The sequence below is a fragment of the Lampetra fluviatilis genome, chromosome 25, assembly GCF_964198595.1.
Source record: "Lampetra fluviatilis chromosome 25, kcLamFluv1.1, whole genome shotgun sequence".
Taxonomy (NCBI): Eukaryota; Metazoa; Chordata; class Hyperoartia; order Petromyzontiformes; family Petromyzontidae; genus Lampetra; species Lampetra fluviatilis.
The window spans coordinates 3,450,764-3,594,942 of NC_136299.1; the positions used below are offsets into that span (position 1 = coordinate 3,450,764).

The 144,179-nt window shown below is 46.1% G+C and overlaps 1 protein-coding gene across 1 annotated transcript; it reads right to left on the reverse strand.

The window, feature by feature from the left end:
* Positions 1 to 34,168: 34,168 nt before the first annotated feature.
* Positions 34,169 to 90,203, reverse strand: LOC144941608 (uncharacterized). The gene is made up of 4 exons (XM_078867928.1): positions 89,876 to 90,203; positions 57,937 to 58,125; positions 42,202 to 42,404; positions 34,169 to 34,634 (listed from the first exon to the last, which is right to left on the reverse strand). The coding sequence occupies exons 1-4, from the start codon at positions 90,201 to 90,203 to the stop codon at positions 34,170 to 34,172; spliced, it is 1,185 nt and encodes a 394-aa protein (XP_078724054.1). The 3' UTR covers position 34,169.
* Positions 90,204 to 144,179: the final 53,976 nt, after the last annotated feature.

Below are 144,179 nucleotides of genomic sequence, written 5' to 3' on the forward strand. Positions count from 1 at the left end.
ATTTCTCCATGAAGATGTTGGCTACAACCGGAGATAGGGGGGAGCCGATTGGGGTGCCCTCAGTTTGCTTGAAGAAAGTTTCATTCCAGGTGAAGTATGTATTGGTTAAGCAGTGTCTCACCAGGGGGGGTACCCCAGCATTCAGTCATTGATGAACAAAGTCTTCAATGATTGCGATGGTGTCAGGTACAGGAACCTTGGTGAATAAGGAAACCACATCAAAACTTACAAGCAGGTCGTCTGGGGACAGGGCAATCCCCTTGATTGTCGATACCAGGTCAGTAGAGTTTAGTACCGCAGAGGTGGTTTTTCCAGTGAAAGGCCGTAGGATTTCAGACAAAAAACGAGCCAATTTATAGGTGGGGGAGTTGATAGTAGAGACAATGGGACGAAGAGGTGTATCTTCTTTATGTATCTTTGGCAAGCCGTATAATCTTGGTGGTATAGGGTGGTTTATAGCAATACAGTATATATTTTAATGTTGGGTTCATCTATGGCAGTATATAGTACGGTATATGCTCGTGTGATGTAAGAGAATATAGTTTAGATGGAAGCATATTATATAATTTTTACGACGTAGAATTGTAATGTATTACTTGCTGTTAGTAACTCAGCTTATTGTAGAGTATAGTAAGTATACTGATGGTGTTATGCAGTTTATACTTTAGTTTTTTATGTAGTTTATACTTTAGTTTTCTACGTGGTTGTTTAGTAACTGCAGCTACATATCATTAACATTCCTTTCCTTTGTTAATGCTACTCCCTGCACCCCCCCCTTGGTGCTGCTGATCCTGCATAATGCATGGGCATAATGACTTTGAAACCCCCCGCCCACCTCCTACGCATTTCCCATGAATATGCTAAATTCCTCTTCATATGCACATTCTTTTTGTTAAGGCGCTCTTCCACCTCCAACCCAGCTTATATATAAGCTCCTAGCTTGGTAGTGTCTCATTCTTCACCTGAAGACGGCTGCTTGCGTTGTAGCCGAAACGTCGTGAGAATTATTTTATTATGTTTTATTTTTATTATTTTATTACTTCCCTTCTACGTGACTTTACCGAAAGAACCAAGAAGATGGTTTCTGTTAGGCGAGGTCGTGTAAAATTGTGTGTTGTAAACCCTCCTCCACCCGACACAGCCAACCTGATAATGCTTGATGTGATCGGCGGCGAAACGTCGGTGCCCATATAAATGTTATTTAGATTCCTCTCTAACAACAACGGTGGTGCGGCGCTGAAGTTGTACCGTGCGCCTTTTGGCGTCATCTGGTCCAACAACATGTGAGACTAGGCTCTAAGAAAAGCTGTCTCGGGTGTGGACCAATCAATTTCAAGGACAGTGCATACATTATCAGAGTTGTGTTTTTTTGTTTGCATTCCGACCGCAGGTATTGTGGTCAATGCAAACATGACTCCTTGTAAAAAAGGTGTCAGTTTTGTTGCCAGATAAAAGGGTAAAAAAACTATTATCATATTTTGCTCATGGCAAAGGAGGTTCCAAAGGTTGTACCGTGCAATCATACATTAGGCCCACCTTTGATTCACGTGACACTTTTATTGATCGACTGCGCCGGGTGGATGAGAGTTTACGACAACACATCTTGACAACGACCTCACCCGATAAAGAAACCCATCATGCATCGTGATATATCGGTCGTGGAAACCTACGCGTAAAATGAAACGTGTCTGTCAGAAACCTTTGCACGCAATGCATGTTCGAACAACACAATGAAAGCTATCAACTGGATACCGGACATTGGCTCGTCGCATGTTCGGTCTGAATATATACCAACATTATATATCAACGTTATATACATTTATATCAATGTTATGTACATATATTAAACTTTTTTCGCACCGTACGCGGTGCCGGATTAAGCTAAAGCGGGGCTCGTAGCGTATGTTATAAAGGGGCCCTAAATAAAAAAAACACATGAATAATAAAACACACATTATTTTACTTGCATAGTAAAGTAATTGTATTTTTACATTTTCTATACAGCCAGATAATACGACAAATCGCTAACCTTAAACACCCAGTCGTCCATAACAGTTGAATGCGGTATAGTACTATATTAATAGAGCAAGTGTAGAATCACTGAACCGGAATTGATAGCTTGAAAGCATTTAGCGCGGAGCCCTTGAAAGTGCGGGGGCCGTAGCATATGTAGCTACTAAATATGCAGCTACTACATATGTAGCTACTACATATGCAGCTACTACATAAGTAGCTACTACATATGTAGCTACTTTTGTTTACTGGGATAATCCGGCACTGACCCTACGTAGCCAACCGTGCTAATCGGAGATGCCGGGGGAAGGGACAGCACATTCAACACAAAAAAGCAGTTCGAAAGATGCAGTATGCGTTTTTAATCTGGATTGAAAACGGTGGTGGAAACCGATGCTGCTCAGCTCCCCGGTTAATTCCCGGGTTGCATCCAGGTGTTGTGTCGCCACGATGTACGACGTCTCGCTGCGCGCGCCAGGAGCTTCCAGTTCCCGAAGAAGCTCCCTGCCGGGGGGGGGGGGCGTGGAGCGAAACGTCGGACACAGTGCCCAACTACACGCGGCGCAGTCCGAACAAACAAAAAAGACAGTGGATGAGCCACGACCACCGCCACCACCACCACCGCCACCACCGCCGCCACCACCGCCACCGCCACCGCCGCCACCACCGCCACCACCGCCACCGCCACCACCGCCACCGCCACCACCGCCACCACCGCCGCCGCCACCACCACCGCCACCACCGCCACCACCACCGCCACCGTCGCCGCCACCGCCGCCGCCACCACCACCGTCACCGCCACCGCCACCACCACCGCCGCCGCCACCACCGCCACCACCGTCACCGCCACCGTCGCCGCCACCGCCGCCACCACCGCCGCCACCGCCACCGCCGCCACCGCCACCGCCGCCGCCACCACCGCCGCCACCACCACCGCCGCCACCGCCACCACCACCGTCACCACCACCGCCGCCACCGCCGCCGCCACCGCCGCCGCCACCACCGCCACCGCCACCACCACCGCCACCACCGCCACCACCGCCACCACCGTCACCACCACCACCGCCACCACCGCCACCACCACCGTCACCACCACCGCCACCACCGCCGCCGCCACCACCACCGCCACCACCGCCACCGCCACCACCACCGCCACCACTGCCACCACCGCCACCACCGCCACCACTGCCAGCACCGTCACCACCACCACCACCGCCGCCGCCACCACCACCGCCGTCACCACCACCGTCACCGCCGAGTACGCCGCCGCACGAGCGGAGGGCGCAGGAGTTCGCTTCTCCGCGCTCCGCTCGACTCCCCAGTTCAGCTGCTGGAGACACCGCGACGCCTCGTCCCACTGATTGCCACCGGCTCGCCTGTCCCCACGACACACGCTTCACATAGAAGCGACGCGCGCGGCAATATTTGTTTACAATTCGTGAAAGGTTTCGTGGAATTGCGTTCGCTTGACCCCCTCCAACCGCTGGATGCCGCTGTGTTTAGCGCAATGTAAAACAAAGAAAGAGTTGATTCTGAATCTTCACAAATTGTTGAATCCTGGAGGGAGGGGGGGTGTGAATTACTGTTCCACCCCTTATTAACCACACGTAGGTCGTGTTCCATGGGCTAAAGTGTGGATACCTTTTGAATGGAGTCAAGTCTGCATGAACCACACACGTACTGGTGGTGAACATGCAAACAATCTTTGGTAATGTATGGCATTGCTTTTGAAAACTGATTGGTCTACACCAGAGACAGCCTTCTTTATGGCCTTGCCTCACCAGTGTCAGACGGGAGAACGCCAACAGGCGAACAGTACACAGACACATTTTGATTTAAAGCTTTCGTGACTGCAGGGTTTCATATTCTTGGTTCTTTCGATAAAGTCACGTAGAAAGGAAATAATAAAATAATATAAATATAAAACAATACAAATTCTCACGACGTTTCGACTTCAACACAAGCAATCATCATCAGGTGTGAAATCCACAGCAAGAAAAAAAAATTCTTAATAAAACATGCTCTTATTATAATATTGTCTGGTCGACTGTATGATCAGTGTGTGTTTATCTTTTCGCCGCAGGCATGTGTGGTGAATGTAGACTTGATTCCTTCCAAAAAGTTATCTATTTGATTCAATCTTGATTTGAAGCTTTCGTGACTGCAGGAATCCATACTCTTTAGTTCTTTCGGTAAAGTCACGTAGGTAGAAATACATCTATTTGGTGTTTGAACATCTTAACACCTGTTTTATTTCCGGGAAAGGGTAAAACCCGTTCTTAATTTTCACACTTTGATACTGGCAAAAAAGGGCCCCGTGATAGAACTGGGACAAGGCACATGGCGCGGAGCTCGCTTTGAGCAGGGAGAGAGATTCTCTGTTTCTTTCGCCCTGATTTATTGCCGTGGGCTCGCTGCCCAGTTGAGCAACAGCGCACTCGGGCAAATAAAGTGATTAATATTGCGGTCGTTAAACAAAATAAAGGGGAAAGAAATGTGCATGTTTGTAGGGAACGTAAATATTTTGACATCGGCCTTCAGATGTCACCGTGTGCATGGGCACGCTAAACAAAGGGTGCTCTTCAATTGCCCAGGCTCCGCTGCTCCGTGCGTGACGCTGAGTCAACAATCCGTTCGTACGCCCTACGCAGCTGGGCTTTTTGTGAGTTGAAAAAATTACGAACAATGTATACACTTTGGGGGGGGGGGTGGGATAAATGATATATCCCTACTTCATCCCTCATCTTCTCTGCTCGGGCACGCGCTGGCTCCCCTCTGTCTATGTCCTCCACAGCTGCTGTTCAGAGTTGTGTTTGGAAACGATGGTGGTCGTCTATGTTGGGTTTTCTTTTGGCGTTGCTGAATATGCCAAACGAAACATTTTGGAATTGTTCGATCGCCATTTATCTACTTTATAGGCAACGTGTTTGGTGCTTTTTTTTGCGCAATTATCATTGGACTGTGATGTCCTCTGTGGTGAGCAATCATTTCCACCTTCAGCAGCCAGCAAAACACGCAATAATAAAGCAGATTTTGTTTTTATAAATTACATTGGAATTGGCCAAACATCCCATGCTGTGCATTCCAGCAATTGAGTCCCAGTTGAAGTTATTCACAGTAAAATGTTCCAATTATGGTGTAATAATACTAACGATGCTAATGTCTTAAATTATAGACTTCATCATTGCGGTGTCAAGATAACTCAAACAGCTATGTAAAATTACTAAACCAGCTGCACTGAGATCCTAGGATCCTAGCTTTTCCTCGGATCTCGGCAATCCAAGCAACAGCCGTATGATTAAAAGAAACTGTCAAGGTGCCTTTGGTAGTCACAGATAAGTCACCGACAATTACACGCGAACAACCGTTGGGATATTTGATCTCAGGGCGCCACGGTGGTGAAATGTTAACTACCTCGCCTGGTATACAGGAGGTCATGGGTTCGATCCTGACCCTAATGCCTGTATATTCAGCGTTTGCGTGTCTCTCTCCCCGTGGTGGCGTGGATTTTTCTCCGGGTCCTCCAGCTTTCCCCTCCACATTTAGAATCAACACCACGCATTTAGAGTATTTAGCTGTTATCAATTCCCACGTGATAAGCCACTTTTTAAAATTATCATTTGGGGCCAGGTCGCTTCTAAAAAAGAGTTATATACCTTAGTGTGCCTTACCTGGTAGAATATAAATGTGTTTACGTGGATAAACGTGTCTGAAGCCAGCCGGGTGGCTCGTATGTACGTGTGTATGTACGTTGAACTTCTTTCGCACTGTATGTAGCCAACCGTGCTAATCGGAGGAGCAGGAGGGGAGGTGGGAAGGATACCAAACTAAACACAGACAAAAACAGTTATTATGATAAGAGTTTTCAGTCTAGATTTAAAAGTAGCTTCCTCATATTGGTAGGTGGAGTGTTCCAGACGGCTCGGCGTTAGAACAAGTGGGAAAGATTGCGAGTTCAACTCTTGTTTTGAGGTTGACTCAGCCCATCATCTCTCCCTCCGGGGGACGATAAAGTGAGTACTATTTTGTTATCTCATGGAAAGGCTTGCCCGCGCCAAAGGATTGTTCAATTTCCACCAGAAGATCAGGCACCAATGCCTCAATGCTTACTTGAGCAAAAAAATCACTCCGACTTTATTTATTTTTTTACGCGAAGCAAACCACTGTTTACGGAGCACGGAGTGCTGCGTCGTGTCGGGTAACAGCGGCCTGTTGGAGTGACCGCAGAAGCGCTTCGCTCGTGTCATCTCTCCGGGCTAATCTCTGACACGCGATGCACTGCTGACTGCGTGAAGGTGCTCCTCTGGCTGAGAGGGTCCCAAAAGGACTTCCCTCTTCGATATATCGTACGACTCGGCACTTTTGTGGGTTAACTAAATACGTGCAATTTTTCCATTTAAAACTTTCGTGACTGCAGGGATTCATCTTCTTGGTTCTTTCGGTAAAGTCACGTAGAAGGGAAGTAATAAAATAATACAAAAATAAAACATAATAAAATAATTCTCACGACGTTTCGGCCACAACGCAATTATGTTATTATGTTTTATTTTTTATTATTTTATTACTTGCCTTATACGTGACTTTACCGAAAGAACCAAGAAGATGAATCCCTGCAGTCACGAAAGCTTTAAATCGAAATTTAACCGCCACTACGGTGTGGGATTCCATAAAACTTTAAGATCCTTCAACAAGCTCGGTGATAAGAAGGCTCAGCTAATCGAGTCTCTCACCTTTTTGAAGAGATGCCGCGACTCTAAGACCTGGTCTTCACCTGAGGACGGCTGCTTGCGTTGTGGCCGAAACGTCGTGAGAATTATTTTATTATGTTTTATTATTTATTATTTTATTACTTCCCTTCTACGTGACTTTACCGAAAGAACCAAGAAGATAAATACGTGCAATACTTAACATGTCTTGCCTACGAGACTGCTGGCAGAATGGCCCCAGGCCATATTCGGGGTGTTTTAGCCTACTCTACCATGTTGACCAGACGTCTCTCCTCCTGCTCCCTCCCCCCTCTCCTCCAGTCGTTGCCCTCAGAAATTCCTCGCAGTGGACGCGAGTTCAAACAGACACCCGTCGACTGGCACAGAGACCCAAAGGCTCGCACAGAGATTCCGTCAGTTCACGTAGATTCGCGCAAATGTCCACACGCACCCATAGATTTACAGAGATGGAGAGACTCACACGGAGACCCATCGACTCACATGGAGATCTATAGGCTCACGCAGATACGCATATGCTTACACAGACACCCATATGCTCACGGAGAAAAACACATGTTCTTATTTTTTTTAAAATTGGAATGAAGGTGGAAGACGTGGGAATACTCACACTTTACCCCCGACGATCGTAGAACTGTGTTGTACCCGCCTATACTGCTGATGGACGAAAGTCGGGAGATTTAATGAACTTTCCCGATTGCTTCAACTGCCACGCTGGGAAAGTGCAGTGTGCAATCATTGGGCCACAAAAGCATTTATGTTGATGACGTGATGTTATTATATGCCCACTTCATTTGCTAAAGGTATACACAATGATATAATTCGTAGATAGGACTTGTGTCCTCGATTTAATTAGGTCAGAGTTCGTTCAGGTGCAATTGAAATTGAGGTTCCAGAGGTCTGTTCGTAAGTCCATTTGTCCGTAAGTCCAACTTTACTCCTTTCAATTCCACACATGTTGTAAGGCATGTACACTAAACACGGTGATTGGCTTTAAAAATTGTATAATCTCCTGTAGATGCCACTGGTTCTTCATGTTTTGCAGACGTAGATGCGACTGGTTCTTCATGTACTGCAGATGTAGATGCCACTAATTCTTCACGTTCTGCAGATGTAGATGCCAATGGTCATTCATGTCTTGCAAATGTAGATGTCACTGATTCTTCATGTCCTGCAGATGTAGATGCCACTGGTTCTTCACGTTCTGCCGATGTAGATGCCACTAGGTCTTCACGTTCTGCAGATGTAGATGCCACTGGTTCTTCATGTTTTGCAGGTGTAGACGCTAATTCCCATTGGTGGTCGTGTTTCTTCTCTACTCTCCTGAAAAACTTATCATGAGATGTTTGCACAGTTGCTCCCTTCTTATATTCATAAATCAACTTGTAACAAGCAATATCATTGTGAACAGCTGCAACTGGACTTACTGATAGGTTGGTTCGTATATTTGAAAGTTCGTAAGTCGAATATTCGTAAGTAGAGGAGCCCCTGTATTTGCATTGGGGGTACGGTGTTGTTAAATGTTACAATTTATCATACTATTGCATCAGTAACCAATTTAGGCTGAGTCAACCCATGAGATAAGAAGACTGGGTGACATTTACCAATGTTCACAGATATATGTTTTTTTTTTAGAGTGGCTGAGCACAGGTCATAGGCCAAAAATGCTAATCGGCCAGCAGCAATCAGCAATCTTCAAGTTGTAATCGATTAGAGCTAACTTTTTTTTGTCTGTTATTGAACAAGGTTATGATAAGAACTTGTGGGGGGTAACTACGACGTGAAGAAATCCCAAAGTACAGCAGTGGTGCGAGGCAAGAATCAGCAAGCTAAGCGTTTTGACACGTAACGTGGTGAGTGAGTGGGCGAGGTGAGTGAGTGAGTGTGTTGTGATCTGCATTGTGGTGGTTGAACACAGTCTGGTGGACGAGACGGAAACAGTCGATGTCTGATAGACTGCGTCCTCAACACGGATGGAGGAATCAACGAGTTAATTTCCCAGAGACATCAACCTTGGGAGGACGAGTGGTGATAGAAGGTGATAGAAGATGCGACTGACTACCGGCGAGTGATGAGTGGCTCGTGTGAATCAGGGAGTTCTGAGTTTTGCGTAGCCAGAAAGAAAATCTGGCATGCAGGCATTATAATGTCCTTGCATTCATTGTTACACTACCACTGTGCTCCCCACAGCCACACGTATACAAACACATGTACTCTACGAGCCATCGGTGAACCCTGGCTGATCCCTCGCCAGAGAAGTAAAAAAGGTCCGATTGTATGCATAATTAATTTTGTGAAAACACTCGTTTGAATCTAAATAGGGGACTCAGTGTGCACTAAACAGTGTGCGCACTTGTACAGGATATTAACGCAGCAATGAGCAGCTGTGCATCCTGGTGGACAATATGCTCTAACACGTTCTCACTCGGTCAGCAGTTACACAAAACATTTCTTGGAGGAAATTATCAAAAGTGTACGGACATGCGGTGGAGGTTACAGGGTCAATTCTTCAACTTTTCTGGCTCGTGCCACTGCTGGCGGAAAGGCTTCCACCTGGAGAGCACCCCCACCGCCCCCCCCCCCCCCCCATTGGTATTTTGGCCAAATATTCCAAGCTGTACAAACCTCTTGGGAGTGACGAGAGGACCCTCACCTTACCCCACCACCTGTGACCTGCCGCTCGGCTGTGGGGCTTATCCATTAATGCCACTAAACACATTTTTTTGGTATTTTTACCAGGTCAGGCCCACTGAGCTGTATAGCTCTTTTTCAGAAGCGACCTGGCTAGCACAAATTATATTTTAGCGACAACAAAGTGGCTTATCACGTGGAAATGTATCGTAGCAGAATACTCTTGAAGGCGCGTTGATGCTAAATGCGGAGGGAAAAACCGGAGCACCTAGAGAAAAATTAACGCGACCACGGGGAGAGAGACACACAGACTCGAAATATACAGCAGGCGTCAGGTTCGGGATCGAACCCACAACCTCCTCTATACCAGGCGAGGTAGTTAACATCTCGCCACCGTGGCGCCCTTTAGTGCTGAGATAAAAAAAAAACAGTTTTAACGTGTAAATCGTTGATGACTTTTCTGCGACAACCAAGGGCACTTTCCTCGGCAAAATCGATCAGTGGGCCTGACCTAGGAACACCTCGGATCTCAGCAATCCTTGCAACCCGTTATGGTCGAACCCACGACTGCCTTGGAAACCAGGCGAGCTAGTTAACAACTTATCACTACTGCTGGATGAATAAAGGCAGCTTTGGGGGGGGGGGGGGCGGTCCGGGGGGGATTTATGAAACTTGCCACCTGTGGTTCAACGGCCACGCCAAGAGATCGAAACGAAGCTGCGACCTCCGAATTGCAAGTCCGGCGCGCTTAACGTTCGCAAGGGGCGGACGCGTCCCTGCCTGCGCGAGTCGATCGGAGCAGCTCCATTTTTTTTGTTTAAAAAGGCTGCGTGTAAAAACGAAAAAAAAAGTTTCCTCGTGTTCTCAGGGCTAAGGGGAAGTGTGCAACAACTGGGCCCGTGGTCACGACTCAATTATTGCAGCCTTTCTTCAACGTACCGCGAGCAAGAAACCGAATGCTTGGGCGATCTAAAAAAAAGACCCGGGTTGGTGAGTTGCCAAACAGCTGGAATAATGCTTTCATCACCCCCCCCCCCCGCATTTCTTTTACTTTACAAGGAAAGAGAGATTGAATATTCTTTTCCTCTGAACCACGTGCGCTCCTTGGTGTTAAACGTGGTTGCGATATGCAATCGTGAGGAAAAGACAATTGTGAGGAGCGGCACTGAACTGGAATCCCCAAAAACTGTGATAGGACCGGTCACGTGACTGCCATCCGTGGTGTTTGCGGAGAAACGGACGGGCGACCGGCAGAGAGCTCCACGAGTCCATGAGTGAGAGAGTCCGTGTGTGAGTGAGTCCGTGCGAGTGAGTGAGTCCATGTCAGTGAGTCCGTATGTGTCAGTGAGTCCGTGTGTGAGTGAGTCCGTGTGAGCGAGTCCGTGTGTGTCAGTGAGTCTGTGTGTGTGAGTGAGTCCGTCCAGAAAAAAAACATCCCCCTACCTCCTCGTGGTGCCGGACGGCAACGTTGTGGTGGGCAGTGCTGTGGGGGGAAGGCCAAATTAGATTGGCCTTTACCTTCATGGCGTTTGTAACCACCACAACGGCCAAATGGAGGCTCTGGACGGGTTTGAGGTGCTGGTAACCCCTCCACCTTCAATTCACTACCACTAAACTACAATGTAAAAAAAATATTAAGCTTGTGCCGGAGGCCCCGGGGGAACAGGCATCGATGACGTCTCCTGGCCATACCCCATTTGGCGGAGCCAGGAGACTGAATCCTTACCCTCGGGGCTCCTCCAGAAACAACAAAAAGCCACTACAGATGGCCACGTGGAATGTTCGAATGCTCACTGCGGAGGAGAGGCTGCCACTCCTCTGTCGAGAGCTGGACCAGTACCGTCTGGATCTCTGTGGTATTCAGGAGGTCCGGTGGACCGGCTCTGGCTGCTGCGACCATGAGGGGTGGACAGTCCTCTACTCCGGGCAGTAGTCTGCCAAACAACAGGGAGTGGCTCTTCTTCTGAACAAAAAAATGATCGGGACGTGGGAGCGTGGCGGTGAGGTGTGGGAAGCTGTAAGCCCCAGGCTACTTTGGGCTTGCCTTCCCATCAACCAGAGGTGATGAGTGGTAGTCATGGTTACCGAAGACGAACATCCGTGGAGGGATGCAGGCAAGGCCGATGAGTCAGATGCCTTCTATGACCTCCTGTCACAGGTGCTAGCTAAAGTGGCCCCTCGGGATAGAGTTATCTTGTTGCGTGACTTCAATGCCCGAGTTGGTCATGATACTCGCACCTGGTCTGTAGTAATTGGAAAACATAGGCCAGATCAGCTCAATAACAGTGGTAGGAGGCTGCAACAGAAACATGCTGTTCTGGCATCGGCGCATCCACACAATATCATGGATGCATGCCGGGTCCAAGCAAGAACATCTGCTGATGGAACAGCAGATGTGGGCTCATGTCCTTGACACCAGGATCTACCATGGAGCTGATCTGCCCACTGACCATTGACTTATCATCTGTAAGATGCGCTTGCCATTCTTCGACTCTGGTGGTGGGTGTAGATCCAGGACCCCATTCAAACCCATAGTGGCATGGTCTCAGCTAGCTGATGAAAGTTGCAAACGAGAATTTCATCATCGCTTGCGGCTGGGGTCTGCATCGCCCCCCACTCCTCCTGAGGTCGAGGGGAAATGGGCGAGGTTTAGGACTGTGGCACGTGCAGCTGCAAATGCTGCTTTTGGTACGCGGTCCAGACCTCCTCAGAGGTCCTGGCGAGGGGAAATCCCTCAGCCAGGAAAACATTGTGGGACAAAGTGGGGAACACCCTGCCGAGGCTGCGGTGCCTCAAATATTGGAAGAAGTCACCCCCTGTGAGTGGCTGGCTGAGGTGCCATCTGTTGAGGAAGTACTGAAGGCGATCCAGAGCCTGAGACCAGGAAAAGCACCGGGCAGAGATGATCTCCCAAGCGAAAGGAGGGTGCGTTTGTGCACAGACTGCACTACATGACATCATAACAACTGTCTGGACCACTGGACAGGTTCCGCAGGATTGGAAGGATTACCTGGTGATCCCCTTCTTTAAGAAGGGAGCCGCACAGATTGTAACAACTATAGGGGAATCTCACTCCTGAGTGTGCCGGGAAAGGGTCCTGGCAATGATTAGTCAACATCGCCTTGCCAGGCACGCTGATGAGAGGCTTTGCGGAGCACTAATGTGGTTTCAGGAAAGGGTGATCCTGCACAGATGCCATATTTTCTGTCCGTCTGCTACAGCAGAGGTATATGGAATTCCAACAAGACCTACATCTCTGCTTTATTGACCTGGTCAAGGCCTATAATACCATCAGTAGGCCTGGGCTCTGGGTTGTTCTTCGTGCTTTCGGAGTTCCTGATCCACTGCTCACGATCATTAAGGACCTTCATGATGGTGATTGGGCCCGGGTAAAACTACAAGGCCGGGAGTCGGAGCCATTCCCTATTCACTTTGGACTGCGACAGGGATGTCCTCTGGCTCCCACATTATTTAACATCTATTTCGACCACGTGGTTCATGAAGCCTTCAATAGCTGTGCCGCAGGAATATTCATCTGGTACAGATACATTGGGAGGCTGATCGATGCCTGGGTGCGGTCAAGAGATGGCTCCCTATTGCTTAACCATGTCATGTATGCCGTTTATCTGGTAATTGCTTCTCAGAGGACAAGTTAGAGGTGCTGCTGCTGAACTTGGAGCTTGCCACTAAGAGGTGGGGCCTTGCCATCAGCCCCTACAAAACTAAGCACCTGCCTGAGTATTTTGTACCATCAGACTCTCTATCCCCACAAATCCCAATTGATGATAGGGCAGTTGTGGAGAGAGTGAAGAGTTTCCCATACCTGGGCAGTGTGCTCATAACTGGTTCGACAGCAGACGTCTCACTCCGAATCAGTCGAGCGGCATTATATTTTTATTGGTTGCATAACTCTGTGTGGAAGCTACCTGGTCTGCCACTCCGCACGAAGCTTCAGGTCTTCTCGGCCACAGTCATTCCATCCCTTATCTAAGCTTGCAAAATGTGGACCCCCCTAATGGAATATCATTGCCGGTTAGAAACATTTCGGATGGCCTGCTTATGATCCATCCTGGGCTTAACCAGACTGGATTGTGTGAGGAGCTCACATATCCTTGAAAGATCTAGACAAAGTCCCATCGGTGAGCTCCTCCGGCAGGCAAGGCTGTGTTGGCTGGGTCATGTAGCCCACATGTCCAGCTACCGCATACCTAAACAACTTTTGCTTGGAAAATCAAGGGGGCTAAACGGGCATAGCACGGGCTAGAGCAGAGATGGAGTGATGTGGTACAGGAGGATGTGGAGCTGAGTGGACTTGCCGATGACTGGTACAAGCGGTGTCAAGATCAGCCTCTGTGGAGGGACTCGTGAAGGACGCTACTGGGCAGTTGGAGGCAGTCGCCCTCCAACATCAATGGAGGGGGGAGGAGCGACGCTCATAACAACGAGCGGAGCGCCGGGTGGCTAAAGCACAGCAAGTTGGCACAGTAGGGGGCACAGGTGGTGCATCAACTAGTCATCTCAGTCATCTCAGTCGACCCCCCGTGGCACCAGGGTCTGCCCCGTGACCTCCTGCCAGCGGGCATTCAACACTTCACGTGGCCTCAACGTGCACATAGCCTGGCACAAGCGTCGTGGTGACGTCACCGCCACTTAGTGGCGAATGGCAGTTATTGTTGTGAACGAGTCCATGTGCCTCAGTGAGTCCGTGTTTGAGTGAGTCCGTGTGTGTGAGTGAGTCCATGTGAGGTATCAGCGCTCTAGGTGTGCACATTGGGTCATTAGCTGCGACGCGTCAAAGGACAGCACACGTCCCTCAGAAGGAGCTTCTGAAATGGAAGCAGCGATGTGCCAGATGAACATTGAGCATCCTATCTGTGGGGCATTTGTGGCCGGTTTCAAAATGATGATGATGAAAAGAAGAATAGGCTTTACCCGTTCTTGCAACAACGCGGGAAGTGTTAAGATGTTCAACACACCAAATAGACGCACCTATTGCAAGGCATCGTCTGCATTAACCACACATACTTTTGGTAAAACATGAAAACAAACATGCTCTGATAATATATGGCATTGTCTTTGAAACTGATTGGCCTACACCAGAGACAGCAGCCTTTTTTATGGCCTAGTCACACCAGTGTCAGACCAGAGCATGTCAAAAGACAAACAGTACAAAAGCAACGCAAGTTTCAAATAATTAATAGCATGGGAGGAGCAGTTATATATATGGGACCTTTTCAAAGACAATATTTCCATTCCCCTTTTAGGTGGGCTTGTTTTTATGATCGTCTTTTGCGATCTCGTTTAGTTCTTCTCACCGTGGCATTCTCGCGCGTGTTAACCATAACCCGTGTCGCGTGTAGCTGAGGGTGATCGTTCACTGCGGTGGTTCCCGACCGATATTTGGCCACTCATATCCCTTTGTGGGCAACTCTCTGTGGGTGACATCTCTAAGACACAATCACCCTGTACTCTACTGGTGGCGGTCACGTGGGGGTTGTGGTCACGCGGGGTCACAACTTGCAAGCATCTAATTGCTATTCAGGTTGTTTAGTGTTAACTAAATACCGTCAGTTTTAACTATTTGTAAATGTAATATTACAATTATATAATTAGGAGCGTTATATGATGGTTGGAGTACGCGGACAGTTGTTATTTTTGGTGGAAGGGGGTACAACAGGTCCCGACTTTAATACTCAAGAATCACAATGCAAGTGAGTAAAATACTAATATAATTGGTATTCAGATTATTGAGTGTTAACTCAATGTGGTAAGTGTTAATTACGTATAAACGTAATTTTACAATTTTTTAATTGGAAGCATTACATGCTGGTAGGGCTAAGCGGACAGCTGATATGTTTGGTAGTAGGGTACATGACAAGCAAAGGGTTGGAAACCACTGGTTAACTGCAAACAGGTCCCCGACTTGAACACTCAAGAAATCGCATTGCAAGTGAATAAAATGCTTAGTTTAAGTGTAAGCTGCAATAAGGCGAATACACAGATAGATTTCAAAGTGAAAAAAAAAACTCTGGAGGCTCTGTTGTGGTAAGAGAAGAACAAGCAAGTTGAAAAAATCTATTCAGAGTTTGTTTTGATCCTGACGGGGAGGCTTTAGTTACAAATTGGCTTCAAGTTTTTAAAGCCCTCGCAGTCAAAACACGGCTCCTTAAATTGTGCAGATCTTTATTAAAGAAAGCCCGTAGATAGACTCTGCTCAAAGTGGACATCAAAGCAACCTTTTAAGATTTCCACTCTGCTGCGTCTGCTGCATGTTGGCCACTCGACACCATCGCATATCAGATCACCATTTATCTGCCTCAGGTATTTTAAGACACTGGGACAAACACGCATTCATTTAACTCTCCCCGCGAGGCCCACTTCCCATTGGCTGAGAGTCTGGAGGGGCGCCCACATTTGACCTCTGCCAACTCCTGTTTGGCACATCACCGCCAAGCGGCGGACACCAAAAATAAATACGCGCAGGCAATTGCGGAGCCTAAATCCTGTTCGAATATGTTTAGTATGCGTTTTTAATGGCCTCTCTTTTTTTTACATTTGGGTATAGAAAATCGCGGGTTGATTTGTTTAATTTAGACGTCTATTCGTAGGCGTTTTCCAGTTACATTCAGTTCAGCGCACTTTTCGTGACGAGCAAGAGGCTGTTATGATGAGGCATTTTATAATGATCTAAACGCACGCTGTATATACTGAACTCTTTCTGCGAGCACAGTATTGCAGCAGGTAGCACGCTGCGCTACAAACCCGGTGTTCGAGTTCGATTCCCGCTCAAGGCCCAGTCCTGGGCCTCCCCTAGATCGACTCAGCCTCAAATGAGTACCTGGTGCCATGTCTAAACATCACCACTGGCAAAGGCGGCCGGGTGTGGTGCTGGCCACCCACCCCCTTAAGCGCCGTGCCGGCCTTCATATGTGCTCGCGAACAGCACTTGCCCCAACAGTCTGTTAAGGCTATATGGGGGATTTTTGTCTTTGTATTGTATACTGCCGATGACTGGTACCAATCGAGTCAATGCCGGCCTCTTTGAAGGAAGCTCGTGAAGGACAGAGGGCGGCAGGAGCGATGCTCACTACAACTAGTGGAGCGCCGGGCAGCTGAAATGCGGCAACAGGGGGTGCATCTGTCGTTCATCTCGGTCAGTCAGCCCATGACACTTGGGTGTGTCTTGTGACCTCCTGCCAACGAACCGTCAACCCTTCACGTGGACTCAACGTGCACCTAGCCTGCCACAAGCGCAGTGGTGATGTCACCGCCAGTTTGTGGCGAATAGCGGCTGTTGTTGTCTACACGTGTGTGTGTGTAGTGGGGAGGAGTTGAAGTTTACCACACTGCTAAAAAGCCCCACGAACATAATGGTATGCTTCTGCTGAAATTACATCTTGATGTGCTTAATCGCTGGCATTGTACTGCAACGACATAACGCCCACCTCCACGCCGGGACATCTCGGAGCACATTACATCGTCGCATCTCATCTCAAGCCAACGTGACAGGCCTGCAATTGGGTAATAGTCTGCCAATAGAGGGCGACGATGATCACTGTTGTGTGTGCGTGTGTGTAGACTGTAATCCCGACTGAGTAATTTGCGGTGTCATTAATCGAATTTGGCAAACTTTCGACCATGACGCCGACAGACAAAAAGGTGCCTCTTTTAACATCTGCCGTATTATGGTGAATACGCCAACGGCAGTAATGGGGGTGGCCGCTGGATTCGAACCGCGAACCTCTGCACCGCCCCATACGCTGCGCTCCGTACAACGCCTTCCGACTCGCTGCGAGACTCGCGGTGTCCGGTGTTGGTTCACCGGGGGTCATATGGCGGCATAAGGAGGCCCTTGCCATGGGTCTAAGAGAGGAGCCGGGAGTCACGTGATGGAGTCAAGGTTGCCTCGTGTGTTTTTTTCTTTCGCCAACGAGGAATTTAATTGACAGCGGCCGTCTGGGGAGTCTTGAGAGTTGTTCACAGGCGGCGTTGGTGAAACTCACAGAAATTAAAGTGTAAATATAAGCATGGGGGGGAAATAAAAAAAAAGCCATCTCAGATTCGCTCTTGGGCGTGGAGCGATGCATGCTTGGAATTGCAAAGATAGGCAGAAAGAGGACGGCCGGCGACGTATGGTGAGAAAGAAGATCAACGTCAAGTCTGTTCTCTTATAACGCGTGTTTTCATAACGCGAATTGGATGTAAACGCGATTGAATGTGTTAGAGAACACATTTTTTTTATAACGCAGATGCGAATTGGATATAACGCGATTGAGCGAACATAACTACGTCACGCAAGTAAAAATAAGCAGTTGTGCGGCTGCATCACACAATGCAGTGGGATGCTGCTGGATGCTTCTAGATGCTACTCACAAGCCTCGGTCTTTGTTCGGCCTGCGTTACGCATCACACGTGTTATCGCGGACTGTGCTTTACCCCCCCCCCCCCCATATTATATATTTTTGGCATAACGCGATTTTTCTATAACGCGGTGTTCTTCAGGAACCCAACTACTACCGCGTTATAGGAGATCAGACTGTAGTAGACTCTACGCAAGTTAGAGACGTCATGTAGACATGGTGCTTCGCAAACCGGTGTGACGCCGTCGCCTTGACAAGAATGCCCACGTGCCCGCAGTAGTTTTTGGAATTATGGGAAAGGAAAGAACCTCACTGTTCGCAAGTGGAAGACAGACAAACTCTCTTCCGTGCCGTTCAGTGGCCGATCCAATCACAATAATAAACTAGATTTGTAAGGCGCATTTTAACCGTAGATCCCAATGCATCCACCCTCCACCCTGCCCTCTCCATTAAACTATAAACTACCAAACTATATTTTTATTTTACAAGATAAGGCCCACTAAGCTTTGTAGTTCTTTTTCAGAAGCGACCTTGCCACAACGAAGCGGCTTATCCCGTGGAAATGTATGTGTTGCACACTCGAAATTAAGGACGTGGGGCAGGTGCTCCAAATCGAGGGCAAACACATTTATTGTGGTCAATCTGTAAAATGCAACAGCACGTGTGTCACACACAGCAATCCTCAACCGAGTCGCCATTAACCACGTGACTGGTGTACAAGTCCGGTTAATCAATAACCCTGCCAGCCACCCACAGGCCCAACTCAGTCATCGCATGCTGGTGTACACACGTGCATTAATGTACTGCACAGCACATCAGGACTTTCACAAAACCACACTTTACTCCCTTGCTGCACTAGGAAATAATGAAAAGAGTGGTCCATTCCTAATGTGTCACATATGGTAGCCAAATACTCGAAACGCGTGACGTTGATTCTAAATGTGGAGGTCAAAACCGGAGGACCCGGATAAAAATCCACGCGACCACGAGTAGAACGAGAGAACACGCAAACTCCAACTATATAGGCATCTCGATTTAAAGCTTTCGTGACTGCAGGGATTCATCTTCTTGGTTCTTTCGGTAAAGTCACGTAGAAGGGAAGTAATAAAATAATAAAAATAAAATAACATAATAAAATAATATAATATAATAATTCTCAATTATTTTATTATGTTTTATTTTTATTATTTTATTACCTCCCTTCTCCGTGACTTTACCGAAATAACCAAGAAGATATACAGGCATCATCAGGGTCGGGGTCGAACCCACGAAACCTCCTGCATACCAGGCGAGGGAGATAACATCTCCTTAGCACACCACGGCGCTCGGCATCTTCGGTCGCGCGTGCGCAGTGGGGCGGTAGACGTCCGTCAGCCCCCACCCCCCGCCCTCTCAACTCCCTCGGCCGTGCACACGCAGTTTGGCAAGCGTTGTGCCACGAAAGAGTTGTAAAAGCGAGCGTCGTGGAGTACCAAAGAAACGGGTTGAGCAGCGCGGGCGTAGACCGTTTAAGAGATGCACGTGGGCTTGTCAGCGGGGGCATGTTCAGAAATGTTTTGAATGCTGGTCGTCGAGACTAAAGAGTCGAGTAGTCGCCAAAGGAAGGGATCACGCGTCGAAGAGGATGCCCAATGTGGGCATGGCACAATGAGGTCAGCTCGTTCGCAAGAGCTATAGATGGGAGTATTGCAACATAGGACCGCGAGTGGTGGCGCCAGTGTTGGGGAGGCCTTCGTCCAGCAGGGGATAGATCATGGCTGATGATGAGGATGTGGTCATGTTATGTTTAAGCTCATCAAGCAAACCGGACAGACGAATCACGAAAGAAAGTGTGGCACAGTACAAACGAGATGGTCAAAATTAGACGAACAAAAAATTGAAATGATTTAAAGCTTGAGTGACTGCAGACATTTTTCGATTTAAAGCTTTCGTGACTGCAGGGATTCATCTTCTTGGTTCTTTCGGTAAAGTCACGCAACGCAAGCAGCCGTGAGGGCGACTGCTTGCGTTGTGGCCGAAACGTCGTTTTATTTTATTTATTTTATTATTTCCCTTCTACGTGACTTTACCGAAAGAACCAAGAAGACGACTGCAGGAAATCATACTCTTTGGGTCTTTTGGTAAAGTCACCGAGATAGAAAAATAATAGATCACGACGTTTCGATCGCAACACAAGCAATCGTCTCCACCTGAAGACGATTCTTCACCTGAAGATGATTGCTTGTGTTGCGATCGAAACCTCGTGATCTATTTATTTTCTATCTACGTGACTTTACCGAAAGACCTAAAGAGTATACAAAATGAAATGAACGAATATTATTGCATTCTGTTTTTGCGATTAGTTCTGGCCACACCATCTCATTTGCACTGCCAATCCTCGCAAACAACACGGGCCCAACAGTCTGTTGAAACCAATGGTTGTGAGGAGCGGTGGCGCAGCGGTTAGAGCGACGCGAGTTCAATTCCCGCTCACTTGCCAACACCAGTGACGATTATCTGAACCGGTCCTGGGCCTCCCCAAGATTGACTGGACACTAGAGAGACAAAGGCGGCCTTGCGTGGTGCTGACCAACCAACCCATCTTCGCGTGACATGCCCGGCCTTCACCGATGCTCGCTATAACTGCACTTGCCCCCCAAAAGCACGTTAAGGCTATACGGAGGATCTTTGTCTTTGTGCATTTGGTTGTCTTCACGCAGCTATGGCCTACGGTTATGAAAAAAAAGCAGGCTTGCGTGGATTGCTTTATACTTCTGGACAAGCAATATTGGTTTTGGACACAGCGCAATGTAAACCAATTGGTTGGGATCAACACCACATTGTTCTAATGGCCCGTGAATGATGAATGCTCTAATCTAAAAAAAAAACGCAACATTTTGCGTGTTTTTTTAATGTTATTTTTATTCCCCAGAGGGAGGAAACATTGGTTTGCGCTCATGGATGTAATGTAAGTATATATGTAATCATGTATGTGTGCACATTCAAGTATCTGTGTATAAATTCAAGTGTGGATGTGTGTGTGTGTATGTAAAAAAGTATGTTAGTTTCATCAATGCAATACACACACACACGGACGTATATGCGGCACTTTCATTTCTTGCTCACGCCACTGCTGGGAGAACGGCCTCCACCAGGGGGAGTTCCACCACTCGAGAAGGTAATTGGCCTACTCTTCCACATTGGCCACATATCGTGGGAGAGGTACACACGCCTTTCATTTTTGTTCACGGCTTCCACTCTAGAAGGTATTTCACCTCCTCTTCCACGTTGGTCAGATATTGTGGGAGAGGTGGAAGTTGCCCACACTTTACCCTATCGTGTACTACCTCCGGTTGTCAACGTAGGGTGCGAAAGAACTTCAAGATGCAGTACGTGTGTACCCATGCAAACACTTGCCCATTGTTTCAACTGCCGCGCCAGGAGATGGGATCTAACCGCTGACCTCTGGATTGCAAATCCAATGTGCTGACCACTACACCACGGCAGCATCCGCATGCATGAAGTACAATACAACTAATCATTTAGGTCAGTGTTTAGCCACCCCTTATATGTTGCCCATTATAGTGTATTTTATTATGGGCCGTAATTAAAACATTTTTGGTTTTTCCCAGAATTAGCACCTTTGATCTGTTGGTAGCGAACGCGAAAAAAAAAGTTTTCATGTGGGAACAGTTACATATTTGACATTGCGAAGTCGTTCTGCAATGCAGGATAATGTGCCGGGTGTGCACAAAGCCAAATGTACGGCATCACAGTAATGTGTTGTTGTGAGCTTGACCGGTTGATTCTCCACGTGAATTCTATGCATCTCATTAGGGGTCACTTTGCTTGGCTCTCCGAGTCCTTGCATCGAGGCATTTCCTCCATGTGGCAGAAATTCCAAGAATCCCTAAAACAAAAACAACAAAAAAACTCGTAAAAAATTATTCTTCCTCGCAGTTTAAAGGTTACTGGGAAGTGAGGTGACAAGGCGTTTGTGGGGCTTGGCAAAGGTTGCGCTGCTGCTTCTGCTGTTGCTAACGGGGACATAATTCCTGCTAATTGGACAGGTGTGTGGTGTCGGGTGTTGGGTCAGAGGGGTCACACGCCCGCTAATTCCCCATCCCCAAGCCCACTCACCGCCACTCTCCCACTGGAGCCCTCCACCCACGCCCCCGCCCCTCTGCCCCCTTCCTTCTCTCTTCTCTCTCGTCCCTCCAGGACGACAGCAACTTCAAAACAAAAGATCCGCGGAAGCCAAGGTACAACCGATGGCATCTGCAGACGTTGGGTGAATCCGAAGCGTGTAACTCGAATGCGCGCAGCGGTGCCTCGTGGGCTCCGGACGGGCGTTTTGCGTGTGTGTGCTCGTCCCTGGGCGTAAAAGTTCCAAAGTCGATCTTGGTTTTGACCAGCCGGGGGACTCGCGGGTTACAAGGGGAGAGGCTCGCTCGTTTCGCAAGGGTCGACCTTCGTCACCAAAAAATAAACAAACAAAAGCAATGAAGCAACACAAAGCGGCACGATTGAGCGAATATAAATCGGAGCAAGAAAAAACAGCATTGCAGGAGAAATTGTGAATACTGCGCGAACATAAACCAACATTAAATCAGTGGTAGATATTGTAATATATTTTAAAAGTAAGGTTTACTTTCTCGAGTGAATAACTACAGTTGACCCCCCCCCCCCCCACCAAATGCTACTAATTTTATGAATCCCAAAGGGAGAATGGAGCAGAGTTGACCCTCCAAACACTTGGCTGGATTACGAAGGATTTAAGACCTTATGCTGTTTAAGATCTCTGTGGATGGCCGGATAGGCGAGTGTTCGGCACACTTGCCACTTAGCAAGTTAGAGTAGATGTCCATCGCTCAATTCCTCAGGCTGTCCAATTAAAGCCTAGAATTGCCTAAGCGTGCCTTAACGCTGCGTAGGGAATTTAATTCAAGATTCTGTTTCCTCATTGCTAAGTATAGGCTCTGGCGGGCTGAGATCATCAGCCAAGCTCTCCACTCGGCGACGGTGAGCCAGATTTGTCTTGCATAAGCTTCAAACAATCTAGCGCAGTTTTCACCCAGGTTAAATAATGGACGTTTAACCACTGGTCCTTGCGCGGAGTGATCATTCCAGCGGTGGTTCAAGTCTGAGCCCCAACAAGTTGCTTGCCCTCCACCAACTGGCGGCAGCACGCCCCTGCTGCTTGGTGAGTGGTGTTTGGCCTACTCCTCCAGGCTCGCCAGACCTCTTGGACGAGGTGTGAGCACAAAAACGTCACTCCGTCGTTCTGCCGATCGACGAACTCAGACTGCTGCGTCTGCAGATGTCCCTTCTGCATAGAACGCCCGATGTGTTATGAAGAACTATTTAACAAACAACTTTTATTTTACCAGGTAAGGCCCACTGAGCTTTTTAGCTCTTTTTCAGAAACGACACTGGCCACAATTGATAGCTCAACGAAATGGCTCATTATGTGGAAGTTTAAAGCAGCCATATACTCTAAACACATGTTTATAAACGTGGAGGGTAAAACTGGAGTATCCGGAGACAAACCCACGCGACCACGGGGAGAGAGACATGCAAACACGCCAAAATATTCAAACTTGATTTGAAGCTTTCGTGACTGCAGGGATTACTCTGGTTCTTCTCGGTAAAGCAAAGTAGAAAAAATAAATATTCAACAGGCGTCAGGGTCGAGATCGAACCCACGGCCATCCTGTATGCCAGGCGAGGTAGTTCACATCTCGCCACCGTGGCGAAGGACCAACGTGCCTGAAAAGGCACGCGCGTTATTTATACCGTATACAGTATATGTTTACCTATTAAGGCAGCGTTATTGGCAAACGCATGGCGTATGTACACTTACAGGGTGGATCGCTTCCCTCGTTGACAGGAAAATTGCCAAAGATGCTGATACGATTCTTTAAACTTGTTAGAGGAGATAGATAGACTGTTTTTTTTCCGCCATAGCAACGTGGAATTGGCAATTTCTCATCAGCGGCTGGAGACAAGCCAACTCGGCGGGGCGGCAACACGGCGCTCAGTCGCGGCACGGATCGCTTTGCTTATTAATAGGCAAGTATTAATTGTTGGGAACATGAGTGTTTAAACGTGGCGGGGTGTGGTGGGGGGGGGGCAGCGGGGGGTGGTGGGGGATCGCGTTATAAGCTGGTGCTCAGGGCACCGAAGAGGAGGCGGATGGCGAAGGGGACGTTCAGAAACGGCGTGCGGCAGGCAGGCAGTGCCGTCGAAGAAAAGAAAACAAACAACAACAACAACCTTGTGTGTGTGTGCGTGACTGCTGTTGTTAACCAACGCTGCCCTATGATTGAACGCGCGGAGGCTTTCGCGAGCAAGCTTTGCGGGTTAGATCGCGTGAATATGAATGTGATGATATAATCTTGCTCTATTTCAGAGGGGAAAGCAGGACGTCTTCTTTACAATCATGGGAAATCGCCTGATGAAGCTGGTTGTAATGACCAGCGAGCGAAACGTCGTTACTCAATTATAAATGTTGTGTGTTTACTCGCGATCACACCGATGTGCTGAAGGAACAGCTCATACTGGTAGGAACCTCCTGGTTACACCAACCCACAGGGGGTTATTGTGTCCGTCCGTCCGTCGAGAAGGGAGGGGCTGGGTGGGGAGGGAGGAGCTGTGTGGAGAGGTTGGGGTGGGGAAGGGCTGGGTGGGGGTGGGAGGGGTGGGGCTGGGTGGGGAGGGGCTGGTCACCCCGTGGTGCCCATATAAAACTCAACGTTTAATCTACTCACGCCGGCTTGTGCCCACCCTCACAGTCGGCCATATTTGCAGAATACACCACGCCGCCGTTGACCCTGGCCATTGACCGAGCAACCCAACGTTCCTACCAGCTCCCTCCGCAGGAATGTGTTTTGCACGCTTTGTTCACGTGACAACCCTTAACGACCCTTTCCCGTTCCGAGACGTCTGCAAGTTGTGGGGTGGGTCCCGTTCACCACTGAATCTCGGAACGTGCAAGCGGTAACTTTTCTTTAGAGAGACAGCTGCCTGATGACGACCCTGCTGATAACCAGCAGCGAAACGTCGCCTACACAATTGTGAAATGCGCGTGGATTGCTCTCCAGCAAACACGACGTTGTGCTGCAGCTATTTTTTCACGTCGCAACTTTATTGATTATCGGGTGGCGGAGGGCGTACAACACACGTTTCACTCACGCAATCTGACCCACGAATCAATTATCAATCATTATATTTGGTCTCGAAAGCCTTCGTGTTAATTTTTTTTTATTGTTGTTTGTAAATGTTTGTTTAGATATTGTTTTACATATAATCATTTTCAATAATAGTAAATTTAAATTATTATTATTATATACTCCTTTTATCCTTATTTTCATCATTCAGATGCAATTCATATTATTTTAAGAAGCAGTATCTGAAAAAAAATCCCTTGTATTTTACTGACACATCGTTCCACATTGTGTATGTTCGTGTTTTGACTGAATATAATTTCGGAGTTGTAGCAGTCAGACATTGGTTCACACACACACACCGCACTACGAACCCGGTGACTCGAGTTGTATTCCCTAGCCCAGGGGTCGGCAACCAAAATAACAAGAAGAGCCATTTCTTTCCAATTCGGTACAAAATTCAGTATTTCAAGAGCCGCAATGCATCTATGTACATACGTACATATCGTCAAGAAGCAGCCTGTAAAGAGCCGCATGCGGCTCCGGAGCCGTAGGTTGCCGACCCCTGCCCTAGCCACAGCTGACATCAGCGGTGAGCTCCACTGCGTCACTTTTGTTTACGATTGTGCGCAATAAGCTCCGCATGCAGTTGCTGAACACAGGATCGCAGCACGTGGCAGCGAAACGTCGGACACCGTGCCCAACAAACAGCACGAGGCCCAAGGCTGAAAAGAAACAGGTCAGCCATCACCTTGGAGTAGTTCTAGCTCCAACCGGCCACTAACCCCGCACTGACCAGCATGCGAAAGTACGGTCAAAGTGTGGTCAAACACCCCCCCCGCCACGACTAACGGGGCATGGAGAGGGTTGATCTTCATCCACAGCGGAGGAATATTTTTTCTTTCTTAATATTTTTTGTTAAAGATCTCCATATTATTGTTATTATAAATACAATTGTGCAATGGTAGGCGCAAGAATGTATAATTACTAATTCGGGACTGATGCCAGCGAAGCCTCCCCCCCCCCCGAATCAGTTGAGTAAATTCCGAGTGATTACGCTCAAGCACTTTATAATGATTTACAAATGTTTAGCGGCCAAAGGATTTGCGCGCAATTATACAAGAGACCCTCAGAGACAACCGGAGTGCAGTAATTACGGCTACGCTCACGCGAAGGAAATCTGTCACTTTTATTATTTTTTAAATAGTGTAATGTCTTACATAAATCATTACGTGTCTCGTTGTTCGTTGTTGTAGCGTCAGCACATTTAAATATATATCTTAACGCATGCGCACACACACACCCGCACAAAAACCCGATTACAAGATAGTTTAAAGTTGCGGTGAACATTCTTGAGCGAGACGCGGGGTTACGTCCGTGGACACGAAGCTGTCATGTTGATTACACTGGTCAAAAAAAAAAGTATTTTTCTGGCCTGGACTTTTGCAGCAGTTTTAGACTAATTTCAGGGTGCTGATTCCTTAATCTGATCTCAGATTTGCTCTATCACATCTAATCTTTTATGCTATCGGCATACCCCATTTTCATTGATTTTACCCGAAATTAACTCTGTCACTTATGATTGCAAGTTGTTGCGAGTCAGTGACTGCTTTAGTGTTAAAATATGGTGCTGTATTTTTAGGATAGTGTGTTTATAATATCATTTTATGTAGATATCCACATTTATTTAATATTTTTCAACTGCAGTTTTGATTGAAAATGCAATATTTGATATCTCAAAAACCTGATGTGATAGACAAAAATTGATGTCAGATTTGGAATCAGCACCACAAAATTTCCTTAAACCCGTTGGAATACCTTATGCCAGAAAAAGTGTGTTGACCAGTGTTATCCCTGCTGGCGGGGTGACTCCAACAGTGGAAGCTCAAAGTTCAGAATTGCACCTGACCTCAATCGGGTGACTGGGCCCAATGGCGGAGCCAGGATTTTCAGGTAGGGGGGACGGGCAACCCCTCCAGCAGTGAAAAATGATAGAGGAGTTGTTAGGAAGTAAAGACTTGTCCCTTGCTTTTTCTTCGACGCGTGTGCGGCGATGGCGCAGCCATCGATCGAGGGTCCAAATCGAACTGTGTGTGATCGGCATCGCGCTCGCTGAAGGTGAATGCCTTCAGGGAAGTCGTGTCCTGTATACGCAACTGCGCACAATTCTGTGAGTCACTTATAATTGCTTTGCCGTTACTTATTGCCAATTATGGTCTCAGACTATTGTCCTATCATCTCATAGAGTCCCTGGCACGTAATAATATGCTACGCAGTGGCAGTGGGGTTCGCAAAATGCCGAATTATTACTAATAAACCCCAATGATCCGATCGAAATTAGGGATTTCTATCGGCTCATTGGGGGGGGGGGGGCACGTACCACCCCCCCTCCCCTCTGGCTCCGCCAGTGACTGGGCTTGTTGAGGGCATCGGGGGCGCTGCTACGGCGTCGGCTCTTGCGGTCGCGCCTGTCGCGGCTGCCCGATTTTGCTCCGCTGGGTTGGGCCTCGCGACGTTCGGCACGCCGCCTGACGTTTCTGGCTCCGTAGCTCCTGAACAAGGTGCCAGCGCATGCGGTGGAACGTCGGGCACCGTGCGGCACAACGGCCCAGCGCTGTGCCTGAGTTCGTGGCTTGGGATTTGGGATCCCCACCAACCAATGAAGTCAGGATCAGGCTCGTTGCCAACCGATGGCCATGGACAAACAATAAGTCCATCATTTACGGTTTGCTTTTGCGCTTAGCTTGGCTTTGTCCAGCTCTGCCTGCTATATATTGGACAGTCAGCATCTTTGAATTTGCTTTGTGCAGAATGGTTGCATAATATAGAGCCATAAAAGAGACCGGCTTAAGGCGCATGCGTGGTACTTCAGAGTCACTTTTGAATGAGATATGTGTAATAGCAATACCTTGGAGGCTGGATAACACATCTAATATAAGCACAGTTCTGATAATAACAACACATGTTTACATTGTATATATGTATGTTGTATGTATGTTGAACTTCTTTCGCATCGTGCAAATCGGAGATGCGGGGGAAGGAAAACAAACGGAACACAAAAAAGTGCATAGCACCAGTGGTTTCTTGATATTGGAAGGAAGAGCGTTCCAGACGGCCCCAGAAGCGCATCTGCAAGCGCTGCGATACGGTGGCCATCTTTGTTCGATAGTTAGCCAATGTTTCCCCAATCCCCCCCTTGGGAGCAAGATCCGGAGTAGTATGCCCATGTCAGAAGTTGCCCCTCACCTCCCCACCCCACACTGGTGGGAGGTAAGGGGCGGCTGCCCAGATTGATACAGGCACACTGCTTCGGATATAAGCACAGCCGGCCTTGCTCCCAAGGGGGTGGCTTTATATCCAGCCTCTTGCGTATCACAAGTAACGACTATCATCAACCCAGGAATGTCTGTCCTTAATGATCGTGACGTCACTGCACATCGACCAGCCCCCCTCATGAATAATCATGAGCAGGTGACGTCCTCCAAACGGACACCCCCTCACCCCTCCTCATTAATAATCATGAGCCTTGTGACGTCACTCCACATTGAACAGCCCCCCTCATGCATAATCATGAACAGGTTACGTCCTCCACATTGACCCCCCCCCTCATTAAAAATCATGAGCAGGTGACGTCACTCCACATGGAGCACCCTCCCCCCTCATTAATAATCATGAGAAGGTGACGTCGCTCCACATCGAACAGCCCCCTCATTAATAATCATTATAAGGTGACGTTCTCCAAATGGACACCCCCCCCATTCATAATAATTAGCGGCTGACGTCACTCCACATGGGGGGCCGAGGCGCCTCCTACCCCCTCCTCAGCGTCAACTTACAACCCTCACTACAAAGGCAGAACCCTCACGTCACGCAATCTCCGTAACGCTGTTGAGACATCAAAGTAAAAAGGACGTCGTGATGAACAAGGGATAATAACCTTAAAATGAAATAGGTCTGTGTCACCGTGCCCTTACAAATTGCACACGCATTAATGCAGTGAATATCACATCGCGGTCTGCTTTTCGCTTGCAAGTTTCAGATTTACTGCAATCCACCCGTCCTTGGACGGGCAAAAGGAGAGTTGTACATAACAGTGAATAACATAATGGCAAAATAGCACAGAGGGTTTACTTACATTTCAAAAATATACCTGAATCTAATTTAAACCTGTTCAACAATTGCAAATAATAGTTTACCTTGATGGCTGTAAATGCGGTTGGAATGTAATTGTTAAAAGAGGACTAAACTCTAATGTGATATAATTAAATCGAATTAATTATACCGCAGCAAAAACATGGATGGCAAAATGTCCGCCTTTGTAGTGTGGTTTGTGTTTTTCTGGAGGAAGTTGATATTTTTCTCTTATTCTTAGGTTTGGTCGGTAAAGTCACGTAGGTAAAAAATTAAAATTAAAATTAATAAAAGTAAAATAAAAATAAAATAAAATAAAAATCACGACGTTTCGGAGGCAACAGAAGCCTCCGTCTTCAGGTGGAACCGTCACAGCACGATTGCTGTATCAAGTAAGAGAAATTCCAAGAAAACCGTCCTTGTATATATACTGGTTGAGGGTGGAAGGAGCCAAGGCAGCCTCCTGGATATTATTATTGTGAGGTTCGTGCGGCTGAAGCCGCTGCTAGGAATGAGCCTTTGTTGTGTAGACTGGTTGAACTGGGAGGTTCCAAGAGTTGTTAAGGTGCGGATGCTGTAAAGGTGCGGCTGCTGTAATTTTTTTTTACCTACGTGACTCTTGTGATGACGCCTTCCATGGGCCACGTGCTCCTGCATTGCTCACTTCCAAGATGCTCTATGTAAATGTATTTGATATGAACAACACCCACGTGACCTCTCCACGTTGATTACATGCGCACCTGCGCGTGTGTGTGCGTAATCATATGCAGTATTGTGCATCCCAATGTAATGTCTGTTATTTAATAGGATGACAACCCATTGATTTATAATATATCTTTCAAGAGGAGACCTTAAAAACCGTACACACATGAGATCACTTCACTTGTGTTTTTGTTTTTTTATTTGCAGGCCGTTTTCAGATGTTGGATTTGGCCAGTAACACACACTCTTCACCGTCTACTTTACAGCAGCCGCTTCTGCATACACAGTCTCGCTTTCTTACGACGAAAAAATGAAAATATCGCTCGCTGCAAACGCAGACCCACTGCGTCCGAGTGGTTTGAGGATTTTAAATGACCTGGCAGACACACGAAGTGAAAGGCCTCTTTGGGTGAAATTCCTCGTTTGTTTTTTTTCTCCCCCGCCCCCTCTTTAATTCACACCGCGATGCAGAGAGGTTGTGAGTAGCCCCGTTAACCACGCGCGATATGCATCAGTCAGGCAAGCCTACCACCGTCGTTACACGCGAGTGTCAGCATGCCATTATGGAAACACAGGTGGTGGTAATGTTGGAACACATTCCAGGACATTTCCATGTTGTGGTTCGTGGGTGGAAGTGTGCACCCGAAAGAATTTTTTTTATAAGTGCCCAAGCATTCCCATCATTTTTTATTATTATTTTATTTTGAAACGTAAGTTTTTGTTCGGAAAGTTGCATGCAATGTTTTCGGGATCTGTCAATGTTGTGCTGTAGGCAACTCTGGTTACAGTAATTCAACATTTCTGAATGTTAATATATTGCAGTCGATTACAAATTATTTTCACAATTTCTAGAAACTCAGGGTCCCTTTTTGTACGTATACCCCTTCCCCACTGATACTACCAAGCCATCGCAGTACAGGTGGGTTTCCACTGGCTATTTGTCGTACCGAGCCTAAACCAAACCGTGGTACGCTGGGCTCACAAGAACCCGTCTAAATCTGACTCGGGGCCAAACAGGGCCAGCGTTAATGATGTGTTCATTGCATGTAGACCGTCAGAACAGAGCATCACCGCATCATCTCTATGCATCTTAACTCATGAACTGCACTTGATATCGGCAGCACGGTTCAGCTTCGGCAGTGGAACAACAACTTGGAACCCCCTGAACCGTACAAAGCTGGCTCCACATGACTCGGTTGTAACAGTGAAAAATAAGCATTCATTATTTGGCTTGGATTCCACTTTCCAAAAGGGAATTGAGGCCTATCAAAGTCCCAAGTTCTGACAAGAAGCAGTGAATGTTTTTAAACGACATCTTATAACATACCTTTTTTAAATTGGCTTTTAACTAGGATGCCGCGACTGTGTGCTTGTTATGCTTTTCATTATACTTTTAGTTCATCACAATGTTACGTCTTTTTTACGTATCAATCTTCTTGCTGTTTAAATTGTGTCAGTCGCTTTGAATGTGCCTTGTAAAGCACTTTGTATTGCATTTCATGCACGAATTGTGCTAAAAAGTAAAGTTAGTTTTGATTTGACAAGAAAAAACAGCAGTTGAGGTATTACACAAGTTTTTAAAAAAAAAAAACAAGGCCCGAAATGTGAAATATTTAAGGATGCGTTTTCCAACTCAATACAATCAAATTAAACAAATTTACGTCCCAGCATACAATTTTCAATATTCGTTTTTTTTTGTCATAGCATAGGTGCTGCCCTTGACAAACCCACATGACCTCACGCCAACCAATCGCAGGGATGTTCCACATGTAGGGGGAGCAGTTCCGGCATGTTCCACAGACGTGAGCGACGTTGCTGCCACAATTGTATTTTCCCCCAATGTTGCAGCCCGTGTTGAAAACGAGGGCTGTTTTTTTGACAGTTGCGCTCCTGGCATTTCGTCCACCAGCTATAATGGAACAAGAGACATATTCAAAGTGTTGTTGCTTGCTGTAGATTGACTTAAGGCACGAACATACGAATACACTGACATGATTGTGACACACTAGTGCATTTTGTAAAATTGGGGAGAAAAAAAAATATCTCAAAATAAAAAAAAATGCACTCGCACACAACATCTGCGCATGCACGGGGCTGTGAAAACACTAAACGCAGGAATTAACGTCTTAACACATGCGGCGCTAGCGTTTCCTCTCATAAATAACTCTCTTTATGTTTGTCTGCATGCGCCATTCACGGGGTGAATGTTTATGACTTTAAATACACTCGACAATTCATCGCGTCTAAGGCTCCCCATTGACGCCTTTACAACACACCGACCACGTGTCGCCCTGTTGTTGCGTAACGGCTTGTACGGGAACGTCGTCGGAACGCGACCCGTGAAAACTTCCCAATGCACGGATGCAGCTTCGATCTCTCGACGGAATAATCAGACCGACCGGGCGACCATCGACGCATAGTTTTCAACAACAACAACAACAACAATTTTAACTTATTTCGTCGCCTTTCACAACGTCTCAAGGCGCCACACAAAAGGGATCCGTGGCGATGTCCGTGGGAAATTCAGCGAATGTAATGAAAGGCCGTCGGTTGACAACATCGTTCGCGAAGGAACAGCCACCCATTGCTGTGCCTCGGTACTTTGAGAGAAATTTCGCGCAACTGCAAGAAAGAAACGAAACAAAAGGAAGATCGCAATCGTTGCCACACGTAACTGCGGTTTCCCGGGGCTCCCTTGCGCACGTGTAGTGAATGTGAACGGGTTCTCACTTGGTTAAATAAAGGACGATGACTAGAATATAAAGGATATATATATATATATCGCTTGCCTTATGCTTGTTTACGATCATCAAAAAGCCAATTAAAGGTTAGTAGGGTAGGGTAGCCACTTGTGGGGAGCGGTGGCACAGCGGTTAGCGCACTGCACTATGAACCCGGTGCCCCAAGTTCGATTACCGGTCACGCCAAAACCAGCGACTATTATCGTAACCGATGCCGGGCCTCCCCTGGGTCGACTCAGCCTCAAATGAGTGTGTAAATATCGCCACTAGGAAGAGACAAAGGCGGTCGGGCGTGGTGCTGGCCACCCACTCCCTCGTTTACCGTTCCGACCTTCATAGGCAGTCTGTGAAGGTTGTGATGATGAGGGGGATTTTTCTATTTGTCTTTTGTGGCCACTTGATATGCGTATGGAAAAAGGTGACGTGTCAGTCCGCTGGGATCACTCCCTCTTCTCGGCTTGTTAGTTTTTGGTTGTAAAACTCAACAGCGGAGGATGTAAAATTCTCCTCGGTTCACACTTACACGTTGCTCGCTGCCCCCTCCCCCACCTCCTCCTCCTCTCTTTCTCCTTCTCTTACGAGCCGATGCTTCTACTGCGTGACTCCACTCGCAAGGTGCATCCATTCCAAACTTCCGTTGAGCCGGCCGGTAGATACTGAGGCATCGTCGTCGCCACACTGATGGCGGCTTCCGTTTAACAGGCAAATGGAGATACGCCACGGGAGGTCGGGCTTGAGAATAAGCAAACGTGAATTTGTGTTGAGTGGCAGCTGTTAAAGGTCAGTTGGTTTTTTTTGCACGCCGATGTCATGACCAATTTTTGCAACATTACCACGAGAAACGTTTTATTTGTGTAATGGCCAGGACGCTTCTGAAAAAATGACACATCGGTGGGCTTGGCCTGGTAGGATGGGGATGGTTTGGTTGTATCTGTGATTTGTTTATCTTTTAAATCATGTTTTTGCTTTGTTGTTGTAACGTTCTATGAAAAATAACTTTATAGCTCATCAGATTCCTCCAGTAGAAAAAAAATATCCTGATTCTTAATGCTAATGTGAGAAGAGACGGGCCTCTTGTACGTTACGGCGGTCGATTTGTTTCGTGTAAAAACCTCCTCGACATCACAGTCGGCTTGTGAATGATGGCGATCGTGATGATGATGATGATGGTGATAATGCTCACAAGATAGTTTGCGAAGTGGCTGGCCTGCTGAGGGACATCACGCTACGTCCGTGTTCGAGACACAGGAGCTGTGAGTGCTCCTCAGATCCCGCCTTCGAATTGCACTCGAGATTAAACCAGGCGACAAATTGTCATTGTGAAATACGTGGTCACAGTCGCCTTGATCGCGAACGAATAGACGCAAAAAAACGCGTAAATTTAGCTTTACACTTAAATCGACTTGACCCTGTTCCAAGGGCTACATTTGCACATATATATTTGTGATTACAGATACGTAGCAAGCAACTGTCGAGGGACTCCGGTCTTTGGGTTCTCGTAAGGCAGACGTAAAAACAGCGGGAGGGGGGGGGGAGAAAAAAAACAAAACACCTCCGTGGTCGCGTCACCTCACCGAGAGGCCATTCCTCGACATCACAACGTTGCCCTGCTCGCCACAGTTCATACGGCAATCGCCGCCACTTCCCCTTCTTCAGCTCCGTGTACGAACCCCCCCGCCCCCACCACCTCTCGGACTAAGCCATCGTATTCGTGTCGCGACCTCAAACTCCGGCGTGGCTTCTCTCGTCCGCTTTCGCTGGACACGCGAGGAGCGGCTCGGGGCGCCCGTGGACCGCGTCCTGCGGAGCGTCGTCGTCGCCACCGCCGCCGTCGCCGCCGCAGCTGCTGCTGCTGCTGCTGCTCTCGTGCTCGTGGTCATCGGAGTTCAGGCCCTCGCTGTCTCCGTCATCTCGGCCATCGCAGTCATTGTCGCTGTCAGCCGTGTCTTCTTTCAGGTCGTTGTCGTCGTCCTTGTTGTTGTTGTTGTCGTTGTCGTCGTCGCGATCACCGCGTACGACCACGTGGGCCGTGCCCCCAGCGAACGGCGCCTCGACGGAGCCGGCCACCTGGGCACTCTCCGCGGGGACGTCCTTCTCCTTCTCCTTGTCTTTCTCCTTGTCCTTCTGCGCCTCGGCCTCCTTGGAGTGACGCCACTTCATGCGCCGGTTCTGGAACCACACCTTGACCTGCGCGGAGAGAAATGTAGCGACGTCGAGGTTTGGCCGCGAGCATCGTTGCTTAACTTGGCCGCCCAGCTGGAGCCACGGCGATTTGCACATTCAACGCTTGCACACGCGACGATTTAAAGTGGTTTGGGTATGTCGGATGGTGGACGGTAACAAGACGAAAATGTGGCCGTGTTGTTAAGAGTCCCGACCCAACGATTTTATTGTGAATTGTTATATTGGCTGCTTAACATATAAATGGTGCTATATATTCAATAATTGTATTGCAGAGTATTTTTTCCCAACTAAAGAGAGGCAATTCCTGCTCAGGCAATCGTAAATACGTTGAATATATTTGAGAGAAGTGGCAACTTTTATTGTTCATTCATTTATGCAATTAATCATTCATATTCCACCATTAAAGTTTGTACAATATTAACTTCATTATGCTCTAACATAGCACCATTTTTATTGTGTTCTCGGAGGTCTCTCTCACACCACTCAATAATGTGTCCCCTGACTGCATTTTCATTTTAGCGCGAATATTTTTTTATTTTTACGATTCCGAAGTGGCTTCAACAGCTTGGAATTCCTTGCGCAAAAATTACGCCTAGATAAATTGGCACCTACTTGCAAAAAAGTGCCACGGATTTACGGTGCACATTACGTTCACTTCAGGAGTAAACTTTTATATCCCTTCCCAGACACGAGCGCTACCAGGATCCAAAAAAAACGCGCCACATAAACATAACGCCCTACTGCACATTCACCCCCAGAGTAAGCACACTTTGTAATTATTATAATTAATTGCACTATTTCAAAAGGGTATAAATTCACTTGAACTTGATTCATAAACCTCTTGTCCAGCATTACATTCCGCATATTGGGAAACAACCACTTGTTATGTATATAAATGCTGAATTCTGTCGTGTGCGGTGCGTGTAAGTGTACACCTGCATTACATAAATAGATGCCGAGCAGTGCCTTGCTCTGACAGGCCAACACTGGGATTGTGCGATGTGTTTCAGAACGTGGCCACATCAATTAATGATGATTATTGACCTTATTCGACTTCAACTGCGTCGTTACGCGTGGTGCCTCCTAAAATAGATCCACCCTTAATCTCTGCAATAGCAGACGGAACTTTTTTTCTCTATTTTAATATGTTGTTGTTATTGTTGTTGTTGTTGCAAAAAGTTGGGAGGAGTGCATCTGATAATCCGCTAGCCGTGTGTGTGTGTGTCACCAGATTTGCATGACATTAACATTATTGGCAACCGGGCACAGGTATGGGGTGAGTATTACTTTACAGAGTGGTTTTTTTCTTTAGAATACGAAGAAAACGGTGCTTATACTGAGACACGGTTTTAAAATAAGTGCAATTTACTTGTGTAATTGCCGGTGAAACGTCACGGTACTCGAATTATAAATGTTACTCACCAACACACTGATCGGTGTGCTGAACCGGCATCTCATTGGCCACGTTGTGGTCACGTGACAAACCTTTACTAATTGGCTGTGTCAGGTGGTGACCGGTTTAACAACACATTTATATTTACGCGATTTAATCCCTCCCGCCCCGCCAAAAAAACCTATTATGGATAATACAGGGTGTTTCAAAAAATTGTTTAACACTTATATGGGACTATCGTTTTTAATGGAAAAATAACGAATAATACACTGTAACATGATAACAAATGTAATGCTAATAGCTTCAAAAAGTCAAAGAGTCTGCCACTCGTTCGCCATCGTTGTCAACGCGTGCCTGGAATCTTCTCCAGGTGGTCTCCAGAGCCCGGAGGCGGCACATTTCTCGTGATGTTGTTGCAAATTCTCGGAAGTGTTCACGTTTTTTTGAAGCACCCTGTATTGGTCGCGAAATCCTCCTGGTACATGTTAAACCGAAATAAGTACAGTTCGGTTAAATTACGCTTTATAGTGTACGTGACAGCACTCCATACACACACACACACGAGTGTGCTACGGCCATTACACGTACTTAGATAACTTACGGGGCTTTAAACTGTGGGTTGCATTGAGCTCTGAGCTATAGACATCAATTAGCCGTAGAGTGCGGCGGTAAATTACGAAGGGGCTAAAACCGCAAGCGAACAAGGGTGCATTGCTGCCAGCCCGCTTGGGCTCTCGCGCGGACGAACGGTGTGCACAATAGATCCGTATGTTGGGCCTGCCAACGGAATGATGTGGGGCTTTGGCGGAGTGGGGGGGGGACCGGAGCCTTTTACGCTGGTCAACACAGCCTTCGATCGGGCTGCTTGCCGCTTCATGGGGGACTGCTGTTGGTGGTGGTGGTGGTGTCCGTCGGTTCCACGTTCCGTTCTCTCCGCAAACAAAGGAAATATCGACTCGGTTTCGCATTCCTGGGGAGGTGACATCCAGACGTCGCTGTGCCCTCCTCTCACTTGTGGGTTTACAAATCTGCATGAGGTAGCTTCGTTCTTAGGGTATGCACTTTGCACCATTTTACGAAATCACGGCTCATCAATCAGCTGTAAAAGAAGATGGATTTGTAAAATAACACTGAATGAAACTATGAATGATAGGCGACGTTTCGGGCAAAACTCCTTCATCGCAAATTATATTATATAAAGAATGCCATGAAGCTTTACAGTAACACCTCAGCCAGCTTCTCGGTTGTGTATATATGCATGCACGTTGAAATTCTTTCGCACCGTACGTAGTCAACCGTGCTAACCGGAGGTGCTGGGGGAAGGACAATAAACTGAACACACAAAGCAGTTCTCAAGAAATGAGTGCGTAGCTCCAGTGGATTCCTAATATCGGGGAGAAGAACGTTCCAGACGGCCCGCAGAAGTGCATCTGAAAGCGTGCGATGCGGTGATCATCTCTGTTCGTTTACAGAGAACTGATAACGGAAATTCGTTCCATTCGTCTTGGGATTAAACACCCCATGAACAGTGGTGTGTGCTATGAAAAAGTACCATTGCCCGAAACGTCGCCTGATATGTATTTTTTTCGTTTAAGGTCACAGCGTCATTTATAAACGTTTTGAGGGTGTTTGTTTTGTTAATTATGCTTGCCCACCTCCGTCAACGCAGCAGCATCACCAAATAATTTTCCGAATCATTGGCCATTGCGTGCCGCGAGTAGTACAAAACCAATCCAAGCCTTTGCTGCAAAGAGGCAGAGTTGCAAATGGAATAAGTGTGTCTGTTTTAAAACCTTGTTAACCAAATAAAAGGTGTTCTTGTATTCTCTCAGGGAAATGTTTATTGACGTACAAAAATTAGGCGCCATATGAACTGCCGAGGAAACCCTCACCGCGCCCCAAGGAGTGTTTAAGGAGGCGGCCTACATTGGGACATTTGCCAGAATTCATTTTCAGTGTTTTGGATGTTTTCAATGAGAGCGTTTTTTAAATTTACAGTTTGTTTAACTGAGACAAAACACAGACGATACTCTTTATAGAGGTAGAGCTAACGAGTTCGGGGGTACTTATTCCGCATGTATTTCGGACGCGTAGGGTTTCCGTTTTTTTTATCTTCGTTAAATAAATATGACTGGGCAATCTCATCATGTTCGCAATGTCCGTGAAACCGCGTACGTCGTGCACACACGTTGCGTCAAAGCACTTGGGAATTTGCACGATAAGCCACTTCGTTGCGCTATCAATCGCGGCCAGGTCGCTTCCGAAAAAAGAAGCTAATTTCTCTCAACGGTCCGCTAGCTGTATTTGGTCACCTGAGGACGATCGCTTGTGTTTTTTTTTATCTTTGTATTATTTTCTATCTAAGAAAAAACCAAAGAATATAACTCTACTCGTTCTTTACGCCGAGTGAACCTAGGGGACCTCCACGTCAGGTTTAGATCGTTCTACCGGTTGCTGGCACTGGTTTGGACATGTACTGTAGGGTGGACAACAACGGCAACATTAAAAGGGTGTTGTTCGGGCAAATGGAAGGAACCGGAAATGGAGGAAGACCTAACAGAGAATGGCTTCACGAGGACATAGTGAAGCCATTGGTGCCAGAAAAAAAATATTAAAAAATACTTTAAAAAAAAACCACGCTTTAATTAAATGTACTGTCCGAGCTGCCCCTCCCTCTGCCCCCTTCCCCTACGCCCCTTCCATCCTTCCACATCCCCCGCCCCTGGGCGTGGCTCCCCGAGGCTTGCCGTGACGTAAGGGACCACGTGGTGATTTACAGGCAACGTCAGTTGAGCGTGGACAAGTAGAGCCGTTAAAAAGATTGTTTAAAAAAATATATATTTTATTTTTAATGATAGAATATAGTATTGTCATCAGTATGACACAGCTATACGAAGTTTGCAGTTGATACGACATTGGGAATGCGGTTGAAATTGAGCTACAAGATTTTTGGATACAACACATACAATAAGTTAAATAAAAGCGTGTAAAAAGTTTTTAAATATATGTTTTGGATTTTTTTATGATAGAACATCGTGTTGTCATCAGTATGACACACCTATACCAAGTTTGCAGTCGATAGCACATTGGGAAGTGTGTAAAAATTAAGTTATAAGATTTCTTTTTTGAGGATACAACAGACGAAGTGAGTTAAATAAAAGCGTGTAAAAACGTGGCAACTACTCGAGAATATTGGCACAAGGCAAAGAGGAATTTGGAAACAATTGACGAGATATGCAAGTGGACACTTACGGGGCTATTTCCCCATGAGTCGTGATGATGATGATGTTGACCGGTTGCTATCGGTGTCGTAATTAACGTAGAATTGTAACTTTACTGACTGTGGCTTATTATTAAAATCTCACACGAATGCTCTCTCTCATACGTGATTTTTTTTCTGATGGACGTAAAACACAACCAGCTCCCCAGTTTATTCGATGAGAAGACTGCATTGGGAAAGTGTTGTTAGCGAGCACCTATTTAAGACGGGGAGGGGTGGTGGTGTGGGGGAAAAAACCCATTCAGCCAAAGTATTCCTTCCCAAGCGCTGCACACGTCCACAGATAGACAAAGATCCCCCGTATAGCCTTGACAGACTGTTGGGGCAAGTGCTGTTAGCGAGCACCTCTGAAGGTCGATAAAGCACAAGAAGGGGTGGCTGGCCAGCACCACGCCCAGCCGCCTTTGTCTCCTAGTGGCCATTTTTATACATTGCACACACACAAAATTAGATATTTTTTTTATTTTACCAGGAAAAGCCCACTGAGCCATATAGCTCTTTTTCAGACGCGACCACTGGTCCTTGCGAGCAATAACGGTAAAAGTTGAAGCCCCAACAAGTTGCTTGCCCTCCACCAACTACCGGCAGGACGCCCCTTCTGCTTGGTGAAAAATGTTGGCCTACTCCTCTAGGCTCGCCAGACCTCTTGGACGAGGCGTGAGCACCAACACTTCGCTCCGTCGTACGCGCCCTTCCGATCGAATAACTGTGGAGTAACCACCATTGGAACCTCATTTGCCAGTAAAAAATATGATAATTGTTTTTTTTACCCTTCTATCTGGAAACAAAACTGACACCTTTTTTTTACAAGGAGTCATGTTTGCATAGACCACAATACCTGCAGTCTTAATGCAAACAAAAAACATAACTCTGATAATGTATGCACTTTCCTTGAAGTTGATTGGTCCACACTCGAGACAGCTTTCCTAAGGACTTCAAGGACAGTGCATACATTATCAGAGTTATGTTTTTTGTTTGCATTATGACTGCAGGTATTGTGGTCTATGCAAACATGACTCCTTGTAAAAAGGTGTCAGTTTTGTTGCCAGATAGAAGGGTAAAAAAACAATTATCATGTGGAGTAACCAGTTCAACTATATATGTTTTATTTCAGCAGGTAAGGCCCCACTGAGTCTATATAGCTGTTTTTTCAGAAGCGACCTGGCGTTTCGTTTGCTCAAATAATTGCCGTTTACTCAAATGTAAAATGTTTGCAAATTAAATAAATTCTGTCATGAATATTAAACGTTATGCCACCTTAAAAAAGTGTCCGTCTTAAGACCACGGTAATTAAATTGCAATTGCCTTCTTATGATGCGGTCACTTTGTATTTGTGCGAATGGAGTCGTTGTACTACTTTTATTTGAAGGAATGTTTTAATTTCAAAATTAAAATTAATTGAAATTAATCAAGTAATAAAATTCATCAACATTTGAAAATAATAATAATAATATAAAAATTGGCCAAATATGCCTGTGCCAGCACCCTTCTTGACAAATGAGTCTTCAGACTTGGCTGAAATACATTCGAATGAGTGGCGGTGTTAATTAGCTACCCTGTGATCAATGTCAGTGACCTGGGAATCAAACTCAGGTTTGCCAAGATCATGAGTGCAAGTGTGCAAAACACTGGACTCCCACGAGATACACACTGAGAGTATGAAATGTATATCTCTCACACACACACACAACGATCCCCCGTGTCGCCTAAATATCATTGGAACAAGTGCTGTTAGCGAGCACCTATTAAGGTACACGATTGTCGACTGGCCAAACCATATCCGACTCATTTTACTTCTCTATCGCTAAGTATACATAGAGGATATCCAGGGTGTTTGTGCCACTCATGTTAGCTCTGGACAGGCATGAAACCCAGCCCTGCCGGGTGTGCAATGCAGTGCGCTAACCACTGCGCCACAGCTCCCAACCACACACGTACACACAATCCCCTGTTGTATAGCCCAGCGGTCCCCAACCTTTTTGTCACCAGGGACCGGTTTCGTGGAAGACAATTTTTTTCACGGACCGGGGGGGGCGGGGGGTCATCATTGGGTCCTTCTCCCTTTTCAAAGAAGCTCTCCAGCGACGTTTGTTTTTTTACTCATGTTGCCTACTAGAGGTTAGAGCTTGTGGGCTGACCAACACTGTGACTGAGCCAAGAGTGCAGTGCGGGAAAGAGGCGCGGATGGAAGTGGTCAATAATAAAACAATGGGGGCGGGCCACTCGCGGACTCACCGCTCTCACCTCCTGCTGCTGTGCGGCCCGGTTCCTAACAGGCCACGGACCGGTACCGGTCTGCGGCCCGCGGGTTGGGAACCCCTGTTGTATAGCTTACATAGACTATCGGGGTCAAGTGCCATTCGCAAGCACATGTGAGTGGTGTAGCAAGTACTGTACCACACTCGGCTACCTTAATCTCCCCATAGCAGAGGTCGACACACTGCATCAGATACTCAATTGAGGCTGAGCCGACTTAAAGGAAGCCCAGGACCCGTTCAGATATTCGCCACTGATGTTGATAGTGAGCGGGAATGGATCTTGGGTCCCCTGGGTTCATAGCGCAGTGCGTGGACCACTAACCACGACCATGCCCCAATACACTTGCATACTACATCAGCCGCCATTCACTACGAAGTGGCGGTGATGTCACCACAGCGATTGTGCCAGGATAGGTGCACTTCGAGTCTATCACGTGAAGTGTCAAAGGCTCGCTGACAAGAGGACAGACCCAGGCGCCATGGGTCGAATGAAAAATGAGACGACCGCCAGATGCACCAGCTGTTGCCCCCTTACCGTGCCAACATTTTCGCCACCCAGCGCTCCGCTCGTTCCTCTGCCCGCACACCCACACGTGCACACACGGAGCGAGAAGCCCCGCTCGCCCCCCCCTTCCTCACCTGCGCGTCCGTGAGCCCCAGCATGGCCGCGAGCTGCCGGCGGTCGGGCTTGGTCACGTACTTCTGCACCTGGAAGCGCTTCTCGAGTCCCTTGCGCTGCAGGCTTGAGAAGACGGCCCGGGACCAGGCGCGCTTGCGCTTGAACGCGGCGCCCTGCAGGCACGGCCCGCCCGCGTCCCCGCGGCACAGCGCCGCGTACGGACCTGCGCGGACGTCGCCACGGGTTTCGCCACGGGGGTTTAGCGGGCCGGCAAGAATGTGCGGGTACGGCGCAAGGCGTGTGGGACTCGTGCCGTCCTGTCCCCCTTCCGCGTGGGAGAAAGGTGTTGGGGACGTTCGCGTGCGTGTGGGAGGGGGGGCCGGGGGTGTTTACTCTGGGTTCATCGGTGTCTTTCTGCCACGCGTATAATGAACACCACACGAGTTGGCCGAAAACATCTTGATGTGTAGAGAATTACAGATCATATTCTTAGGTTTTTTCGGTAAAGTCACGTAGGTAAAACATTAAAAAATAAAAGTTAAATAAAAAATAAAATAAAAATCACGACGTTTCGGAGGCAACACAAGCTTCCGTCTTCAGGGGAATCGTCACAGCACGATTGCTGTGTCAACCTGAAGACGGAAGCTTGTGTTGCCTCCGAAACGTCGTGATTTTTATTTTATTTTTTATTTAACTTTTATTAATTTTAATGTTTTACCTACGTGACTTTACCGAAAAAACCTAAGAATATGAATCCTTGCAGTCACGAAAGCTTCAAATCTAGAATTACAGATCAATTGTTGGTGCGGGCTCACCCGCCTGGCATCCTTCCAGCTTATCCCTCAGCGATTGTGAGATGCAATTTGCATGAACGACGCAAGATAAAATTCGTCACTTGGCGGTGTATTATATAAACCTTTTATTTTTGAACTTTCAATTCGGTGGTCGCCGGTTCGTTTGGATCTCTTGGCGCGGCCGTGGAAAGAAACGGTGGTAAGTTTCGAAAAAAAATCTCTCGCATTCCGGCCCCACCTCCAGCATAAATACAAAGTCACAATCGGGAGAGATCCTCCCCTCTCACGCATGTCGAATTCAATTTGGAGAGGCACAGCCCAGCGATTGCGTGTCCATGCCACTGCTGGCAGATCCGTCTCTGCGGTTTGGCTACGCATGGCGCGAAAGAAGTTCAACATTGCATAGGACAGGGTCCAGCTAGTTTAGCCTATTCTTCCATGTTGGCCAGACGCCTTGGAAGCAGTGGGAATTGCCACCCAATTCATATTGTGTGGCGGACAGAGATGGTGGGTTTCCACTATTTCACAACTGCCGTGCCGGGATATTGAATTAAAAACTGCCAACCTCTATAAAGTACAGTAAACTAAACTACATTTTTTTTTATCAGATAAGGCCCCACTGGGCTATATAGTTCTTTTTCAGAAGCGACCTGGCCACAAACGGTAGCTCAACGAAGCGGCTTTTCACGTGGAAATGTATAGCGGCCAAGTACTCTTAACGCGCGTTTCTAAATGTGGAGGGAAAAAGGGGAGGACCCGGAGAAAAATCCACGTGACTACGTAGAAAACACGCAAACTCCAAATATACATGCGCCGAGGTCAGAATCGAACCCACGACCTCCTGTATACCAGGCGAGGTGGTTAATCTCTCGTCACCGTGGCGCCCGTATTGCAAGACTAGTGTGCTAACCATTACACCATGGCAAGGCCATAGCCATGGAGTCAACATTGGGGGGGATAAAATCTTCCAGGGTGTCTGGGGGTCCAAACCGAGAAAAATATCTAACTTTGAAAAGTCAATTTCCTGCCTAAAATATTAAAAAATTCACTAACACATGGGATGGACTTTTTATTTATGTTTTACAATAATGTATAATAGTGTATTGTATCACATTGCTCTGTTTTAACTTTTTTACCATTTATTGTTTCATTGTATGTAATGGCAGAGATTAGGGATGAATAAAGTACAACCATAACCACAATCAAGTCCAGATATTGTGGCCAAGGTTTAGCAAATTGTTGTTTTTATTTACATAGCATAGCACATTTTTTTTATATATAGCAATATATTGGGGGGCGGGGACATTTTGAGCATATTTGAATACTGGGGGGGATGTGTCCCCCCCAATAGATATTATAATTACGGCCTTGCACCATGGGCACTCAGCTTCCATATCCTACATACACGAGATTGTAATCCGCTTTGGATGCGTTATATTGTATTCACATGTCGCACATATTTGGTCTTCGAATACACATGGCACATCTACAGACAACTATCATCGGAGCATCAACATCACAGTTTCACAATTGATCAATATACGTATAATTACATATGCATTCGTACATTTGTGGCGTAAATATTTTGCGACGTGGACATTCACGAAGAATATACTGTAGCAGAAAAACTAAAAGTGCACGAAGAAGCGTGGAGAGACGCAAGTCTTGGAAGTTGGAATAACATGGGAGACAGAAAGATGAACACGAAGATTGGAGAGCATACACCGGTTAATGATGCATCATTCAAACCGGTAAGCAAGTGCGTATGTTGAACTGCATCCGCGCCGTGCATAGCCAACCGCGCTAATCGGAGGTGCGGGAGGTTGGACAACAAAAAGGAGTTGGAAAGAAATGAGTTTTCAACCTAGATGTTTTAAAAGTGCTGAGCTCCAGCGGTTTCCTAATATCGTAAGGAAGAGCATTCCAGACGGCCGCGGAAGAAAAGTAAGTCGGGGACTTGGGCCGGACACCGTCGCAAGATAGAGTTGACGATGGCCGATGGTCCAGAATAAACAACGGAGTGTAAGGCCAAGGAATGGAACGCGACCCAAGGGGACGTCCACCGAGGAGATGGAGCGGTCAAACCAGTTCATGTTGCAAGGCGCCAGGTGGATTATTGGACAGAAGGATCGTGAAAGGTGGCGGTGGCTTGGGGAGGCCTTCATCCAGCAGTGGCTTGACCATGGCTGATGGTGATATGTCACGTGCTCTATGCATAGTGCCTACAGGAATATATGTAGTGCATTGACACATACAACCACAGTGCACACATACTTGCATGTATCTACACATATGTAGTCTATCCTTCGTATATTTAAATTATATCGTGTGTTCGCGTGTTTGGCTGCTGAATAAATGTCCACGTGCCAAGCCACTTCGTTGAGCTATCATTCGTGATGGCCAGCTCCAGAGCTCAGTGGGCCTTACCTGGTCAAATAAAAATACAAGTGGGAATCATGTTGCACACTTTGTAATCGGACTTCACGGCACACTTGGTCCACCGATTAAACGGGATTTGTGCTGTATTGATAATGGGAAGTAATTGGCTTGTGATCAATAACAGAATCGCTCATCCTTGGACAAATATCTCAATGCTAGACCTTCGTATAAAATGCCACGAAACTCTGGAAATCGGAAATACACGTTTCATTGCGCAATCAGTTGGTTGATGATTTGTTATGATGAACAATATACTAACGCCACATTGGCGTTATACCAGACGTGTATAACTAACCTGTAGCAGAACATGATAACACTATTGCTCACACAGCGAATGACCGTGCAATCCGATAGACTCGCTCCTCTATCGTTTGCAAGAACTGCTCTTCATGTCTTTCGAACAGATTGTTGTATTTCGTTTGTTTGTCCTTCCCTCGCACCTCCGATGAGCACGGTTGGCTCCGTACGGTGCGAAATAAGTTGAACATACTAATTGTGCAAATGCCTAACATCACAAAAACACACATTGAGAGCGCACACTGTAGTATGTGCGTCACGTGCATCATTTTGTTCGCATTAATGCACGCAATTGCGTGGGACGCGCCATTCACTTTTAGCAACGTGTGCATATCGAGATGGCCTACAGGATTTGCAAGTCGGCTTACGATCTCTCTACACCGGATCGCGTTTCAACCGAGTTAAGCCCCGTGGCGTTGTTACCAAGCCAGGGAGCATGCCGCTGTAGCAGAGCTAAACTACTACACAGGCTGCCTTATAGCAGCAGACAAACACTTGGGGCGGGAGTCATAGCGACATGGAACAACAAGCACACGAAGCTGCCACCCCCACGACCTGCTCCTGCGTCTGCTGCTGCTACTGCTGCTTGAGGTGGTGGTGGGTAAAGCTGTGGGCACTGTGGGACACGGATTCATTCACGCTTTCCATTGCGTAGCGGTAAACAACACGCGCTGAAGAAGCTCCTCATTATGAGCAACAGCACGTGGGCACGAAACGTCAGGCATCGTGCCCAACAACGCACGCGATACAGGCCGTGAACACATCGGTAGAGCGCAACAGCGAGATACTCATATTCTTAGGGGTTTTTTTTTCGGTAAAGTCACGTAGGTAAAAATTAAAATTAATGAAAGTAAAATAAAAAGCGAGATACTCCGCGGTTCAGTATAAGTAGGTTCCGAATGTTGAATGCTACGCCCATGTTGTGTGCATTCTACGTTGAACTTCGTTCGTGTAGCCAACGGTGCAAATCGGAGGTGCTGATGGCCTCTATTACTGCATCGTTCATGAACACGCTGCCCTACGATGGAACACGTGGTCAGTGTTAAATTACGTAATCTACACTGACTTTTATATAAAAGCGAAGTCCACTTTCTGTCCACGCGTCTAAATACCAAATGCTTTGTGTATGTTTTAAGATATTTTAAGTGCGTCGGCATCTTGGCTTAGGCAGCCCATTATTATCAAGCGGCATAATTTGTTTAAGTAAGCAAACTCTGAACCGGTTTCGACATTTCGGGTAGTCATCAGCACTCTGATATTCCACGTAAACTATGTAACAAAATTCAGTAACGAACTCACTCATGGCCGTGGAGCAGACACCCATTTAACATTTGGGCACGACGTTTCGCTGGTACATAGTTACAACCAGCAGTATGTACCATTGTGGTGTCACGGTGGCGAGATGTTAACGACCTCGCCTGGTGTGCAGGAGGTCGTGGGTTTGACCCTGATTCCTATATAGTGTGTGTGTCTCTCTCCCCGTGGTCGGGTGGATTTTTCTCCGGGTCCTCCGGTTTTTCCCACCACGTTTAGAATCAACAACATGTTGTGCTTCGAGTATTTGTCCGCTATACATTTCCACATGATAAGCCACTTCGTTGGGATTTCATTTGTGGCCAGGTCACTTCTGAAAAAGAGCTATAGAGCTTCAGCGGGACTTGCCTGGTAAAATACAACACCGTTTTTAGTCATGGGACCTTCATTGCCAGTAGTTTTCCCCTTTTTTCTGGTAACAAAACAGGTGTTAAGATGTTAAAACACCGAACTGAAACCTTTTACGAGGAAACATGTCTGCATTAACCACAATACTTGTGGTCAGAATGCAAACAAAAACATACTCTCATAATATATGCATTGTCGTTGAAACTGATTGGTCCACACCAGAGACAGCTTTCTTTCAAGCCTAGTCTCAAACGGTGTTAGACCAGATGCCAAAAGTCCTTTTGGCGTCCTCTGGTCTAAGTATGTTTTTTGTTTGCATTCTGACCACAAGTATTGTGGTTAATGCAGAGATGATTCCTTGTAAAAGGTTTCAGTTTGGTGTTTTAACATCTTAACACCTGTTTTGTTGCCAGAAAAAAGGGGAAAACCTATTCTCGTAGTTTTTAGTCGTAGGATTGCTCTCCACCAATACACTGAAGCAGTCACAGATTGCAACGTTTGTTCATCACGTGACAACTTTATTAATTGGCTGTGTCGGGTGGAGGAGGGTGTCCGACACACATTTTCTGATGCTCGCCAAGAGAGGGTGCTAAAATCAAGTAGATTAATAATTATCCGTCTGTTTCCATCTGTATGGGGATTGAGTGTTGCTCCCTCGTGCGTGCTTCGGGTTTATTTTCTGCCGCTCCGGTGCCCTCCCCATTTAATGCAAACTAATTAATGAGCTCAAAACATCAAAAAAAGCACCAATCCAGGATCTTCCCAAAAAAGAGAAAGTGTGGTTTTCTTGAATAAATAAGTAATATTATATAAAAGTTAAATCGTACGTACTTATCTTTATATTTTATGCGCTAAAGAGACCCATATGCCTGCCTGCAACAGCACTTAGCAACGTACGGAAAAATCTAAGAGTATCACTGGATACAGTAAATCTAGCTATGACGGTCCCACCTGATGACGGAGACTTGTGTTGCCTCCGAAACGTCGTGATTTATAATTTTATTTCTATTATTATTTCCATTATTTTTATTTTTATTATTTACTTTTACCTACGTGACTTTATCGAAAAACCCCAAGAGTATGAATACTTGCAGTCACGAAAGCTTCAAATCTAGAACGTAACAACGTTTGTTTATTAACAAGCCTCACTCTACTGATGAGACCCAAAAGGTCGAATCCGGGTCAGTGTTTGTCTGCTTGAACTAAGGCTGTCATTGAAAAAGACTCAACCTAAGTCCAGAAGCCCGCTGGATGATTGACTCGGACATTTACATGTTCTTCACGTGGAGAGACTGGCTTTAATTCATCATTTATTCAAGTCCTATCATGCACATTTGGCCATGATATTAAATCACAGCATGCCTTATACGCTGTAATTTATGTTCCTCAAATGTGGCTATTTTTTTATTGAGTCCGTATGTTACACGTGTAACATATACCTGTGCTACCACAGTTTAAACCCGAACTATAAATACACATGATGATGTGCCTATTTGTTGCTGCATTTACGCAGAGCAGTATATGCACTTACCACTATAAATACCTTCAGTGGTTCTTAATTTATAGACTTAGTATAGATCCTACTATAACTGCTCTATGTGCACGATGACTGCCGAGTAAATGTACAATGCTCAGTAAATGCCATCCGCTGTGGTGAGTCAGGCTGGTGTAGGTCGTGCACTGATTGCAGCAGCGACAGCAGAAAGCCATACGCTTGGCCGTGTCGTGTGTATTGCACTCAATAGAGCAGCGGTTCTTAACCTGGGCTGCACGCTGTACCCCCTGGGGGTGCAAGATTACCTTTCTGGGGGTGCGAGACATGGCCAGACTCTTTTTTTTATAAGGCAAATCATCGGAAACACAAATTGAGCACGGGGACGTTAAGTACAACTAATTTATATTCTTGGTTCTATCGGTAAAGTCACGTAGAAGGGAAATAATAAAATAAAATAAAAATTAATAAGAAAAATATATTAATTATTTTATTATTATTTTATTCTTTCCCTTCTACGTGACTTTACCGAAAGAACCAAGAATATGAATCCCTGCAGTCACGAAAGCTTTAAATCAAAATGTATAACTCCATTGTTTCATCAAACCCTACGTATTTATTAACATTGTACAACGGTTGAGAACCAAAGGGGTGCAAGTCTGCAGTGAAGGGTAAGAACCATTGCTATAGACAATTGTGATCGGCTCAAGTTCCAAATTATGTTCTAGAAGCATTAGACTCTGGAAAATCGCGCACAGTCGATTCTTTGCTGATTTATAAAGCAGCGGTCTTCATTGTAAGGCCACCGCAGGCCACTGGACGGGCCCCTGGTGGCCTCGAGTGCGGCCCACGACAATACACAACGTGTGAATACACCCCCATCATCATCGTGCTGCTGTCAACCCCCCAATGGTTTCAGATGTGTGACGATCCTTACAATGGTGATGTCTTATCGGCGAAAGTAGCCCCCCCTCTGAAAATGAGTGAGGTACGCTGGTTGTAAAGCATTACAAATAATGAAAGCTAATGTTGTTGTTGTTAAGAATTGGTGCCATCCACAATAATCCTGAACGTGGGTTGATTGACTTCACTCGAAGGGGCAGCGTCTGCCCAAGCTAAACACTTACGACGAATACTGCACGTTGTATAATTCAATGTCAATGTAAAAAACACACACACCTTTTTGTGCGTAGGCTTTCACAACCAAAATTACGATTCGTAATAGTTTGATTTTTTTTTCGGTTAAATAAGGGGTCGGAAAACCTGCGGCTCTTTGAGGATCAGAATGCACGTTAAAACGAGACGGTGTTCACGTGCATTGTGGCTCTTGAAATATTGAGAGTGTTTTTTTTTTACCGATTTCGAAAAAAGGAATATGGCCCTTCTTATTATTTTGGTTGTCGACTCCTGGGTTAGATCGCGTAGAGGTGCAATGTAAAATTGCTTCACTTAACCATCCGCCAACAGACAGAGAATGATCAAATCCAACTTGCCACGTGGGAAAATACGCCAAATAATAAATGCCGATCAATCATCGTGCAGACAGGGAGCAGACGCAAACTATCGTCTGGCGAGGCAAGTGCACGTTCCTTGAGAAAGGAAGCACCGCACGTACCACTCGCGACGTTCCGAGGGGCTCTGCTCACCAGGTGGTACTCGTTTTACCGACCCTGTGGGTAGGGGGGATAATGATGAAGGGCTGAGTCAACACTGACTCAAATTAGAATTTCCGTTATTGCTTATTACAGTTCAAAAATTCGCCGAGCTTCAATCTAAACACTGAACGCCAAGGCCCAAATATCAATAAATGAAGGAAGAGCTTCGTGATTTTCGTGGCAAAGCTGTTGCCGTGCCCAATCTCCAAGCGAGAACAAGGCAGCGAAGTGGGCCGGCATGAGACATTTCTCCAAATAACCTTCATAATAAATGTTTTTTGGGGTTCGGTGGCGTAAATGTAAATGTGTCGTTAAAGCCGCCACCAGCCGACACAGCCACTTAGTAAGGTTTGTGACGGAAACAAAACGTGACCTAATTTGATACAACCAGCTTCATCAGGCGACTTTGCTAGAATTGTGGGTTCACGGCGCATTCACATTTACGTGATTTAACCCATAAACGACGTTATTCTGTGTAATACTGGTCGCGAAAGACTACGTGTTAAACTCATAACATCCCAGTCCAGGATCAAGAAGAACGAATCCTTTATTCCTCTGCCTCCCAATGCCTCCCCTCCCTCCCTCCCTCTCTCCTCTTTTTTTTAAATATAAAATAAAGACGGCCCTTGTCTCTGTGCAGCTTCTCGAGATGTGGTTACATTTAGGCGTGCGCAGTAAATCCACTTAGGAGTGTGTTGGTGTATTGAACTGTCAATCGGTTGATGTAGCGTGCATATTTTGGGCCAGGATGTTTACACTGGACGCTAATAATATCAAGGAAGTTGATATCTTTAGTTTGGCCGAAGACAGCTTGTGGCAAACTCGTGGCATCTGAAGACGCAAATCGTGAAGACGTGACTTTTCCCTTTAACACATAGCCTTTCGTGACCAATATTTCGATTGACATTTGATTAGCGGATAAGATGGCGTGGGTAAATTGTGTGTCGTGCACCCTCCTCCACCCAACACAATTGATGAATATGGTTATCACGTCGCTAGAAATGCTACGGTCCCCGCACTTTCAAGGGCCCTGTGCTAAAGGCTTTTCAAGGTATCAATTCCGGTTCAGTGATTCTGCACTTGCTCTAATAGTATAGTACTATACTGCCTTCAACTTTTATGAACGACTGGGTGTTTAAGGTTAGCGATTTGTCCTATTATCTTTTGTATACAAGTTAAAAATGTGTGTTTTAATATTTAAGTGTTTGTTTATGTATTTAGGACCCCTTTATAACATATGCTACTAGCTGAATCCGGCACTGGTAATACACTAGTGCGTTTGTTCATCATGTAACGACTTCATACATTGGCCGTGCCGGATGGTGTTGATGAATCTTCATTTTACTCCTGCCATCTGACCCTAAAGTGTACGATGAAGCGAATATTTTCTCCATTGTATTTCTAATAACGTAAACAATTTCACACAATCTTGTTCTCACGCTATTGCGCTATAGCGTGATGTTATTCATTTCTATGTTTTTTTTAATCATTTCTGGTGAAACGTTTATGAGTTCTTCAGAGCCATTCAGTGGTAGCAGAATATTTGTTCATATTGGAGGAATCTGATGAGCTTTGAAGCTATTTTTCACAGGTGCCAAATATAGTTGTTCTAAATAGTTAGCTGTTGTTTGTTAAGGGGCCGTCCATAAAAGCTCTGCCCCCCCCCCAAAAAAAAAAACACGCTTCAAATCGCTTTAAACTATTGTCATTGTAGTGCGTATTTAATGTGGCGCTGCACTCTGATGTTGTAGGAGAAAACATTTATTAAAAGTCGATTTAATTAAGTAGAACGTGTTGTCTACATTTATTTAAAGTTGCGCATTTTGATGTGACGTCACATTTCTCAACCCCGTCCCCCCTCGTCACAAATGTCAAACTCCCCCCTCCCCCCCAGGTGCGTGACGTCATTTATGGACGGCCCCTAACCGCATGTAAGTATAGCGGTAAGCCTACAGAGATGTGTCCGACACCTACACGTAACAAGACAGGAGATTGCACGATGCATATTTCCTACGAACCACATTACAAGGACAACTTCTTTCACCATCTTTAAATGTTTAAAATAAATCCAAGTTGTGCAACGAAAATTGATATTAATCTTTAGTTCGGTGTTGATGAACCTTCAGTTCGGTGTTGATGAACCTCCAGTTCGGTGTTGATGAACCTCCAGTTCGGTGTTGATGCACCTTCAGTGTTGATGAACCTTCAGTGCAGTGTTGATGAACCTTCAGTTCGGTGTTGATGAACCTCCAGTTCAGTGTTGATGAACCTCCAGTTCAGTGTTGATGAACCTTCAGTTCAGTGTTGATGAACCTTCAGTTCAGTGTTGATAAACCTTCAGTGTTGACGAACCTTCAGTGCGGTGTTGATGAACCTTCAGTTCGGTGTTGATGAACCTTCAGTTCAGTGTTGATGAACCTTCAGTGTTGATGAACCTTCAGTTCAGTGTTGATGAACCTTCAGTGTTGACGAACCTTCAGTGCGGTGTTGATGAACCTTCAGTTAGGTGTTGATTAACCTTCAGTTCGGTATTGATGAACCTTCAGTTCAGTGTTGATGAACCTTCAGTGCGGTGTTGATGAACCTTCAGTGCGGTGTTGATGAACCTCCAGTTCGGTGTTGATGAACCTCCAGTTCAGTGTTGATAAACCTTCAGTTCGGTATTGATGAACCTTCAGTTCAGTGTTGATGAACCTTCAGTGTTGATGAACCTTCAGTTCGGTGTTGATGAACCTTCAGTTCGGTGTTGATGAACCTCCAGTTCGGTGTTGATGAACCTCCAGTTCTGTGTTGATGCACCTTCAGTGTTGATGAACCTTCAGTGCAGTGTTGATGAACCTTCAGTTCGGTGTTGATGAACCTCCAGTTCAGTGTTGATGAACCTTCAGTTCAGTGTTGATAAACCTTCAGTGTTGACGAACCTTCAGTGCGGTGTTGATGAACCTTCAGTTCGGTGTTGATGAACCTTCAGTTCAGTGTTGATGAACCTTCAGTGTTGATGAACCTTCAGCTCAGTGTTGATGAACCTTCAGTGTTGACGAACCTTCAGTGCGGTGTTGATGAACCTTCAGTTAGGTGTTGATTAACCTTCAGTTCGGTATTGATGAACCTTCAGTTCAGTGTTGATGAACCTTCAGTGCGGTGTTGATGAACCTTCAGTGCGGTGTTGATGAACCTCCAGTTCGGTGTTGATGAACCTCCAGTTCAGTGTTGATAAACCTTCAGTTCGGTATTGATGAACCTTCAGTTCAGTGTTGATGAACCTTCAGTGTTGATGAACCTTCAGTGCGGTGTTGATGAACCTTCAGTGCGGTGTTGATGAACCTTCAGTTTGGTGTTGATGAACCTTCAGTGCGGTGTTGATGAACCTTCAGTTTGGTGTTGATGAACCTTCAGTTTGGTGTTGATGAACCTTCAGTTCGGTGTTGATGAACCTTCAGTGTGATGTTGATGAACCTTCAGTTCAGTGTTGATGAACCTTCAGTGCGGTGTTGCTGAACCTTCAGTGTGGTATTGATGAACCTTCAGTTCAGTGTTGATGAACCTTCAGTTCGGTGTTGATGAACCTCCAGTTTGGTGTTGATGAACCTTCAGTTCGGGGTTGATGAACCTTCAGTGTTGATGAACCTTCAGTGCTGTGTTGATGAACCTTCAGTTCTGTGTTGATGAACCTTCAGTGCGGTGTTTATGAACCTTCAGCTCAGTGTTGATGAACCTTCAGTTTGGTGTTGATGAACCTTTAGTGCGGTGTTGATTAACCTTCAGAGTGGTGTTGATGAATCTTCAGTATTGATGAACCTTCAGTTTGGTGTTGATGAACCTTCAGTGCGGTGTTGATTAACCTTCAGTTCGGTGTTGATGAACCTTCAGTTTGGTGTTGATTAACCTTCAGTTCAGTGTTGATGAACTTCCAGTTCGGTGTTGATGAACCTCCAGTTCGGTGTTGATGAACCTTCAGTGTTTATGAACCTTCAGTGTTGATGAACCTTCAGTTTGGTGTTGATGAACCTTCAGTGCGGTGTTGATTAACCTTCAGTTCGGTGTTAATGAACCTCCAGTTCGGTGTTGATGAACCTTCAGTTTGGTGTTGATTAACCTTCAGTTCAGTGTTGATGAACTTCCAGTTTGGTGTTGATGAACCTCCAGTTCGGTGTTGATGAACCTTCAGTGTTTATGAACCTTCAGTGTTGATGAACCTTCAGTTCGGTGTTGATGAACCTTCAGTTCGGTGTTGATGAACCTCCAGTTCGGTGTTGGGGAACCTTCAGTGTTGATGAACCTTCAGTTCAGTGTTGATGAACCTTCAGTTCGGTGTTGATGAACCTCCAGTTCGGTGTTGATGAACCTTCAGTTCGGTGTTGATGAACCTTACAAGAAGAAAACGCTTCCCTCCCAGCTACAACTCTCACACTCGATATGCCCAGTCTCGTCCACCTGCTAGCCAGCGGTCCCACGTCAGTGTCCAGAGTTTACTCATTGCAACAACAACAACAAAAACACGTGAAAGTCACTTCATAGGCTATTTGATTGTTTCATTTTTTATCACAAAGCCTCAAACTTGTGCCGGACAGCCCTGTCCAAATAGCCTCGGGCATACAATTACATGAAATACAAGGATCAATTAGATTTCGTGTCTGTTTGTTTAATAGTCTCTGAGTAACAGAATGTGAAATTACCGCTGCATGGTGGCCCTGTAATCCAGCACTGTTGAGGCAGCAGCGAGGGTTGCCGGGTCGCACAGATGTTGTTGTGAAACTGCCGTCGCGTAGGCGTTGAGGATGCAAGCCATACACCCTGACTCGCCAGGAGATAGGCGGTACAACAGAGACGTGGACTCCACCTCTTCTGCCTCTACGGGATACAATGTTGTCCCCTCTCACGTGTGCGTTTTCTCCGGGTACCTCCGATTTCCTCATTCTTTTGCCGACACCACCTTAATATATAGAGGACCGCAGAGCCTGGGCAATCGTTGGCGCCTGCTCACCGCGTGGCCGCTGCCTTCCTGCTCTGGGTCATTCTCTCTTTGCCACTATTACTGCAAATAATGACGACAGCTTCAGGGCGCTGACCACCCGGGTGCTGTTATCGACTCCTTAAAGTGCAATGTCGGCAAACGAACCTCAATATGAATTTCGATTTAAAGCTTTCGTGACTGCAGGGATTCATCTTCTTGGTTCTTTCGGTAAAGTCACGTGACTTTACCGAAAGAACCATGAAGATGAACCTCAATATGTTCGCTAGATGCCGCTGCATATGGCTTCTAAAGTCTTCAGAAAGGCCACTCTTGTCTTGCTCACGACATTGCTGGCAGAAGCACCCTCCACGAGGTGGATGTCTTGAGAGCGCATCTCAAAGGGTTTTTGGCCTACTCGTCCACGGCGGAAGAGGTGGAAGTACCCACACTCTACGCCATTGACACGGGAACCCCCCGACGACCGAATCACTCTCAGTGTGCCCAATTATACTGCTGGGTGGACAAATGTAGGATTTAAAAACAGTGGATGGATGTAATGATCCTCAATGCACAAGTGCAACTCGCCGCTGAATCCGAATCGTGTCCCTCTTCCCAGGTAGTCGCTGGATGATAATAATTAACAGATGTAAATTGCCGCCACCACGCGGCATTCTCTCTCGTAGAGACAGAGCGACTCAAAGGCACGCACTAACAATTGTCCAAGCTCTGCCGTCCACTATAAATGAAGGTATTATACACCAATTAATGACTGTGTACATGTGGCAGGAAATATGAGCACCTGGAGAAACTCCACACGTGCGAGGGAGCAACGCTCTATCCCATACAGATGGAACAGGTGGGAGTTCACATCTTTGCTGTACTGCCTCCTCCTGACCATCCGACACCTCCTTAACGCTCACGGGAAGGGAGTTGAGCAACATTTGTGCGGCGATACGCCAACCCTCGCAGCCTGCACAGTGCTGGACGACAAGCCACATGCAGCGTAGCCACCACCACGGCCTGGATTTGTCGCTCATCACTTTTGACAATATTTTCTTGCCACAGAAAATGCAAAAGTTCAACGAAGATCTGGTCACAGAATCGTTAAATCATCAACAATATTTGGCAGACGATGGAGAAAAGGTTACAAACTTGGGTGTTGGTACCACCCAGAATGGCAAATGCTAACAATTATTTTCTTTAACCATTGTGTCTCCAGAAAACGAATATGTATGATAACAAGGTCAAGGTGGTTGTTTTTAATGGTACAAATGCCATTAAAGAAGTATATCAACGTATGCATTAATATAAATGATAGTTTTTGGGGAAAACACGAATGCGCTATGAAACAACCACGGAATGCGAGAATTAAGTGTCCATGAAGCAGGATAAGGGTGTTGCTCACGGTGGATACTGCCCATGATGGACACTGCAGAATCAGAATCTGTATTTATACCGGAGGAATCCGATGTGCTATAAAGCTCTTGTTTACAGATGTCCAGTTCGGGCAGAACGTTTCAACAAACAATACAAAAACACGATAGGAGTGCAAAGTTTAGGAAAATTGAATAAACGCACTTAAAATTACGCAAATAAAACTCTATTTGTTTGTTCTTATCAGGTAAAGGCCACTTTGCTATTAGCGTCTTTATCAGAAGCGACCTGGCCACAAATGATAGCTCAACGAAGTGGCTTATCATGCACATTATCAAGTGCTTTCATGCTTAATATGTGTACGACAAACACGGAACCACATACATAGCAACAATACAAAATCTAGATTTGAAGTTTTCGTGACTGCAGGGATCCATACTCTTTGGTTGTTTCGGTAAAGTCACGTAGGTAGAAAATTAAATGAATAAAATCACGACGTTTCGATTGCAACACAAGCAATCATCGTCATCAGGTGGGAAAACCACAGCAAGTAAATGTTTGCTGATGTGGGAGAGAGAGTGGCCGTGGTAAGAGGTTATATAGGTGAGGAAGGGGGAGGAGCAAGGGGGGGGGGGGAGAGGGAGGGGGTGGGGGCGTGGGGTAGGGGGAGCGCTGCGTGGAGTAGTCGTACCCGGCGGATAGGATAGACGACAACCACTACAAAGCAGTTAGGGTGTTACCTGGTTAGGAGTAAGGGATGAGAGGGAGTACAAAATATAGGAAAGGTAAACCAATCGCTTAAATAACATATATATAAATAAAACGAAACAGTTTAACACATATGCTTTCGCGACCAATATTATCCATAATAGAGGCTGTTGGGGTCGATCGCGTAAATAGAAATGCGTCGTTACACCCGCCACAAAATTAAAACAATCGTGTTTTTTTAATATCTTAGCACGGTAACAATTTCTCCCACATAGTGGTAACCAGCCCAAAATCAGCCCCGTCACTCGTCACACGGACGGGGGCTGACTTTGGGGCCAAGCGAGAGACCCAACGCGGTGACGCGGCTTCTCGTGGCGTACCGGGGAAGCCGTCGTGGTAGGGCAGCCCGAGGGAGGCGGCCGGGTGTTGGGTGGGCAGCACGTAGTGGGGGTCCGGGAGACCTCTCGCCCGTGGCCCCACTCCGGGCAGCAGTCGTACGGGGCAGCCCGCCGGGCCCGGCCCGGGGAACATGCTCGGACACATGCGTTTGCCCGGGGCGCTGCATCCATCTGCGCAAACCACCCCCCAAAAAAAGAAAAGACAAATATGATCATTGTTTTTTTTTACCTTTTGGCGTCATCTGGTCCAACACCATGTGAGACTAGGCTCTAAGGAAAGCTGTCTCGGGTGTGGACCAATCAACTGCAAGGACAGTGCATACATTATCAAAGTTATGTTTTTTGTTTGCATCATGACTGCAGGTATTGTGGTCTATGCAAACATGACTCCTCGTAAAAGGTTTCAGTTTGGTGTTTTAACATCTTAACACCAGTTTTGTTGCCAGAAAAAAAGGTATTTTTTTTTTTTTACTGGCAAATGAGGTACCAATGGAAGAAAGACAAAGGTCCCCCGTATAGACTTTAACACGGTGCCGAGTAGATGGCAACTACCTCGCCCGGGATACAGAAGGCCGTGGGTTCGATCCCGACCCCGACGCCTGCTGTATATTTGGAGTGTGTGTGTTCTCTCTCTCAGACCGTGGTCGCGTGGATTTGTCTCCGGCGCCTCCGGTTTAAACCCCCCACATTTAGCATCAATACACCACGAGAGTAGTTGACTGCTAGAAATTTGCACGTCATGATACGCTACTTCGTTGAGCTATCATTTGTGGCCAGGTCGCTTCTGAAAATAACAAAATACCTTAGTGGGCCTTACCTGGTATCATCAAAAATAGTTTAGTTTAAGTGCTGTTAGCGAGCACCTATTAAGGTCGACGCGGCACACGAGGGGGTGGGTGGCCAGCACCACACCGTTTTTTGTCTCTCTAGTGGCGATGTTTACTACACACCGCACCAGGTACTAATTTTAGGCTGAGTCGACCTAGGGGAAAATGCACTAAGTCCTGATCGTGGCATTGTTTTTGTGCCGTTCGCCTTTTGGCGCCCTCATAATCTAACACTCTTTGAGACGAAGAAAGCTGTCTCTGGTGTGGACCAATCAGTTTCAAAGACAATGCATATATTATCAGAGTATGTTTTTTTCCGTTTGCATGTTCACCACAAATATATGTGGTTAATGCAGACATGATTCCTTGCAAAAGGTTTCAGTTTGGTGTTTTAACATCTTAACACCTTTCGATTTCAAGCTTTCGTGACTGCAGGGATTCATCTTCTTGGTTCTTTCGGTAAAGTCACGTAGAAGGGAAATAATAAAATAATAAAAATAAAACATAATTTTAAAAAATGTTATTTTGTTAAATTTTTATTATTTTATTATGTTTTATTTATATTATTTTAATTTGTATGTAAATTTTGTTGCCAGAAAGGGTTACACCTATTATTATACTATCAATTCCGGTTCAGTGATTCTGCACTTGCTCTATTACTATAGTACTATACCGCCTTCAACTTTTATGAACGACTGGGTGTTTAAGGTTAGCGATTTGTCGTATTATCTGGCTGTATAGCAAATGAAAAATACAATTACTTTACTGTGCAAGTAAACATTTAACGTGTTTTTATTTATTCATGGCCCCTTTACAACATATGCAACAGGCCCTGCACTCGCTTCATCGGGCACTGGATCGACGGGAGATGGAGTGACGTGGCCACGCGTCACTACATGTAGTGACGTCTCCACGCGTGGGGATTGGAGCGCGACGCTGAAACCACGTGTCCCCACCGCTCCACGAACGCGCGTTGTCTGGACCGCCTGATAGAGCATTCGCTGTTTGCGAGCACCTATTAAGGCTGGATAACGTTGTCACACGAACTGCAGGTGGAGGCACACCTTACCCCAGACACCCGGCCGGCTTTGTATTCCTGACACAGTACCTCATTACTTTTTTTGATCGCGTGACTAAACCAGCTCCTCATTTTAGGCGAAGCAAACTTAGAAGAGAGTCAAACCAGAGCCAGGTTTGTATTACAATCAGATGGATCAGAACTGAACTTTATTCGTCACCGATGTCGGAATCGAACTCGGGAAAACCGGGTTCGCATGGCTTACCACTGCGCCACCTTCCCTCACCAAAGACAAAGATTCCCCGTATAGCCTTAATAGACTGTAGGGGCAAGTGCTATTAGCGGGCGCCTATAAAGGCCGGCACGGCACACGAGAGGGTGCGTGGCCAACACAACGCCTGGCCGCCTTTGTCTCCCGAGTGGAGATGTTCACACGTACTCTTAGGTTTATCGGTAAAGTCACGTAGGTAGAACATAAATAATAAAAATATAATTGAAATAATAATTGAAATAAAATAATGTGATTTATTATTTTATTTCTAATAAAAGAATGTGATTTTTATTTTATTTCTATTATTTGTTTTTTACCTACGTGACCTTACCGAAAAAGTTTAAGAGTACGAATCATTGCAGTCATGAAAGCCTCAAATCTAGAATGTTCACACATCGCACCAGATACTCATTTCAGGCTGAGTCGACCTGGAGGAGGGCCAAGACCAGTTCAGATAATCGTCACCGGTGTTGGCCGTGAGCGGGAATCGAACCCGGGTCGCCAGGTTCGTAGCGCAGCGCAATAACCGCTAGGCCACCTTTCCCTCGCCAAAGAATGCTCGTGCACACACACCCACACACACTGGACGACTAATTAATTACCAGATTAGGAAAAATGTGACAAATAGTTAACATATTCTTGGTTATTTCGGTAAAGTCACGTAGAAGGGAAATAATAAAATAATAGAAATATATAAAAAATACATTTGTATTGTTTAATTTTTTTTTGTATTTTTTTATTTCCCTTCTACGTGACTTTACCGAAAGAACCAATAATATGAATCCCGGCAGTCGTGGAAGCTTTAACTTAAAATAGTTAACAGTTAAACAACTAGAAACTATTATTTTGTATTCATCTACGAACTATTTGTTATGAAACTACAAAAAAATTTTTACCAGGTAAGGCCCACTGAGCAATATAGATATTTTTCAGAAGCGACCTGGTCACAAATGATAGCTCAACGAAGTGGCTTATCATAGGGGAATTTATAGCCGCCAAATAGTCTAAACGCGTGATGTTGATTTCAAATGTGGAAGGAAAAAAACCGGAGGACCAGGAGGAAAATCCACACGACCACGGGAAGAGAGACACGCAAACTCACAATACACAGGCGTCAGGGTCGGGATCGAAGCCACGACTTCCTGCATACCAGGCGAGGGAGTGAACATCTCGCCACCGCGGCAACCCAACACACGCATACAGGCATTGCTTTTAAATGACAGAAGTCCATTTAAATATAACATTACATAGATCACATTGCCATTTAAACACTACACAGCGCATTAATGCTTCGGATGTGTTTGTTTAGTGTTATCAATTCATCAATTAAATTCCCTTTTTCGTCCTTATTCCAACACGTGCAGCTTGTTGAGATTGATTTGCCGATTAGAGTCGAGGTTGAGTGCTGCAGTGGTTGCGATGGTGAGCAACGCGCTTGCCTTGTAAGATCAACGTCGCCGGTTCGATAGCATTGAACAGACTGTTGGGGCAAGTGCTGTGAGCGAGCACCTATGAAGGCCGGCACGGCACACGACGGGGTGGGTGGCCAATACCACGCCCGGCCGCCTTTGTCTCCCCAGTGCTAATGTGGCTGCACGTGCACACACACACACACCGCACGTGATGCGTTTAAAGTGACGTGAAATGTTTGGAGAAAGGAGTAGTGGCGCAATGATTTGCACCAAGGCCGTAATTATAATATATATTGGGGGACACACACACACCCCCCCTAATATTAAAATATGCTCAAAATGTCCCCCACCCCCAATAAATTTCCATAAAATATATTTCTGTTTATATGATTGTGGTTATGGTTGTACTTTATTAATCCCTAATCTCTGCCCTTGCATACAATGACTCAAGAAAAGGTAAAAAGAAAAGAAAACACAGAGCAATGTAATACAATACACTATTAGACATTATTGTAAAAAATAAAGAAAAAGTCCATCCCATGTGTTAGTGACATTTTTAAATATTTTAGGCAGGAAATGGCAGGAAATTCGTTTAAAAATTTTGATTTTTTTTTATCTGCGGGGGGACCCCCAGACCCCCTCAAACATTTGGTCCATCCAATGTTGACTCCACGGCTACGGCTGTGCGGTGTCTGAGCCGGCCCTTGGCATCCCCTCTTCGTCGCTAACCTGCACTGACCAAACGTGGTGAAGTATGGTCAACCACACCCCCACGAAAATTCTGCAGAGGGTTGACAAAGAGCTTCAATGTTTAAATTAAATACCGTATGACTAGAGATGTCTTTATAAGGGGCCGTACATAAATGACGTCACGCGATTTTGAACAATTTTTGATCCCCCCCCCTCGTCACACGGCGTCACAAAAAGTCAGACCCCCCCTCAAATATGACGTCACAAAGCTCTGCCCCCCCCCCCCCCAAATCATATTTCCATTTTTAAAATAAAACATGCTTCAAATCGCTTTAAACTATTGTCATTGTAGTGCGTATTTAATGTGCCGCTGCACTCTGATGTTGTAGGAGAAAACATGTATTACAAAGTCTATTTAATTAAGTAGAACGTGTTGTCTATATTTATTTGAAGTTGCGCATTTTGATGTGACGTCACATTTGTCTAACCCCTCCCCCCTCATCACACATAGTCACAAATGTCTGACCCCCCCCCCCCCATGTGTGTGACGTCATTTATGGACGGCCCCTAAAGAGTCCTGTATACGTTCAAAAGTTGGGTCCTTACCTCCTCTGCACAAGGTCGGTGTGGCGCAAATCCATCAAATCATCACATCGATATTCTGCTTTTGATGGCCGATGTGGATGTGTACACAGCTTGTTGAAATTGCTTCGCACCATACGTAGCCAACCATGCTAATTGGAGGTGCGGCGGAAGGAAAACAAACTAAACATGAAAACAAAAACTTTTCTAAAGAAATTCGTTTTCAATCTAGAATAAAAGTGCATAGCTTCAGTGGCTTTCTAATATCTGAAGGAGGAGCATTCCAGACGGCCGCAGACGCGCATCTGAAAGCGGGCGATGTGGTGACCGTCTTTGTTCGATTGCTCGCCAAAAGCCGCTGCGAGGATGTCCGGAGTTCGCGTGATGGGTTATGCTCCCTAGACGATATCAGCAAGGTGGTATCGTGGTTCATTTCTGGCAAGCACTTCGCGTGTAATGAGTGCGACCTTTCAAAGAGCAACACCTGAAATTTCACATTGAGGCGGCTCAGCCAGATGATTGCGTCAGGAGTAGCCAAGTGGAACATCGCTCTGACGAAGCCTCCTCCTTCTCCTCCGTAATTTCTGAACCGGGCAATGAATAGTCAATGACATGTATCAGCTCACAATACTTGTACCGAATCGTGTGTGTGTGTATAATTGATTCGTATATAGGTCGATCTCAGCCTCAAGTGAGTAGCTGGTGCGGTGTATAAACATCGCCACTGGGGAGACAAAGGTTGGCTACGTACGGTGCGAAAGAAGTTGAACATATATACATACACAGGCTGTCGGGCGTAGTGCTGGCCACCCTCGTTTACCGTGATGGCTCTCGTAGGTGCCACTCGCTAATGGCACTTGCCCCATCAGTCTGTGAATGCTGTAGGGGAGTTATTTGTCTTTGATTCGTATATACGTCACGTCACCCCCTTGCACCACTACTTTTTGTGTGAAGTTCATTGTCCTCCCCCCCGCACCTGCCATTAAAACACGGTTGGCTCCGTACAGTGCGAAACAAGTTCAAGATACATACATAATGCACTCACTGTGTTCCACTACGGATCCTGCATCAATGAACACGTGTTCAGACTTGTCCGTGACCCCTTCGAACGTAGCTGCAGACACTTTCAGGTGATATTAATTAAACGCAGTGTGTGTACTTAAGACCTGTTTTTTTGCTTTTTAAAACATTCGGTGCAAATGTCGCTTTGAGAACGAGACTGTATGTTTTATTATATATTGGTATAGGCTTACAGTCAGAATGTCTACGCTTGGGTGTGATGGGCAATATGTTCAGGAGATAATTGTCAATGTCGAGGCGGTCTGCTTGCCACATTACCAATGATTCGCGCAGATGTAAATAATTAGTTCTACTCAGAGGTACACAGTTATATGCACACACTTGCAGTGTGTAAATATCGTATAGAGCACTTTACTGTAATTGTACACATATACAGGATGTGCCAATAAGAAAGTTGAAAAGTATTGTTATTCGGGATACTGGTATAAATATGATATGAATGTATGTATGCATTCGACTTAGAAAATGTATTGGTACGTTCTGTTTCAGGAGAAACCCCATTTCCTGATATCATCACAAGCCCGCAAGAAAAAACAGCAATTGTGAGATTTGTACACGAACGCTGTTCAATAGTTCAAGTCCCAAAGCCCTTTCCAGCGTGAAATTAACATATCAGCGCCGCACGATACGAAGATGGGTGAATCAGTTTGAGGCCACAGGATCTATCCTGAAGGGGGACATCTTGCAGATTAATGACAGCGAATGATGGACGAAACGTTGAAGTTCATCAACAATTCGAGAATATAAAATGCACATTCAGCGATCTCGAATGACGACACCACTATTCGACGTGTTTCTGTTGTTTGGCACCTACGTTTTGGGACGCATCGTACAACGACCCGATTCGTCGAGAGGTGGAACGCTTCCCACCGCAAAACGCGGACACGGCTTCAATGGCCGCGCGTGTGGCATTGCTGCTTTGTCGGCTCGGAAACGCGGTCACTGGCTGCATAACACTGGTCAACAAAAAAAAAAGTCTGGCCTGGACTTTTGCACCTGTTTTAAACTAATTTCAGGGTGCTGATTCCAAATCTGATCTCAGATTTGCTCTTTCACATCTCATTTTTATGCTATCGGCATACCCCGTTTTCATTGCTTTTACCCGAAATTAACTCTGTCACTTATGATTGCAAGTTGTTGCGAGTCAGTGACTGCTTTTGTGTTAAATATGGTGCTGTATTTTTAGGATAGTGTGTTTATAATGTCATTTTATGTAGATATCCACATTTATTTAATATTTTTCTTCTGCAGATTTTATTGAAAATGCAATGTTTGATATCTCAAAAACCTGATGTGATAGACAAAAACTGATGCCAGATTTGGAATCAGCACCCCAAAATTACCTTAAAAAGTGTGTTGACCAGTGTAATTCGCAAGGTCACCGTATATAGTCCACTTTATTTACACAGAGAGAGAGGGTGTGGGGTGGGTGTGTGGGGTGTGCGCAGTGCTATCCACACGCTAAACACTCATCGCACGCTGCACCCTCACTCCGTTCGTTTACAGAGTTATGTGAGACGGAGGCACGTGTGCAGGAGATGTTCTTTAATAGTAATACAATTATTAAATTGTACTTATTCAGTTGCTTATACACACCGTTGTTAAAACGTCGATATGTGTAAGGTTGTACGATACGGACTCGAGGCTGTGTGGATCCACTACGTCGCAGGATCGGGAGGGAGCTGTATGGCGACAGTTTGGGGAAGTCTTCGTCCAGCTGTGGATTGATCATGGCTACAGCTGCTACTGCTGATGATATAATAATGACAATAATGAAAAGAGATGTTGTTTTTCGATTTAAAGCTTTCGTGACTGCAGGAATTCATCTTCTTGGTTCTTTCGGTAAAGTCACGTAGAAGGGAAGTAATAAAATAATAAATAATTTGCAAATTATTTTGTCAAGACGCTCTTCGCCCCTCCATCCCAGCATAAATAGTCGCTCCAAGCCTGGAGCGTGCCATTCAGACTCTGTCTACCTGACAGACCTGCTCTCCACCTGAAGACGGCTGCTTGCGTTGTGGCCGAAACGTCGTGAGAATTATCTGGTTATGTTTTATTTTTATTATTGTATTACTTCCCTTCTACGTGACTTTACCGAAAGAACCAAGAAGAGAGATGTTGTTGTTTAGTGGGAGGAGGGGAAACGAGAACACAAATGCTCATAATGTACAGGTTGGCCGTGAAGTCAGGACACGTGCGTTTTAGTTCAACAAATCACGTTGAATTATATCATTTGTTTTAACAAATGCGCAGACTGATTGCAATTAGCATCAAGTCAGCAATGCATGGATTCTCTTTTGACACTAATTTAGGGCTTTATTTAACATTTGCAGCTGCCTTATTTAGCACGCTTACAAACGAATGTATCTCGTTCGTCTTTAGTCAGTTTTATTACCATTTTAAAAGTCATCTGAAAAGCAAAAACAACAATAGGCATTAATAATACATCACGCATTTACCTTAAAGAAAAAACTAAATGTGTTCGTGCCAGTGTTAAATTAAAATAACCCCATGTGTCCTGTCTTTTGGGCCACCCTGTACAACGATGAGTGCCAGCTACTCTCAATGGACAAGGCCATCCAACCCCACGTCATGTAGTAGTAGGCCATCGGGGTGTTTTGTCCATACTTCACCACACCGGTCATTGCGGATTGGTGAAAGGGAGGAGAGGAAGGGGACAGCACCGGTGCCGATATTACTCGTCGCTGATTGTCAAACTGCGGACAGGAATCGAACTGGGAGCCCCCGGCGGTTTCATGAGCGCCGTATACTACCCCGCTCATCGTACCATCACTCCATGCACCCTGTTGGAGACAGAGGGGGGTAGGATTCCGGGAGGGGGGGGGGGGCGTAGGCTGCAGCATACATTTCGAATGTGTTCAGGGAACGACGCTGCGACTCGGCCTCGAATGAATGAGTACCTGCTGCGGTGCGTAAAAGAACATCGCGGCCGGGAGTGGTGCTGGCCACCCACCCCCTCGTGTGCCGTGCCGGCCTTCAATAGGTGTTCGCTAAAAGCACTTGCCCCAGCCAATCTGTTGAAGGCTATACGGGGAGATTCTTCGTCTTTGTTTGTGTGTACCGAATGAGGCAACGGTCCACTCGTATGAGACGCGCGGAGATGGATGTAGGAAACCTGCCGCTTTATTTGAACGGCCGCGTAGAGAGAACGCACCGGCGAGCGAGCTTTGCATTGCAATGTACACAACGTACCCTCTAACGAACTTCTTTCGCACCGTACGTAGCCAACCACGCCAATCGGAGGTGCAGTGGGGGAAAAAAACCGAGACAACAAACTAAACGCAAGCAGAGAGCAGTTATCTCGAGAATTGCGTTTTCAATAATAATTACGTTAAAGAGGGCAATCTTTCACAGCGCCGCTGTTTAGAAACGTCTCTTTGTGTGTTTGTTTTGCTACGTTTCCACAGTGGCCAACCCACGCAATACGCAAACGACGGGTCTGCGGGGCCCAATATAGATGTGAGGGTTTGATAGCGAATGTGTCCACGGCACAAGCGTCCCAATGTTTGCCGTTGCTTTTCCTCGACTCGAGAGCTTTCGAGTTTCCGCGGCTGATGATGAACGGCGAGTTGATTGTTATTCGTGTTGTTGTTTTTTCGCACGGTCAGAGGGTGTCGGATTGATGTTTAGCCCCGGATCGTTAAGTTATTGCCATTGCAAGCAAAGCGATGGCGGTTTCGCGAAGATAATGAGACGAACGAAAGTGACTTCATGTTAAAGGAGCGAAACGCTGTTTAGTTAACGGGTATGGGGCAGTCCATAAGTGACGTCACGCGATTTTGGACGATTTTTGACTCCCCCCCCCCCTCGTCACACAGGCGTCACAAAAAAGTCAGATCCCCCCCCCTCAAACATGACGTCACAAAGCTCTGCCCCCCCCCACCCAAAAAAATAAAACACGCTTCAAATCGCTTTGAACTATTGTCATTGTAGTGCGTATTTAATGTGGCGCTGCACTCTGATGTTGCAGGAGAAAACATTTATTAAAAAGTCTACTTATTTAAGTAGAACGTGTTGTCTATATTTATTTAAAGTTGCGCATTTTTACGTGACGTCACATTTCTCACCCCCCCCCCCTCGTCACAAATGTCTGACCCCCCCCCTAGGTGCGTGACGTCATTTATGGACGGCCCCTATGTTAAAATATAATATGCTCTCTGTTTGAATATAATGTAGCCCGTATCCGTCGATCAGCATCGTCGTGAAACAGACACGTGCTTTTCATACTTCTGCCTTAAAAGAGTGAAACCGAATATATAATAGGCGACGTTTCGTGCAATGGACCTGTTATAGTTGCGTTCTATTTTCTCTCTTGTAAGGCCACAGTGTTATTTCTGAATGTATTTAATTGTTGTTGTTGTTGTTGTTGTTAATTGTGCACCACTGCCATCGCAGCAGAAGCAGCATCGCCAAATAAAATTTTAGTCATAATCAACGTTTTTGGGTTTAGATCGCGTTATTTATAAATGTGTCGTAACCCTCCACCACCCGACACGGCCAATTAGTAACATTTATAAATAACGCGATCTAAACCCAAGAACGTTGATTATGAATAATATTGGTCGCGAAAGCCTACATGATAACATTTTAGTGCGGTGTTATTGAGGAATGCGTTGAGTTGTATTATCATTATTATATCATCATCAGCAGCAGCAGCAGCTGTAGCCATGATCAATCCACAGCTGGACGAAGACTTCCCCAAACTGTCGCCATACAGCTCCCTCCTGATCCTGCGACGTAGTGGATCCACACAGCTCCGAGTCCGTATCGTACAGCCTTACACATATCGACGTTTTAACAACGGCGTGTTTAAGTTACTGAATAAGTACACATTAATCATCGTATTACTATTAAAACATAATCTACGTCTCGAGTTTCGTGGCTGGCTGCAGGCAGGGCATCCCAACAATAACAACTCTGCTATTTGTAGCTGGCTAACTGGCTAAACGGGATTTTTTTTTTATTTTCCGTGTGACAAAATAAATGTCGACTTGAGTTGAAACGGCGGAAGACGTTTGGAAGATTTCTTCACAGATAGTGCCACCGAAGAGGTAGGTGGAAGCAACGAATAAATCAAATATTTTTTATTTAAAATCGCTCCATCGTTCAAATTTGTGCTCCTACTAATGCAATGGTTTCGCCAGAATATCCTTTAAATACGAGATAATAATAATAAAAAAACGTCGCAAAACAGTACATGTTATCTTCGCGTTTTTATAACATAACATAGCAGAACACTTGCAATGCTCCGACTTCAGGAGGATTTAACAAGTAGGCTTTCGCGATATCAACATCATTCAAAATACAGTTTTGTTTAGGGTACGATCGCGTATTTACAGGAGGATTGTGAGAAGAGTGGCATCACAATGACAGCTGTCTCTTTGTTTTCCGTTGCAGAGGAGCGAGTTCTCTCTGAGTTTATCGATGATCATAATACGAATGATGATGAATAATATAATAATGGTGAATAATAGAATATAATAATGATGCATAAAATAATAATACTAATAATGCATAATATAATACTAATTATGAATAATATAATATAATAATTATAAATAATATAATATAATAATGGTGAATAATATAATATAATAATGATGCATACTATAATATAACTATGATGCGTAATATTATATAATAATTATGAATAATATAATATAATAATTATGAATAATCTAATATAATAATGATTAATAGTATAATATAATAATAATGCATAATATAATATAATAATGATGCATAATATAATATAATAATGATGAATAATATAATATAATAATGATGAATAATATAATATAATAATTATGAATAATATAATATAATAATTATGAATAATATAACAAAATGTTGGTGAATGTATCCAAATCCCACGCTGCGCGCGGTCGTGTGGCTCCGTCTGACCGTGCCGCACCATCGCTGGTCACTGCGGGTCGGTCTATGTTGGTATAAGTTACTAAACACATTTATTAGACACCAAACTCAATTAAATGTTTACACGTTACGTAATATGTAGTTTTTTAAAGCATACACTGTGCATACATGGCATTTATTTACACAACGGCCTCTATGTTAATAAGTATACGATACCGATATCTTTTACAGCAAAGACAAAGATCCCCCCCCCGTATAGCCTTAACAGACTGTTGGGGCAAGTGCTGTTAGCGAGCTCCTATGAAGGCCACAGTGAGTGGAGAACTAAAATAGAACGCCACGATCCACGGATGGAATTTGTTACAATTGTGCTATTGGCGTCGTGGTTACCAGATCGTGGAATTCGTTCGGAAATCTCGCCCCAGCTCGTCGGAGGAGCTGCTCAGGGTGAAAACTCAATCATTCACTTGAACTTCGTCGCATTTACACATTCGGGGTCACACTGCCACACAAAGACACAGATCCATCATATAGCCTTAACAGACTGTAGGGTCAAGTGCTGTTTGCGATCACCTATTAACGCCGGCACGACACACGAAGGGGTGGGTGGCCAGCACCACGCCCAACCGCTTTTGTCTCCCCAGTGGCGATGTTTTTTTTTGACACACCGCACCAGGTACTCATTTGAGGCTGAGTCGACCTAGGGGATGCCCGGGACCGGTTCAGCTAATCCGTCACCGGTGTTGGCCGTGAGCGGGAATCGAACTCGGGTCGCGTCTCGTGTCTCTATATAAGACAGCACACGCATGTTCACCGGCATGCTGGCTAATATAGAGTAGTTAGGGTTGAGGAATGGCATAGCTCCAAGTGTGTGTTGACTCTCGTTGTCATGTCCTATTGAGTTATTGCTCCAGGCTAGGCCGTCACTGGTCGGGGACTGTCAAACGACACCACGAGTCACCCGGGGGGCAACAGGAGCGCACAGCTTTAGCTCATTATTGATGTATCGCTATCGGAACATCAAACAATGACATCGATTTGAGGATGTGCAGTTTCTAACATAAATGGCGCAACAAAGAAACAACGAAGAATGATGATTGAAATAACATGAAAATGCAACGTGAAGCTGTTATGTATACAGATATATACTGTATGCGTGAAAATATACAACAGACAAAGATCCACCCGTATAGCCTCGTTAGACCTTTGGGACAAGTGCTGTTAGCGAGCAGCTATGAAGGCCGGCAGGGCACGCGAGAAAGTGGATTTTCCATCACCACGCCCGACCGCCTTTGTCTCCCCAGTGGTGATGTTTACGCACCGCACCAGGTACTCATTTGAGGATGAGTCGACCTAGAAGAGGCCCAGATGAGAGTCACTCGTCTGGGCTGTGAGCGAGAATCGAGCTTGGGTCACCGGGTTCGTAGCGCACACACTACCGCTCCCCATATAATATAAAAGTATATACCAGTACGGTAAATACACGTGTATACATGACGACGTATTATTTGCTGTATACAGCCATATACTTTTACACGTCAAAATGGGGGAGACCTACATAGTGCATGGACAGGTCGACGGATAAGGGAGTTAAATGCTATGATCGCTAGAACAACCAACACCACCACCACAATAATGATAGGGTACACACACGCCCATTTACATTTGCGTTGTTAGTGCGCTATATGAACTCGGCTGTGGGTAACACTATATGCATAGACGCAAATTAAACAATGCGCTTTCTGCAACAAGACATCGATTCCCTCCTGCGTCAGCATAAATCTGTCGGAGCAAATGCTGTTGGCGAACACCTATTAAGGCCAACACAGTGAACGATGATATTTTACATCAACTAAGCGCAGTGGTGTTATGATCCCATAACGCTCTATCATCACGATGTGTGCAGAGGAGAGTGGCTTGTGCGTGAAGCCGCCTCCACAACAGTCGCTGGTATTTAGTTTGTTGTCCTTCGATTAGCACGGTTGGCTCCGTACGGTGCGAAAGAAGTTCAACGTAATTCAATATACACATACCTACGATGTAAACACGTGTTGCTTATTCCAGAACTGTGCTTACATTAGCTGTGCTTAAATCCAGATTCCATTGTATTGGTATCACATCGATCTCTTTAAACAATGACTCAGAATGATCATAAGCTCGTCTCTTTTCTGTCTCTATGTTATTCAACCATTCTGCAAAAGACAAGGTCAAAGATGCTGCCTGTCTGTCCAATATTTTGAAATATACATACGGTGTTGATACATCCATCGGAATACCGTCTTCTGCGGATTATAACACGCACAGGACCTCAACACGTGCCCTACGTCAATACACTAACACATCGTCTCGCACGCAGACACAGCCAAGACAAAGATCCGCCCCCCCCCCCCGTATAGCCTTGACAGATTGTTGTGGCAAGTGCTGTTCGCGAGCAACGATTACGGCACACGACGGGATGAGTGGCCACAACCACGACTGGCCGCCTTTGTCTCCCCACGCTGCACCAAGTACTAGTTTGAAGTTGAGTCGATCTCGAGGAGGCCCAGGATCGGTGCAGATATTCAGAATGTTGGGGCAAGTGCTGTAAGCATCTGGTGGCCAGCACCACGCGTGGACACCCTGTCACTCACGAGCTTCCTTCACAGAGGCCGGCATTGACACGATTGATACCAGTCATCGGCAGTATACAAGACAAAGATCCCCCATATAGCCTTAACATACTGTTGGGGCAAGTGCTGTTCGCGAGCACCTATGGCGATGTTTAAACATGTCACCAGGTACTCTGTTGAGTCTGAGTCGACTTAGGGGAGTCCCAGGACCAGTTCAGATAATCGTCACCGGTGGTCGCCATGAGCAGGAATCGAACTCTTGTCGCCAGGTTCGTTGCGCGGCGCGCTAACCGCTGCACCACCGCTCCCCACGCACGCACGCTCGCAAACGCACACAACTGTACCGGATTATTAGACGCACCCGCCCAAACCTTTGATGCACGGGCAAAAGCGCGTCTCTTATCATGCGGAGAATCAAGTAGTTGAGGTGAGAGCCACGGTGAAGTCCACTGCGTCTCTGCGCGGGGGAGGCTCGGCGACTCGTCAGATGGGTGATCATTTTGCTCACTGCAGTTCATGGGATTCATCCACGTTGCTGATAGATATGTCATTTGTATAATATATAGACTTATTGAATCTATTTTTATTATTAAAATATACGTTCAAATTAATGTACGTTGAACTTGATTATACGTTGAACGTCTTTTGTACCGTACGTAGCCAACCGTGCTAATCGGAGGTGCCTGGGAAGGACAACAAACTGGACACAAAAAGCAGTTCTAAAGAAATACGTTTTTAATTTAGATTGAAAATATGGATGTAAACGATTAAATGGTCATTGCGCAAGTATTTGTTTTAACTAAAGTTACAATTTTGTTTATGAAAAAAAACATGCAGATACGTTTATATTAATGAATTACGTAGCTAGGTTCTAAAATTAGAACGTGGGATGTTGGCCAACACAATTGCCCTGTACCATCCCACGCGCGTGATCGATGCTATTGGAGTTTGTATCGACGACTGTACCAGTGAACTGCGTGTGTGTGTGTGCGAGCGATGGACTTTTCATGCCTCGAACAAATACAAGCCAACATATTTACTACGATTATCAAACAAAGCTTTGATGTGGTCGTCGGCGGATCAGAGCCCTGTTCCGCACCTCTGTAGGACCTGAGTTCGAACTTGGGTGTTTAACTCCCCGGGATTATAGCCCTCGAATGTGTCGCTGAGTTCACGTCTCAACCTAAGGTGCTAATGGCTGCACGTCAACACAAAAAAATCCACCTTATTAAATGTGGAAGTTTCGCTTCATTTGACCTAAATTCCAACTGTGAAATGCATCCGTTTCAATGGTATGCGATCATCTCAAAGAGCGTGCAATGTGTGTCTGTGTGTGTGGCAGGGTGGGAAGCGCCAGTGAAGATTGTTGGAACCGGCCCTGGGCCTCCCCAAGGTCGACTCAGCCTCAAATTAATACCTGGTGCGGTGTGGCCACCCACCTCGTCGTGTGCCGTGCCGGCCTTAATAGGTGCTCGCAAACAGCACTTGCCCCAACAGTTTGTTAAGGCTATATGATGGATCTGTGTCTTTGTGTGGCAGTGTGACCCCGAATGTGAAAAAGCTACAAAGTTCAAGTGAATGATTTATTGTTCCCGTGAACATCACCCGTAGCTGCTCCTGCGACACATGGGGCGAGATTTCCGAATGGATTCCACTCTGTCGTAACCACGACGCTGAAAGCACAATTGTAACCAATTTCATCCACGGATTGTGGCATTCTATTGTAGTTCGCGACTAACTTTTGATTACATTTCATTCTCTGCGGTTGGTAATGTAATTGGTAGTGACGCCACAAACAAAGATGTCCCGTGTAGCGTTCGCAGACTGTTTGGGGCAAGTGCTGTTAGCGAGCACCTGCGCTGTCCGGTACGGCACAAGAGGAGGATCGCGTGGCCGACATCACGCCCGGCCGTCTTTGTCTCCCTAGTGCCGATGTTTGCACACCTCACCATGTACTCGTCTGAGGTTGAGTCGACCTAGGGGAAGCCCAGTACTGGTTCGGATAATAGTCGCTGGTGTTGGTCGTGAGCTGGAGAATCGAGGTCGGTTTGCCGGGCTCGTAGCGCCGAGCGCTAACCGCGACCCCTACCGCTCCCCAAACACAACACTCCGTGCGCTGTTTGGCGTACACACACGGCACCTCGGCCCTGTGTCCACATCACTCCCGGGGGCCACGAGCGATCTACGAACGCTGAATGCGTTTGTCCCAACGTCAATTCAATGACCCCCCCCCCCAGCAGCATCCACCGTTCCGCCGTTTGCATTTGGAGCACGCGTTCCGTAACGCGGCGGTGTTGTCAGCGGTGGCGGATCACCGCCAAGGTAGTTCGCGTTTACACGCGCACGAGACCGTCGAGATGCTTGCGCGTGTCACGTTTAATTAGCCGTCGAGAGAACACGATGCATAGGCGCGTCGGGTTTCGTTACCAACTCGCACGGGGTCTCCCTTCTCACGTGCGCGAATGCACATTCGCAGCAGCAGACAGGCAGACAGACGGACGGACGGACGCGTGTGTCGTCTGTGTCGTTCGTGAGACGTCGCCGGCTCGGCTTTGTTGTGTGCACTCTTTGCCCGTGTTGTATTACAGCGGCGTCAATTATAGCCGGTAATGAAAGAACAAGGGATGGACTTGTATGTAATTTGTCTGGAACGTGCTACTCTCACCCCCCCCCACCCCCCGCCGCTATGTATATATAATTCGCATCGTGTTCTGTGTTGTAGGATAACGCTTCGACCGGACCCGCTGGATAAAGCGGTAGAAGCGAGCGGCTCACAATAATGGGAAGGTCTGTGTGCGAGTTAAACTCCTATAGTTTGTGGGGGGTTGGCTGAGACTATTATGCCGCCTGGTATGCAAGAGGACCTGAGTTCGATCCCAACTCTGACGCCTTTTGCGTGTCGCGTGGGACTTTTCTCCGGGTTTTCTGGTTTTTCCCTCCACATGTAGAATCAGCATTCGTTTGGAGTATTTGGCCGCTACACATTTCCACGTGATGATGATGATGAGCCACGTCGTTGAGCTATCATTTGTGTGACCCACGTCGCTTCTTAAATAGAGCAGTATAGCTCAGTGGACCTTACCTGGTAAATAATTTGTATTTTATTTTATTATCCAACCGAGTTGGGAGCTTATAAATTTAGTACCACGCTGTGAAGGAAATCTACAGTGATGATTCGATGGATAGACTTGCCGCTGCTATATGAATGTGGAATTTCGCCCGCTGGCTTTACAGGGCTGTCAACGGAGAGATGATCACCCTATGAATGCATCGATGTTTATTTTACGGAGTTCCGGAAAATGATTTTATTGGAGGGCAATATCCATGATTCGTTAAGCGTGTATGAATGAGCTGTTTGGACGCGTAAACGAATTAACTCCGACAATTGGATTAATTGACACAATTAAAAGATTCGATTATTGATGCTTAACTCGTTAGTCCTGGCGCTCTTGTTTTGTGTGTTCGTGTATGTTACGTCTGGTTTGATCTAATATACTTGATCTAACGTTGGTATTATATATATCAAAGGACAGAGATTCCCTGTGTAGCCTTAACAGACTGTTGGGGCAAGTGCTATAAGCGAGTAGCACCTATGAAGGCCGGCACGGCACACGAAGGGGTAGGTGGCCAGCACCACGCCCGGCTGCCTTTGTCTCCCCAGTACTTATTTGAGGCTGTGTCGGCCTAGGGGAGGCCCAGGACCGATTCAAGTTAATCGTCACTTGTGTTGGGTGTCAGCGGGAATCGAACTCTGGTAGCCTGCTTCGTAGCGTAGTGCGTTAACCACCACTGCTCGCGCGCACACACACATTGCCTATATATAATGTACATGTAAAACATCGCAATTCATCGATATTTACACACTCCGTTCTCGAGTCTCCATCGCCAGTGTCGGATTTCTATATCAACCGCTGAATTGATGGGTGACTTGTTATATGATTAGTGTGTACGACGCGGTGTGGGTGATTGCTGAACACGTGGATACATGATACGCGAGTTTAATTGCCTTTCTATTCAATTATTCATTATTTTGCGAACCGCCAACTGGGACAATTCACGTCCCCGTCTGTTCATACATAAGACCGCTTGCCAACGCACGTTTTTTAAATACATTGTATTGGAAGATGTACACGTCATTAGTACAAATACGCAACACACCACTAGCGCATACACGGCACCGTATATGGCTGCAGAGAGCACGTGGCATGCAAACCTGCCATTGTTCATTCACTCGTCATGGCGCTCTATACATTCCGTTGATACGCGATAAGATAACAAGCACGCTTACTGTGGCACAGACGAATTTGTAATACCATTACGAGATAAACCAATGAATAAAGACACGTTTTATCGATAGGGAAAAATGTCACCGGACTGTTTTGGCACGCCGATGAGTGCTTCCGAGCACGAAACCAATCCCGAGATAATCATGCATCCCAATTGTCAATGGAGAGTAAAAGTGTTCCTTTTTTAAGGCGTGCCAGCTGAAAGTTCATTACAGTTTGCATTCAGTGAATGCGTTTTCATCGCTTGTCGTTGGCGAGCCATCGAACAAAGGCGGTCACCGCATCGCGCGCTTTCAGACGCGCTTCTGTGGCCGTCTGGAACGCTCTTCCCTCCGATATTACGAAGTCACTGGATCTGTGCGCTGTTAAAACTAGATTTAAAAATATATTTTTTCAACTGCTTTTTGTGTTTCGTTTGTTACCGTCTATCCGCACCTCCGATGAACGCGGGTTGGCTACATACGGTGCAAAAAAAATTCAACACACACATTCATACATGTGCATTCGATACATTATCTGCTCATGCTGGTGGTGTCCATACTGTACATTATGATATCTTGTCGTTGCATGAACACATAGTGTATATGTGTCTATACATTTGAGTCTTTCGCTGTTTAGATACACTGCGTATGCGTCTATACATAGTAGTTTCTTGTTCTGTCTACACATTGGGTATGTGTCGATAAATTGGAGTCTATTGTCGACGTATGGACACAATGCATTCGCATGTCAATGTATAGACACTTACACAGTGCACGGATGAATGTCAGCCTATCCTCACTCCGACCCTACTCAAACTCAACTGCAGTATATACATATTTTTTTCACCGTTTCAGTTGCGAAGTTATTCGTAGTGCATTACGAATCGTCACCGCCGCACGAGCCTAGACACAGACGCATGGAACGCGTGTTTAAACGAAATATATAGCCCCGTAATGAACGGGACGGTGGCCTTAAAACACAACCCGTGCTGTTCCCCCTCGCATGTGCAGAGTCCATATCGTTGTGTTGCGTGTGTGCGGTGTCAGATTATCCTCGCAGCAAAAGTAGCTACATATGAAGAAGCTAACAAATGCTACGGGCCCTGCACTTTCAAGGGCCTCGCGCTAAATGTTTTCAAGCTATCGATTCCGGTTGAGTGATTCTGCATTTGTTCTATTGCTATAGCACTATACTGCGTTCAACTTTTATGAACGACTGGGTGTTTAAGGTAAGCGATTTGTCCTATTATCTGGCTGTATAGCAAATGAAACAATCTAATGACTTTACTATGCAAATAAAAAACTGTATGTGTTTAAATTGTTATTTAATTTAGGGCCCCTTTATAACATATGCAACAGGCACCTAACTAGCTTAATCGGGCACTGCGTGTGTGCAATAAGCCACAGCGCGAGTCCTCCGTGTACCGTTGTGGATATGCCTCGGGCAAGGTTTGGCAGAATGCATAAAACTATCGTCACTTGAGACACACACGCCCCCTTCAAGCTATTCATCTTTACACGATGATTATCATGACTGTGCGCAGAAGCAATCGACAAACACCCATCAAGGACACATTGACCTTAAAAATAAAACAAATGTCATCGGCGACGTTTCAAGCGATGGCCCTTTTTCGCAGCGCACAACATAGGTGCCGTGTGTCAATATCCAAAACGATCTGATCGTCTGCTGTGATGAAGGGTGGTCATTGCCCAAAAAATTTGCCAATTGTATATTTGATTACGTGTATATATATATTATTCCAAGTCAGTGTTGTTGACAAGTGTGCTGAGTTATTTTTTTTTGGTTGTTGTTAATTATACTCGCGACGTTTCGAACCATGGACCTTCTTCATAGCACTTTAAGAACGGCCCCATTGCCCGAAACTTCTCCGATTATATTTTTTTACTTTAAAGCCAGAGTGTTGTTGACGAATGTGATTCGTTTTATCCCTTATCATTATTATTATTAAAATGAATGTTGCTTGTACACCACTGCCATTGCAGCAGCATCAAATCACGTGGTGTGTTATACGCACAGTGCGGAAATATGATATTTGTCTGTACGTATAAAACATAGCTTAAACCCATCACTCTCCGTCACTTGCTCACAGGCAGTCAATCGCCTCCTTATCACTCGTCAATCGCTACCACTGCGACTACTACCACCATGGTTCCTGCACTGGTTCCTGCAGTTGTGTTGAGAACCCTGCCTATCGAACTCACCCTTTCGTCGTATCCCCACTTTGTACAACTACCACCACCACACCAAGACAAATATCCCCCGTCTAGCCTCAACGGACTGCTGGGGCAAGTGCTGTTAGCGAGCACTCGTGAATTTCGGGACGGAACACGAAGGGGTGGGGGGCCAGCACCACGTTCAGCCGCCTTTGTTTCCCGAGTGGCGATGTTTACGCATCGTACCAGGTACTCATTTGAGGCTGAGTCGACCAAAGGGAGGTCCGGGACTGGTTCAGGTAATCATGACTGGCGTTAGCCGTCAATGGGAATCGAGCTCGGGTCGACAGATTAGTAGCGCAGCGCACTAGCGACTACACGACAGCTCCAACTAACACAGCCACTCATTCACACTCATTCACATTCATTCAATCACCCATCTACACACTCACTCAACAACTCACCAGCTCACTCACTAACTCACCCAGCCGCTCACTCACCACACTGCAGCTCAAAGGCTCCTTCTTCCCTCACCACTGCACCACTTTGGAATTCCCTCCTCCGATCGTTTACATTCTCAAGTCCTTCTAATAACCTTGTTCAATTCAAGGTTATAATGAGGCGGTGTCTGTAGGTGTAACACACACGCGCGTGTCACTATACAGATGATCTGTCTCTGTAGGTGTAACGCACGCGCGCGTCTGACTACATAGTTGCACTGCACGATCAACTGACTGCCTCGTCATCTGGAGGTTGAAGCGACGCCGGGAAAGCAACTCGTGTCGCGGGGGACAGCGAGTTTAGGGTCACACGTGACGGCAGAGAGTAGGTAGGTCCTCGTGTGTGTGGAGAGGTGGGGGGGGGGGAGCGGTGGCGCAGCAGTTAGCGCGTGCCGCGCTTTGAACCCGGCGACCCGAGCTCGATTCCCGCTCACGACCAGCACCAGTGACGATCACCTGAACAGGTCCTGGGTCCATCCCCTAGGTCGACTCGGCCTTAAAACGAGTACGTGTGCCTGGTGCGGTGTGCAAAAAAAGATCGCCACTTGAGAGACAAAGGCGACCGGTCGCGGTGCTGGCCACCCCACCAACCCATCCACTCCCGTTGTGTGCCGCACGGACCTGATCGGTGCTCGCTAACAGCACGTGCTCCCCTCCCCACCCAAACGTCTGTTAAAGGTTGTACGGATAAGGGCGGGCGGGCAGGGGGGAGTGTGTGTAATCTTTGCCTTTCTGTTGTGCGTCAGGGTCACGGCTAAACGTAGATTGTGGTGGGCAGGGTCGGTGGGAGAGAGGGAGGGGACAGGGAGAGAGACAGCCCGCGTCGTCGTGAGTATACCACTGCGAAGGGACACGTCAGCACAACGGTAGCAGCAGCAGCAGTAGAAGCAGCAGATGTCTCGGGACAATTTTACACGTCGGCTTTCGCGACGAATATTGATCAAGCAAGTTAATTACAACTTGTTCACTATTTGGTTCTTTCGGTAAAGTCACGTAGGTATAACATTTCAATCAATATTCGTCGCGAAAGCCGACGTGCAAAATTGTCCCGAGACATCTGCTGCTTCTACTGCTGCTGCTGCTGCTACAATAGAGTAGATATTCCTGCATTCACGAAAGATTAAAATCTAGATAGAACTTGTTTCTTTGTTATCCGCGTGTCCACTTCATTTGATTAGCTCCTTCGTGTGGTGGATGTTTATAAGTTAAAGCACATTGGCATTATAGCCTACAGGACGATTTCACTCGAAATAACCTCAGGAAAATAGCATGTAGACTGCACGCATTATGTATGTGTACGCGTTAGCTCTCAGACGCAATACACACATAATACTGTATCGCCTTATTTGTGTAGAGATTTTAATGCGTATGAAAAATGTTTTAATGGAATAACGCCAAAGAAAATATACAGTGTGTGTGTGAGACTCAACACGTGTCAATAACACTGCCCGAGAAAGGGAAAATAAGATAAATATTGTAATATGCGACGTTTCTGGCAATGACCCTTCTGCATAGCAGAGGGATTAAATGTAAGTCATTATTCATATCGAAATCAAAAGTGAACTGGCCAGATTTGTCGCTCCGCCAAAAAGCGATGTTGTTGTTGAAATCGTTCGGGAACAGTTGTTTTTAAATCCTTTATTAAATCCTTTATATTAAGTTCGCTTGCGTGCTTGCTTGCGTGCTTGCTTGCGTGCTTGCTTACGACCGTGCAAATCTTTCGGTCGTTTTTTAACCCACTTTCCGTGATCCAATCGAGCTGACATTTTCCACACAGACTCGTTGTGTGAGACAATTAATGTTCGTGAAAAAAAATTCCCAAAATGTTAAATTTTTTAGGCAATTTTTTTTTTATTTAACATATATTCAAATAGAACTCATTCACAGTATAAGAGCCCAGAGCGTAACCCCTCCACAGGCCGTGGCGGAGTAGCGCAGTTGGTAGCGCCCTTGCTTCCCATGCCAAAGGTCGTGGGATCGATCCCCGCGTCCTCCACAGGCGAATATATTTTTAAATCCTTTATATTAAGTTCGCTGCCACGCATATAAAAGATTTATAGTGAAAAACTTTGTTTTTACGGGTTATTATACTTATATTAAGTTCGCTTGCTTGCTTGCGTGCTTGCTTGCGTGCTTGCTTGCTTACGACCGTGCAAATTTTTCGGTAGTTTTTTAACCCACTTCCCGTGATCCAATCGAGCTGACATTTTCCACACAGACTCGTTGTGCTAGACAATTAATGTTCGTGAAAAAAAATTCCCAAAATTGTACACTTTTTAGGCAAAAAAAAAATATTTTACATATATTCAAATATAACTCATTCATGTCTTTGGCTGAACGTCACAGTATAAGAGCCCAGAGCGTAACCCCTCCACAGGCCGTGGCGGAGTAGCGCAGTTGGTAACGCCCTCGCTTCCCATGCCAAAGGTCGCGGGATTGATCCCCACGTCCTCCACAGGCGAATATATTTTTAAAACCTTTATATTAAGTTCGCTGCCACGCATATAAAGGATTTATAGTGAAAAACTTTGTTTTTACGGGTTATACTTATTTAAATCCTTTATATTAAGTTCACTTGCTTGCTTGCGTGCTTGCTTGCTTGCATACGACCGTGCAAATCTTTCGGTCGTTTTTTAACCCACTTCCCGTGATCCAATCGAGCTGACATTTTCCACACAGACTCGTTGTGCGTGAAAATTATTTTTTGTGAAAAATGTTTTCCTAAATTTTACACTGTTTAGGGAATTTTTTTTAAATATTTAATTACCAATTGCTTAATGCTGGCAGACAATCATCTGACCCATAGGTGGCAGCCATCTCAAGCCAGAGGACGAGATGACTCTAGCCGCCACGCATATAAAGGATTTATAGTGAAAAACTTTGTTTTTACGGGTTAATTTTTTTGGTCTCAACTACAAAGGTTGCATGCAGAACGATGCCAACACCACACTTTGTCATTGCGTGAACGTGGCACGAGCGAACTTGGAGGGGGGGGGGAGATGCGTCCCGCACAGCGAGACGCGCGGGTTGACGCAATCACGCGGACGGGCAAAGAAACGCCTTCATTCGCGACATCGTAACGCTGTTTGAATGTTCTCTTGAAAACCATCTACGATCAATATTGTCTCCCCCCACCACCACCAACCCTGTCTCTCTCTCCCTCTGCGTGTCCATTGTCCTTTCTCAAAGACGTCAGCGATTGTTGCCTTAATTACTTCCGTTTAGCACTGTCCTTGATATCACTCAAGGGCTTGTCACTCAAGGGCTTGTTAGTCTATGGGCAATGTTAGTCTATGGGCAATGTTAGTCTATGGGTAGTGCTAGTCTATGGGCAGTGTTAGTCTATGGGCAGTGTTAGTCTATGGGCAGTGTTAGTCTATGGGCAGTGTTAGTCGATGGGCAGTGTTAGTCTATGGGCAGTGTTAGTCTATGGGCAGTGTGAGTCTATGGGCAGTGTTAGTCTATGGGCAGTGTTAGTCTATGGGCAGTGTTAGTCTATGGGCAGTGTTAGTCTATGGGCAGTGTTAGTCTATGGGACAATGCGAGTCTATGGGCAGTGTTAGTCTATGGGCAGTGTTAGTCTATGGGCAGTGTGAGTCTATAGGCAGTGTTAGTCTATGGGCAGTGTTAGTCTATGGGCAATGTTAGTATATGGGCAATGTTAGTCTATGGGCAATGTTAGTCTATGGGCAGTGTTAGTCTATGGGCAGTGTTAGTATATGGGCAGTGTTAGTCTATGGGCAATGTTAGTCTATGGGCAGTGTTAGTATATGGGCAGTGTTAGTATATGGGCAGTGTTAGTCTATGGGCAATGTTAGTCGATGGGCAGTGTTAGTCTATGGGCAGTGTTAGTATATGGGCAGTGTTAGTCTATCAGCAATGTTAGTCCACGTGCAATGTTAGTCCACGCACAATGTTAGTCTATGGGCAATGTTAGTCTGTGGGCAGTGTTAGTCTATGGGTAGTGTTAGTGTATGGGCAGTGTTAGTCTATGGGCAGTGTTAGTCTATGGGCAGTGTTAGTATATGGACAATGTTAGTCTGTGGGCAATGTTAGTCCATGTGCAGTGTTAGTCTACGTGCAATGTTAGTCTATGAGCAATGAAAGTGTATTGGCATAGTTGATACATGGGCAGTGTTAGTCCATGGGCAATGTTAGTCTATGGGCAATGCTAGTCTATGGGCAGTGTTAGTCGATGGGCAATGTTGGTCTATGGACAGTGTTAGTCTATGGGCAATGTTAGTCTATGGCCAATGTTAGTCTATGGGCAGTGTTAGTCGATGGGCAATGTTGGTCTATGGACAGTATTAGTCTATGGGCAATGTTAGTCTATGGGCAATGTTAGTCTATGGGCAGTGTTAGTCTATGGGCAGTGTTAGTCTGTGGGCAATTTTAGTCTACGTGCAATGTTAGTCTATGGGCAGTGTTAGTCTACGGGCAGTGTTAGTCTATGGGCAGTGTTAGTCTATGGGCAATGTTAGTCTATGGGCAGTGTTAGTATATGGGCAGTGTTAGTATATGGGCAGTGTTAGTCTATGGGCAGTGTTAGTCCACGCACAATGTTAGTCTATGGGCAATGTTAGTCTGTGGGCAGTGTTAGTCTATGGGTAGTGTTAGTGTATGGGCAGTGTTAGTCTATGGGCAGTGTTAGTCTATGGGCAGTGTTAGTATATGGACAATGTTAATCTGTGGGCAATGTTAGTCCATGTGCAGTGTTAGTCTACGTGCAATGTTAGTCTATGAGCAATGAAAGTGTATGGGCATAGTTGATACATGGGCAGTGTTAGTCCATGGGCAATGTTAGTCTATGGGCAATGCTAGTCTATGGGCAGTGTTAGTCGATGGGAAATGTTGGTCTATGGACAGTGTTAGTCTATGGGCAATGTTAGTCTATGGCCAATGTTAGTCTATGGGCAGTGTTAGTCGATGGGCAATGTTGGTCTATGGACAGTATTAGTCTATGGGCAATGTTAGTCTATGGGCAATGTTAGTCTATGGGCAGTGTTAGTCTATGGGCAGTGTTAGTCTGTGGGCAATTTTAGTCTACGTGCAATGTTAGTCTATGGGCAGTGTTAGTCTACGGGCAGTGTTAGTCTATGGGCAGTGTTAGTCTATTGGCAATGTTAGTCTATGGGCAGTGTTAGTCTATGGGCAGTGTTAGTATATGGGCAGTGTTAGTCTATGGGCAATTGTAGTCTATGGGCAGTGTTAGTATATAGGCAGTGTTAGTATATGGGCAGTGTTAGTCTATGGGCAGTGTTAGTTAATGGGAAGTGTTAGTCTATGGGCAATATTAGTCTATGGGCAATGTTAGTCGAAGAGCAGTGTTAGTCTATGAGCAATGTTAGTCGATGGCCAGTGTTCGTTTATGGGCAGTGTTAGTCTATGTGCAATATGGGCAAAGTTTATATATGGGCAGTGTTAGTTTATGGGCGATGTTTGTCGATGGGCAATGGTAGTCTATCTTTCTCGCGATCATGGCCTTCCTTCCACTGATCTCTGTCCACGATGTTTACTCAATAACGTAACATTCGCTACTTACTCCCAGTTGCATCCAATTGCTCATATTGCGTTTAATGTAACTTAATTCGCTGTCTTCCCCTGCTCGCCGTGACACCCATATTGTTCCAAGTCAAAGCAAGTGTGTATATATAATCAGTCTCTTAAAATAACGATCTCGTTAATTAGCCTCACATTTGTTTACACTCAATTATTGTTACATTTAATATAGATGTGTTACATTTACAATGCGTCTGTTTAATATCCTGTGCACTTAAAATAACTTAAGGATATAAACCAACAAATAATACTCAGCACATTCGTCAAGACAGTGCATGTGTGGCCTTACAAAAAACGTATATAATAGGCGACGTTTCGGTCTATGGTCCTTCTTCACAGCACTGAGAGAGAAGCCACTCTACCACTGAATTGTCTATGGTGCTCTGAAGAAGGGACATTGCCCAAAACGTCGCTTGTTATATACATTCATTCTTAAGGTAACGCAGCGTTAGTGACACGAAATTATTCTGGTGGGGGTTGTTGTTGTTGTCAACTGTGCTGAACGCCACGGTGGGGAGATGTTAATTACTTCGCCCGGTATACAGGAGGTTGTGGGTTCGATCCCGACCCTGACGCCTGCTGCTGTATATTTGGAGGTTGCACACTCTCGCCGTGGTCGTATGGATTTTTCTCCGTCTCCTCTAGTTTAGGATGAAGCCAATTCGTTGGGCTATCACTTGTGGCCAGGTCGCTTCTGAAAAAACTATATATATAGCTCAGTGGGCCTTACCTGGCGAAAAAAATATGTAGTTTATAGTTTCGTTCGAGCATCACTGCCAACGCAGCAGCAGCAGCAATGTCACCAAACGGAATGTGCTTAATTCTTGATGTAAACCTCAGGTCGCCGTTGCAAGAGGCAAACGTTTGATGGGTTTCTCAACGGGTTGATCTGAATCTTCTGGTTGAATGAACGGGACGAGATAGTTTCCATAATCTACACAGAGCGAGCCCTGGAAGGCGTTGACGTGTCTCACGCAGTCATCCCCTGCGAACACACCCCATGCAGTCCATTATTGAGGCCCCCATTTCATATTTCTATCCACGTTCGACACGAATGAATAATTGTAATTATAGAATTAATAACTCATTGCATAGTCTCCAAGCTGAAACGTTTCCGGTGTTCTCGCCTCTGTGTTGCGATTTAGTTGTGGTTTTGTTTTGCTATTAAGATGTAAGACTTTAAATCAAACGAATATATATTATAAAAAACAAAACCCAACACGTTCGACAATAGCACTGATGTGAATAAAATATATCACAGCTGTTGCGTCTGATGATGGACCCCTTGTTCATAGCAACGAACTTAAGAAGGGCCGTTGCCCGAAACGTTATCTACGTGGCGAATGTGATTGCTAACCCAACGGCAGCAGCCGCACCACGTTTGTTCTTTAAACCAAAATTTATCTGTACAGTGTATTGATTTAGTTCTGAATGAGACATTCATTTACATTAATTCTATGTTTTTGTCACGTAATAAATAAACAACTACATTATATGTATTAATTGAGTCAGAAGAGAGTCCCTGTCTCGAACCAAACTGCGGCGAGGCAACATTTTTTTTTACAAATAAAGCAGTGGATTGTAGCAATTATACATTGATATCTAAACTCATATACGTTATATATGTGTGGATACGTGTTGCTGTTAAACTTGACTATATTGCGTGTTAATATTGCTTCATGTACGCACAATTATATATATATATGTGTAGTCTAACGAACTTGACTGCTGATGAGAATCGAATGTCGAAACCGGTTCAGAGTCTGACTGCTTAAACGAAAGAATGCTGCTTGATCACGTTGGTCTGGAAAGCCAATAGGGTTGACGGACTAACATTCATATTAACATGTATATTTACAGACACGGAGTAGAATTATTGCTTTTAAATAAAAAACAAAATTGCTGCACGGCACTGCATAATGAATGTGTAAAATACATTACTGGACGTTGACCTATGTCGCCTGTACTGTGCTGTGAATAAGGGTCATTGCCCGAAACGTTGCCGATTAAATATATATATATATTTTTTTATTTTAAAGGAGTATTGTTGACGAGTGTGTTGAGGTTTTTTTGTTTTTTCACGTTACATATGGTAAGACATCATATTAACTTTGTCGAGCCTATGTCCGAACAAATGTAACTCATTGTGTGCCTGGCTTAAAGAGCTGCGATTATGGATTTGCGCTCCCCGAATTCCAGCTATGGTGGTGAATCGAGACATTCAATGGAGGCGTGCACTTTGAACTTCTTTCGCACCGTACGTAGCCAACCGTGCTAATCTGAGGTGCGGGATGCTTTAAATGTGAAAGGTTATTTTAGTTTTTGTTGCATCGACGGAGCGTGAACCAAACATGCTGAATCGGCATTTTAATGGGAAATATCACTTCCATGCCAGGAACGAGTGTGTGTTACTTCTATGCACGGACCGCGTATGCACACGTGTGCACACGTGTTTTGTGGCGGCCATGCAAGCCAAACTGTGGGCCGTCTCGTAAACTCGTAGAGACTCACAGAGATACATAGAAACTCACAGAGATACATAGAGACTCACAGAGATACATTATAACACAAGCTACAGCAGTGCGATTTTGGCCATGCAACCCAAACTATAAAACGTGTCGTAAACCCACTGCGGTCTGCGCTCCTTCAACAGAGGAGGAGGAAGAGCAAAACGACACAAACTCTCTCTCTCTCTCCTGAATCCCCTTCGCCGTGGCCAGTAGCAGACCTCGACATTGGCACTTAGCACGTGAAAATAGTGCCTGCCATACGCGATAATATAATAGAACATGTCTATTCAGGCGAAGGTCCGTGGTCCTCTATATAAACAGACACGTGGGCTTTTTATATATATGTATGTGTTTGTGGTGTATTAACATGCATATGAGCAATGCATCGTAAATTCGAAAAATGGACACCGCAAATTACTCAATTGGGATACGCATCTCAATGATCGCTCCTCCTGATTTCCTGACTAATGTAAATTTCATTGTGGGCCACGTGCTGAGCCACCTTGTGCCGCACAGGGACAGCTGCCACTGGGTGGGGGGGGGGCTTTCAAATGTGTTGGAAATGAGACGCGATGGAGGCATGCGGAGCTATTGTACAAGGAACGTTAAAGACCCGCGTGTGTCGCCATCGCAGGCATCGTGAGAAGACAGGCTGCTAGGGCTGCGATGTGAGACGACCCGCCGTGGTATAATCGGAGAGCGATTGCATGAACAGCAAATAATCGTAAATCGTATCGTTACAATGGCATATTTATCAACCGCGTGGGTAGACCGATCACCGCGTTATCTATCAATATAACGCGAACTTAACATTTGTGTATTGTGGCTAGCAGTGTACATTACCAGCACGCAGGGTTCGGTGTCTCTCCGTGAATAGAACATGTGATCAAGCCCTTTGTTTTATTTAAACAAAGGCTGCTGAGATAACTTGGTCCGGAAGTGCAATAAATATGCCCATGGACTAAATATTTACATTTACTCGTAGAAACAAACAAGAGAGTTGCGCTTCCATACACGCACAGACATTTATCAAGACGTGCTGACATGTTTTTTGCATTTGTTTTTATAACGATAAACTATAATAATAATCATCACTTTATAATCCAGGAAAGTCGTACGACTATTTTTCGGTAGGGTATTGCTGCTGCAGTGGCTTTATAGTTAAGATGTGTTTCAGTAGATTAATGATGAGCGTTTAACTTTTTGCACAATTCATGGCTGCGATGTAAAGTGATATGCACGCGCCGTTTATACTGTACGATACAATTATAATGAGAGGTCGTTAACTATGACACGGGCATTCCCAGCACACACGATAGGCCAGTAATGAACCTTCATGCATTCTCAGTGCGCTACAGACTGTGTATATACGTACACTGTTTGCATTTTTATTCATCAGGCAGAGAGCCTTTGGAGGAGCCATGCAACGCCGGCTTTTATTTCCACAAATAGGGTTACGTAGCCATGGGGCGCACGAAACACAAGATCAGATAATTGCGATTGTTTTTTTTTTGCAAGTCCATTGTCGATCCACCGCTGGATGAAAGCCTCGTCGGTTACGTCGGTTCTTGGAGTATTACTTCACCAAATTTGGGTGGTGGCGAGTTGGTGAGCGGAGAGATGCCCACTACCGGTGCAGATATCACTCGCCACTGATGTTTACGCGTGGGCGAAAAATCGAAGTAGGGATGCCTGTTTCACATAGCGCTGTGCGCTAACCACTGCACCACCGCCGTTCCCAATGCCATTCTTATTTTAGTTGAGCGATACATTTAGAGTGAGATCGTAATGCTCTTTCATCGGTACGCAGTGGCCTAAACTCAGTCGATTACGACACGAGGTCTTTAACGTTTCGTTTTACTGTCGGCTGCGAGCTTTAACTCGGAGAAACGTCCAAGAGAATGAACGCGCAACCGGTCGCACAGAACCGGGCGACTCGGAGCGAAGTCGCCCAGTGATGGAGCGAACTGGTGAAGCGCCATGCACAAACAGCTAACATTGCTCTATTCATCTACTGCTAGATGAGGAGGAGGGGGGGGTTGTTTGATCATACTTCACTACACTGGTAAGTGCAGTATAACACAGTGCAGTACAATGTGAAATCATAAATGCCACGTCTTATTACAGTCCTAAGAAATACATTTTAAAAGGGTGCATCGAGACTGAGAAGTGCGAATTTCCGTGGTAAATAAAGGGTATAGTAGCTGCAACTACATTGCCGTGGTATTATTCGCTTTATAATCATCATCGGAGGAGGAGCCGTGGCGCACTGGTGAGCGAACTGCGTTCGACCCCAGACCAGTTTAGAACATCACGCGCAAGCGACGATATCCGTGCGCTCGCTTCTCCAACAGCTCGCACCGACCTCGAGTGGCGAAGTATGGTCAAACAACCCCCCATGACCGAAAGGTGCGGTGTGGGGGGGGGGGAGTTCTTCATCCAGCAGTGGGTTGAGAATGTGCTGCACATGATCATCACACACACCAAAACAACCCACGCGGCACGCAACGACACACCGAGACTCACCTTGGAACCTCAGGCATCCGTCGGCGGGCCGCGAGTGGATGTCTCCGGATAAAATTCGCTCAATCCCGAACTTGAGTTCCTTGCTACATGCGGGGGCCTGCCAGGGACCACCCGGTGCAGCTCCCGCGGCTGCCGGAGCCAGCACAGCTGAGGGTCTCGGCAGGCGAGCCGGCAATGGAACGACCCCGACACCACCACCGCCGCCACCACCACCACCACCGCCGCACCCGTGCTTCGCTGCCCGTGCACAGTCGGCGCCCTCCGCCGGGCAGTAATTGACGCCCCACACCCCGAAGCCGTGCAGGTAATAGGGCACGAAGGTGTACATCCTCGCAGGAGACAGCCCGCGGCCACGACTTGTCACTACGCGGCCGCGAATTGCTGTCGATGTTGACAGTCGACGCTGGCTGGCGGGCGGGCGAGCTGGTCTGCTGGCTTCGCCTGCGTCACACGCCGCTCTCGGTGTGTGGGGACCCTGCTCTGCTCTGCCACCAACTTGCTCCGGACCTCAACGCGAGGTGGGAGGAGTGAGACAGCCTACAGCGGTGTCCCGCATATCGGCTGTTGTTTCTGCTACTGCGGTTTGTGACAGTCGACAACGACGCTTTTGCGCATTCTGCGAGCGAGCGAGTGAGTCTCGATTGACGTTTTGTGGGTGTTGTTGCTGTTGTTATTTTTAATAGCGGAGTTGTGAGAAGAGAACTGCCCCACCTCCCTCCCCCCTCGCTTACCCGGCCGATAATGCTGCGGCAATGCAACAGAGCGTTGTTCAAGTCGGTGGCTATAACTGTGGTGATGCGTGGCCGGTCCGCATGCAAACCGGGAGTGTTTTGGTGGTGGTGGTGGGGGGCGGAGTGGGTGGAAGGGAGAGGGTGCGAGTGGGGGTGAACCTCCCACCCCCATCATCATCATCCTCCTCCGTGTGGCCGCTATTGGCTGCAGCGGAGAGGCGCGCGTGTCCAATGGCCACGAGCACCACTCTCTTCAAGCCCGTCGGCTCGTCACCGGCACCGGCGTTGGCACCGGCCAGGGGTTGTTCTCGCAGCAGCCGGCGGGCATTGCAGGGCCATTGCCCGAAACGTCGCCGATTATATATATACATATGCACAGTGCGTATATTAAAGCCACAGTGGTGTTTGGTGAGTGCGTTGAGTGTGTTGTTCGTTGTGTTTGTGCGGTAACGCAGCGGCATCACAAATTAAATTGCTTCAAATTGGCGAAAGGGCTTTGTCGATAGAGGGAGCTCTGGATAGCCTCCCTGGAGGGTTGTGTTGGGTCTACTCTTCCGCGCTGGGGCGGGAGTTAGCCCACACTTTTCCCCACCCCGCGCGACCTGCCGATAGACTAACTGTGGTGTAACCCATTTATATATTTGTAATACAGTATACGAGCACTGTGTATATGTGTGTGTGTGTTTGTGCCACGTAATGATGAACAAAGACGGCCACTGCATCGCGCGCTTTCAGATGCGCTTCTGCGGCAGTCGTGGAACGCTCTTCCTTCCGATATTCGGAATGCCACTGGAGGTATGCGCTTTTAAATCGAGATTGAAAACTGATGTCTTGAGAATTGCTTTTTTGTGTTTAGTTTGTACGTACACTGCATGCACCTCCGATGAACACGGTTGGCTAACTTACCGTGCGAAAGAAGTTCAACGCGCAGTACATGCATACAGATACAACTGATCTATAGCCCGTGTTTCGTATAATTTCGATATAAATGATCAATTGCTTTGGATATTGGAAGGTAAATGTCGATCACGAATTACAAATGTCCTGAAGGTACGTATTTAAATTGCTTCTACCTCTGGTTTAGAGCTCTCTCATTTAAGTGGCTATGGAAATGTATCAGACGATATACTATTTATACCAGAGCTGCGCTGTTTTTGTATGAATATGATGTCTTTGAATAACCATATCCTCTTCAGATTCGTTATTTCATTTTTAACTGAAGATCTGATCAGCTGCATACTGTACATGTTTCCCTGGCTTCATGCGGGTTCGGTTTGTGCAATTTCGCGTATGTGCGGCGTACCAATGTCTACCCAAAATTCGCTATATGCGGTTTGAATTAACTCACTTGCGGCTACGCGGCCGACCTCGGACTAGATTGCACTTTGCGAACTGTCTCGCGCTCGTCGGCAGGCAGCTGTTTCGTGCGGTTTCGCTTTGTGGGCACTTTTCTTGGAACGCATCTACCGCATAAAATCAAAGGAAACGTGTATATATGAAAAAAGAAAACATCTGGCAACTCATGAGATTTTTCTTCAACAGACCTCGCTCTGCTGATGAGACACCCAAGAAGCGTTGAAACCGGCCCAGAGTCTGCTTGTTTAAACAAACGCTACTGGACAACAGTAGTCCAGGAAGCCAATGTTTTACACCAATGGCTAAAAACACACGAGTCATTAGCAAGCATGTGCAGGCAGAGTTGTGTTCATACATGTTTAAAAAAATTAACTTTGCTTAGAGGCGCGCACATGGTACGAATATGTGTAAGCGTTGGAGGCGGGGGGGTTGGTGGATTATGCAGGGACGGAGCCTACACGAGACGCTCACCTACAATGTTAAGATGTGTCTATGAGAGGGTAGTACAGCAAGTGGGTTGCTGGTCCTATCTTGAATTATTATTATTCTCCAGCGGGCGTCGGTTTTCTCTGGGAACTCCGGTTTCCTTCCGCGAGCAGAACCGCGGTTTCTTATAAACGCCACAACAGGAAGGACGCTACTGAATAATGAGCGTTGAGCGTCAAGGAGCATTTCCTCAATTCTCTGCGTAAACAAAGGAGAGTACATTGGTATAATGAGCATTGTTATTTGTTAGGGCGCCTGACTCACAATCTAGAAGATTCTTGAGTTTCAATTCCAGTCAGGCGAAGATTGGCTGCTGCACTAAGCCTACGACTGTGTGCCACATCAACCGCCTTTGTTTTACGCATAGGCCGATCGTTGTCATAATAACGTGGAAATGTCCACGCCTGACTCACTACCGCCGAATAAAACGACAATGGGAGCTGATTACTTAATTATCGTTGTTCGATATTTGGAACATGGCACCAGCACCATCTTGAAATTGTAATTCGGAGTCATCTACCGATGACAAACATGGACCACAAGATGGATCCTGTACGCAGCCCTTCTCGCTCGATATCTTCCCGATCACTTTGAAGACTGGCTGGGAGTAGGAACTAACGGTATAAGGCACTACCACTGGGAGTGAAAGGTACTCTCTGCACGTGCCAAGGTGTCCTGTCTCAAAGACTTCGGCGATCATGGCCTTCTTCCATTTAGCTCGGGTTCATGATATCACTCAACAACTTTACATTAAAAACTCAACCCAGTTGCATCCTAATGTTCAAATTGCGTGTGCAACTTCTGTCACTGTCTTCCCCGGCTTCTTGTGGTACCTAAACATTTCCCCCAGCCAAAAACAACATTCATATTCAGTCTCTTGTTTTTCTCCTTACACGTACAAAAGAAAAACATATAACTTTGCCTTTTTCGAATTATTTTCATTGTTTTTTTTCTATCTGCTATCCTAAATGATGATAATAATTGTTTACCACTGTACCCGTTGTTGCACGCCACGGCACACACACACACCGCTGCCTTATCAGGAGGACAGAATGAGTGACGTGAGATGAATGCGGCTGGCGTGGTGTGAATGATTCTAAGACACAGAGTTTTCTGGATTATCCTGGCCGAAGTTAAGCAAGGAGGCGAATGACTTCACCAATAAACAGCCAGGTAGCATCGTGTTATTCATAATACATGTGTTTGGGTCAGATCGCGTAAGTATAAATGTGTCGTTAAACCACCACCATCCGACACAGCCAACCAATAAGGTTTGTCACGTGAACAAAACGCACCAATTCGTTTCCACTTCAGCCTACCGGTGTGTTGGAGAGTAAATTGACAACATTTACAATTTGAGTACCGGGACGCTTCGCTGCTAATCACATGCGACATCATCGGGCGATTTTTGCCAGAATTCTTAAACCGAGCATCATGTTGAGCACTGAAGTTTGGATCTTGCAGCGGCACTCGACAGGGTTTGCCGCAGTGAGTGCCGAGGCCACGACGCTGTCCCACGTTCATCGCGTTGCGCGCAAAGTTGTCAGTGGCAATTAAACAAACCCCCAAACGAAAATTTAAGCTCTTGTCAGCTGAGAGGTTTGCTATGGGTTTGTTTGGTTTGTTCAATCAGAGAACGTGCAATGTACTTGCTTTGCCGGATCACCCACAGACGATGAAGATTGCAGAACGCGTCAAACAATTGTATGTAAAAAATGTTCAACGTTGAAAGCCGTTGTCTTCTTCAAGGATTATATCAAGTCAATGGCAACGACTCTTAATTAGTCTGCCTATGGTGGATTGCTACTTCTGATTTGGATGCTGTGAGTGGTGGTGTAATGGTGAGAACACAAGACTTGCAATCCAGTTAGATTCAATTTTCCAGGCGAGGCAGTTGAAACAACGGGTGCGAAGTTTATTCATTCGATGCCCACGTCTCTGTACACTCGCCGCTGCTATAAATGGGTACAACCGCAGGCGACCGGCAAAGTCGCGTGTGTCGGGATAAAGTGTTGGGCAATTCCCTCCTCTTCCAAGATCCCGAGCAAGCATGGAAGAGTCGGTCAACAATACCCTCGAGAGCGCCCTCTCGCGGACGCAGCTCCCCTTAGCAGTGGCAGTTGGGAGGGCTGCACCTTTATCTTTTATAAAAAATCGATCACGAGTCAACTCCTAAAAATTAGTGGATAATGAAGTTCACTCTCTGCTTTGGGGGCAATGAAAGAGTTACGGAAAATCCACGTTCCTATGGCAGGGTCTGTCTCCCGTAACTGTGGTGATGTGCCCATGTATAATGCTGGGCGGATAGAGGCGGTCGAGTTGAAGGGACGTGTCGCTTGCTTCCAATGCGATCGAACAGACGAACTCTGGGTTGCAAGTCCAGTGTGTTGGATGTATGTATACCTTTTTTTCGCAACCGTACGTAGCTGACCGTGCTAATCGGCTGTGCGGGGAAAGGACAACAAACTCAACTCAATAGTGGCTCTAAAGAAATGAGTTTTCAATCTAGATCATTTAAAAGTGCATAGCTCCAGTGGCTTCCTAACGTCGGAAGGAAGAGCGTTCCAGACGGCCACAGAAGCACATGTGAAATCGCGCGACGCAGTGACCGTTTTTGTTCGATGGCGATGCAAACCATTAGCCTGTACCACACTTCAATTTGACAGTCATAGAGATACGAACGTACGTGTCACATAAGATACGTCATTTTGCAAACTTAGCTCCGTATAGTCAAGAGAGACGCTCGAATAAAGATGCCCTTTAGGCAACTATTCTATGAGCCGTATCCCTATTGTGTCGGCATCGCGTAACGTTTGATGTCTATGGAGGATGAATCAATTCAACTTCACTTTATATCGCGCTCATCACAATTCAAGTAAACGTGACGTTACATCAACAACATTTGAGTTACACGAAACAAAAAAAACGTATAAACGGGTCAAAATATGTGTCCAAAAAAGAGATGATGAAATACATCCAGAGCCGCCGTTAACAAACCCGCAGCACCTTCGTTACTAGCTGCACCATGAGCACTGTGGACGCAAAAACACGTGACCACAAAACCAGCAACCTCGTGGTGTGTGACTGGCAAATACCTCAACTCTGTATGCAGAGGAGGGGTGAGGCTGAAATACGAGAGGGAAGAGGCGTGGAAAGAGAGACTGCAGACAGACATCAAAGATCTGATTTAAAAAAATGTGAGCAAAGCGAAAGAGAAACAATGCTTAGAGACATCTAGCAAGATATCCCATATGTTATACATATATATAGACCAATGGGTCCATGGGTAGTGGTGATAGACAGAGACAAGGCTTCCGAATTCCCCATGGAAGGGGGGCAGCGTTTGATGCAGTACAGATCTAATGGAAGTGGCCGCTAGCTCGGCCGGTGTTCTGCTGTTCTTGACACTGAACTGATGACGGAGACGGTGTGGGGTGGTGTGAGTGGGTGAATGGGTGGGTGGGTGGGTGAGTGGATGGGTGAGTAGGTGGATGGGTGAGTGGGTGGATGGGTGAGTGGGTGGATGGGTGAGTGGTTGAGTGGGTGAGTGAGTGGGTGAGTGAGTGACTGGGTGAGTGAGTGAGTGGCTAAGTGGGTGAGTGAGTGGGTGAGTGGGTGGGTAAGTGGGTGAGTGGGTGGATGGGTGGGTGGGTGGATGGGTGAGTGGGTGAGTGAGTGGGTGAGTGAGTGAGTGGGTGAGTGAGTGGGTGAGTGAGTGGGTAAGTGGGTGAGTGAGTGGGTGAGTGGGTGGGTAAGTGGGTGAGTGAATGGATGAGTGGGTGGGTAGGTGGGTGGGTGAGTGGGTGGGTGGGTGAGTGAGTAAGTGAGTGGGTGGGTGGGTGAGTGAGTGGGTGAGTGAGTGAGTGAGTAAGTGGGTGGGTGAGTGGGTGGGTGAGTGGGTGAGTGAGTGAGTAAGTGAGTGAGTGGGTGAGTGAGTGGGTGAGTGGGTGAGTGAGTGAGTAAGTGGGTACAACCGAAGGTGTAATGAAAGGCTACGGGCAGGCGATGCCGCAGCTGTAAAAACACGGCTAATTTTAGTCGACACGGCGGAGGGGGACGCGCGTTGTTTTTCTCAACAGAAGTTTGCTCAACTCTGGCCCCGGGCTGACCTCGTATCGCGGCAGCGCATCTGGCCGGTAATTATGAATGAAATCACTCAAATAGTGCATCCTGTTTTTTTGAGACGCTTTTCGACGTAAGGCGGCGAGCTACAGGATTTACCCAAAAATAGTTTCGGCGCTGTGGACGCTTACACACACGTGTATATATATCTTCCTGGCAGCTGGCGCGGGAGGGTGCTGGAGGGGGTTGAGGCAAGGGGTTATATGAGCTCTGCCCGTCTCTATTATACACTCCGAGGCGAACTCGGAGTGGATAATAGAGACACAATAGTGGAAAGATGTTAACTACCTCGCCCGGTATACAGGGGGTTGTGGGATCTATCCCGACCCTGGCGCCTGTTGTATATTTAGAGTTTGCGTGTCTCTCTCTCTCTTTCCCCGTGGTCGCGTGGATTTTTCTCGGGGTCTTTTCCCCTCCACATTTCGAATAAACATTCGTTTAAGAGTATTTGGCTGCTATGCATTTCCATGCGATAAGCCACTTCGTTGAGCTGTCATTTATGGCTAGATCGCTTCTATAAAGGAGCCATACAGCTCAGTGGGCCTTACCTGTTGAAGAGTTTACTTATTTTACTGCTGCTGCTGCGAGACGGCTCTCCTACATGGGCGTTCCATTGTGTGGGCGGCACATTTCGCATCGTGCGATGGAGCCGATTTGTCCGCACAGGATGATGATGATAGAGTCCGCAGCTGAGTTCAGATCTCACTCGCCACTTAGGGAAACGTGTTCCACACGCAGTGGGTTCGAATCCTGGACATCCGTGACAAAGAGCTGCATAGCTCATCGGATTCCTCCAGTATAAGTACATATAGCGATACGAGACACAATGTGGATCTATACCGGCAAAATTGTAATCATACAGTCGTAATAATATCCATGGTTTCGATTTAAAGCTTTCGTGACTGCAGTGATTCATCTTCTTGGTTCTATCGATAATTATATTATTATATTATTTTACTATTTTTTTTATTTTTTATTTTATTATTTCCATTCTACATGACTTTACCGAAAGAACCAAGAAGAAAAATATCCATGGTGTTGTACAGCTTTATCAATCGAGTGCTACATGCCATGTCGGCCATATTTGATGTGCTATCACGAAAGGGCATTGCCCGAAACGTCGCCTGTTATATATTATTTTTTTCCTTCTTAAGGTCACGGTGTTAGCAACGAGTGTGTCGCGTGTGTATTATCATTAGTGGTTACTGGCGTATGTCGGCCGCGTGCGTTGTTCGACCGTGCACGAAAGTTACCCTGCGCCTTAGTAGTAAGGGAAGCGGGAAAGTGGCGGGGGGCTTGTGGATGGGGGATGTCTGTGACTGGTTCGCCAGCTGACCTTCGCCGTGGCCGGAAACCGAACTCAGGTCGCCGGGTTCATAGCCGCAGAGCGCTAAAAGCCCTTGCGTCGTTAGCCGACCCTCGACTAGGATTCCAACTGGCATGATGCTGATCACGGGTGCTGTAAGGTTTTCACCCCCCCACCCCCCCAGCTGATCATCCTTAACTGCAATGAGTGATGCATGTACTGTTGTCTTCTTGGTTCTTTCGGTAAAGTCACGTAGAAGGAAAATAATAAAATAATAAAAATAAAACATAATAAAATAATTCTCATGACGTTTCGGCCACAACGCAAGCAGCCGTCTTCATGTGGAGAACAGACTTTACCGAAAGAACCAAAAAGATGAATCCCTGCAGTCACGAAAGCTTTAAATCGAAATGTACTGTTGTGTTTTGGGGAGCGGTGGCGCAGTGGTTAGCGCACGAACCTGGCGAACCGTATTCAATTCCCGCTCGTAACGAACAACAGTGGCAAATATTTGAACCGGTCCAGCGCCTCTCCTAGGTCGACTCAGCCTTAAATAGGTACCTGGTGTGGTGTGTAAACATGAGCATTAGAGAGGTAAAGGCGGCCAGGCGTGGTGTCGGCCTTGGTGTGCCTTGTTAAGCTAAATAGGCTCGCTCGCTAACAGCACTTGTCCCAACAGTCTTTAAAGGATATACGGGGGATCTTTGCTGTATTAACCACAGGATTCGTTTTCTCGATCCCTCTTCAATCGTGAAAACGAACTGAAGCACAATTAACGAAACAACTCAACGTATTACATCGATAACACTGCCACAAAAACAAAAAGAAAATACCGTGTGTAATCGGAGACGTTTTGGGTCAATGGTTCTTCCGCACAGACAGAGATGTCGAGTAGATGAGGCGATTAAAAACAAAGAACTGGTCATCGTAAAACGTTTACAAAAAAAATCTGACATCGAGCTCCGTGGTGTGAAGGGCGGTCTACAATCCTTAGCCACTCCCGGACGAGTTGCCCTTTAAAGAGATTCTTAGCTCAATGGACTTTACTCGGGAAAAACATTTCTCAATTCCGAATACGCTATCTTTCTGGCCTCGTTATGCATGTGCTAAAGAGGGCCATTGGCTCGAAACGTCGCCTCTTATGTACGTATTTTTTTCCCATTGAAGGCCGTGCGCTGTGTCATTGACGACCGTGCTGAGTTTGTTTTGTACGACTAAAACTATGAAGCTAAGCTCAACATTTTGTTTCTATTTTACCAGGTAAGGCCCCACTGAGCTATTACGAATGAGAGCTCTACGAAGTGGGCTTATCATCATCATCACGTGGAAATGTGGAGCAGCAGCCAAACACTCTAAATACTCTTGATTTGAAGCTTTCGTGACTGCAGGAATCCATACTCTTTGGTTCTTTCAGTAAAATCACGTAAAAATAATAATAGATCACGACGTTTCGATCGCCACACAAGCAATAATCCTCAGGTGGGATAGACGAGCCAGACTAGGGATTGCATCGTCATAGGTGAGTGATCAATAGTGTTACCATTTTATACTGACGTATACAGTATATCATGAATATAACGTAACGGTAAACATCTACAAAATAAGCTACACTGTGTGCTAAGTGCCAAGTAACATACCTATACAACTAAAATAACATATTTAAAAGTAATATATAACTTCAAGTACACGTTCATTGTATACTTAATTATGAAATAAAATATTGTTTATTTAGGAATAATATATGGTAGGGGAGGAGGGTAAGGTGGGGGGAGGGGCGAAAGGGGGCGAGGGTTGGGGAGTGGAATGGTTAGCGCACTGCGTTACGAAACCGGCATCCTGCGTTTGATTCGCAGTCACGGCTCACACCAGTGGCGAGGGATTATCTGAATGGGTCCTCGCTTGGCGCTCCCTTCGAAGAGCAGCGTGGTGAAGTATGGTCAAACGACCTCCACGGCTGACACGGCGTCGGTAGAAGGATGACCATCATCCGAGCAGTGGACTGACAGCGAGGTTTCAGAATAATACGGCAACACCCCGACTTTTACGCCTCTCCCTCTCACGCCGTTTCGCAAGTACATCGTCGTCGCTTTAATAACACCGCAACCCGATTTGCGTCGCCTCGACCCCACACTTACGTCGCTGACAGCAGCGTCGTTCGTCTCGTTATCCGTCGCCTCTCAGCCTTTGCCTCCACCAGCACTCACCCTGTATATCGCTTCGATTTACGTCGTTTCGATATTCGTCGTCGCACTTTTGAGGAACGCCTTCCCCGACGCTGAGCAGGGTACATTCACTGCGCGTCGTTTAGCGGTGCAGTGCTTTCGACTTCGATAGGGGCACCCGTACCCGCGGAATGCGCGCGACTGGCCAAGGCGGGACGCGAAGGTAATTTGACGATGAGTGTTGCTTTCTGAAGAGGCCTTAGCAGGGGAAAGTAGCGACTCCAGATGCTTAGCGAGACGTTTATTTCGTGCCATGGTTTCGAGGCAAACAGGTGCGCGCGAGGGCTTGGGAATGAAATGCCGGACGTCGACCCCTGGAATTATATGAACCCGAGTGCTGAAATAAAAATTGCCGCAAAACTGGAATGCGTAACAGCAGATGTATCGCTCAATTGAACTAACATCGAATAGTCACTGTGCTCGTATACGCCGGCTCTGCTGATGAGAGCTGTAGTGTCGAAACGGGTTCACCTAAACAACAGGTGCTGCATGATAATATTTGTCTGGAAAGTTAATGGGTGGAATAATGTATGCACGTTATATTTATATGATTACCGTAAAAAAATATTAATGTGTGCAGGTGGACGCTATTGTATAATTGTTAGCCTGCTGCAAAATGAACCCGTTAATTTGGAGTTCGAATCCGGGCCGGGGCAAAAAAAAAAATCAGTGGCACGCAGTGTTAGCACCCCTCCCCTCCCCCCATTCAACAACCCACACTGACCCACGTGGTGAAGTATGGTCAATAACCCACAATGACCGATATGGCGTAGGGAGCAGGGGCGGTTTCTTCATTCGGGCGATTGGGCGACGCACCACCAATGTCATTCAACCACAGAGTCACGCTAGCCGTCACTGTGCCTCTGGATATAGTCCAATCAGCGTCATGCTACGTTCTGTGGAGTACCGCCTCTTTCTGGGCGATTTCCCTCCGGCTGAGAATCGCCCCGAGTGGTCCCATAGACTTACATTCAAAGATGTTTTTTTTCGAACGGGGGCGCTGCAATGCATTCTCTATGGCTTCCGGGAGGGCTCGCCCTAACGTGCTTACGTCATCATACGTGCCTACGTCATCATACGTAAGCACGTTTCATCCAACAATATAATTTGTCGCCACCTAGTGGAATCTTTAATAAAATAAACTTGAGTGGTTTGTTTTAATAGTGAGTATAGAAACAAACAAGATGTATTGTAAGAGTCACTTTATTTTTCATTAATATTAAAGAAGTAAAGTTGCCTTTACATGCTTAAGCTGTTAATTTATCTATTGCATGGGTGGACCTTATCCTTATCAATCATCCAGACATTTGCCCCCCCTGAGAGATTTTGCAGGAGCCGCCACTGGTAGGGAGGAAGGCCTTTATCAGTTGTTGGTTTGAGCGCGGCTGGATGATTGTTGTCTGAGTGGTGACAATCTAAGGGCGTTCTATCTCCGGCTAATCTCCGCCGATAAGACAAAATAAATAAGCGGACAATGCCCCTCCCTCACACATATCCGTCTCTCCACACTCAGACATGAAAGTCATTATTACACGGCCCATCAGCCGCACACACTTCCTTCTGGGAGTGCATCATTTTCGCCTGTACGGCTGGAAGCTACAGGCAGGCTGGGCTCTGCTCGCTGTGTGCAGGCCGGTCCACAGAGTTGCACTTCTCTTGACTCAAGGCTGCTGAAATTATGCACTCCCGTAAGGCCGTGCGGCTAATGGGTTGTGTAGGATTTTAAAAATTTATATATCAATTTGTTACGTGGTGGAGAAACGTATACGTGAAGGAGACATTATGTATTAATTGTGTTATGTATACTTTACCACAACGATGTTAGGGCGCCATGGTGGCGAGATGCTAACTACCTCGCCTGGTATACATGCAGAGGGTCGTGGGTTTCGGTTTCGCCCTTGACGCCTGCTGCTGTATATTTGGAGTTTGCGTGTCTCTCTCACCATGCTTGCGTGGATTTCTCTCCGTTTCCCCCCCCACCCCACCCCTCCACATTTAGAATCAACATCACGCGATTAGAGTATTTGGCTGCTCTAAATGCACACGTGATAAGCCACTTCATTGGGTTGTCATTTTGTAACCAGCTCGCTTCTGAAAAGGAGCTATACAGCTCAGAGAGCCTTACCTGATGAAATCTATTTTTTTTTAGTTTATTGATTAAACAATAGTCAATTCACGCGTGCGTTGCCGATAGAGCAGGCAACACCCGGCGTCTGCAATCTAACCCCAACACCCCTCCCATACCCTGCCCTCAAGCCCCTCTCGCTGTGTGTATGTGTGTGCACACACAGAGAGAAAGAGAGCTATAAATGTGTGTTATAATTAAGGGGGGCCGCTTCCTTCGCCGGGACCTCTCCCCGCCCCGTGTTATCGCCGTGTCGCACGAGTGTATTGCGCGCGTCCGCTGACGCAAATCCTGGCTGCGTGCGCTGGCGCTTGCCACGGAGTGTTTTTTGTGAATGTATCGGGGCCGGCGCAGATCAAAACAGGATTTTAGCAGTGAGCGGCGACCGACGTCACGCTTCCAAGCGCGTATTATTGTTTTCGTCCATGAGTGTGCGTGTGTGCGTGTCATCTCAAGTCAGTCGACCCATGGCACCTGCTGGGTCAGCCCCGTGGCCTCCATGCCGGTGGGCGTTCGACACTTTCACGTGGCCTTAACGTGCACGTAGCCTGGCACAAGCGCTGCGGTGACGTCAACGCCACTTCGTGTTGTTGTTGTGGGTCAGTCAGCGTGTGTGTGTGTAAGTGGAGCGGTCAGCGCCCTGCGCTACCAACCCCGGCCACCCGAGTTCGATTCCAGCTCACGGCCACCAACACCGGCGACGATTATCTGAAGCGGTCCTGGGCCTCCCCTTGGTCGACTCAGCCTTAAACGAGTACCTGGGTGCGGGCGGGTGTGGTTCTGACCACCAATCCCCTCCTTGTACAGTGCTGGCCTTCATATGTGCTACTCTCTAACAGCACTTGCCCCAACAGTCTATTCAGGCTATAGGGGGGCTTTCTATGTAAACGTATGTGTGCGATTACATTGAGAAAGTGAAAGTATGCGTAAAAATAAGGCACGCGTGTGGATTTGTGAACATACCCCGCAGGTTAAAGACGCAACTTCAAAACTCTTTTGAAAAGTTCGTAGCTGGAGCTTGGAGCAGGCAGGACGCGTTGTTGCTGGGAGGGGTAATGGTCCACGTGGTTGGAATGGAACGCGTTCTAGAGGGCGAAATGTATTCGATAAAGTCACCTCGTATGCACGCCCGAGATGGATTTAGGAAACCTGCCACGTTGTTTGAACGACCGCGTCGAGAGAACGCAGCCGGGGGAGCTTTCGATTGCAATGTTGAACTTCATTCGCACCCGACGGAGGCGACCGTGCTAATCGGAGGTGCGGTAGAAGGTCAACAAACTAACAGAACGCGTTTCACATGCACAGGTGCCGTGTGCTGACCGTTACACAACTGTAGCAGCTCTCTTCGATACAATGCAAATCCCTTTGCCTTACGCAGCCGACGAAGACATTTATTTAGAGACGGAAGGACAGGATTGCCCACCCGAACGCAGGAACAGCGCCCTTGTTTGTCTCTGCCCACCACGACTGCGGGGGGACAACTCTCAACCGTGTCTCCACAACAACAACAACCCATGGAGGAAAGTGTGTGGGTTAAAGATCATACATCAGTGGGAGACTCAATGACTCCACCAAAAAGCGGTGTGGTGCAAATCCGTCGGGCGCAGTGCCGGATTACCCCAGTAGCAAAAGTAGCTACATATGTAGCAGTAACTACATATGTAGCAGTAGCTACATACGTAGTAGTCGCTACATACGTAGTAGTCGCTACATACGTAGTAGTCGCTACATATGTAGTAGTCGCTACACATGCTACAGGCCCCGCACTTTCAAGGGCCCCGCGCTAAATGCTTTCAAGCTATCAATTGCGGTTCAGTGATTCTGCACTTGCTCTATTACTATAGTACTACACCGCCTTCAACTTTTACGAACGACTGGGTGTTTAAGTTAGCGATTTGTCCTATTATCTGGCTGTACAGCAAATGAACAAATACAATTACTTTCCCATAGAAGTAAAAAATTCGTGTTTTTTATTTCATTTTAGGGCCCCTTTATAAACATTTGCCACAGGCCCCGCACGAGCTTAATCCGGCACTGGTCGGCCGTGTCTACCACCGACGACTGTCCCAACACGGCGCGCTTGTCCGGCGGCCGAACAAAGCGAACTCCACTTCGGCCTGCCCGCACTGGATGACGCCGTACAGACGCAACAAATTACGAGCACAAATTGTACTCTCGTTCCTTTTTTTGTTTGTTAACCACCAAACGAAAGAAGAAGTCGGCGAATCAGAGGGCTTCCAATGACTCATCCACCACCCCTCCCCCAGTAAAAAAAAAGTGGAATTCCTTATTGAGTATAGTTTTAAAGGACATGTGATGTTTTTGGCAGCCTGTGGAGTGACCGGCTAACCTCTGCGAATCTTGGGTGCGCGCCCAATTTATAGGTTGCACCTGCACCGTGTATTACGAGCCTCTTAGTCATGCGGGGTAACACGTGTGAGCGATCAGTAGCCCAGCATTCCGCGTGCACAAGGGTTATTTAATCAGCAATTAGCCTACCACGTAACTGTACTGACTCTCTCACACACGCACGTGTATGTGTATATATATAGGAATCAGTTCAGGATCATAATGGAAACATTTCCCCCCCCCCCCCCCCGCATGACGGTTCAGCTCCAGCATTCTCGCTCGGATATTCAAGAGAAATTAAGCATCTTCTTGGTTCTTTCGGTAAAGTCACGTAGAATGGAAATAATAAAATAATAAAAATAAAACAAAATAAAATAATTATATAATATTATTTAATAATAAAAATAAAACATAATAAGATTATTATATTATCTTCTTGGTTCTTTCGGTAAAGTCACGTAGAAGGGAAGTAATAAAATAATAAAAATAAAACATAATAAAACAATTCTCACACCGTTTCGGCCACAACGCCAGCAGCCGTCCTCAGGTGAAAACCAGGTCTGTCGAGGCGACAGCGTCTGAATGAAACAGCCCACGTGCTTGGAGCATATATATAAGCTGGGTTGGAAGGGGGGAAAAGAGCACCTTGACAAAAAGAATATGCATATCAAGAGGCATTTAGCATATGTATGCCTCTTGATATGCATATTCTTTTGTCAAGACCCAAGAATATGAATTCCTGCAGTCACGAAAGCTTTAAGTTAAAATGTTACTTCCTCTATAATACCTCCTACTTGTTTTAGTGGAATATATTTGTAGACGGATCACCCTGTATATACAGTATACGGGGCGCTACGGCAGTGAGATGTTAACTATCTCGCCTGGTATGCAGGAGGTCGAGGGTTTGATCATATTGACGCCTGTATATTTGTAGTTTGCGTGTCTCTCTCCCCGTGGTCGCATTGGATATTTCTCCGTTTCCTCCGTTTTTTCCCCCTCCACATTTAGATTCAACGCGCGTTTAGACTAAAAATGTCCACGTGATGACGCACTTCCTTTGAGCTATCATTTGTGGCCAGGTCGCTTCTGAAAAAATATATATCTATATAGCCTTACCTGGTAAAAATAAAACAAATTAAAGTTCATTGTTTAGTTTTAATGTGCGTGTGTGTGTGCATGGCACCTGTAGCGATGTCAAGGTCGCTCTCTGTGGCACAGTACACAGAGAGCCGGTGACGTGCACGTCTTCTTCGAACGCTGGGGAGCCGGAAAAGCCCTCTGTACCAGCGTGGACGGCACCCTCGTGTTCACCTTCTGAAGCGCTCGCTCGTCGCTGTGGCGTGCGCGATGACCACCACAACCACTTGAATTTTCTTTCGTGTTGTGCGCGGTGCTTTTAGCGCCACAGCGCGTGGATTTGTAGCGTTTATTTTCATTTGTGTGCTGGTGACTTTGTGTATTTCATATCGAAATCACCCCCAGTGCTTTTGCTGCTGGCGGCAATAACAGTTGTTTAAAAGTCAAAAGTCGGTGGCACAGTACTTACAATGTGCTACTGGGGGCGACTGGTGGCATTTGCCCCAAACGTTCAACTCGCGCGTAGTTGTGTTTTTGTTGTTGTTGCAGCCACTTCAATTCGGTTATTCTTTTGCTCCAATTTCTCTTCGCTTCATTGCCGTCACGTGATCCAGGTCGCTCGTGCAAATGCGACGAGATCCTGGTCTCTTGAGGCTGAGCACGATCAACTTGACTTCACCGAAGAACGTGCAGAATCTTCCAGGTGGCTAAAACGAGAGCGTGCTGGTTGCAGTCGGGGGGAGAGTGTGGGTAAGTGCGTCTGGCTCGTCACTCCGCCTCCCCTAACCCACAACATCGAAATTCCTTCCGTGACCTGCCAGCGAGCCTTCCACCACTTCACATGACCTCAAAGTGCACCTAGCCTGGCATGAGCGCCTCGGTTATGTCACTGCCACATAGTAGCGAATGGTAGCTGCTGCTGCTGCTGCTGCTGTTGTTTTATGTTGTAGGGTTGGAGTCTGCTTTCGTTCACCGTGTCCCAGCAGCAAAGAACTCGGGCTCACAGCCTCCACCGCGTGTAAAAAGTGGCAGGATATTGGTATTTGAACCCTACTTGCATGGGTTATCGCGAGATCGGCTAAGCCTCGAATGAATACACGGTGTCCTGATCGTAGCAGGCAGCCTGGTCGGTGGTGCCTCTGCACGTGGCATGTAATCCAGCACTGTGCAGGCAGCGAGACAGTTGGTGGATCGCCACACAAATAACAATATGTTGCGAAACTCCCTTCCCGTGGGCATCGAGGTGCAATGCCCCTGGCTTTCCAGCAGAATGCAGTACAGAAAATCAGGACCGATATCATCGGTCCCTTCTGTATGGGATACAGTGTTGCCCCGTCGCATGTGTGGGATTTTTTCAGGTGCGCGCGTTTCCTTGCACACGTAAAGCTCATTAATTGTCCGATTCCACCTTCATATATAGAGGACTGCAGAGCTTGGGAGCGTGTGTTTTGCACCGGCTCGTCGCGTGGCTGCTGCCATGCTCGTTCGTCTGTGCTTCCACCTCGCGTCTCTGAGTCGTTCTCTTTCTTTGAGAGCGAGCACCTCCGATTAGCACGGTCGACTGCGTACGGTGCTAAAGAAGTTCAACATACCTACATACATACCAGCCAAGACTGTGCGTTACAATCTGAAGTTAGAGTAACGAATTACCGTCGAAAAATGACTTGTACGAAACGAAAAATCTAAAATATATAAAATTTTCCGCCGGCAAAGGCTCACAGAGCTAATTAGCTCCATTTCAGAAGCGACCAGGCCACAAATGACAGCTCAACGTAGTGGCTTATTGTGCCGAAATGTATAGAAGGAAATACTCTAAACGCCCGTTGATACATTCTGGAGGGAAAAACCGGAGGACCCGGAGAAAAGTCCACGCAACCACGAGGATAGATACATGAAAACTCCAAATATGCAGGCGTCAGGGTCGGGATCGAACCCACGACCTGCCTCGCCTGTATACCAGGCGAGGTAGTTAACATCTCGCCACCACGAGATGTTGGCTGGCAGGTCACGTGTGGCGGGGTACAGCGTGGCTGCTTCCACCTCTTCAAAGACGTTTGATCATTTTTCGATTTAAAGCTTTCGTGACTGCAGGGATTCATCTTCTTGGTTCTTTCGGTAAAGTCACGTAGAAGGGAAATAATAAAATAATAAAAATAAACCATAATAAAATAATTCGCCGAAACGTCGTGAGAATTATTTTATTATGTTTTATTTTTATTACTTTATTATTTCCCTTCTACGTGACTTTACCGAAAGAACCAAGAAGACGTTTGATCATCTGTGGAAGAACGAGCAAAGGGAGAGGTTGTTTTCTTTAACCCGCATCTCGTAAAGGTCACTCAACCAGCAGTGGCACGAGCAATCAATTGCAGGGCTGCGCCTTTAACTTTTATGTATACACAAACATTCGGAATCAGTATTCTTGGTTCTTTCGGTAAAGTCACGTAGATAGAAAATAAGAAAATTAAATAAAAAAAGCTTGTATTATTTTCAATTACATTCATTTTATTTATTTTATTTTATTGTTTTATTTTCTATCTATGTGACTTTACCGAAAGATCCAAGAATATGAATTTCTGCAGTCACCAAAGTTTTTAGTCAAAATTTTAATTCTGAATCAGAACAATTATTTAACTACTTAGACTGAGCTATAAAAAGTGATTTTTCACAGATGTCCAGTACGGGCGAGTCTGAAAGTCACAACAACAAACAACAGAAAAATAAAACACGACGGGAGTGCAAAGAATAGGAAAGGTAAGCAAATTGCTAAACAAATTAAAGTAAAAATAAGTAATATTTAAAAATATAAAAAAACGCTTTAATGAAATGTACCCTACTAGTGATGGCAGAACTCCAGGAAGTGGCCCCGAAGCTTGCCATAACGTAATGGGCCGTGGTGATTTACAGCCAACGTCAGTTGAGCGTGGACAATTAGACCAAAGCCGAAACATAACATATAAAAATGAATGTTTAAAAATACTTTTTTTTATATAATATAGTATTGTCATCAGTATGACATAAGTATACCAAGTTTGCAGTCGATACCACATTGGGAAGTGGGTTAAATTGAGTTACAACATTTGATGATACGACAACAACAACAACAACAACAGACAGAGTGAGTTAAATAAAAGCGTGTAAGAAAACGAAACTAGGTTTTATTCTACCAGGTAAAGCCCACTGAGCTATTCCATTTTGGGGCAGTACGCTCCGTTAGCCAGCACATGCTAATACTGTACTGTCACACAAGAGGGGGGAGGGGTGGTGTTACCAGGATCATGGTCACCTCTTCAATGTCAGGACTGCCTAGTGTGGTTGCCATTGAAGGTGTGTGCGTCTTTGCTCGCTAACAGCGCTTGCCCCAACAGCCTGTTAAGGCTAAACGGGGGATCTTTGTATGTAAACGTATGTGTGTGATTACATTGAGAAAGATACAATTACGTGTATGTATATATAAGGCACGCGTGTGGATCAGTGAACATACCGCGCAGGTTAAAGAGAACATTTCAAACTGTTTTACAAAGTTAGTAACTGGGGCTTGGAGCAGGCAGGACGCTTTGCTGGGAGGTGCGATGGCCCACTTTGCGTGTTAAGAATAAGTTGACCCGGATGATGGGAACGAGACCTCTTTCGGGTTAAGATAACAATCTGAACCCGAAAGAGGTCCAACTTGTCAGCGACAGACGGAACATTATACACGAACCGATTTGACATAGCGGGTGGCTTTTGTGATTGAATGAGCCACACGCTATTTGTCGAAACTTGTGATTGAGGGGCGAAATATTAAAAGACAATCGTGTATGAAGGCGCATTGTAAGTGCTGTACGCGTGGGAATGTATTGACTACATATCCCAGCAGCAGCAGCAGCACCAGCTGCGTGGCACATGCATGTATACGTGCTCAAAGCTCACCTTTTGTAATCCGGGAGGCCAAAGCAGTCGGCATGAGACGGTTCTGAGCCAATCCCGTGGCAGCGTCTGTCCGTGTTGGGTCAACGGTTTGATTCGCTCGAATACTGCAAGTCGCGTTACGACCACACTCACGTCCCCACGTACATCTCCATGAGATATGCTCAGTGCATGTCACTTGTTGGGTTTGAAGGCAGCTGTGCAAAATACATTGCCCATGCTTGTGCCGTGACAGCGGTGTTAGAGCGGTGTGGTTATTGAAGAGTGTAATGTATTGTTTTTATTGATGCCAAATGGATATGTTACTTTGAAGGACATGGCAAGACAAGTACAACGATGTTCCATTTAGCCTTACAGACCAATGAGGGAATGTGCTTTTAGCGAGCAGCTATTAATAGTTGCACACAAACGTACACAGACAAAGATCCCACATATAGCCTCAACACACTTTTGGGGCAAGTGCTGTTCGTGAGAATCTATGAAGGCATGCATGGCACACGAGGAGGTGGGTGGCCATCACCACGCCTGGCCGCCTTTGTCTCCCCAGTTGCGATATTTACACATCACAGTAGGTACTCATTTGAGGCTGAGTCGACCTGGGGGAGGCCCGGGACCGGATCAGATAATCGCGTAACGGTTCGCGCGCAGTGCACTAATCACGACACTACCAGTCCCCACACACGGTCACAAACACGCACGCGAATGCGCGCGTTCATCTATATACATATAAGGGATGTGCAACATGAATCAACATCAAGTATACACGAATTGCAGAGCTCAAGAGTAGCACTTTTATAGGAACGGGTCTTTAATGTGGACACACGGAAAGAGCAGCTTCCAACTTGTTTTTCATTTTCGATGTATGTCCACAGAGTCCAGTAAAAATTCCACACCTGCACACGCACACACATCCACAGTTGTGTGTGTGTCTAACAAGGTGGGGACCGGTAGTGCAGTGGTTAGCGTGATGTGCTACAAACCAGAGTTTGATTCCCGCTCACGGCCACCAACACCAGCGATGATTATCTGAACCAGTCCTGGGCCTCCCCTAGATCGACTCAGCCTCAAATGAGTACCTGGTGTGATCTTTCAACATCATCACTGAGGAGACAAAGGCGGTCGGGCGTGGTTGTGGCCACCCACCGCTTCGTGTTCCGTGCTGTCCTTCATATGTGCTTGCTAACAGCACTTGCACCAAAATTCCGTTGTATTTGTTCTCCACAAACGTGGACGTTCGAAATGTGAAATTGTCATTAAAAGAGTGCCTTTGCTAACAGGATGTAAAAGGTGAAGGCGCAGCCCTGCAATTGCCCGCTCACGCCACTGCTGGATAAAGGGCCTCCAATTTAGGGGGAGCTTTCGAGGGCCCCCTTTCTAGAGGATGTTTGGCCTACTCCTCCATGTTGGCCAGACGACATGTGCGACCTGCAGGCTGACTTATCTTTGGTGTGTCCATTCATACTTCTGGGTGGACAGAGGTGGGGAGGGGGGGGGGGGAGTCATTTAAGAAATGCACAAATATTTCCAACTACCTCGCTCTCAGATCTAATTAAACCTCTGCTAATGAATTGGCTCCTTCGTTTATAGATCAGTGGCTTACAATTCACGCCATTCACTTTCTCACTGACGGTCTGTCGCCTCCCAATCACTCCTGTGTGGCTACTAACATGGTTACTGTTCCCTTAAATTTTACTCATCGTTTGTTTTTGTTTTAATCACCCACGTCTAAGACTCGATGGAGCAGACTGGCTTATTTCATCTATTCTAAATCAATTTTGCGGATGACACACTGTGCATCGAAACCAGCCCAGAATTTGCTCGTACTGAATCAATGCTGCTGCCATGACTGACGCACTCGCAGATGAGAGTGCCTTGTGTAAAAAAGATAGTTAATATTCTTTTCACGTGGGAATTTTTTTTTGCTTTTTTCATGCAGAAAACACAGATATAGTTATTTTTTTCAGGCAGAAAAAATATGTAGTAAACACAAATTTCATGCCAAAAAAAATAGATTGTTTATTTCTTTTCATGCTGAAAAAAAGACATCGTTTCTTTTTATTCCATGTTGAAAAAAATAAATAGTAACAAAAAATTCCATGCACATAAAATATCTCGTTTCTTTATTTATGCGGAAAATATGTAGTTAATTTTTTCATGCCAAAAATATATATCCTTTCTTTTTTACATGCGGGAAAAAAATATGTAGTTAATTTTTTCATGCCCAAATAAATATAGAGTTTATTTTTTCATGCAGAAACAAGTATAACCCGTAAAAACAAAGTTTTTCACTATAAATCCTCTATGCATGGCGGCAAGAGTCCTCTCGTCCTCTGGCTTGAGATGGCTGCCACCTATGGGTCAGATGATTGCATGGCAGCATTAAGCAATTGGTAATTAAATATAATATTTTTGTCCTAAAAAGTGTAAAATTTTGGAAAAACATTTTCACGAACATTAATTGTCACGCACAACGAGCTCGATTGGATCACGGGAAGTGGGTTAAAAAGCGACCGAAAGATTTGCACGGTCTTAAGCAAGCAAGCAGACTTAATATAAAGAATTTAAAAAAGCAATTTTTTTTCATGCAGCAAAAAAAATATATTTTTATTTTCATTCGAAAAAAAAGATATCTAGTTTTTTTTTTTTCAGGCCGAAAAAATATACTGTCAAAAAAATGTCATGCCAAAAATGTTATTGTTTCTTTCTTTTCATGCGGAGAAATATATAGTTTATTTTTTTCACGCGGAAAAAAATATCTCGTTTTTTTTCATGCAGAAAAAAAGATGTTTATTTTCTTTTCATAAGGGAAAAACGATGAAGTATATTTATTTATTTCTACGCGTGTAGTGACAAATTTGTGGAAGAGATGTTGCGTGCGCTTGTTGATGTTGTGACTTTGTGCTTCCATGTCTAATACCCCCACACCACCAGAGCAAGCTGGTCTTGACACAATTTTATATTCATTTTCATGTGATAAGCCACTTCGTTGGATTATCATTTGTGATAATCATGTCGCTTTTGAAAAAAGAGCTACATAGCTCAGTGCGCATTAGCTGGTAAAATAAATAACAGTTCGTACACGTAGGACTGTGTAGTTATATTCTTGGTTCTTTCGGTGAAAGTCACGTAAAAGGGGAATAAGAAAACAATAAAAATAAAACATAATAAAATAAAATTCTCACGACGTTTCGGCCACAACGAAAGAACCAAGGATATGAATCCCTGCAGTCACGAAAGCTTTAAATCGAAATGTAACTGTGAAGTTAGTTCATGATGTGGTCAATGTTGAAAGTCATTGGTAGCGATGAACTTGCTGCACGTGATTGATAACCTAGTTTCTATTTTCTTGGTTCTTTCGGTAAAGTCACGTAGAATTGAAATAATAAAATGATAAAAATAAACATAATAAAATAATTCTCACGACGTTCTCAGGTGGAGAACAGGTCTGTCGAGAAGACAGAGTCAGACTCTGTCTTCTCGACAGCTCTATTCTCCACCTGAGGACGGCTGCTTGCGTTGTGGCCGAAACGTCGTGAGAATTATTTTATTATGTTTTATTTTTATTATTTTATCATTTCCATTCTACGTGAGTTTACCGAAAGAACCAAGAAGATGAATCCCTGCAGTCACGAAAGCTTTAAATCAAAATCTAGTTTCTATTGTTGTGGGGGGGGGGGTCAGGACTCCCACCCACGGAACCTTGCCAGTGCGGGCTCAGTGGCTCAGTGCTCTTAACAACGGCGACATAGCATTGGCCCCATGAGGCACCCTGGTCACTTCCTCTGAACTTACATCAACAACTGTTATGGCTGGCAGCACCCTCAGTGATTGACGACTCTACTCGTCAGACACAATGGAATTTTACTCCTCGTGACAGATATCAGTTTTCCAACAGCACTTCCATCCTGCTTTGGTCTCTCTCTCTCTCCTTATTTTATTTGGAACTCCCTCCCACGACATTTATTTTTCACCAAAGTTCTCATGAACAGCACGTGCCCAATTTGAAGAGACGTAGTTAACACCCTTTAATGGTAGGAGTTTTATCCGGCTGCGTGGAATTTGTTTGATTCTTTCGGGCTGTGTGTTGAACGACTCGCGATAAAAAAAATATATTAACCAGTGCAGATTTTAACAAAACATGATTTCACACGAGTTCACACATTGCTGATTAAGTGTTAAGTGACCACATTTTACAATCGCGCCCTGTAACAAATTAAGTTTGACTCAATTGCATCAACATATGTTGCGCCGCAAACGTCTGCCAACGGCTCTCTCTGTCTGCTCGACACTCCGCCACTGAAGCAAATGCTGGGGCTTTTTTGTGAATGGGTATTTTTAGTACAGCCACGGTGTCCACAATTCATTATCACCACATTTTCACCACATGGTAAACCACTGGAGTCTGCACGCTCCTTCAACGGAGGAGGAATAGCAAAGCCGCCGCGCAAACTCTCTCCTGAAGCCCTCTCGTCGTGTCGAGAAGACCTCGACATTGGCCATTTAGCTCTTGAACATATTGCTGCCATACGCCAAGATATAAAAAAATTGTCCTCACATATGTGAGATACTCATCACTATCATGCCGGGACATAGCTAATTGCCCGTTATTTAAATGCGCAGACGTTGAAAAATTAGACCATTTTTGTCAAGTATGGAAGTGCCTCTACATTGACAAAGTGTTTAATTAAAATGCAGATTTAATTTCTACATTGAGAAATATTGTAACATATAGAGAACGTTTTTCTTATACATACATAACATATTTGCAAAAATCATAGTAGTAGAAGACAAAATCTTTTTACATAAATTGGAAATTACACGCGTTCATGTGGAAAATGCAAAAGTTTATGTGCATTGTTAAATGTACACACGTATTATATATAGTGCTCCAAGTCGTCTTGACACTCATAAGTATGGGGCCCAGTGCCTCTGGTGGAATCACCACATTGCTAAGTTCGTGCCCAGTTTCTCCGTTACACAAAAGTCACGAGTGCTGACAAATAAACGCACGTAAACATATATATAACAAATAGAACACACTTCAGGACACACGGTATTATCATGAAATACAACATCACCTTATCAACATAACCAAAATATAACCCCCCCCCCCCCAAAAAAAAAAAAGAGCTCAACCGACTTCGTGGCTGGCAATAACTTCCGAGGATTCTCATCTCTCCCTTCGGTCACGTGACCGCGGTGATGGCGAGACGGGAGAGGAAGCGAGACATGTCATCAAGTCCCGGACACATGGCGCTTGATTCCCTTCCCCCCACCCCCACGGGCTCGCTGTTCGCTCAGCCTCTCTCTGCCTCTCTCCAGGGGCAGGGCTTCCATCTCCACTCCTCGCTCCCTCACCAACCCAGCCTCCTTCCCCCACCCTCCAGCCACGTAACCTGCCGCCCGCCGTCCTCACGCAACAACGCCGGAGCCGCCTGCGATGAAGAATGGGAATGTTTATTTTTTATTGGAGGAATCCGATGAGCTATGAAGCTCTGTCTCGCCGATGTCCAGTAGGGGCGCGTTCGGAAAGTCACAACAACAAAACAATTGTAAACGACGATGGGAGTGTAAAGTATAGCAAATGTGAGCAAATCACAATTAGTTTTTTAATCATGTAACGCCCACTGAACTATTATCTTATTTTTCAGAAGCGGGCCTGGGCACTAATTATAATAGCTCAACGAAGTGGTGCATCATGTGGAAATTAACCGCAACCAAATCATCGGAACTATCGCATGGCCCCCGGTCTTTTTTTTCTGGAAGATTTTGCAGTTTTTTTCCTGGATTTTTCTGTTGCGTGTAGTCACTTTAAGATGTTTTTTCGTCCATGTTTTTGTTTGTTTATACCTAATAACTGAAACTGAGGTTTAAACATAACGTGCACGGCGCCTACGTTCTGCCAATTGAAAGCTTTGCCGGTAGGCACAGCCGAAATAAAAACCGGACAGGAATGGACTCGTCGTAAAACATCGTACAATAGAGTGTTGGAAATTGCCATACATAAGCGTTATACTGCCGTAAAAAAATGTGCATCGTACCTACACGACAATATAACCCCAAAATAAACGATGTCTTATATTAATCCTCACGAGTGTGTTAAACAGCAAAGTCGAGTACATTTGATATATGCGTACAAAGCCTTCGCCTTTATTAAACAGCTGGTACCACGGGTGCACAGCGGAAGTTTGTGCTTCCGCGATCATCTCGCTGGGAAGACTCAGCTTTGGTGTCAATATCCAGATAAGGAACTCGATGCTATCTCGCAGGAAGTAGCATCTTGTGACGCAAAACCTGCCTCGACCGCCGTTCAGTGTCATTTCAGATGCTTTTCTTTGTCGCTGACGTGCGGAAAGTCGGTTGGCACTTGTTTTACACTGCCGTGAGCCGTGATAGCAAGTTATATCCGTGCGCATGGCAGCAATATGTTCGGGAGCGAAATGCCAATGTCGAGGTTTGCTAGCCACGAGAGGGCTTCAGGAGAGAGCTCCCGTAAACCAACTAAAACTATTAAACTTTTTTTTTATCTTACCAGGTAAGGCCCACTGAGATATACAGCTCTTTTTCAGAAGCAACGCTGGCCACAAATGATAGCTCTACGAAATGGCTCATCACGTGGAAATGCATAGCAGCCAAATACTCGAAACGCACGTTGTTTCTAAATGTGAGGGGGAAAAGCGGAAGAGCCGGAGAAAAATCCACGCGACCACGGTTCTAGAGACACGCAAACTCCCAATATACAGCGGCCGTTAGGGTCGAGATCGAACCCACGACCTCCTGTATACCAGGCGAGGTAGTTAACATCTCGCCACCGTGGCGCCCTGTAGTTGTATGCTATTCCTACTTTGAAGGTAAGCAGACTACAGTAGTTTACGATACAGTCCATAGTTTGTGTGGTATGGCCACAATCACACTCTGGTGGCTTTGTCTGTATTTTTTTCCATTCGCAAAGGAGATGTGCGCAGTGGCCGGTTGATGTTGTGATGCGGTTGATAGTTACACCACCGGTTCTTCGAGTAAAGTAAAAGGCAGGAGGTGCAACCTTTGTGTCTTGAATGAGGTACTAGTGTGGTGAGGTATGGTCAAACAACCTTCACAGCGAGTGGATTGACAAAATGAGCATAAATTACAATAATATTACCGAATTTATATTATCCTAATGTATACATTACTTATGGCGTGTCTGTCATGTTCCAATCTATGAAGGATTTCGCGGCGTGCTGACTGGACATCTGTGAAAATATCAATATAGCTAATCGGATTCCTCCTCCAGTAAAAATAAATATTCTTAATTCTGTTGATGTCCTGATGCGGCTGATGGTCACACCAACAGTGTCTTCACGGCTGTTATAAAGTCATACATTGTGATTATATTTACAATGTGACAAAAGTATTGATTGTGTTTATATATGCTAGTTAACATTAATAAAATGTTACTCCGAGCGCCAATGTTATTAAGGTCTACAGTTATAAAGTAAGGCCGTGGTTAATAATTCCATGTTCAGCTATATGGCAGTTTTCTGTATTTTCTGGAAAAAACAAACCCAACCATTAAATTGGTTCCACTTACTGCTATTAACGAAGCAGCATTTTAGATTGTTTTATAAGGGGCGGGGCGAAGGTTGATTACCTTACTCGTTAATGAATAAAACAAATATTGAATTCTCACAATTAACCGCACTTTGAGATACACCGAATTTAGTACGTGCGCTGTGCTTAAATAAGCAGTCTTGTGGAATGAAGTGTCAAGAGATTTCATATTATATAGTTCTTTCGGTAAAGTCACGTAAATAAAAAAATAAAAAAGTGATATTTTTATACAAAATAAAAATAAAGTCATATTTTGAATAAAAAATAAAGTGATATTTGTAATCACTTCATGTTTATTTTTTATTATAATTTTGTCTATCTACGTGACTTTACCGAAAGAACCATAGAATATGAATTCCTGCAGTCACGAAAGTTTGAAGTCAAAATATCAAGAGATTTGTTTCCAAATCAGGCGACACCGAGTGACGTGAATGCGAGATGTCGCGCCCATTGAATGACGACCCCTTCAAAGTTGCCGGTCGGCCTCTGTTCTGTTGACGCTGTTGGCGAATGCCGAACGGACACGACCCGCGAGCGGGCGAATGTCGTGAGCGGTACGGTTCGGGGCACACCCAGAAAACGGCAAGAAGCAGTTAACGGTTTCTTCTGGTTTCAGAACGTTCGGCTTGAAAATGTTCTCTAAGCCGGTTACAATTTGTGACGTTGTCGCGAAATGCGATGTAGGCTACGCGGGAGGTCTTTGATTTGCTACGTTTGCTATGTTCTCTTAAGATAATATGCAATGTTTATTGTTGAGTTGAATTGCTTTTCGTCTATGTCTTATTGCAAGCATAAAATCTGCGTGCCATTATTGTGTCTCTGTGTGTACTGCATGTGCATTGTGTGTGGCTCTGTATGTGTGCGTACTGCATGTAATGGGGAGCGGTAGTGCAGTGGTTAGCGCGCTGTGCTACGAATCTGGCGACCCGGGTTCGATACCCGCTGACGGTCAACACCAGTGACGATTATCTGAACCGATCCTGGGCCTCCCCTAGGTCGACTCAGCCTCAAATGAGTACCTGGTGTGATGTGTAACCATCGCCACTAGGGAGATAAAGGCGGTCGGGCGTGGTGCTGGCCACCCACCCCCTCGTGTACCGTGCCGGCCATCATAGGTGCTCGCTAACAGCACTTGCTCCAACAGTATGTTAAGGCTATACGGGGGATCTTTGTCTTTGCTGTGCGGATTGTGAGCGGTAGCGTAGCGCTACGAACTCAGCGAGTTCGATTCCCGCTCATGGCCAACAATAGTGACGATTACCCGACCTGGTCCCAGGGATTCCCCGAGGTAGACTCAGTCTGATGCGGTGCGTCAACATCGCCACTCGTGAGACAAACGTGTTCGGACGTGGAGCTGGCCACACCACCTCGTGCGCCGTGCCGGCCTTCATAGGCGCTCGCTAACATCACTTGGCCCAACAGTCTGCTAAGGCTATACAGGGGGAGCGTTATAATTGCCTTGTGTTCATTGTTGCTGATGATCGGCTACCGCATTAACATTGCATTACAAACCAAGGGCAACGTGGGGGTTATTCACTTGCGGAGGCCAGGATGATACTACCGATAGAGACACGATGTGCCTCAGTGAGCCGACACTTTGTCTAGAATTTGATTTGAAAATTTTGTTCTGTTTTATTGAGACTAATGCAGTCAACTGAACCACTGCGACGAACTACTTGGCCCACCCATGCTAAATGAAGATGCCTCTTTCACAGGACATGGGATATGCGTTGTCCCCTGTGGTTCTAAATCAACACGATAAGCTACCAACCGATCACCACGCGATGTTCCCCCGTGTGCGTGTCGGTGTGATTGCGTGTTTCGCCATGCTCTCGTTTCACATATATTTGTTTGCGTTGCCGACTTCCGTCCCGAAAAATCCACAAACACGCCGGCTCACTTTAGCCGCCACGACAAAAATAACAACCGGGGGGGGGGGGGGGTGCGCAAAATCAAGCCACGTTTCATGAAAAAACAAAAACAACTACAGGGACTCTTCTACTTACGAACATTCGACTTACGAACTGTTCGGGCCGAGAGTCGTAAGTTCAACCGCCACGCAATAGATGGCGGTGGTGGCATCTACATCTGCAGAACGTGAACAACCAGTGGCATCTACATCTACAGGAGATTATATATCTTTTAAATCCATTCCCCGTGTTTAGTGTACACGCCGTACACCATGTTTGGAATCGACAGGAATAACTTCGGACTCACGAACAAATCGCCTTACGAACAGAACACTGGAACCTAACTAGTTCGTAAGTAGAGGAATCTCTGTATTTCCCTTTTGCTTAGTAGCATCATCGTTAGCCATGCTCAATCCACTGCTGGATGAAGGGTCTCCCCAAGGTGCCACCGTCATCCCTCAAAGGACCTGCTATGTAACAATTCTACCCAGCAGCTGCACACCACGAGCTGATTTCATCGCTCCATCTCCATGGTGGTTGTGATCTCAGATGCGCTGCATATCGTGGGCTCCCGCTCCGTTATTATCTTTCACCATCACCCATCATCATCATCACCATGAGCGACGTCCTGCCCAAGTCCGACTTACCCTTCTGAACAGTTTTTTAAGAAAGAAATAGCATGGCTGTACTTTGATGTTTGCAGGTGAGAAGAGGAGATGCGTACACTCCTTTTGTGTCCCACTGTGACATTCTTGCGATATAAAGTTGACTTTCCGATAATTGTATCATCCTCACCGCGTCGTCCCTCACCACCGCTTTGAAGTCACACAAGCCCTTTTGGACCCAAGTGCTTAGCCTTCAACAATGACACTTAAACCCTGATGTATGCGCGTACGTGCTAATTGGAGGCGCGGGGATGGATGCTTGGAAAGCCGAATGGAGTTCGTCGCAGACAAATTGAGGCAGATGCCCACGAATCCTTGGATTCAATGTTCCGTGAAGCTTCAGGGCCGCAACCCACAAACCGCATCCACTGCCCAAACCATGGCAGCGGCAGCTGATGTGGATACTTGACGCACCAATGGAAAATGCAACATTCTCCGGCGTGCGACTGTGGTCACGCAGACCGTGGAACATATGAACGAAACTATTTGTCAGTTTAACACGTAGGCTTTCGCGACCGATAATATCCATGCTAGAGGTGTCTGGGGTTAGATCGCGTAAAAGTCAATGTGTCGTTGAACCCGCCACCACCCGACAGAGCCGACTAGTAAGGTTTATCACGTAAACAAAACGTGGCAATTCGTTACTAGTACAGCACACCGGTGTGTTGGAGAGTAAACCCACAACCTTTACATTTGTAACCGTTCGGATAGCTACGGGCTTAGTGCTGATTGGAAGCGAATTATCAAGTACTACACTGTTTAACTGCATGCCTATACAGGTCACCCTACGTAGATGGTGATTAACTGTGAGCACACAATAACAGGTAGTGCGATTTCTTTCACCAAAAACGGCAGGATGTACATGCATGGAGTGCACGCATAATGTGCATGCATAATGTATGTTGATTGCCCCATGAATAACCCAACCGGTAACGGATATCCATTTTAATTTATATGCATACATTAGCCCCCCACCTGCCCCCCCCCCCGGTCTTCACACGTGATTGACACACAGGTGATGAGACATAAAATTTGTCCTTCTATTTAAGAACACAACAGGAGGATTTCTCCACAAATCTGGCTGTCGCCTGATGGTGCTAGTTGTAATTACTGGCGAAACATCGGACTCCAATTGTAAATGCTGTGGGTTTACTCTCCAACACACCGGTGTATTGTACAAGTGTAATGAGCGACTTCTCGTGTCGAGGGCTTCTTCTTAATTATTCTCACACTGGGCACAACACTGGGTAATAGAAATGCGTCTCTACTTCAGCTACGCACAGCCGACCTCTCTACATAGTCCCATCGCCTACATCCAACCACACGGCTGACTGACTGGTGTGACGATGACGGCGCTGGGAGCCGTGCGGAGGATCTTCCATGCAGCCGGACCACGGAGAGAGATGACGGCGAGCAGCGACGCAGCCAGGACCCGGGACCCCACAACAACCCTGAACCCTCGGGTCCATCCCCCTTTTATACCTCAAGAAGGGGGCGTGGCCTCTGTCCTCTGGCCACTCCCCCTTCCAGAACCTTTGAGCAGGTTCCCGGAGCTTCCCGACTAACCCCACCTTTAACCTTTACCCCAGATGAACCCCCCTTCCGATTGGTTGTTACATAACACTGCCCATGCCCGTGATTACCCGTCCAGGCCAACAGGTGTCACCCTGTCATTACACTCGTAACAAATTGTCATGTTTTGTTTACGTGGCAAACCTTACTAATTGGCTGTTTCGGGTGGTAGTTTCAACGACGCATTGTATTTACACAATATAACCCAAACATCTCTATTATGGATAAACTTTTTTTTATTTTACCAGGTAAGGCCCACCGAGCTATATAACGACTCAATGCCCAAATTCACAAATACTAAGGAGGCATCACCACAGCGATATGCTCTGACGCTGACGTGGTTTAACAGTGTGAAATTAAAGCTGTTGCTCTCCGTCAACATCCACCGTGCGAAAGAGAAGAAGACGTACAAGGTGACTAATTAGCATCGCCTTGTCCGTCTCAGCTCTGATGGGAAACACGGGGCAGCCAGCTGTGCTCCGTGTGTCTTGATGGCCTTGATTGGTTCTCACTAAAAGCACGCTCCCCGCAACAGCCCTATACGGCTAAATATGGGGGGGGGACCCCGAGCGTGCGTGTCTGCGCGTGTCTGGTGCGGAGTGGTCGATGTCGCGGTGAGCGCTACGCTGCGCTACGAACCCCGCCACCCGAGTTCGATTCCCGCTCACGGCCAACACCCAGTGACGATTATCTGAACGGATAATGGTTCTCCTATAGGTCGACTCAGCCTCAAAATGAGTTCCTGATGCGGAATGTAAACATCGCCGCTGGGGAGACAAAGGCGGCCGGGCGTGGTGTTGGCCACCCACCCGCTCGTGTGCATTGCCGGCCTTCATAGGTGCTCGCTAACAGCACTTGCCACTACACTTTGTTAAGGCTACAAGAGGTTTCTTTGTGTTTGTGTCTGCGTGTGTCTGCGCGTGTGTCTGCACGTGTATGTGTCTGCGTGCGTGTGTGTATCTGCGTGCGTGTGTGTATCTGCGCGTGTGCGTGTCTGCGTGCGTGCGTGTGTCTGCGCGTGTGCGTGTCTGCGCGTGTGTATGTGTCTGCGTGCGTGTGTGTGTCTGCGTGTGTGTCTGCGCGTGTGTGTCTGCGTGTGTGGGTCTGCGCGTGTGCGTGTCTGCGTGCGTGTGTGGGTCTGCGCGTGTGCGTGTCTGCGTGCGTGTGTGTGTCTGCGCGTGTGTGTGTCTGTGTGTGTGTCTGCGTGTGTGTCTGTGTGTGTCTGCGCGTGTGCGTGTCTGCGTGTGTGTGTGTCTGTGTGTGTGTCTGCGCGTGTGCGTGTCTGCGTGTGTGTGTCTGCGTGTGTGTGTGTGTCTGTGTGTGTGTCTGCGCGTGTGTGTGTGTCTGCGCGTGTGTGTCTGCGCGTGTGTGTCTGTGTGTGTGTGTCTGCGCGTGTGTGTGTGTCTGCGCGTGTGTGTGTGTCTGTGTGTGTGTCTGCGCGTGTGTGTGTCTGCGCGTGTGTGTGTGTCTGTGTGTGTGTCTGCGCGTGTGTGTGTCTGCGCGTGTGTGTGTGTCTGTGTGTGTGTCTGCGCGTGTGTGTGTCTGCGCGTGTGTGTGTCTGCGCGTGTGCGTGGCTGCGTGCGGCTCCGGAGTGCCTTCTCTTTAGCCACACCACAACAGGTGTAATGCGTTTGTAGATTTGTTAAGTTTCCGCTTGCCCTGGCTCCGTGATCGACAAACTTGACGTCTGTCCCTGGGGTCTTTAGAGGAAGAGACGTTGGATTCCTGCGCTAGAAAAACACGTGTGCTTTTTTGTTGGGGCGGGGGGGGGGAGTCGTTAACACATCTATCCGTATCTCTTTTGCAAGGCCGCTATTAAAATGCAATGCGCGTGCATTTTAAACCGATGTGCCGTGTTTACATTCGCAGTTGCGCGAGTGAGAAATGCCGCGAATGAGCACACGCGTGTGAATGCGGTTAAAAGGTTACACGGCTTAAACATTTAAAAAATCATTGGGATTACCTTTCAACTGATGTGCCTTGAACAGAATGGGGGAATTACGCAAATAAAGATTATGGCACGAATTGTACAAATATTATTACTTATTAATTGCCCTTAATTTTCCGAGATGAACGTTGTTAAGATTCATGATCTCTTCTGAAAAACAGCACTTCGGAAACCGCAGTTATGCAATGACGGTTTGTAAAAAAAGAAAAAATCTCCCCCAATTATATCTTCAAGCAATTTGCAAATTTACCATTGGGCTATGACTGCAGTAAATTTAATTAATGTTGAATCAGACAGCAACGATTTCCCCCATCCTATAGATATCTGTTAAATGCAAGATGACGTAATCTTTCTTGTATAATTTATTGCCTTTGGCACCGCATGTTATTAATGACTTTAAATTGGACAAACTCAGCTTGGCTACTTGGCTCGGCGATGTTTTTTTGCTGGGGCCCATGCTCAAGACAATTTGATCTGGGAGGTTAGCATTTAAAGTTCTGTCAGTCTCTAGCCAAATATATAAATTCCACGTTTCCATGGCCGGAAACCAGTCTTTTCCATCATTGATGTCAAGCACCACAGTTTGATTCCCACCATGTGATGGTGGCTGCCATATGATAATCATTTTACTGACCCCAGAATGATAATGAGCTGAATTTACCTAAGTTTGGATTGCTGACTTCCTCAACTGGTATACAGAAAACTCATACTGGTAGGAACCCACTGGTTCCACCAGCCCACAGGGGATTATTGTGTCCGTCCGTCCATCGTGCAGGGAGGGGCTGGGTGGGGAGGGAGGGGCTGGGTAGGGAGGAGAGGGTGGGGAGGGGCTGGGTGGGGAAGGTGGAGCTGGGTGGGGAGGGGAGGGTGGGGAGGGGCTGGGTGGGGAGGGTGGGAAGGGGCTGGGTGGGGAGGGTGGGGTAGGGCTGGGTGGGGAGGGTGGGGCTGGGTGGGGGGTGTGAGGGGTGGGGCTGGGTGGGGAGTGGCTGGTCACCCCGTGGTGCCCTTATAAAACTCAACGTTTAACCTACTCACGCCGGCTTGTGCCTGCCCTCACAGTCGGGCATATTTGCGGAATACACCACGCCGCCGTTGACCCTGGCCATTGACCGAGCAACCCAACGTTCTTACCAGCTCCCTCCGCAGGAATGTGTTTTATTTAGAACTGCTTTTTGTGTTCAGTTTGTTGTCCTCCTACGCCTCCAATTAGCACGGTTGATTACATACAGTGCGAAAGAAGTTCAACATACATACATGAGGTCGTGAGTTTGACCCTGACTCTATATTTGGAGTTTGCGTGTGTTTTCTCCCCGTGGTGGTGTGGGATTTTTCTCTTGCGCCTCCAGTTTGACCCTGTACATTTAGAATCAACATGCGTTTAGCATATTTGGCTGCTATATATTTCCAAATGATAAGCCACTTCGTTTAGCTATCATTTGTTGCAAGGGTCACTACTGAAAAATAACTGCATAGCTGAATGGGCCTTTCCCGGTAATATAAAACAAATCGTATAGTTCAAATTATGCTCACGGTTGGAAGCTTGCTGTGTCAGTCGAGTTGTATACCCTGGTCAGCTATGATGACGAAATTATGTAAATGCACATCAGATGGCAGAGGATCCGTAGGGAAAGTGCTCGTCTGCCCAGCACGAAGGTGATCCATCCCGTGGTTGTTGTGGCTATTGGTTGGCAAGGAGGGCCTGTTGACATTGCACGGTGCTCATATTCTCCTGGAGTCACTCCCCAAAGTTTGTTCATCTTGGAGGCAACAACCCTCGGCTGAACACACGGGGGGGGGAGGGCACTTTAATGATGATGATCACAAGGATGATCACACGGCGGCATTGGAAAGAGGGGACAACTCTCTCCCTGCGTACCTTCACACCAAAGCTCTAAGGGAAGTGCTTCGCGTTCATGGCATTTCGGTGAATTGTTGCAATTCAGGTTCATGTTGTAATTTTAAAATCATATTTTTTCTCCTTACAGTGTGCTGATTGCAGTGTTTTTTGTAGCTGATGGGGAGCGGGTCACGTGAACCCAATACATTTAACATATATTTAACTAAACAGACGTTACATTTAGATTTAAAGCTTTCGTGACTGCAGGGATTCATATTCTTGGTTCTTTCGGTAAAATCACGTGAGAATTGTATTGTTAAATATTTGTATTATTTTATTATTTCCTTCTACGTGACTTTACCGAAAGAACCAATAATATAAACAGACGTTGATTATTGTATACTTGATGCGATGCATTGTGAGACCATTAGTCAACATGAATCTATTTAATGGATCATACTCTGTTCTGTACCAAGCTGTATCACACTGGTCTAGTTGTTGAAGGTGGGGAGCATATACATGGGGGGGTCATAGAAATACAGTACAATTTGTTCCTGCAATACCTTCTACTGCTCACCCCGTAGCATCGCAATAACCTATGCCAGCCTGTTTGTACATGGTGCTAACCCATGCAAGTACGATTGTGGCTCAACCACGCTTAGATTCCAAGGTCTGACGAGATCACGAAGCTGCTGGGTGATCTTTTTATACGATCTCACAACGCTCTGCTGTGTTGCTTATATAATGTTCATCTTAGCATGAATCACGCGTGTAAAGTATAATCTATGTTCATGTTTTTTCATTGTAAGCTGAACTACGGGACAATTATCCAAACTATATTGAGCAATAAGTAATATAAAAAAAAAATGTAAACACGCTTTTATGAAATGTACTAGTAATGGAAGAACTCCAGGAAGTGGCCCCGAAGCTTGCCACAACGTTGGGGACCGTGGTGATTTACAGCCAACGTCAGTTGAGCGTGGACAATTAGAGCCATGCCGAAACATAACATATTTAAAAAAAAATGTTTAAAAATATGTTTTATATTTTGTATGATAGAATATAGTATTGTCATCAGTATGACGTAAGTATACCAAGTTTGCAGTCGATACCACATTGGGAAGTGGGTTAAAATTGAGTTACAAGATTTGAGGATACAACAACAACAACGACAACAACAGACAGAGTGAGTTAAATGAAAGCGTGTAATAAAGGGACTCGTTCTTCCACTAACTGGTGAGTTCAACAATAATGGCCCGGCGCTTTGCACGCTTGTCTGCGTGACAATTTCATTTGTTTCGCTACGTCGGGTTTATGCAGGGGGGGGGGGGGTAACCCAACAAAAAATTCGGTCGCATTATTACGGGACTGAACCCAAAAACATCTATTCGGACTCGTGATATTGGCTGCGGAAGCCTACTACACGTTAAGCTGAACTCTAAATGATAAACTAGATCAGTAACTGAGTTCATCATATCCGATTTCGAATGATCGACGTTCATTTCGCCGAGATATGACGGCGTTGGTTGTGTTCAAGGTGACGGGACAACTCGGAACAGGTGGTGGGACCCGGCGAGAAGGGGCTACCGTGAATGTTTAGTACCGTACGTTGAACTTCTTTCGCACCGTACGTAGCCAAACCGTGCCGAAGCCCTCTCTCTTGCCGTGGCAAGTAGACCTCGACAGAGGCGTTCAGCTCGTGAACGACATTGCCTGCTGCACGCAGATCAAGAATATAAACTGAACTCAGGTCTGGCTGAATGAAAAACCATTTCACACCCCCCACCGTCCGTCCCAAACCCTGCCAAAAAAAAAATCCCATGGTGTGTGGATCCGTTTAAACCAACGTTGCTCCCCGGTGGACTTCCTGCAAACTGTCTTCTCAATCGCCCCCCACCCACCCCCCACCCACCAACGCTGTTTTGCTTCAAACATTTGCGCATCCCCAGCGGTCACGAGACGGAGGAAGCGCTGGTGTTACCAGCCCGAGACACAATTCCCATCTTTTCCGGTCGCTGCCAAGGGGAATTTGGAAATGTTTAAAACAAATAGGCACAGATGCATTTTAAAGCTCGATGCGGTTTTCGCTTTGTTTCTTCGCGGTTTAGTGGTGGGCTTTTTATTTATTTTCTCCTCCTCCTCTCCTTGTATTTTTAAGAGCAGAACGCCAATCGCTTTGCCATATGCTCGCACTTGGCTGGAATTTATTGCGAGGATGAGGATGGAATCGTATTAGGCTGTTTCAACCGCGGGATATTTTGACATATGCGGGGACGTTCATCATTGCCGCTCATCATTCAGGCGGGGGGCCGCAGTTGTTAGGCGCCGCCCTGCAAGTCGCTCAGAAATGTTTAATTCTGCTGCCACCCGCTGATGCATCTGCGGAATGTGCTACAAAGTGGACATCGATGATCGTGTGGCATTCGTGATCCGTCGGGAAGTGCGTATCACGCGCGCGCATGTCCATAATAGTCATCATGATCACGCCAAATTCCGGGCATCCTCGCAGCAGCGGTTTTTTGCTAACCAACACACCAAGCGGTCATCATCTGGTGTACGCGCACGTTCGTATTTCTGTGGCGGTCAAATTGAAGTGCGGTGCAGGCTTGTGGTTCGCAAACGCTGACGTCCACTGCATCGCGCGCTTTCACGTGTGCTTCTGCGGCCGTCTGCAGCGCTCTTCCTTCCGATGTTGGGAAGCCACTGGAGTTCTGCACTTTTCAACCTCGATTGAAAACGAATTTCTTTAGAACTTAGTTGTTGTGTCTTTCCCCCGCACCACCGATTAGCACGGTTGCCTACGTACGGTGCGAAACGGTCAACATAAAAACATCATCACCCGCCTTGGTCTGTCCACTGCTGGATGGAGGCCTCTCCAAAGCCGCCGCCATCTCTCAGGGTTTCACGATGCAACAGGAGTCGAGTGTGGCTTGTTGAGATTGCAGGTCAGTGCTCCCACCACCACTCGCTATGCCATCATCAACAACCATGACCAACCCGCTGCTGGATGAAGGGTTTGCCCAAGGCGGTGCCAGCCCTCGCGAGTCTGCGTTGCAATACCCCCATCGGCATTTTTTTTTATAACGTACACAACTATACATCAACATCTCGACGTTTCGGGCAATGGCTCTCCTTTCATGGCGCGTCTTGTAAGGCAGTGAGCGTTGGTGAGTTTGTTTTGCTTGTGCACCACTGCCCACTCATTTGTTTATTTATTTCAAGTCTCGGATCAACCGTCATTACCGCTGCTCTTAATGAGCAACGAATGTCATCATCAGGCCAATTGCGAATTGCCTCCTCCAACAGAGGGCTCTCTCTCTCGTCAGTGGCGTGGCCAATGTCGGGCACCATGGTGGTGAGATGTTAACTACCTTGCCTGGTATGCAGGAGGTCGTGGGTTCGATTTCGATCTCGACCATGACACATGTACATTTGGAACTTTGCATGTTCTCCCCGTGATCGTGTGGATTTGTCTCCTGGTCCTCCGGTTTTTATCTTCACATTTTAGATACATGCGTCTCGAGTATTTGGCTGCTATGCATTTCCAAATGATAAGCCACATCCGTTGAGCTATCATACGTGGAAGCTAGGTGGCTTCTGAAAATGAACTATACATCTAAGTGGGCTTCCTGGTAAAAAAAAGTGAAAATATTAATAGTATCGAGGAGGCTGGTAATTATATAATTGCATTACACTCAGACCTGTCATGAGGCCCGGTCTGATGCAGCACGCTTATCCGCGATATATATGACTTCTTGTGCTAATAAACCACAGGCATTCGTATTAATTACACGGTCAGAGGGCGATTAATGCCAGTGAGCCATTGGTTCCCTTTGGAAGCGCACGTGGCAGCTGGCTGCAAATTGACATTTAAAGCGTCCCTCGTGGCACGGGCAGAGAGAGTTTGGGACCGTCCGAGTGCACTCCGACATTGCCTCGTATCGCAGCGCGCTGGTGCATTACGCGCAAACGCTGGGTGCAGTCGCGAGCCGCAAACCTCCCGCTTACGTGAACGGGAAAATGCAGCGTTCACATATTAGTGATGGGCAATCGGTTTTTTTTTGGGTCAGATCGCGTAAGTAAAATAAAATGTGTGTCGTACAACCCTCCTCCACCCAACACAGCAAATGTATAAAGTTGTCACGTGAGCAGACGTGCCATTTTATTACAGTTTCAGCACCACCGGAATTTTGGCATACTGCCTGATGATGCTGGTTTGTACCTGATTTCTTATGGCATTCCTCGACGACACTGGCTGTAACCATCCACCGAATCACGACATCAACAAGCCGATGCTGCACCGTGTCCCCTTAATGAACGGAAACATTCAAGACAAGCCAAAGTGGTACAACTGTGTCCATGAAACTCAAACTATGGACCTATAATAAACCGATAAAGACACACAGAGATACATCGAGACACACAGGGATGCATAGAGACCCATAGAGATACATAGAGACTCATAGAGGCACATTCAAGACAGGCCACAGTAGTGCGATTGCAGCCATGGAACCCAAAACTATGGACCACATAGTAAACCCACTGTAGTCTGCGCTCCTTCAACAGAGGAGGAGGAACGGCAAAATGACACGAACGCTCTTTCTCCTGAAGCCCTCTCGTGGCTAGCAGACCTAGACAGTGGCATTTAGCTTTCCGAACATATGTGGTCTTTTGCATCACTGCCAACGTAGCAGCAGCAGTAGCAGCAGCATCACAAAATATTTGTATTATGAATAGCCTTTTGACTGCAATTTTTTTTTGATATAGTTCAGTACAGTAGTGGCCTAAGGAATTAATAGGCTCCTGTTTATTTCAAAACCTTAATGCCCTTTGCATACCTTTGGCAGAGCGACTCCTTTATTATTGTTATGATTACGTCTTGGCAGGCCTGACAGCCATGGAATATGGACTGTTTTACAAACCGCTGCTCAGCAGTGATATTCTCATTAATATGAAACAAATTAAATGTCCCAACACCGGACAAATTAATACTTGAATAAATAAAGCAAGCATAGTAATGTTTTTACCATTTATTTCAACTGTAATTATTAGCTCGAAAATACAGCCTGCCATTGATTATAATTATTTGGTCAGTCCTGACATTTATTGTTGTGAATTCAAAAGTAAAACGCATCTCCATGCTTAAACACACATTTGATTATGTGTATCTCGTTAGGCTTCGCTTCATCCCGTGGTGGGAGATTCCACATTCCTTGAGTGGGGACCAGTACATTCATAAGATAACCACAGCTGATTGTCCAACAAAGAGGTAGTTGGAGGAATGGTGGGCTGACTTTGGAATTTACATGATATTTTTGCAGATGCGAATCGAGCGACCTAATCGCAGAGCCATTTGGCTATAGGAGACGAAACGAGCAAGGGATGGAGATAACACTGAAATAAAACGAGTCCTTGTAATTGCATTGAAAATAAGACTAACTTGCTTGAAAACTTGTCTATGCCTATTGAAATGATAGTTGGCCCCAAATATGAATCACGAAGTGGAGTATGCTGATGCTTTAATAGACCTCACGATGCAATAAGTTTACCCACAATTCAATGTGCCAGCAATATTTAATCACTCTACTTTTAATACAAATTCATTTCATTTCGAAGTAATACTGTTTCATTATTGAAGTGTGTCTGTTATTCAATAGCTACTATAGTAATTGATAACTATTAATATGTCACTTTAAAAACTGTTCATCAGGAAACCTTTAAAAATGTAAGGTAAGGCCCTCTGAGCTATTTCTTTTGCCCAGCCATTGAACAGAGATCGTTACGGCATCGCGCGCTTTTAGATGCACTTCTGCAGGCGCCCAGAACACTCTTCCTTCCAATATTAGGTCACTGGAGCTATACAATTTTAAATCTAGATTGAAAACCAATTTCCTTATAACTGCCTTTTGTGTTTAATTTGTTGTCCTACCTCGCACATCCGATTAGTACGCTTGGCTACGTACGGTGCAAAAGAAGTTCAACATACACACGTAGAGTTACTTTTCAATAGCGACCTGGCCACACATGAGAGGCCAATGAAGTGGCTTATCACGTGACAATGTAATGCAGCCACACACTCTAAGACGACAACAGCAACCGCCATTCGCCACTAAGTGGCGGTGACGTCATCACGGCGCTTGTGCCAGGCTAGGTGCACGTGGAGGCGAAGTGAAGTGTCGCACACAGACCTACATACTACGCGCAAGCATTCGAAATCGACGTTGACGTGGGGCGTTTACTGCCACAGATGGTTGACCACTCTCTGCCGCTCACCGAACGCCAACGTCGAGTTCATTGTTGACGCGTTTTCCCCTCCCAAGCAACGGCACCTACATCACAAGCAGATGATGATTGCTTGATGTGTGCAGTACAAGGGGCTATTAAAGATGAAAGGGCGATAGAGCCGACTGTTTGCATTGGCTGTGGGCTCGAGAACTGTGCGTTCCAGCGATGAAAACCACATGTTAGGGGTTCAGGGCACGTGTCCTGGTTGCCGGCCGACAGTAGGAGTGGCAAGACAAGAGGGCCTTTCATAGACTGCATATTTTAACAAATCTAATTTGCCAAATATGTTTTGTTATTTTTTAATCAAAAAAAAAACCCGATCGCTCAAGTAAAAAAATTGCATGTACAAAAAATGTCTCGGCATTTAATTTTACCAATAAAGGCTTTTTTCGGGTAATAATTTGATGTTTCATTGAAAAATGTTCCCATCTGGGGATTTAGATATTTTTTTTTTATTTTTAAGCCAAAGTAACAACATAGGTATTTAGCAAATGACACGTGCTTGAAAGTGACTCTGACGGTGTTAGAAAATGCCCCGGACATCACGGCATTGTTATGCCACTGTCAGTGCACAGTCACACTTTGTTTGAAGCACCATATACATGCCGCTACCAAAGCGCACACATCAGCGATATATCAACTTCCAATACTCATCAACGCTCGTCCACGCAGTGCGTTTCCTCGCGAGCGGTTGGCGCAACCGCGCTCCGAGCCCAGCGACCCGAACACTGAGCAGGGCTTCGTGGCCAATAATGAGATTCGTAATTTATCTCTTTGGGTGAGGCCACTACGCAGTGCCCCTGACAATGTATAAGGTAATATATTGTATCGTAATTTTATAGTGAATATATAGCAGTGTGGTATACAGTTGAGTGGGTAGAATAAAACATAGTGTAATATGACAATGTATAGTCAATAAGCATATTAGTTGCTGCGGCGCCATATTATTAACATTCCTTCCCTTTATTAATTCTAACCTTACTCCCTCCCTTTGATACTGCTAATCCTGCATAATGCATGGGCATAATGACTTTAATCCCCTCGCCAAACCTCCTACGCATTTCACAAGTAGTACTAATCGCATATCTGCATTTCCCATAAATATGCTAAATTCCTCTTAATATGCAAATTATTTTGTCAAAGCGCTCTTCGCCCCTCCATCCCAGCATAAATAGTCGCTTCAAGCCTGGGGCGTGCCATTCAGACTCTGTCTACTTGACAGACCTGTTCTCCACCTGAAGACGGCTGCTTGCGTTGTGGCCGAAACGTCGTGAGAATTATTTTATTATGTTTTATTTTTATTATTTTATTATTTTCCTTCTACGTGACTTTACCGAAAGAACCAAGAAGATGAATCCCTGCAGTCACGAAAACATCGAAAGTTGCTACTCTTGGAGCTCACTCGCCGGCCAGTCGATGAGCACGACGTTTCGTTTGGAAATACGCCAAATCAATCACACTTCCTGGATTTGCAATTGAACCACTGATGATGATGGTGGTGATGATGGTTGGCGTATTTCCCAAAACGAAACGCCGTGTCTTAATTGCTCAGTTTGGTTGTGAGGAGCGTCTCTTCAACTTGCCGGCGAGCTGAAACAACAATAGTTGACACGATAAAACGTTTGTGCACCACGTGGCACTTGTATTTATTTGGCTGTCAGCTTGGTAGAGGGTTTCACGACACATATTTGCTCAAAATCATTACGTAGCCAATGCAAAAAAACAATTACCAACCAGTGCACCTGAGTTTCATTCCTGGCTATGGCAAACAACAAAGCTTTGTCTCATTTGCGCTCGACCAAAATATGCTAAAAGGTGGACAGTACAAGGACGATGCAAATGCAAAAGCACTACAATAGCTCGGATTAAGCAGTTACATCAATGGAATCGTTTTTCTCACTATGCCATCATCTGAAATATCTTTGGATAATGTTTGTTTTACCTATTTGGTATTCGTGGCATTCTTTTCGTAGGCGCAAGGCTATCATGACGTCACTATACTTCACAGACAGAGTCGACAGTAGTTTGACAGTAGGGGCGATGTTGCCCCAACAATCTGTTAAAGTTGGGGTCCCCAACCCCCGGGCCACGGACCGGTACCGGGCCGCACAGCAGCAGGAGGTGAGAGCGGTGAGTCCACGCGTGCCCCCCCCCCCCCCCCATTGTTTTATTATTGACCACTTCCGTCCGCGCCTCTTTCCCGCACTGCGCACTCGTCTCAGTCACAGTGTTGGTAAGCCCACAAGCTCTAACCCCTAGTAGCCAACATGAGTACAAAACAAACGTCGCTGGAGAGCTTCTTTGAAAAGGGGGAAAGACCCAATGATGAACCCCCCCCCTGGTCCGTGAAAAAATTGTCTTCCACGAAACCGGTCCCTGGTGCCAAAAAGGTTGGGGACCGCTGTGTTAAAGGATATGTATGTTGAACTTCTTTCGCACCATACATAGCTAACTGTGCTAATCGAAGGTACGGGGGAAGGACAACGAACTAAACCCTCTATGGGGGATCTTTGTCTTTTGTCTTTGCACAAGAGGGTTGCCACTTCTGAAGTACAAACAACCAGGACATATGTGGAAAGGAAAATAACTCACAATACTCGACGGAGGAGAGAGACCTGCATGCACATGGATTGTCTTGAGTGGTGTAGTAATATGAATCTGTCAAAAAAAACCCAGGACTCCTAATGACCTGAGAGAAGACTTAGAGATTTGCCTGGAGAGCAACGCTGGTAAAGCCGTAGGCGCAAGATTAGTTTGATGCCTTCATCCTCCAGAGTTTCTGGCACTCTGCCCGCTGCTGATTTGGCTGCCAGGTCACGGACAAGATTGCTGCCCAAAATAACATCATCAATTTAGAGAAATCACTTTTCCAGAATTTTCATCGTTTGGCGCAAAATCATTTTTTTTTAGTTCGGGGGTCCTCAGACGATTGTCGTCCGATGTTACTGAGATTTTTTTTTGGTGCAAAGTTTCATTACATGTTTAGCTACCGACGTCGAGGGCCCACAGATTCCTGTAGGCACGTGGGTAATTAGACACGTCTCTACAGTGTTTGATGTACGCCACAGCCACGGTTGGATTGAGTGTTGCGTTCAGATTTACCACCGATTTCTCTTCCCAGGCGTTTTGGGGTGCATTCATTAAATTCGTGCTCATCAGACAAATTAACTTAGATCTCTGATGCGCACTTGTGTTTCAGGGGTGCGGTGGGGGGTGGAGGGGTACAGGCTCATAGACATTTGGTTATAAATCATTCGGGTCGCCACCACACCGACGTTTGGCACTGTGTACGACGTTCCGCTGTGCTTGCTAGGAGCTTCTTCAGAAACTGATTTCTCAGGGCACACGGGGCGACATGTCGGACCCATATAGGTGGCGAGATGTTAACTACCTCGCCTGGTATACAGGAGGTTGTGGGTTCGATCCCGACTCTAACATCTGCATATTTTGAGTGTGCGTGTCTCACGCCCCCATGGTCGCGTGGATTTTTCTCCAGGCCCTCCGTTTTTTACCTCCACATTTAGAAACACATTCCTGCGGAGGGAGCTGGTAGGAACGTTGGGTTGCTCGGTCAATGGCCAGAGTCAACGGCGGCGTGGTGTATTCCGCAAATATGCCCGACTGTGAGGGCGGGCACAAGCCGGCGTGAGTAGGTTATACGTGACCAGGCCCTTCCCACCCAGCCCCACCCATCCCCACCCTCCCCACCCAGCCCCTCCCCACCCTCCACACCCAGCCCCTCCCCACCCTCCCCTCCCCACCGAGCCCGACCCTCCCCACCCAGCCACTCCCCACCCTCCCCTCCCCACCCAGCTCCTCCCTCCCCACCCAGCCCCTCCCTGCACGACGGACGGACGGACACAATAATCCCCTGTAGGCTGGTGGAACCAGTTGGTTCCTACTCGTAAAAGAGAGCATTTAGCTGCTTTCAATTTCCATGTAAAAAGCCACTTCGTTGAGCTATTATTTGTGGCCAGGTCGCTTCTGAAAAGAGAGCTCTAGAGCTGAGTGGACCTTCCCTGATAAAATAAAATAAAGTTTCTTAGTTTTCAGTTCATATCACATGATGGCGCTTATGCAACGCTTCTGCGAACATCTACGCTTGAACAAATATTGAGATCTACTGCCACCCAGAGGCAGTTGTTAATATTGCTATCTTTTCAACTTAGTGGATGTATTTTGATTAAAACTTTGGTGACTGTAGGAATTCATATTCTTTGGTTCTTTCGGTAAAGTCACGTCGATAGAAAAAACAATAATAATAAATAAATAAAGTGAATAAAAATAAGAAAAATTAAATAATAAACAGAAAAAACACTCATGTAGACCGTAGCCTGGTTCTTAATCGGATTCAGTTTATTGCCAATATATAATGTAGACTGTAGCCTGGTTATTAAGTTTGTTGAGTGTACTGGTAGTCTATAATGTAGACTGTAGCCTGGTTCTTAACCTCGGTGAGTGTACTGGCAGTCTATAATGTAGACTGTAGCTTGGTTTTTAAGCTGGTGAGCGTATTGGCAGTCTGTAATGTAGACTGTAGCCATGGTTATTAATATGGGTGAGCGCACTGGCAGTCTATAATGTGGACTTATTACTGGTTCTTTCAGTAATTATTATAAAATTAAACAAAAACCACGACGTTTCGATCGCAACACAAGCGGTCGTCATCAGGAAAAGAGGGGTTAGCCTCTAAAGGCAAACTGTTTCTAAAGGTTTAGAGATGGTCGTAGCCCAAGTGTGTCAGCAGCACTACACCAATCAAAGGGCTGCCAGGCAATCATTGCACCTCGCTCTACACACCCACACTGCTGACAGTGGAGGTTGACAAGAAAACACAAATCAAGTCATGACCCAAAGTGGTTGATGACATCTTTCCAATGATTGCTGAGTTTATAACCAATCCTCTCGGTTTAAATTGTGTCTGTATATATGGATGGCTTCATGAACGAATCTTTGTTGATAGCCAGTAGGCTTGCAAAGTACCATCATCTTAGAAAAATACATTTCCTGTGAGCCAGCCGCATTAAAATAATGATCAGCCACGGCAGAAGTATTGGTCCTACAGTGTTTCAAATCTACCTTATGCTCACGAACACGGTCCGAGACATGTCGCTTAGTTTCCCCATTGTAACTGCTGCCACAGATACAGCTCAGTGTGTAGACACTGGGATATTGCATGTCAGGAATAGTGTCCTTCACAGATGAGATCAGATCACGAATTTTATGTTCTGTGTTAACTCGGACCAGGATCTTGTGTTTGTTCATGATTTTAGAAATATTTTTGGTTACCCCTGCTTCGTATGGCAAGGTGATGGTTTTGATTGTTTCCTCAGATGGCTCCTTCCTCACGGTTGGAGTGATGGCTTTGCAGATTGTGTAGTTGGAATATCCATTCGCCTTGAGAGCGTTGTGTACGTGTTTGAGTTCACTGGTTAGGTGTTCATGGTCGGAGATACATTGAGCTCTTTGGTGTAGCGTTTTGGTGAGGGAATTCTTCTGGGATTGATGGTGGTGGGAATCAGGTTTTAGGTAGGCATCAGTATGGGTTACTTTCCTGTAGACAAAATGGCTCATTGAGCCATCTGGTCTCTTTTTGATTAGGACATCCAAGAAAGGTTGCATGCCATCCTTTTCCACCTCCATGGTGAATTTGATGGCTGGGTGTATGGAATTGATGTGGTTGAGGAATTGGTTTAGAGCCGGTCGGCCATGTGGCCAGATGACAAACGTGTCATCTATGTACCTCTTCCACAAGGACGGGCGTAGAGTGGATGCCTGGATGGCTTCCGTCTCATATTTTTCCATGAAAATATTAAAGAACCAAAGAATATAATTTGTGGATGTAGTTTTTTTTAAGTTGGCTCCCTTGGGTTCTGATGTCACTAAAGCTGTCTCGGCCTTTCAGTATACAGTTCGGGGCTCGTATGAACCTTCTGCTGAAATGTGACACTTAGCCTAGTTAGTTCTACGCTGTATTCCTGTGTTATGGTCACGAATTCATTAACTGAGAATATCTTTCACACACTCCATGAGCACGTTCCATATATTTTTGTCTGCTAAAAATAAAAAGTGGCCTGTTCTGGAGTATTGTACTGTATGTTTCATATATTAGTGGTTGTCAAACTACCTAAAAATATACATTGTTTTATGTTTCTTTTTACACAAAATTTTCTTTTTATCCTGACATGTCACCACGAAGCTGCTTAAATATCAAATCCCGCACCTCCAATTAGCACGGTTGGCTACGTACGGTGCGAAAGAAGTTCAATATACATGCGTACGATCGGTAATCAAGTGTGTGTTGTTGTTGGCTTCATGAGGAAGACATTGTGCTGCATGTCGTTGGGGACATTTGAAGACAAATGCTGGCGTTCTCATTCTTCATCGTGATTTTTCATCTCATTGAACAAAATACTTTTACCTCGAGATGGCAGTATAGTCTGTAAAATCGTGTAGAACACGTGCCGTTCTCACAGAGGCGAGATGATCTCTGCAAGCCGTGCACAGCTTTTACAAAGCTACCATTTGCCTTTCAGGTGAAGGTGAACGTGTGAGATCAATTAATATTTTAATTAAAATGTGAGATGATAATCGCTGGAGGATGGACGCATTTGTAACTGTTCATGTCGCCATCTCACCCAGAACAGCTCTCTCTGCTGCCATCATCACGCAATGTGTGTGTGTGGTTAGCCGCAGTTTCTGTTCATCACCATCATCAGATCCAAATGAGAATCGATACGGACAACATGGACATTATTTATCTGCTGGTGGAAATGAGGCAGTACCTGGCAATTGTCGATGGGGATGGGCTAAATTTGCAGGAAATAGCGGCCATTTGGGACATTTATTTTGGGCCAATTATAAGCAAAAATAGCCTCTTTTTTTTCTTCATCGGCACATGAATCAGACTCTCTCGGCACTGCCTTGCGGGTCTCGTCTATTCAAGAGAGATCAGGGGAAAAAAACATTTGGTGGCGCGTGAAAAATGTACTTCTTATTTGTGGCTGCGATTGTGAGGGCCCCACGGTGACACCGACCTTACACATATTTGAGAGAGAGAAAAAGACACCCATGATAACAGACTGTCAGAATAAAAGGGGATCTGTGCTTCTGTTCTTTTAGGAAAGTGTGGTGGTTATTATGCTGCGTTACGAACCCTGGGACCCGAGTTCGATTCCCGCTCACGACCAAAACCAGTGACTAAGCTATTATCTGAACTGGTCCTGGGCCACCCCGAGTTCAGCCTCAAATAAGTACCAGGTGCGGTGTGTAAACATCGCCACTGGGGAGACAAAGGCGGCTGGGCGTGGTGCTGGCCACCCACCCGCTCGTGTGCCGTTCCGGCCTTCATAGGTGCTCGCTAACAGCACTTGCCCCAACAGGCTGTTAAGGCTACACGGGGGATCTTGAGCTGCTCGTTGCAGACGTTCGCGGTTGAAGCTCTTGTCTCTCAGCTTTGGCTCGGCTCCGTCTCTTCTCAAATCACTCCGAGCTCAGAGTTCGGCTCCTGCACCTGCACTCAACCCGTGATGGTTGTTTTTGTCTTAGGGGCCGTCCATAAATGACATCACGCACCTGGGGGGCGGGGGAGTCAGACATTTGTGACTATGTGTGACGATGGGGGGGGGGGGTTGAGAAATGTGACGTCACATCAAATTGCGCAACTTTAAATAAATAGAGACAACACGTTCTACTTCATTAAATATACTTTTTGAAGCATGTTTTATTTTTTTTGAGGGGGGGGGGCAGAGCTTTGGACGTCATATTTGAGGGGGGGGTCTGACTTTTTGTGACGCCGTGTGACGAGGGGGAGGGGCGGTCAAAAATTGTCTAAAATCGCGTGCCGTCATTTAAATCGCTTTAAACTTTTGTCATTGTAGTGAGTATTTAATGTGGCGCTGCACTCTGATGTTGTAGGAGAAAACATTTATTAAAAAGTCTATTTAATGCAGTAGAACGTGTTGTCTATATTTATTAAAAGTTGCGCATTTTGATGTGACGTCACATTTCTCAAACACCCCCCTCCCTCGTCACACATCGTCACAAATGTCTGACCCCCCCCCCCCTAGGTGCGTGACGTCATTTATGGACGGCCCAATAAAGTAATCGACGAAGACTGCGCCGTCGTCCCCGTCAGAACATTGTGCTTGCTGTGACGTTGGCTGCACAACCAACTGTGCTCACGAGTTGATTTGCTCGAGCAACGGTGGTGGAGAGAGGCAGAGGGAAGGCGAGCCGGCAGATTTAGCTCCGGTAACGTGTCGGCGAGTGCAAGCAATTTCGATGAAAACAAAGCATACGCCAAGTAGTATGTGTAATATAGAAATGCTCGTCCATATGGTGTGTAAATGGCGACGACTTAGAAGCTATCCCCATCATTGATTCATGTCCACGCTTTGTTTTAAACAACTTTTAATACCTGCGGCTGGGTTCGTGAGAGAGCCGTAAACATGAGATATGGTTGGCTTTGGCATGATGCTGAGTTGCTGACTAATGCAACGCGCGCTGCCTGTGGTCGTGATACGGTGGGTCTCTAAGAGTGCCACCCACACAGACGAGCCTCACTGGGATAGCGCGAATATCTCTGTGGTTTCGATGGTCATGCTGTTCATTAAGCAGCCACGTATTAATCTCACCGAAGTGGGCATCTTTGTTTGCGATTTGTCTGACGATGTGCATTCGGGCGCTGCAAGGATCGAGCCAAAGTATTTGGACTGTTTCGTGCATATATATGATGATTTTTTTTACCAGGTAAGGCCCACTGAGCTATGTAGCTATTTTTCAGACGTGACCTGGCCACAAATGATAGCTCAACGAAGTGGTTTATCACGTGGAAATGCATAGCAGCAAAATACTCTAAACGCACTTTTGGTTCTAAACGTAGTGGGAAAAACGGAGGACCCGGAGAAAAATCCACGCGACCACGGTGAGAGAGACACGCAAACTCCAAATCAACAGTAGGCGTCAGGTCAGGATCGAACCCACGACCTCCTGTATACCAGGCGAGGTAGTTGACATCTCGCCATCCGCGGTGTGAAAATAATGATACATTCCCTGAATGGTGATGGACAATTGTCACCAATAATGACGGATTGGTAACTTGGTCAAGGGAACACGTCTGAGAGAACTTCCATTGAGGTGGATTTGAGTGATGAGATCCGTTCAGGTGCTGGGTGGATTACTGCATCGCAACACCATGAGAGGCGGTGGTGGCTTGGAGGGTGGCCTTCGTCCAGCAGTGGATTGACCATGGCCGATGGTGAAATTACATTCAAGTGCCGCGTAGGTTTTCGTTGTTGTGCCGTACAACTCTGTTCGGCGTGACGATGTTCGACGTTTTGCTGCATGTGCTGGGAGCTTCTTCAGGAATTGGTCAGTGTCTAAAGCCACGGAAACTGAGTAATTGTCCCCGCTTACGCTGGACATAGCTGGGAATCAAAGTCAAGTGGCCGGGGTACTGCAAGATCTGAAATGTCCTTCCAGTGCTTGCCCACCTGCATTGGCTTCCGGTTGCCGAACTAATTACACACAAAGTGCTTGCCACAAATGAACCACATTTGTGGCAAGGAGCATAAACCATCACGCGTACTCATCTTCGCAGCTGGCCATTGAACAAAGACGGTCACTGCATCGCGCATTTTCAGACGCGTTCCTGCGGCCCGTCTGGAACGCTCTTCCTTCTGATATGAGGAAGCGACTGGAGCTATGCACTTGTAAATCTAGATTGTGAACTCATTGTTTAGAGCAGTTTTGCGTGTTTAGTTTGTTGTGCTTCCCCCGCACCTCCGATTAGCCCGGCTAGCTACGTACGGTGCGAAAGAGGTTCAACGTACATTCACAGCGCAGTTGTGCTAAGCACTACATTACTGCTGCCCACAGATACTTAATATTGCATACAATATTAATATTGTATGCGCCCCAAAGACAAAGATGTCCTGTATAGCCTTCAACACACTGTTGGGGCGAGTGCTTTTCGCGAGTGGTACCTATGAAGGCCGGCGCGACACAGAGAGGGGGCAGTGCGACCCACATCATGCACGGCCAACGTCGTCTCCCTTGTGCTGGGGTTTTTCACCCACTGCACTTAAGGCTGAGTCAACCTGCGGGAGAGGGCCAGGACCGCTTCAAACACTTGCCACCGTTTATTGGTCGCGAACGGGAATCGAACTCGGCTTCTCCCCCACGCACACACAAACTGCGTGCTTGTTTAAAAAAGAAAAAAAAACGATGTAAGTATTCCTTTCCACCCTCCCGTTAGCAGAGCACTCGCGTTGGCAGGAAGGGTTGGCGATCGATGGATCTGTATTCAGAGCCGGGAGAGAAAGGGAAGGTCACAGGTGCCGGAACCCCAGCGAGGACTGCTCGTTGCGTCTCAGCCGTCAGACGGGAGCGAGCACAGGTCCTTCCCGTGCTCACATCATCCTTACAAAACCACTCACACACGCCCCTCCGGAGAAGGGAGCGGGTGGGCGAGTGGCGAGTGAGTGGGCTCTTTTGCGGCATGGAAGCTCTTACAACTCCTTCTGGACTGCGGTTGGATGTTGGGCCAGGAATTGTGTTTTTTCGGGGGACCCCAGTGGGAAGCTACTGGTGCCCTATCTCTATCATTCTCTCTCATCACCTTTGGCTGTGTGTGTATCTCTATCTCTCTCTCGCTTGCTTTACTTTGGCTGTACCCTATCTCTTACCTCACTCTGATGGTGCTCTCTCTCTCTATGACATCACTTGACTGCCGCCGCTGAATATGTATTTATTTCCATTGGAACCTCCTTTGCCAGTAGCGAAATATGATAATTGTTTTTTTACCCTTTTATCTGGCAACAAAACTGACACTTTTTTTACAAGGAGTCATGTTTGCATTGACCACAATACCTGCGGTCGGAATGCAAACAAAAAACACAACTCTGATAATGTATGCATTGTCCTTGAAATTGATTGGTCCACACCCGAGACAGCTTTTTTAGAGCCTAGTCTCACATGGTGTTGGACCAGATGACGCCAAAAGCGCATTGTCTTTGAGTTGTGCGCCTTTTGGCGTCATCTGGTCCAACACCATGTGAGACTAGGCTCTAAGAAAATGCTGACTCGGGTGTGGACCAATCAATTTCAAGGACAGTGCATACATTATCAGAGTTGTGTTTTTTTTGTTTGCATTCCGACCGCAGGTATTGTGGTCAATGCAAACATGACTCCTTGTAAAAAAAGGTGCCCGTTTTGTTGCCAGATAAAAGGGTAAAAAAACAATTATCATGTATTTATTTATATCTGAAATGGAAGCCCTTTATGACTCCGCTACTGAGATGAAGTTCTAAATGCGGTTTTCGTCACAGGCGGTTGTTTTGACCGTAGACTTCACTGCATTGGCCAGCGTGAGTTTATCCAGGGGGTTTGCTCCAGCACCCGGTGCAGATGTCCCTCGATTGCCGCCGATGTTTGTTTGGGGCCGAGTAGTGTGCCAGAGGCACGATGGGCACACGCATACATGGGGGCCGTGCTCGTGTGTTGCCTACAGACCCGACCTCCTTGCTCAGTTTAATGCAAACACGCAAAGAAGTCAACACGTTCATCAATAACACTGTGTGGCCTTGAGAGAAAAAAAGAAATGTCATGTCAGTCAATGGTCCTTCTTCACCGTGCATGTGCTATGAAGACCGACCATTGCCCTGAAACGTCACATTATATATAGTTTTATTTTAAGGCCACACAGTGGTATTGCCAAATGTGTTAAGTTTTTGTTGTTTGTTAATTCTGCTTGTGGCATCAGTGCCAACGCAGCAGCACCACCAGACACTTTGTTCAAACTCCTTGTTGCGGTGTAGAAAATAGAAGGGAGCAAACTTAACGAGAGCATATCAACGTAGGCATGCAATAAATTACGCGGAATTTCTTATATTGCTTTAACAAAACAAAAAAGAGTTTATTTCAGAAAAACAAATTATTCTGCAGCCCGAAATTGTCGACGTGACTTTTTAAAGTGTAGTTTATTCGTGTCAATCCCAACCGTCTCCAGTATTATTTCATTTTTGTATTATCAAAGTGTACTTTAAGCATTACAGAGTGTATTACACTAAGGGGGCAATACTCCCACGTGCGTTACTGGAGCCAATAATAGCATTAAGGCGAGCCATCGGGAGTGCGCATAGGTGCCTGGGAATATAGCCAGGATTTTTTTTTGGGGGGGGGGTTAATAACTTCTTTCATATTCAGAGAACTGATAATACCACCGCTGTGGGCTTCTCCGCTTTATGTTAAACCCATTACACGCACAAGAATAGAAACAAAATTGAGCACACAGCCAAGCGCTGCGATTTGTGTCGTCTTGAAATCGCTCCCTATTTAAAGAACCCTTTTAAAATTATAATTAACTTAAAAGCAAGGATAGTGAAATTGGTTTCCAAACGTTATCAGGTTTATAACGTTTATTTCATTCGGTCAATTTCTCATTTATAACAAGTTTTTTCTTTTATTTTAGTCTCTCGTGGTTATGAATTGCATTTGGTGGACAGACGATCTGAGATTCGTAATAGATTTTGGGTAAGAGTTATATAAGTAAAATGTGTGTCGTGCACCCTCCTCCACACGACGCAGCCGGTTGATAAAATGATCACGTGAACAAAACGCACCAATTTATTGCTGCTTCGGCACCACCACTGGTGTGATGGAGAGCGATCCACGCAACATTTAACAACTTTGTACCCAAAGGACATCGTTAAAAGCCTGCTTGGCCAGTGCACTTGTGAGGCTGTATGGCTCAGTTGGTAGAGATGATGCAGAGCTCCTGATTGTGAGGACCGTGAGTTCCAAACTTTCACCC

Coding starts and splice junctions, on each gene's coding strand:
- LOC144941608 (XM_078867928.1), bottom strand. CDS start 90,203: ATGTACACCTTCGTGCCCTATTACCTGCACGGCTTCGGGGTGTGGGGC. Junction 42,405..57,936: donor CTACCACGACGGCTTCCCCG/GTACGCCACGAG, acceptor ACGTCCGCGCAG/GTCCGTACGCGGCGCTGTGC. Junction 34,635..42,201: donor TGGGGCTCACGGACGCGCAG/GTGAGGAAGGGG, acceptor CTCTCCGCGCAG/GTCAAGGTGTGGTTCCAGAA.